Source organism: Aotus nancymaae, unplaced genomic scaffold, assembly GCF_030222135.1.
Source record: "Aotus nancymaae isolate 86718 unplaced genomic scaffold, 86718_ANA_hifiasm-v0.15.2.pri h1tg000099l, whole genome shotgun sequence".
NCBI lineage: Eukaryota > Metazoa > Chordata > Mammalia > Primates > Aotidae > Aotus > Aotus nancymaae.
Genome location: NW_026988514.1, coordinates 5,776,139 through 5,893,649, shown reverse-complemented (window position 1 = coordinate 5,893,649; position 117,511 = coordinate 5,776,139). Strand labels below are relative to the sequence as shown.

Here is a 117,511-nt window from a genome sequence, read left to right as displayed (position 1 = left end):
CCGGGACGCGCGTAGAAAGCAGCCCGACTCAGCCCCGAGGGGTTCGGAGTGCGGGTGGCGGCCAGGGACTTTGGGGATAACACGGACTCCTGGACTGCCAACAAAGGCCGCTGAGCAGGCGCTGCATTCACTGCCGTCGCTTGCAAGCATGCTTGGTGGGGCGTGTAGTCTGGGGAGGCTTATCGGTAAACCCGGAGCTTTTGTTATTTATTGCTTAAAGGGCACCTTTGTATAGTCTGGCTGTTTGCTTGGCATGGCCTTAGAACTCCTTGTCGTTTAAGAAATCCGATCTGGTGAACAAGAAGTTAGTCTTTCCCAGTCACTGCCTCTTGGACGAAGAATAGCCAGCAAGGAGGCAGAGAGGACAGAAAACCACAGGCCATCTGGGGAACTGAGTCCAGCTCAGGGTTTCTGGGGTGTGGAGGTGGCATGGCTGGGGCTGGGGTTGGTGGAAAACATTTGCGATTTCTGCTTTAACTCACCATTCCCAGCTCTGACCTCTGGACCTGTTCTCTGCTACCCCTAACATAAATCGTTTTAGTTTCATTCAATGTGCGTTTCCTATTATTTTTAGGGTCTCATGGCCATTTTGGAATCTGATATGGATCTTTTAGAAAATGCAGGTGGCCACATGCACCAAAATCAGCCTGGGATTTGAGTCTCATGGGTCCCTGAACCCCGACTTAGAGGGGCTGTGCCAGTGCTTGTATGGCTGCTGTATGACCTAAGTAGCAACCCCCACCTGCAAAAAGTGACAGAACTAAAGATGCCCAGTCCGGGGGCCCTTCCATTTCTGCCTTTGCTTGAATTTTTGGAGAATGGCCCATCCTTTGACAGCTCTGAGGGTCCCTGTGGTTGGTGACTTGTCATGACACATTTGCTCTTCCACAGCCCAGGCAGACCTCATCAAGTCTGAGACCAATAATTGGGTGCTTCCAAAGGGTTTTTAAAACAGTAGGTAAAATTCAATATAGCTGTCAACTTCTGAGCATGAGATCCTAAGAATTTAATCACTCCTAATAGGAGAAGTAAACGTAGCACCAGGGAGACATCCAGTTTCCCTGGGCTCTCTGGAGCTCTAGCGTGAATGACTCTCTCTGACCTAGTTAGTGCTATTCACAGGGCCATGACTGCTCTGAGTGAGGACTGGGTTTGGGACAGCAACCCCATGTGTCCTGTGCAGGCATTGTGGCTCAGACACTATGCTGGTGCCTTACACCCGGGATCCTATGCAGTTCCCTCAGCACTCCTGGGCAGTTGGTATTACTGTTTGCATTTTTTAAAAATTTCCATTTTGATTTTAGATTTAGGGGATACATGTGCAGGTTTGTTACAGTTGCACATTGTATGGTGCTGAGGTTTGCGCTTCTATTGATCCTGTCACCCAGGTAGTGAGCATAGTACCCAATAGGAAGTTTTTTACCCCTTGCCCTTCTCTCTCCCTCCTGCTTTTGGAGTCCCCAGTGTTTGTTGCTTTTATCCTTTTTTTTTTTTTTTTCGGAGACGGAGTTTCGCTCTTGTTACCCAGGCTGGAGTGCAATGGCGCGATCTCGGCTCACCGCAAACTCCACCTCCTGGGTTCAGGCAATTCTCCTGCCTCAGCCTCCTGAGTAGCTGGGATTACAGGCATGCGCCAACATGCCCAGCTAATTTTTTGTATTTTTAGTAGAGACGGGGTTTCACCATGTTGACCAGGATGGTCTCGATCTCTTGACCTCGTGATCCACTCGCCTCGACCTCCCAAAGTGCTGGGATTACAGGCATGAGCCACTGCACCCGACCCGCTTTTATCTTTATGTCTAGGTGAACCTGATATTTAGCTCTTGCTTATAAGTGAGAACATGTGGTGTTTGATTTTCTGTTTCTGCATTAGTTTGCTTAGGATAATGGCATCCAGTTGCATCATGCTGCTGCAGAGGACACAGTTTTATTCTCTTTTATGGCTGTGAGTGCTTGCATTTTACATCGGACACAGATGTCCATTGTCACCGTCCTCAGTTCCTTAGGAAGGAAGGGTCACCTTTTCTTTCAGTTTCAATAGAACTGGGTGTGGTCTCCAGCTCCCTTATGGTAGAGGCTGCGGTTACTGTCAGTTGCCAGCCAATGTCCATTCCCTTCTTTGGAAAAAAGAAAGCAAGAAAAAGAGATAGGAAAGAAGGAAAAGAACAAGAAGGAAGGAAGAAAGGGAGAGAGAGAAGGAAGGAGGGAGGAAGGAAGGAGGGAAGTATGGAGGGAAGGAAGGAAGGAGGAAAGAGGGAAGGAGAGAGAGAGGAAAGAGAGAAAGAGGGAGGGAGGGAGGGAAAGGAGAGAGAAAAAACAACTTGTCTGTAGCAGCAACAGGCCAGCCCTTAGTTATGGATCATGCCCCATAGTGGGTCATGAAATTAATTTAGGGATGATATGACTAGTACTTAAAAAATGGAAGAGAAAATATCAGTGTATAGAATGAATAGTAAATATAAGTTGTGTTTTATGGAACTTTTTGTTTGCATTATATTTCCGTTATCTGTGCTTCTCACTGTGGGTTACAGTTAAAATAAACAGCTGTCTAAGTCAGTCTTGACAATCCTTTTTGTAGCTTTTTTCAGCTTCCTTTGAAGCTAGAAGTGGCCATAAGACCTACTTCTAGGCATAGAGACAGGGGAAGGTGTGCTGCGGGAGGAGAGATTTGAGGGATAGTAGAGATAATTTTTGCTTTCCTGGTAGAAAGAACAGATGTCTCTCTTGCCTGCCTGTCTCAAATGGGGACATGATGTGTAATGTCTGGAGCATTGGCAGCCACATTGAGATCATAATGCAACATGTCCGCATGCCGAGGCTGGCAGGGCATAAAGATCAAAGGTGTCTGGATCCTTCTTAACATCATGGAGCTTCTGCACCATCCCTGCACTGCCTACTCCAGACTCCCTAACATGGAGAAAAATTAGCCTCTATTTCTTTAAGGCAGAGATGGTAAACCTTCTCTATACAGGGCTGGATAGTAAGTGTTTTAGGCTTTGTGGGCTAAATGGTTTGTGTCACAACTACTCACCACTACTATGGTAGTTTGAAAGTAGCCATAGACAATATGTAAACCAAAGGACATGGCTGTGGTTCTCAGAAAACTATTTTAAAAAATGGGTGGCAGGGCTGTAGTGTGCCAACCCGTTCCCTAGATGATCTTGTCCTCTAATTGTCTCTCTGAGCTCGTCTCCTCCTACTGCCTCTCCTTCTCCCTGCTCTGGTCACACTGTTTCTCCCACACACCCAGCCTGTTGCTGTCTCAGGGTCATTCCTTCCCTTGGAGGGCTCTTCCCCCTGAAGTCCGCAGCGTGCCCTCCTTCCCCTCCTTCAGGTCTTTAATCACAAGTCACCTCCTCCTTAAGGCCTTCCCTGGCCCCTCTGTGAATGCCCCTCCCTGACCCGCGCATACCACTATGGCATGCTGTGTATTCCACTTCTTTATCATGAGCTCCTAGAGGAAGGGACACTATGTTTCCTTAAAAACTGATTGTGTCTGGATTGTCACAGTGTTTAATTAATATTTGATGTATGATTGATTTTTTTTTCTTTTTGCCAAATTCAAGTAAGAAAACAGACTCAGGGAGGCCGAGTGCCCCCTCCAAATGACATGTGCAGATAGTGGTAGAGTCCAGGTTTGTGCCTGGTGTCTGTGCCACTGGGGAGTGAGGGAAAACAACATCTACCTCTAATGGAACACACTGGGTCTCAGGGGAGCCGAGGCCACACAGAAGTTCCTGTTAGGCTCCTTGCCCCAGTGCGTCACCCCAGTGAAGGAGGCCTTTGGGAGTCCATTAAGTGAGCAGGGCGTCCTGTTCATCTTGGGCAATTGCATTCTTTTTGGCCTTCTCAGAAAGACTTAGGAAATGCCATTATTCTGCAAGCAGTTCAGATTGACTTGTAAGATCCATAAAAAGACAAATGGAAACACTCATGAGCCAGTGTTTTTATGAAAGAGCCACAGAGGATAAATTCATGTTTGATTTGCAAGTAGGGAAGCTCATAAGAGCCTAAGAGCCTGATAAAGCCTACCGGACCTGTCTGTCAGGCAAGGCCGCCACCAGGCAGGCTGCTCTGTGGGGTTCTGGCTTGAGGCATCTTGGCACCAGGGCGCAGATTCCAAAAGACCGAAAAATTACCTTCTTTCCTTTGCTGCTTCCAGGGGGAAATGCCTGGGTACAATCACATGTTGTTGAGATGTAATTTAGATTTTTGAGTCTTCAAAAACAAGTTTATATATCTTGATGTAAATGATATTAATAATGAGAACCATCTTCAAGCTATTCCCCTAAAACAGAAAACGGGATTTTGAATTAATTACTGATTGATCTGATTGATTCCTTAAGGCCTTTTATGGATGGCTTTATATGATTTCCCCCCCTTCATTGTATCCAGCATTAAATTAAGAACAAATGACTTTTTCTTTTCCCTCCCTCCCTCTCTCTTTCTTTTCCTTCCTTTCCTTCTCTTTCTTTCTTTATCTTTTTCTCTCTTTCTTTCATTCTGCCTCTCTTTCTTTTTCATTCTCTTTCTTTCTTTCACCTTCCCTCCCTCCCTCCCTCCCTCCCTTCCTCTCTCTGTGTCTTTCTCCTCTCCTTTGGCAGGTCTTGCTCTGTCCAGGTTGGAGTGCAATGACAATCACAGCTCACTGCAACCTCGACCTCCTGTGCTCCAGTGATCCTCCTACCTCAGCCTCCTTCCTAGCTGGGACTATAGGCATGTGTCAGCACACTCAGCTAATTTTTAAATTTTTTGTAGAGACAGGGTCTCTCTATGTTGTCCAGCTTGTCTCGAACTCCTGGACTCAAATGATCCTCTTGTCTCAGCCTCCCAAAGTGCTGGGAATACAGCCATGAGCCACGATGCCCACCACAAATGACTTTTTCAAGCAATTTTTACAAAAGTCTGTGTGATTCCAAATGTGTATTCTTTAGAAAACAGTCGACGATTGTGTGTGCTTGGCAGGAAGAGACCACGTATAGAATGTTTCTTGCTCTTCTGTTTGCTTTGGTGAAATCCTTGACCAATGAGGTCATCCCATTGCATGATTTTTTTTTTTTTTTTGAGACGGAGTTTCGCTCTTGTTACCCAGGCTGGAGTGCAATGGCGCCATCTCGGCTCACCGAAACCTCCGCCTCCTGGGTTCAGGCAATTCTCCTGCCTCAGCCTCCTGAGTAGCTGGGATTACAGGCACGCGCCACCATGCCCAGCTAATTTTTTATATTTTTAGTAGAGACGGGGTTTCACGATGTTGACCAGGATGGTCTCGATCTCTTGACCTCGTGATCCACCCGCCTCGGCCTCCCGAAGTGCTGGGATTACAGGCGTGAGCCACCGCGCCCGGCCCATTGCATGATCTTAACATACAGATGACTTTTTGAGGATTTACCACCAATTTTCAGGTGAATTCTCAAAAAATCTGCATACCACATATCTTTCCTTTCTATGTGAAATGGTTTTCATTAACTCCATTTGTTAGCATATAAAGAATAACTTTAGGTTAATATATTTTACTCTTCAACCCATACCAGAGGCAGCCTAGAAATGATAATTTATTCCCCAAATGCACATAAAGTTTAATGATACATGCTGGGTAAGTGCCTTCTTGTTAAACACACACATACACACACACACATACAATTTTATGTATTATTTTTCCTTCATGATTATGCTTTAGAAAAGCCTTTGCATCCCACTCTGCAGAACTAATAAGTGCTTGAGCACAGGGTTTCCTAGGAGGGAGGGAGCTTGCTTCAAAAGATGATATAGTTAAAAATTGCTGCTGAAACTTCCTTTTGGGGAAAAAATAAGTGATTGGTTCAAGCCCTTTCTCTACTTGGTCTCTGAGGAAAGGGTGAGCTGCCTAACACAGGTCTAATGCAAATACATCTGTGAGGACAAGGATGGGCTTTCCACCCAACAGAACAAACTGCAAAGCTGGAAAGGGACATCTCTCCTCTTTCCTAGGCTGCCCCTGCCTCCCCAGGACTGTGTCACCTCCCCACCCATCCACACTTCACCACCCTTCTTCCTTTGCCTTGAGCTGTGCTCCTGGGGGGCATAGACAGTGTGGGGTTGCTGGTAAGCTGATTATTAATAATGGACATTGTAATTGCTGTGAGTTGATAACATCTTAAAAATAAGACGGCTGGTCGTGATGGCTCACGCCTGTAATCTCAGCACTTTGGGAGGCCGAGGCGGGTGGATCCTCTGAGGTCAGGAGTTCCAGAGCAGCCTGGCCAATATGGTGAAACCCCGTCTCTACTAGTAACACAAAAATTAGCTGGGTGTGGTAGTGCACAACTGTAATCCCAGCTACTTGCGAGGTTGAGGCAGGAGAATCGCTTGAACCTGGGAGGTGCAATGAGCCAAGATTGCACCATTGCACTCCAGCCTGGGCGACAGCGTGAGACTCCATCTCAAAAAAGAAAAAGACGAAAATAATTACTGTGATGCAAGACTCCTGAACAAACTGCATTTTCAATATAACTCTAATTTTAATAACATCAGAAAGCGGCTTTATGTTGTTCAATATTTTGATCGTTTAACAAACAGCAGAACTGTAAAAGGAATGTAGGCATGAAACAGTGCAGGGTATGAGGGTTTACAGAAGGACAGCGCTTCTCAAAAGATTATGTCTTTAAAACAGATTTTCCTTCACAAAGAGCCTGGTGTTGCAGCTTGGGCTCCAGAATTCCTATGAACAGTGAGACATGACTGAGATGACTGACATGCAAGGCTGTGAACTCGTATGTGATCGGGACCTTCCCTCAAGCCAGGAAGTGAAACAGCCGAAGGAAGTGGAGACCTCCCAGATGGAAAAGGAAAGGAACCTCGAGAGGGCACAGCACATTTGCACAAACAAGGGCTATCTGTCCAGCTCCTGGATTGCGCATTTTAAAACAGACCATCCTCAGGGCAGTCTGGGAAAACCCACCAGCCAGACAGTGTGGCTGCTCCCAAGTCCTGGAGGGAAGCTCTGTGCTCTCTTTTAAGTATGCAGCTTCCAAGGAATGTAAAACATTCCCCAAGGGTGAAGGGCCAAGCTGGCCCACAGCTAGCCAGACTTGACCTGTTAACCCTGTGTTTAAAGATGCTTCAGTTGAGTTGACCTCACCTCCCAGCCTGCCATCAAAGCCACCTCTGTTAAGCCTCCCGTTTGATGGGGGCTGCCTATGCCCAAGCTGCCTTCCCAATCTTCCTAACTATGAACTAAGGACTTGTGTTTAAGGAAGGATAGAGCCATGTAATTGCAAATCATCTTAAGTTTTGTCTCTGTTTGGGAATTATCTCTGGCTTTTCACCTTGAAAACATATGCTCTCAAAATAATGAATAACTTGTCGACCTTGTAGCTGGAACAGAATTAGAAGGATTAGTGTATTAATCAGGGTTTTCCAGAGAAACAGTATATATACTTATATATGTATTTCCTATTGAGGTCAAGAGAGAAAGATAGAGATGGGTATAGCCAGCTAGGTAGCTCACTATGTAGCTAGATAGATTCAAAGGAATATTTGGCTCATGTAATTGTGGGGTTGCCAAGTTCAAAATCTGCCGGGCTGGCCCCAGTGGACTGGGGATTCAGGTAAATTGATGTTGCAGTGTTGAGTCTGAAATCTGCAGGCCAGCAAGCTGGAAACTGAATCAGGGCAGTCTTGAGGCAGAATCACTTCTTTTTCAGGCCACTTCAGTCTTTGCTCTCAAAGTGTTTAGTTGATTGGATGAAGCCCACCCACATTATGAAGGGAAGTCTTCATTACTCAAAGTCTGCTGATTTATATGTATGTGTCATCTGAAAAAAAAATACCTTCACAGTGACATAGAGACTGATGTTTGATCAGACGCACCATGGGCTAAGCAAGTGGACACCTAGAATTAACCATCACAACGAGGAAGTGTAGAGAGTTTCACCCACAGCTCATACTCATATTCTTATCAGGACAGACTCTGTGGCAGAATGTGGCTTGATTCCAAGGTTCCTTAGCATGTACTTTTTTTCTGGGATTTCATGTACTTGTGCAACCTGTGGCAATTTCTGAGAAAGTTTTGTATCTCCATTGGTCTAATAAACCTTAGGGATTGGCAAATATTTTCTGCAAAGGACCAGGTAATGAATATTTTTCTATTTGCAGGCCACATTATCTCTTTTGCAACTGCACAAGCAAAAACAGCCATAGGCAATATGTAAGTGAATGAGTGTGGCTGTGTTCCAATAAAACTTTATTTACAAAAACAGGCAGAGGGCCTGATTTGGGCCACAAATAAAGAAGAGTTTGTGTGATATCTCTCTTTGGCAGGATCTTTTCTCCCTGCCAAACCTGGTGAAGGAGATGGATAAGTGACACTGTAGGTTGGGATGCTTTTAGTTGTGAGGAATAATAAACCCAAACAACGGAGATTTTATGACCTCACATAATAAAAATCTCCAGCAATGGGTAATTCCGGACTTGGTTAATTCAGTGTCTCGAAGTCATCTTGAAAGGCCCAAGTTCTTTCCATCGGTGCTCATTGCTATTTTTAGCATATATGTTTAGTTCTCCTTGACACTTGCAAATGATTTCCGTGCTTTCCCTCAGACACGCCCACATTCAGGGGAAGAAGAGGAAGGGTGTGTTACAGTGAGGCTCCTTTGATTGTTTTATTTTTTGAGACAGGGTCTTGCTGTATTGCCCAGGCTGGAGTAACACGATCACAACTCACTGCAGCCTTGACCTCTCAGGATCAGTTGATCCTCCCACCTCAGCCTCCTAAGTAACTGAGATTACAGGTGTATACCGCCACACCTGGCTAATTTTTTGTAGAAATGGTGTCTCACTTTGTTGTCCAGGCTGGTCTCAAACTCCTAGTTTCAAGCGATCCTCCCGTCTTGGCTTCCCAAAGGGCTGGGTGTACAGACATGTGCCATGGGTCCGCACCTGGGGATCCTTTTCATATTGATGGAAGGAAACCTTTCCCAGAAGCTTCCCAGTCACCTTCCATTTCTTTCACTGGCAGGACTAGGGTGCAGGCACCCTGGGGAGGGTGGACCACTGTGACTGACCCAGTGTAGGACATGGCTGGCCAAGGGAGAAAGGTCCATGAGCTGGGAAAATTCAAGCTCCATCAGAAAGCAGGGGGTCAACAGTGTCGCCTGGAGGAAGCCCTGAAAAGCCTGCCACAACTCCACAGAGTCCCAGCAGCTGAGCGGTGTCTATTCCAGGGGCAAGATCACTGCCTCCAATGTGTGAGTTAGGTCTCAAGAGGGAGGGAGGGAACAGGCTGGAGAGACGGAAGTCTGGGAGACAGCTCCTAGGAGTGAGGCTCTGGGCAGCTGGGAGAGGATCCAGAGAGGGGCAGAGAGAGAGGGAGTGTGGCCAGGAGCACAGGGGGCTGCTCAGGCCAGAGAAATGGGAACTGAAAATGCCCCTGGAGAAGGAGAGAGCCGTAGCTGGGCCTGAGGCCAGAAAAGCCTCCATGGGCTGCTGGGGGCTTGGGGAGGTGGCAGCGAGCTCTGCGCTCAGGGCACAAGTGGCCTTTGGAGGCTGGGTGCTGGCTACACTCTGTCTGCCAGCCTTCTCTGTAAGTCCCAGGCATTGGAGCACAGCAATCAGGAACAGCAGGAGACCTGGGCCCTTAGAAGGAAACTGAGGAGCAGCTTGGATGTCCATGCTGTGTTCCTGAGTATTACAGTGTATTTCCTCGCCACTTCTTACTTGCATGGTGAGACCCTGCATGAGGAGACCCTGCTGAGGTTAAGGTTCTTGTTCTGGGCTTGGAAGTAGCAGGGCTGGGGCCTGGTAGGAGAGCTTGGCACAGCTCCCAGGCTCTGCTGGGGCCCAGCTCTTCTCAGGAACTATCAACCACTCAGGGAAAACGCAAAGGGCACCAGGCTTCTAGCAGTGTGAGCAGCACAGTATGGGCCACGCCGAGGGCAGGCAGAGCCCACTCCCCCCGGCACTGTGTGTCTGGGTGTGGGTTGCTTAGTGCTCAGAATGGCAATGGCCTCTGAGTAAAGGCTGCACAAAGGCGAGAATGGAGTCAGCAGCAGTCACAACCAAAGTGGGGAGTGGCTCCGTTTGCCTTCTCTATCTAAGCCTTCTCTACCCCTTTCTCATGTTTCCTTTGTCCCCCGCATCAACCAGCCACCCGTTCCTCCTCTTCATCAGCACTGCCACACCCCACCCTGAACACTTAGCACCCCATGTGACTTAGCTGGAGGGAGCCTGCTGTGGACTGAATTGTGCTCCCCTAAATTCGTATGTTGTAGCACTAATCCACAGTGTGATGGCGTTGGGAAGTAGGGCCTTTGCCGGGTGACTGGATCGTTTGCATGGAGCCCTCCTGCATAGGATTAGTGCTTCTGTAAGCAGACACACAAGAGAGATAACTTCTTTTCCCCATGTGAGACTATAGCAAACAGGCAGCTGTCTGTGACCCAGGAAGCCAGCCCTCCCTAGAACCTGACCATGCTGGCACCCTGATCTTGGACTTCTAGCCTCCCCTCCAGAACTGTGAGGAAGAAACGTTTGCTGCTTGAGCCACCCAGCGTATGGTATTTGTTATGGCAGCCCAAACGGAGTGAAACAGAACCTTAGGGGTCACCTGGTCAAAACTCTCCTTCTTCAGATGATGAGAGGAGAGAGGCCCAGGCCATCGGGCAGGTGAGGTCTGTGTCTAGTCTCAGAATTTGGTTTCCTGATGGCATTAAGAATCTCTGCTCTGAGCCTGGAAAGAAGACAGGCTCTACATGTTTTTAGCTGTGTGTAAATTACCATGCAGTATGGTTTCCCATCTATAGAATGGGGCTGTAAGGGACCTGGCCTCACAGGCTCTGGGGATTGGAGGAGACGGAGCAAGCAAAGCACTGAAGCCACTGAGCTCTCAGCGCTCTCAGCGGTTAGTGTCATTGCTGTTGATGCGCCTGCTTGCCTTATTTTCTTTGTACTGCACAAACACCTTCTTTGTTATGTATGGAAAATAAATCCACCTGCTTCCGACCTGATGGACTGGGCCACGCTTCCTTTGTCTCAAGATAGACAATGATGTGTGTGATAAGATTCTAGCCCTGCTTCTGAAGCTCAACTGAAATCTGCCTTCCCAGACTTTCCTCTGCCTGACTTCTCCTCTCACAGCACACTGCTTGCGATTTTCCTGTAGCACCATGTCTGCCTCAAGTCAGTCACACATTTGGCCTGTGTAGGAAGCACACAGCATGCCAGACTCACCCCCTCAGCCCAGCACCTTGTGAGATGCCTGGTCCACACAGTAGGTGCTTAGTAAATGTTTGCTGAGTTAAACTGACTTTTGTCCTCAGCAACCTATTCTCTAAATTTATACTGATGCTGCTAGTTTAAAAGAAAGGAACATGTTTCAATGTGAAAAGAGGAACCCAAGACTCGGGGCCTGCAAATACCTCATCCAGTTTCCTAGAAGCTGGAAACCGAAGCTGTAGTGGGCTGGCGGCACCCTCACCCCTGCTGGAGCATGTGCAGCCTCAGACAGAAGCACCTATTTAGGGACAAATGAATAATCAAAGGCATGGCCCATTTGCTTTTACTCTTTATCTGCTCTTTGAAGAGAAAGGTGAGTTGAAACTCACAGAGGCTTCCATATCCATGAGGGAGCAAACATCACCTTGGATGGGCTCTTGCTCCTGCCCCAGTTACTTCCAGTACAACCTTCTCTGGTTCTGATACTCCCCACTTTCTCCAGATCCCTGTCTTGAGACTATGCAAAATTTCCAGAAGCTCATACTGTAAAAAGAATTGCACAGCATATGTCTAGACTCAGTGCTGGATTTTCCTTGGGCTTGCTCCAAATGCTTTCTGGTAATGTGTACAGTTGGGCATCCCTGAGGCTTGGAGCTGGCAGGACCTTTTGGGATGGCCTCATCCCTTGGGTTTCATGTGGGGAATGGCCCAAGGCTCCAAACCCCAGCAGAGTCAAGTGGGACCATACTCCTGAACTCCTGGCTTCCTGTATGCTGCTATTGTCTCTATGCAGCTGTTTCACCCTTGTCATAATGGGAAATTAAGGGCATAACATTCCACTTAGCAGCAACTTGGCTTCTTGAAATACTTCTTTCCTGTGCAAAGATCATGACATGACTCAGTTCTTCCTTCTTCTCTGGACAACGACAAGACATTCAGCCTGTTAAGCAAGTACCATGGGAAATCCCACTTCGGCCAATAGAGACAGTTCCTCTTTATCTAATGTGAACACTGCCCTTTTGCTCCCCTTTCCAGGTGGTCAACAGCTGACTGTCCACCAGCGGGCTAGCAGCTGAGCCCAGGGCTTTGAGGGACTGATGATAGCTGGAGGGCTGACCAGCTTGCAGAGAAAGCTTGAAATCTTGGGCACACAGGGAATGGAGCGAGAGATTTTCCCATTTGGACATATCAAGAGTATGTTCTCTTTGAGAGATTGGTGAGGAGTGAGATGGGGTAGCATTCCAGACAAAGAGGGTCAAGTTTGTTTCTCACGCAAACACGCCATTGGCAAGGTACAGGCGCTAGGCTGAGCTGACAGCAGCAGATAGGCCTTGATGAGCATGACTTCCAGCCTGCAGAGAGAGCTGCAGCCCAGCAAGAAGGGAGTAAATGGCCCCAGAGCAGCTGTAGGCACCCATGTCCCAGGAAAAGAGCATTTAGGGGCCAGGAGGATCCTGTCCATACTTCACTTATATCTTCATATTTAATTCTCAGACATTTTTGGAGGTCAGCACTATTATTATTGGTTCTTTATAAGTGGAGAAACAAAGGTTCAGAGGAGTTCCATAAGCTCTAGCCACACAGGTGGTGAAGGACAGATACAGGACTCAAGCCTAGGTCTCGTGCACCTGACGGTCAGAGTGCTCATCAGTGCACTCCATTTTCTCATGGTCGTGGCAAAAAAGTAAAAATTAGGAGCAGTACTTTAGGACTCAGTAGCTCAGATACTCCATTTTCTAGAAAAACAACTATTTTACTGGAGAAAATGATAAATAATAATTTAAATATCTGGAAATTGTCCTAAGGGCACACAACAAATGGAGAAACACTCATTTAAGAAATCTAATAAATTTTGGTAAAAACAGTGAGGGAAGGTCCATGGCGTTTGAACATGACCCACTTCCCTACAATCTCTCAGTTCTGCCTTATGGAAACTCTGCTCTAGGGGGTCTACTCTGGGCGGGTGTGGTCAAGAACACAGGGCTTCCTCTCTGAATAGCTCTCAGTCTAGGCTACGATTTCACTCTGGGAGGGGCAAGATGCTGTTTCTCATTCCCCTTGGCCCTGTGCTGCAGAAACTCTATTCTAGAGAGGCATGGCCAAGATGACGGAGGCTTACTTCCTCTTCTGAGCACCGAGTCATTTAGCAGAAGCTCTATTGCAGGAGCAACAGACTGAGAATACTGGAGCCTTGATTACTCCACCCCAACTCACTCCCAGGGCAGAGGTTCCACACTGAAAGGAGCAAGCTGAGAATAGCAGGGGCCATTCTCCTTAGTACCTACTTGTAGAGCAGAGGTGTCACTCCAGTGAAGCAGGTAGCTGTTCCCACTCCCAGCTCCTTTGCAGTGCTTCAGACGTTCTACCCAGGGAGAAAGCAGACAGTAAGAATGAAGAACATACAGCTCTGCCTGAGAGGAAGGATTTTGTTCAGAACAGGATGTGGATAATTCTGTGCATCAGACTCTCAGTGAAAACAATGAATATCTTGGTGGAGAGCAACTAAAAGGGTGCTCATAACTCTGTGACACTGGTAGCAATAAGCAAAAGGGCAGGGCAACCAGAAATTTAACAGATAACTGGGAAAAGAGACAGCCAAGATCCCAAGAGCCCTCTTGGCATCACAGTGAATTCTGGGAGTTAGGAAGGCTGAACGTGTACTAGGCCATACCCACTCAGGAGCAATCAGAGCAGAATGTGGGGCAACTTGAAAACACTCTCCAATTTACACACAAATCCATCAAAAAAAGGGGGGGAAGTGGTAGGTGCCTCACTGGCACAAGGGCTTAAACACACATTCTGACCAAACACTAGATTGGAGCAACTCCTAGAAAGCTAGGCCAAAAAATAAAAATAAAATAAAATCACATACATTTCTGGCAGTCTGGAACACAGTATTCTAGGCTCAAGATTGTGCCCTCTTAGAAATGATCAGAGAAGAGACATCCTAACTACCGGTCCCTGGGTGAATGTAGAAATAAATGTAAACTCCTTGAATTTTGGTAGAGGCCTCCAAACCCTATGCCCCTAGTTAGATACAGACTTAAGGGGGCGTAATCACAACTTTTGACCAGTAAATGGCTTATGCCGACCCAGGAGAAATCCTGAGATAATCAGTCTAAAAGATTAAAAACAAAGAAAAAATTCTGAGCAAGAACACTGGAAGCTGAACATTTGGGAAAAAGTGACTGACTTCATAGAATTAGTCCATACCAATCAATAAACAAACAAATGAATAAACAAACAATAACAAGAGACCAGGTAAAAAAGGAAGGAGAATCAGTATTCAGAATTGATACCAATTATGTTCTAAAATGTTTAAATAAGAGAGCGTGATAGCTAGGGAAAATAGCAAGCGGTAGAGACAACTTTTGAGGGATCCCAGGTATGGAACTTAGCTGATAAAGACATGAAAGTAGCTGTTATAAATATGTTCAGTGAACTAAAGAAAACCACATTTAAAGAATGAAAGAAAAGTATGATGATGTCTTACCAAATAAAGAATATCAGCAAAGAGATATAAATTATTTTTAAAACAGATCAAATGGAAATTCTAGATTTGAAAATTATAATAAATGAAATTAAAACTTCACTAAAGAGACTCAACAGTGGATTTGAGATAGTAGATGAAAGAATTAGCAAACTTGAAGATAAATTGACAGAGATTATGCGACCTGATTGATGGTAATAAGGATGGAGAAGAAGGAACACAGCATCAGAATAATGTGGGACACTATCAAGCACACCAACATATCCATAATGGAAGTATTAGAAAGAGAGGAGGAAAAAAAGGAGCACAATAAATATTCTAAGAAATAATGGTTGAAAAATTCCTAAGTTTGATAAAAAACATTAACATGAATATCAAAGAAACTCAATGAATTTCAAGAATAAATGCAGAGACCTACATTCAGACACATTATCATCAAAATGTTGAAGATAAACACAAAGAGAAAATCTTTAAATCAGTAAGAGAAAAATGACTTATCATATGTTAGGGAACCCCCATGAGAATAATAGCTGACTTTTCATCAAAAACAATGGAGACCAGAAGGCAGTGTGAGGACATTCAAAGTGCAGAAAGTAAAAATAAAAAACAAAAACAAAAACTGTTGACCAAGAATCGTATATCTAGCAAAACTCTTTCAGAAACAAAGGTGAACTAAAGATACTCCCAGGCAAACAAAAGCTGAAAGAGTTTGTTGCTAGTAGACATACCTACCTAATAGGAAATACTAAAGAAAGCCTGACAATGACAATAGCAGCACAGGAGGCAGGTGGAAACAAAGTTACATTGCAGAGATGAAATGAAACCAGATGGTAACTTGAAGTCAAAGAAGCAAATGAAGGGAACTAGATGGTTAATGAAAAGGTTAACATAAGAAGTGATAAATATGTACTCCTTTCTTCTTTCAGCTTCTTTATAAGACTTGATTGTAAAAAGTAATAGTTACAACAATGTGTTGCTGAGTTTGTAATACTTACAGATCTAATATATGCTAGTAATAGTATGGGAAGTGGGGGACAGAATAGAGCTATGCAGGAGCAAAGTTTTTATATCTCAATAGAATTAAGTTAGTATAAATCTAAAGTAGATTTTGATATGTTATGGTGTGTGTTGTAATCATTAGAGTAATCCCCAAGAAAATAATTCAAAAATATAATTTAAAAAATCATAAAAGGAACTCAATTTTGCACTAGAAAATTTTTATTTATACAAAAGAAGGCAGTAAAGGGGACACAGAAACAAAAAATACACAAGAAATATAGAAAAGTAGAAGCAAAGTGGCGGAGAGGATGAAGAGAAGCTGGTTACTAGGTACACATATATGGCTAGATAGAATATATATAAGCTCTAATGTCTGACAGCCGAGTAGGGTGACTGTAGTTAGCAGCAATGTATTGTATATTTCAACATTGCTAGCAGAGAGAAATCGAAATGCTCCCAACATATAGAAATGATAAATATCTAAGGTGATGGATAGCCCAAGTACCCTGACTTGATCATTACACATTCTATGCATGTAACGAATACTCTCATTTATCCCATAAATATGTAAAATATTATGTATCAATATAAAAAAGCAAAATGGGATATATAAATCCTATCACATAAATAACATAAAATGTAAATGAATTCAATGATCAGATTAAAAAATGGTAGTTACTGGATTGAATAACAAAACAAGATTTAACTATATGTTGTCTACAGGATACACATTTTAGTTTCAAAGACACAAACAGGTTGAAAGTGAACAATGAAAAATATTTACTGTGCAAATGGCAATCATAAGAGAACTGTAGTGGCTACAGTAATGCCAGAAAAAATTGACTTTAATAAAAAAAAAGTGACTAAAGATAAAGAGAGACATTCCATAATAATACAAAGTCAATGCATAAGAAGATATAAAATTACTAACTTACATGCATCTAACATTGGAGCCTTGAACACATTAAGCAAAACCTAACAGAACTGAAGGGAGAAATAGGCACATTAACATTAATAAAGACTTCAATACCCCACTTTGCATAATGAAGGGAATGAATCAGACGATCAAGGATACAGGACTTGAACAACACTACAAACCACTTAGACTTAACAGACCTCCACAGAGCACACCATCCAACAATAGGAGAACACACATTCTACTTAAGAGCATGTAGAACACCCTTCAAGGTAGACAGTATGGTAGGCCATAACACAAATCCAATATATTTAAAAGAATTGAAATCATACCAAGCGTGTTTGCCAACCACAATGAACTGAATTAGAATAGGTATAAATTAAGTAACACACTCCTAAATAGCCAACAGATAAAAAGAAGAAATCACAAGGTAAACTAGAAAATACTTTGAGATGAATGAAAACAAAAACACAATATATACCAAAACATATGAAATGCAGTTACAGCAGTGCCCAGAGAGAAATTTATAGCTGTACATGTCTATATGAACAAGTACATGGCCGGGTGTGGTGGGTCACACCTGTAATCTGAGCAGTTTGGCAGGGCAAGGCAGGTTGGATCACCTGAGGTCAGGAGTTCAAGACCAGCCTGGCCATCGTGGTGAAACCCTGTTTCTATTAATAATACAAAAATTAGCTCGGCGTGGTGGCCTGTAATCCCAGCTACTTGGGAGGTTGAGGCAGGAGAATCGCTTGAACCTGGGAGACAGAGGTTGCAATGAGCTGAGATCATGTCTTGCACTCCAGCCTGGGCGACAGGAGGGAAACTCTGTCTCAAAAAAAACCAAACCAAAACCAACACATGTCATACTAATAAGATTTCACCTTAAGAAACTTTTCACCTTAAGAAACTAGAAAAATAAGAGTAAACTAAGTGCAAAGTAAATAGAAGGAAGGAAAAAAATAAATATTAGAAAAGAAATAAATGAAACAGAGAATATAACAATAAAACAGAAAATCAATGAAAACAAGTTGTTTCTTTGAAAAGATTGACAACACGGACAAAACTTTAGCTAAATTGACCAAGAAAAAAAAGAGAAGCCTCAAATGATTAAAATGGGGTATAAAAAGAGGGGGCATCATTGATTTTATGGAAATAAAAGAGATTATAAGGGAATGCTATGCCAACGAATCAGATAACTTAGCTAAAATGGACAAAACCCTTGGAAGACACAAACTATAGAAACTGATTTAAAGGTGAAATTAAAACAAAATCTGAAGCTCTGTATTAAGTGAAGAGTTTGAATTAGGCCAAAGCCCAAATGCCCTCACTGGAGAATTCTACCAAAATATGACAAAAAATTGGTATCAGTCTCTCACAAACTCTCAAAAAATAGAAGAGAAGAGGACACTTCTTGATTCTATGAGAGCAGTATTGCTCTGATTCCAAAATAAGACAAAGACATCACAAGAGTAGAAAGTTACGGACCAGTATCCCTTATAGAGAAACACAAAAATCCTCAAGAAAGTACAACATAGAAAATTTAACCCAACAACATGTAAAAGGATTACATACTATGAGCAAGTGGGATGTATTACGTGAATACAAGGTTGATTAAATATCTGAAAGTGAATTAATATAATGAACCTTATCAATAAAGGACAAAAACCACCCAATCAATTTAATAGGTCCAGAAAGGGCATTTGACAGATCTAATACCATTTCATGATAAAAACTCTCAATAAACTGGAAGTAGAAGGAAATTTCCTCAAGCTGATACAGGGCATCTGAGAAAAATCTACCACTAACATGACACTCAGTGGTGAAAGATGAAATGCTTTCCCCAACCATCAAGAGCAAGACAAGGATTTTGGCTCTTGCTGCTTCTGTTCAATATTGTACTAGATATTCTAGCTAGAGAAATTAGGCAAGAAAAAGAAAGAAAAGGCTTCCAAATTGGAAGAAGTAAAACTCTATATTTGCAGATGACATGGTATTGTATGCAGATAATAATAATGTATCCATTAAAAAAAAGATTGTAGGCCGGGCGCAGTGGCTGATGCCTGTAATTCCAGCAATTTGGGAGGCCAAGGCGGGCGGATCATGAGGTCAAGAGATCGAGGCCATCTTGGCCAACATGGTGAAACCCCGTTTCTACTAAAAATATAAAAAAATTAGCTAGGCATGGTGGTGCACGCCTGTAGTCCCAGCTATTTGGGAGGCTGAGGCAGGAGAATTGTTTGAAATCGGAAAACTAAAGTTGCAGTGAGCCGGGATCCCGCCACTGCACTCCAGCCTGGCGATAGAGCAAGACTCTGTTTCACAAAAAAAAAAAAAAAAAAAAAAGATTGTGCAATCCCGCATGCTGGCTCACTTCTGTAATCCTGGCACTTTGGGAGGCTGAGGCAGGAGGATTGCTTGAGTCCAGGAGTTTGAGATCAGCCTGGGTAGCATAGTGAGACCCTGTCTCTATAAAAAGTAAAAAATTAGGCATGGTGGTGTGTGACTGTAGTTCCAGCTACTTTGAGGCTGAGGTAGGAGGATCGCTTGAGCCTGGGAGGTGAAGGCGACAGAGCAGGACCCTATCTCAAAAACAAAATACAAAACAAAAAGATTGTAACCAATAAATTTGTTCAACGAGTTTGCAAGATGCAAAATCCATACACAAACCAATCACATTTCTACATTCTAGCATCTGAAAATGAAATTAAGAAAACAATCCCATTTACAAAAGCATGGAAAAGAAGAAAACAGGAATAATTTTAAGAAAAGAGGTGTGAGACTTACACATTGGAAACTACAAAACATTGTTGAAAAAATTAAAGATCTAAATACATGGAAAGAAACCCTGTATTCCTGGATCAGAAGATTTAATATTGTTCAGAAGGAATGGAATACTCTCCAAATTTATCTACAGAGTCCAAGAAATCCCTATCAAAATTCCAGCTTAATTTTGGGGAAGTTGGCAAGCAACAAGCCAGGCTGAAGCGATCCTAAAATTCGTATAGAAGTTCAAGGGACCCTGAATAGCCAAAACTATTTTGAAAAATAAGAACAAATGTGGAGAGGGCTCAGACTTCTTGTTTTCAAAATGTACCACAAACCTACAGTAAGAAATGATGTGGCAATGGCATCAGGATTGACATACAGATCAACGGGCTAGAGCTGCAAGTTCAGAAATAAACGCTTACATTTACAGCCTATTAATGTTTAACACAGTGACCAAGGCAGTTCAAGTCAACAAATGATGCTGTAACAGTTGGGTATTCAGATATAAAAAAATTAAGTTAGGTCCTACCTCATACCATGCACAACAACTACCTCAAAATTGATCATAGATCTAAATGTAAAAACTAAAACTATAAAAGTCTCCGAAGAAAATACAGAAGTAAATCTTCATAACCTTTGGTTAGGCAATGGTTTCTCAGATTTGACCACAAAAGAATAAACAACAAAGAAAAAAAGATAAACTGAATTTCACTGAAATTAAATTGTTTCTTCCTCAAAAGACACCATCAAGAAAGTAAAAAGGGCTGGCATGGTGGCTCACGCCTGTAATCCCAGTACTTTGGGAAGCTGTGGTGGGTGGATCATTTGAGGTCAGGAGTTCAAGACCAGCCTGGCCAACATGGTGAAACCCCGTCTCCACTGAAAATACAAAAGTTATCCAGGCGGCAGTGGTGCATACCTGTAATCCCAGCTACTCGGGAGGCTGAGGCAGGAGAATTGCTTGAGTCTGGGAGATGGAGGTTGCAGTGAGCCGAGATGGCGCCACTGCTCTCCTGTCTGGGTGAGAGAGTGAGACCCAGTCTCAAAAAAAAAGAAAAGAAAAAGAAAGAAAGTAAAAAGACAACCTACAGAATGGGTGAAAATAATTGAAAATAATGGGTGAAAATATTTATCAATCATATATCTGTAAAGGGTACAGTATCCAGAGTATATTAAAAACTCTTATAACCAAAATAAAAAGACAAAAAACCCAATTGAAAAACAGGCAAAGCATTTGAATAGACACTGCTTAAAGAAGATATTCAGAGGCCAGTAACTACATGAAAGATGCTCAACACTATTGGTCATTAAGTGCATGCCTGACTACAATAAAAAAGACGGTGACACGTGTTGGCACGGAGTAATCAGGACCCTCATACACTGCAGACGGGAAAGTGAAATGGTACAGCCCCTCTGGAAAACAGTTTGGCATTTCCTCAAGAAGTTAGACACAGAGTTACCATAGGACCCAGCAATTCCACCCCTAGATTTATACCCAAGAGAAATTAAAGCAGATGTTCAAACAAAAATGTGTACACGAATGTTCACAGCAGTGTTATTCATTATAGATACAAAGTGGAAACAACCCCAGTGTCCATTAACAGATGAATGGATAAACTGAAGGTGGCATATCCATACAATGGAGCATTATTCAGCCGTGAAAAGAAATGAAGATTCATGCTATGACATGGATGAACCTCAGAAACATGCTAAGTAAACAAAGTCACAAAAAATCATTATTATACGCTTCAATTTATACGATAAAAAGTAGATTAACGGTTGCTTAAAGCAGGTGATGGGAGGTGGGGTGACTGCAAATGGGTGCTGGGTTGTGTTTCCTTTTGGGGATGATGGAAATGTTGTGAATTTACGTTTTGATGAACATAGTTTAAGAGTCTACTAGAAAGTGTTTAGCTGTACACTTTTTTTAATTTAACATTTTTTAAAAGATTGTTTTGAGACAGGGTCTCACTCAGTTGCCCAGGCTGGAGTGCAGTAGAACGATCTCAGCTCACTGCAGCCTTGACCTCCTGGGCTCAAGCCATTCTTCCATCTTTGCCTCCTGAGTAGCTGGAACTACAGGTGTGTGCCACCATGCCCGGCTAATGTTTTGTATTTTTGGTAGGAACGAGGTTTTGCTATGTTCCCCAGGCTGGTCTCACATTCCTGGACTCAAGTGATCCACCTGCCTTGGCCTCCCAAGGTGCTTGGATTACAGGCATGAGCCACTGCACCTAGCCTAGCTGTACACATTAAATTGGTGAATTTTATGTTATATGAATTATATCTCAATAAAGATATTTCAGGAAACTAAAACCAAAAAGACCACCTTAGGGCTGATGGGAGAGGGAGACAGAGGACCCACGGTGTGACTCCTAGGGTGCAGCTGCTCACAAATGTGGGGTCCACACTGCAGCTTTCCTCTGAGGTAGGGGTTGGTGGCTGTACCCTCCCCAGGCTCTAGCACTGGAAACTGGAGTGGAGACAGGTGCTGTTGGATCTGAACTGGCCTTGCCACAGACACAAGTCAGGGCGGTGCCTCCTCAGTGCCCCTCACGGCGAGGCCTCTGTAGGGTTAGGGATGTGGTGCAATCACAGTGACTTGTGGTTTGTAGTTCTCTGAAAAGCACTTGCTCCTGTCTTGTGGAGTTACTGCTGTGAATCCCACTTAATAAGGGAACCTGAGCCAGAGGTGGGAAGGGGCTTGAGCAAGGTAAGTTGTGTATTAGTGGAGGTCGAACGGTCCTCAGCCTGGTGCTCTTTCTTCTTCCTGTCACTCTGTTCTTCATCTACAAAATGCTCCCCTCTCTGCTGAGAAAGGGAGAGGGATCACAGCAGGGCCAGCCCTACTAGTCTTTGCTTCTTGGCAAGGGTGCAGATTATTACAACATCTGCTTTGCAGGGATCCTACTGGACAAGGATGTGGTCACAGAGTTCGCAGGCTGAGAATCAACGGAGGCACGTGGTGCTCCTCTGCTTATGAGGAAGCGAGGAAGATGCCACTTTCTTGCCTGGTCCACTGATTGGTGAGAGTTCTGGCCTACTTAATGATCTCCCTCCGGCTTTTTGGTTTTTGTTTTTTTTGGTAGCCATAAGAGTGTTTGAGAACTTTACTAACCTAGGTAAGATCATAACTGTCCTCTAACACTGCACACCAGCAGACTCTCCCTTCACTGATGACAATCTCCAGGAAGCCTAGGTACCTCAGAATCCCATCACATCATCGCTGGAACTCCCAGCGCACGCTCTAAGACACCTCCCAAACCGTGGTCCCAACACACATCCCACCTCTAACACACACCCAAAACAACACTCTGCACTTGGGTTTATAGAGGTGTTTATTAAACGGGATCTGACAGCTCTGACATCACACTTTCTGGTTTGCTTCTTGCAACCTGGTCATCCAGCTCTGCTGGCTGGGACTCTGAGGAGAGAGCTCCTTTGATGCACAGGAACGTCAGAGGCTGGCCATGCCTGTGCCGGGAGGGTGTCTGTGGCCATCGCATTCCCCTTCCACACATGACAGGGGGAAGACGCCTGGCTCCACTCCACTTAGACTCTTTCTGTGCACAGGGGCCTGCCTGGGACACCTGGCCCATTAGCCACGGGGCACCTCCTTGCCTCCAGCCTATGCATACCCATGTCCCATATTGTTCACTCTTCCCTGACTGTGGATGGTCAGGTCCTGAGGTCCTGCCCTGATGGCAGCTGTAGAAGCAGCTCTGCTGCTCTCGCCATTGAGGGCTTGCAGGAATGTCTTGAGTAGCCATTTGTCATCTGATTGGAGAGACCTGGGCTACCACAGGAAGTGCTCTGCTTATCTGCTTATCTGGAACACCTGCTGCATTTAGGCACCAAACTGATACTAGCTTCTGGTTGGCCATTATTTTCATACCTTTGTAAAATGACTTGTAGGGAACGTTGAAAAGTGTGCAAGCACAAACACAGGTTTCTCATTAGACTGTGGAGTGTGCACTCTAAGGCTTGTTTTATAGAGCCTGGCGTCAGCCCCCACGGGGACTGGGAAGCCACAGGACTCTTCCTCCTGACTGTTCCTTCACTGCAGTTGCCGTGAAGAATGGTGTGTCTTCTCTTCCTGGCAACAACCTCATGGACCCAACAGCAATTTTTAGAAGGAAAATTTATGCTGCAAATCCTTTACAGTTTACAAAGGAACACTTGATTCAAATGTCTTTGTTTCTTCTGGGTTAACTGTCACTTCCGTGGCTCCATGGCAGAGAACTTGCCTGCCTGCCCACCTTCCTCCTATCCTCCCGTTTTCCCTCCTCTTCCTCCCCACCTTCCTTCCATTTTGAAGAAGTTTATATTTATCACCTATTCTGCTAACAGGCACTTAAGGATGCCACTTCTCTGTGCTGTGTGACCTCTGGGCAGCCTCTGTGGTCCTGCACACAGCGGGCACTGCCTCCTGGGCCCTGGCATTCACTGCTGGAAACTGCTATAGGCTTTTAGTGGCTTTCGGTTTGCATCATCTACTTGGAATCTTGGAAAGGCCATGTTGGGGGGAGGCAGGGAGCCCCCAGCCATGCTTCTGGAATGAGCTTTGCTCATCTGGCCTGGCGTTCCCACAGTGAGCACGGAGTGGTATTGTTTCCCTGAGCGGCTCCGCCCCAGCCCTAGAGCATGCAGAGAATGCGGCCGTTGGCCGGCTGCTCCCACCAGAGGCCTGCAGCCTCTCTTCCTGGCCCTGAGCAGTCTTGAATAGTCAAGACCCATGGCCATCTTCTCCTGCCTTAGAGACGCTTAAGTTGCTGCTGCTTCCCTGGGCCTTCAGAGATGGGCGGACCGTAGATTCCTCACGGAGTGCTGGTCCCTGGGTCAGGAGTAAGGAAAGCCCAGAGGCGTTTCCTGGGCAGACATCCTCTGTCCGTTCTGGGCTGAGGCAGTAGCACCTGCAGCCTCATGTACAGTGGGAGTGATGGTCTCACTGGGGAAGCACAAGGGTTTCCCCACCTGTGGCCAGGAGGAAGGAGCTTCTGCTGGCTTGAGGTGGTGTGAGCCTTGTTCGTGCCTCCCTTGAGGCTTCTGCAGAAATGCTGGCCTGTCATACCTCCTGATGGCCGCAGGGGCTCAGCCAGCATGGGGGTGTCTGGTTACCCTTGAGAAGCTGACCTCAGAAGACCCTGAAACTCCAGAGGGGGCCATCGAGCTAGGTAGACCCCTCACTGAGCATCCTCCAGGCTGGAGCAAGCGCTCAGAACAGGCCGGTGGCTGTAAGAGATGACAGGAAGAGTGGGGCCTGGGGAGGGGGGATGATGGGTGTCGTGTCCGAGGTGGTCTCCTCTGGCTCGCTGTCCTCATCATCCAGACCTTCGGCGAGGGAGGGGACGATGCGGACTACGTTGTCTTCAAAGTGCACCTGCTTCTTCTTGGCCAGGGAGTCGGCTGGCTCCAGGCTCAGCTCCATCGGGGTGTTGGGAGGCTGGAGGGCACTGGACTTCTTGGTCCCCTTCAGGATGCTCTTCATGTGGACGAAGAGGGAGCTGGGCCCCTCTCTGAGGGCTCCATGGAAGGTATAGGTTTGCTCTGTGTCCCCAGAGCCGGTGGTGCTCACGGCGCTGCTGGAGGGGTCTGTGTACTGCTCTGGGGAGGTCAGCACCTCGGGGGCAGCTTTCCTCTTCTTCCTCTTGCTCAGAAGGAAGTAGGCCAGGCCGGTGATGATGAGCATGGAGCCTGGAAAAGAGCCGGAGGTCAGGACACTACATGAGTCACAGAGAAAATCCAGAGGCCTTGTAAGCAGGTCACACAGCAGGGCTCCTGTAGCCGTGTGCCGTGTGGCCATGCGCAGGCCCCTGTGGCTCTTGCCCTCTTGCCTGGCTTGTTTTCACACCCCACATCAGATTTGGGGGTCCACCTGGCGGCTGGGACTGGGATGCGAAGGATGGGGGCTCTGCTTTTCAACATGGTCTCCCTGGAGGGCTGGCTTCCCTGTATTGTAGACGGGTTCATGAGGAGGGGGCACGGTTTTCACAGATAGGGAGCAGAGAGGAGAAGGACATTAGCAGAAAAGGTCATGGATGGAACTGAAGAGGTGGGAGCAAGAAATCCCGGGTTCTGCCATCAGAAGCCAGGCTGGTCAGTGGTATGCACCCAGTGAAGTGGAAGTAGATGAGGCTGTGCAGGCTTTCTGGGGTCCCACGCTGAAGTGCCTTTCAACCCAGGCTGAGGAGTTTGGACCTGACAGGTAGACACTGAGGAGATACGGAAGGGTCTGGGCAGGGAAGTGGCCATGTCGCATTCTTGGGAAGCTCAGCGCACAAGGTCAGTGGGAGGAAAGGTGAGCTCCCCTTCGTAGTTCTGCTTCTGGATGGCTCTATGCAGGAAGGATGCACTTCTTGGGACATTCCTGCCATTTGGTCCCCATAGAGGATGTCTGGCATTCCCGTGATTCCTCATGCCCACCCTCTAGGTCAGAGAGGACAGTGGGGCAGGTATGGACCCTGGAGCTACCATTGGAGCTGGACTTTGAGGGGTAGCCCCTCCTGCTCAGAGCTCCCCTGTGCTGGGGCTGCATAATTCTATCCCGGTGCTCTTACCTGGGATGGTCACGTGCCAGACCAGGACCGGGTGCAGGAAGCAGGCCACCGACAGCAGCAGGTAGGCTAGGAACTTCTGGAAGCAGCCCAGCCAGTGGGCCTTCTCTCTTGCTCTGTCTGCTAGGGACCCTGGTTGACACCTAGGGGAAGGGAGCTCAGGTTAGGAGAATGTGCCCCAGGAAAACCCCAGCAAGACAGGAGGCCATGGTCTGAGCCCGCCCCTACTGTGGGCAGACTCTGCAGTGGGCCATGGCTGAACAGGAGGCCCCGTGGTCCTTGCTGTGGGTTCCACAAATGAGTGGGCTTACCTGAGTCCTTCTAGAGGGTCCATGATTTTTTGAAAGGCTGCCCAGCCCTATCTTTCTGGTCAAGGGGGAAGCACGTTAATGCTCTCAGGATGCTGCCTGGGTCAGTGAGGAAGAGAGTGGGAGGCTCAGGGCTCACAATGCAGAGAAAGTGTGCAGTTTGGGAACCCCCGGCTGGGGCAGCTGTGCTTGTAGTGTATTGCACAGGAGGCCTGGCCAGGTGGGTGAACAGGTTGGAATCCAGCTGTGCCCTGTTTGCCCAGTCTCGCCTAGGCACAGGACAGTGTTGGCCTGAAAGGGCTTCTTTCCTAACTGCACAGGCACCGCGCATGTCCCTGGCAGAAGCCTGATGCTGAGCAGCTTCCTTCAGGGGCGCTGCCTTTAGGTTTCACAGAGGGCAAGCGCCTACCTTTAGACCCAGCACCTTCATCCTCTGAATTGGCCTAGAGCTGGGGCTCTGCACAGCTGCATCCTGCCCCTGTAGCTTTGAAGGAGTGCACAGAGTACGTGGCCCAAAGCGCTGCTCTCTTAAGCGCAGCATGAGGGACTGCCATGGCTCACTGGTGCCCCCTGGTGTCCATTCCTGTATGTGTCTGGTGGCGGGGCGCGGTGGAGTCCCATTCAGGGCTAATTCCTCCCCAGCCTTCTCCCCAGCTGAAGTTTCAAGCACACCTTGGCAGTGGAATTCAGCAGAAAGGGGGAAAGCTTTCTGCCTTAGTGCTGGTGAGCCTGGGAGGCAGCCAGTGGCCTTGCAAGGTGCTGGGACAGCTGGATCTGAGGCCTAGCTCTCTCACTTACCACCCAGGGACCAGTGTTCAGGTTCTGAGAGCCGTGGCCCAGGGCCCCAGTCCTTGGTCCCACTGATGACAACTTCCACCTATTACTGAGTGTAGGTCTGGCAGCAGCAGGGGCCTCATGAGATCCTGCAGGGTCTGCCCTCTTGCCCTATGATGTACCACCCTTGACTTGGCTCCCAACCTTAGGAAGAGACAGAGCCAGTTCCCAAACCCAGCTCTGCTCACTCCCAGCTTGGGGCAGGGTCCTTATCCCATGGAGGATGGCTCGGACACCGGGGCCCAGTGACTGGCTGCTCCTGGTGAGGGGCAGCTGGACTTTTCTGGGGATTCCGGGCAGGGACAGGTCCTGAATGAATGTGTTGGTTGGTTCTCTTGGTTGGGGCCAGGACAAAGAAGGCAATGGAGCACATGGGCCTGTGCCCACCTCCAGGCCAGGCTGGCTGTACCTCAGGGGGTGGGGGCATCCTGTCCATGGTAGCTTCAGGATCAGGACATCCCTTGGATGTGAGCTCTTGGGTGGAAACATCTGGGATGTCTGGGGCTGGGGTGGGCAGTGAAGGGGTCTCTTTGGAGACTACTTACTGGAAGCAGATGGCCAGCAGCTGAGCCACAAAGTAGGCCCCTTCGCATACGGAGACAGCAGCTCCTGTAAACCTGCGGGTGGAGACAGGTGAGGGAGGCTGGCGCCTCTGTCCTCCTTCACTTCCTGAGGGCTGTCTTCTCACACGTGGCCTCCTGGACATCACATCTACAGCCAGCGGACTGACCTAGACTTGCCCAGACAACAGTCACCAGGGGCTGTCTCCAGGCCAGGGCCCGTCCGGGACTGGGCCACGTTGGGGAGGGGTGGGGCCGAGGGTCAGAGATGGGTGGGGAGGGCACACTGGCCAGCAGGTGAGATGGCCTTCAGCTGGCACCCTGTGTGACACTGGCAGGCATGCCCTTCTACCTGCTGGTCACCAGGACGGACACCCACTGCCTGTGTTCCAGCCTTAAAGCTGGACCTGTTCCTGACCCTTTCCTTCTTCCTTTTCCCACTGTCCAGTCACCAGGAGCTGTTGATTACATTCCTTCAACACCTTCCAAATGGCTCCTGTTCTCTGACCTCCTGGGCATTGCCTGGGTTCAAGTCCTGCCCCATGACCCCTTCCCTGGCTCCACTTCCTCACTTATCCCGGCCTGTCTCCTGTTCCTCCACTCTGTCACTCTGGGCTCCCTGAAACCCGAATCTCATCATGTTCCTGCTGAAACAGAATGCCTCAAAGGCTCCTCGTGCTCCCAGTGTGGTCCAGGGACCCTGCAATCAACCTCTGCTGAGGAATGTGTCGAATTCACGGCTCCCTGGACACCCCTAGAGTCACATTGGAATCCTTGGAAATGGAATGGGTACTTACGGAGGGTTTCACTGCCTACTCTCCATGTTCCCTTGACAACATAGAAAGCTATCAGGTGCCACAGAGCTTTTGCACAAGTGAGTCCTTCCTGGAAGGCCTTCCCCTTCCCTCTCCAGTCTGTCTGGTGACCTCCTCCTGCTTCTTCATGTGATACCATATGACCAGAGCCACCAGTCTGTGAACTGCTAGAGGGCGTTCTTGGGCTCCATTAATGGGCATTGCAATGAATGAATGAATGAATGAAAGTGGGCATGTTGTACAGAAGGCGGCTTGGGGCCAGGGTTTCCTCAGAGCCATGGGTGTTTCTCCCAATCAGCTGTGTGACCACAGATGAGAGGTGTGACTTTTCTGTGCCTCAGCATCCTCATCTGTAAACTGGGGGTTATTACAGTGCATCAACAATAAAATTGTTCTAAGAATTAAATGACATTTTTAAAGCACTTGGGGCCATGCTTGGCACACTGTGATTATACCAATTCTAGTTATCATTTCTCTCTCCCTGTGATTATTTAGATCATTTGGTGATCTCCACTCTTCTCACTCTCTATGCCGCCCAGTGTCAGCCTCACCCTTATTCCCTGGTTTTAAAATGATAATAACTAACATTTATGTAATGATTGCTGTGGGCCAAGCACAGTTCTAAAGACCTTGCAAATATCTTGCAATAATTTTACAATAAACACTATAATTACTGTCAGTTTACAGATGAGGAAACTAAGGCATAGAGAGGTTTGTCCCGTCAACAATGGGCACACAGCCCTCTATCACCTAAAGGTGGGGCAGATCCGGAGGAGGGAGGGAAGTGGAGGTCACAGCCTGGTGACCCTGCAGGCAGAACACGACATTTGTGGGGCAGCCTGGCAAACTGTTACCTATTGCTTCTCAGCTCAGTAAGCTCCTCAGGATTAGGGGGGCTAGAACACACAGGCTTCCTATATCATTAGGAAGAAACTGCTGGAAGCCCCTTAGGATGGGGCTGCAGAGATGCTGGGGCAGAGACCCAGGTTCTTTTCACCCCCTGGGCCACTGCACAGTGATCACCTTCCTGCCAGGGCATATTTGTAGAGGCAGCTGGTAGTGGAGAAGAAAGGACATCATCTGGGGAGCAAAAGGGTCTTGGGTGCGAATCTGAGTCCTGCTGTTCATGAGTTTGGTGATGTGGAATAACCTGCTTACTCCTGAATTTTCCCATCTGTAAAACTAGGCCAATATGCACTGCTCCTACAGTGCTGTGAAAGTTAAATAACATAATGCAAATAAGACATTTAACCGTGTTTAGCATGTAGAGAAGCTCAAATATGTATTCCTTTGACCTGATTCCTCTCTCTCTAAAACAAGAGCTCAGTTAACACTTGCTGAAAAAAGAAATGATTTATGAGATGCGTGGACGGGTTGGTGTATGGATGAGTAGATAGATGAATGGATGAATAGATGGGTAGGTGGGTGGATGGATGGATGGATAGATGGATGGATGGGTAAATGAATAGATAGATAGGTAGATGGATAGATTGGTGGGTACATGGATGGATGGGTGAGTGAATGGATGAATAGATGGGTGGGTGAATAAATGGATGGAGGGTGGATGGATGGATGGTTGGGTGGATGGGTAGTTGGATGGATGGATGGATGTGTAGGTGGATAGATGGATGAATAGGCAGGTGGATGGATAGATGAGTAGCTGGCTGGATAAACTGGATGATAGATGGATAAATGGGTGGGTGGATGGGTGAATGAGTGTGTATGTATGTGTATGCATATATGGGTAGATGGATGGATGGCTGGGTGGATGGATGAATAGATGAATAGGTGGGTGGATGGGTAGATGGATGGATAGATAGATGAGTGGATGGGTGAATGGGTGAATAGATTGGTGGGTGAGTGAATGTATGGGTTGGTTGATGAATGACTGGGCAGATAAATGGATAGATGGGTGGCTGGCTGGATGAACTGGTGGATGGATGGGTGGGTAGAAAGGATAATTCATTGATTTACGGGATGGTCTACACAAACCAGGAACTATTCTAAAGCCCCCCTTGACTCCCTTCACCCCTGAGATAAGGATGGAATTAGCATGGGAAGGGGACTGCTCTGAGTTATTCTGAGTAGACAGATGTAGGGTGAGTTGAGCAGAACTTGCAGGTCAAAAGTGGCATGTGCACAGATACTCACAGCAGATAGAAAGCCAGGCTTTTGAACTGCCCCCGGAGGAAGGTCTCAGTGCCCACGCCGATCAACACTAAGGGGCAAGAGAAGAAGGAAGAGTGGGCCTGGTGCTCTACACCACAGCACTGCCCTGTTGAGGGTTCCTTGGCTGTGGAGTGAGCCTTCTCCCTAGGGACTGAGAGCCAAGGTAGATTCTTCTCTTCATGGCACAGGCAGCTGTGACTGGCAAGGTGCAAGAGAGCAGGAAGCCTCTGGGATTGGTCCCTGGAACTCCAGGCAGAGCCCAGAAGTCTTCTGATTAAGCCTTCCCAGAGCAGCCACCCTTAGTGCCCCCAGCGACTGCCCACACTAACATGCCACCAGCCCCTCGGTTCACAGCTGATCTCAGCCACGTGCTGGGGCCCACACCAGTGTGTGCTGTGTGTCTGGCTTCAGGGCTTGGCCATGGATGGGCCGTGCCCCAGCCCTGTTCTCTTGCTCTGGTCACTGGTTGCTGTTGCATGGTCTTGGTCTTGCTTGCTGAGGAGTGGCTGCAGGTCACACTCATTGCTCATTGCTTTGGATCAGTGCTGATTAAACCCCTGGGCTTTAGCTCTGACAAGGAGATGTTGCTCAGCCTCAGCTCTCCTCCTGCCCTTTCTTGGCAGTTGGTGCTGACCTTCCATTTGTCCTGGGTGAATTTCATCTTGGACCCGCCTTTCTAGACTTGCTGTCTCTGGGTGCTCTCTTACAGGGATTTGCTGGCTCCCACGGCTTCCCACAACCAGCGCAGCACTGACCATTGCAGTCCCCAATAGAAACATTCCAGGGGCAGTGCGTCGGCCTGCTGAGCAGATGTCTTTCTGCCCCTAACTGATTACACTGCTGGGCACCCTGTTTCTCTCTGGGCTCTGATGACGCCCCTGCTATGTGCTGGAGTGTGGCTTCATCCTCTCTCCCTCCCAGTGTCGCTATCCCTGCTGCTCATGGGGCTGCTTCCTGGCTTCTGGTGCTTCCTCTCTTCCCTGGCAGCGACATTGTGTGGGTTTCCATCCTCTGGTGTCCCAAGCTGAAGGGAGCCCTTCGTCCAGTGCTGAAACTCCCCTCCTGGAGAGCAGGGAAGAGCCTTGCACTGAAGCCACCAGCACTCCACCCCTCGATTCCAGGGGGGAGGGGGGCGATCACAGAGATACTGGGGCTCGGAGTTAGGGGACAAAGCACTTGGAGCTAGGCAGGTGAGAAGAGGCGGTTCTGTTTTCTGAGTGATGGATGGAGGGCTCTGGGGCTCCACTGTGCTTCATGGGCGACTGCCCACACTAACATGCCACCAGCCCCTCGGTTCACAAAAGGGAGAAGCTAAGTCTCCCACGCTCTCCAGGTTCCAGCTGCCCTGCTGGCTCACCTGGGGCAAGCACTGGTGATGCTACCGGGCCACTGCAGTGTCAGCCTAACTGAAGGGTCCAAACTTACGGAGCACTTCAGAGCTTCCACACCATGGTGCACACATCCTGGCCCTTCCAGCAGGCCTGTGGCACAGGAGTGTCACTCTCCACATTTCCCAGTGGAGGACAAGGCTCAGTGGCCTGTGTAGGTCACTCAAGGACACATGCTGGAGAGCGAGGGCCCAGAGACTGGATGGAGGCCGCCAGCTCTAGGTGGTGTGTGTTTTCTGCTTCCCACTGCCTGCCAGCATGCATGTGTGCATGTGTGTACACGTGTGTGTATGAGTGTGGGTAGGCTTGTGAGTGCACGTATGTGTGACTGTATGTGTGAGTGTGTGGCACGTGTGAGCGTGTGAGTGTATGTGTATGTGAATGTGTATATATGAGTGCATGTGTGGGAATGTATATGTGTGAGTGTGAGTATATGTGAGTATATATGTGAGTGTGTGTGAGTGCATGTATGTGTGTATGGAGTGTATGTGTGTGAATGTGCATGTGTGAATGTGAGTGTATGTGAGTGTATATGTGAGTGCAAGTGTGAGTGTGAATGTGTGAGAGCGTGTGTACGTGTGTATGTGAGTGTATGCGTGAGTGTGCATGTGCAAATATGTGTGTCTATGTGTGTCTATGTGAGAGTGTGTGCGAGAGTGCATGTATGTATGGAGTGTATGTGTGTGAATGTGCATGTGTGAATGTGAGTGTATGTGAGTGTATATATGAGTGCAAGTGTGTGAGAGAGCGTGTGTACGTGTGTATGTGAGTGTATGCGCGAGTGTGCATGTGCAAATATGTGTGTCTATGTGTGTCTATGTGAGAGTGTGCGAGTGCACGTGTGTATGGAGTGTATGTGTGTGAATGCATGTGTGAATGTGAGTGTGAGTGTATATGTGAGTGCAAGCGTGTGAGAGAGCGTGTGTACGTGTGTATGTGAGTGTATGCGTGAGTGTGCATGTGCAAATATGTGTGTATGTCAGTGTATATGTGAATGTAAGTGTGTGTCTATGTGAGAGTGTGTGTGAGTGCACGTGTGTGTATGGAGTGTATGTGTGTGAATGTGCATGTGGGAATATGTGAGTGCATGTGAGTGTATATGTGAGTGTAAGTGTGTGTGTCTATGTGAGAGTGTGTGTGAGTGCATGTGTGTGTATGGAGTGTATGTGTGTGAATGTGCATGTGTGAATATGTGAGTGCATGTGAGTATGCGTGTGTTGTGCAGGCAAATGGCCATTTATTTGGTTTTCGCCATGTCCTGTTCTCAGCACTCAGAATTCATTCACTTATTTAATCATTGCAGCAGTCCTACGAGAAGGTACTCTTGTTATCCCCACTTTACAAAGAGGAAACTGAGGCACACAGAATGTAAGTTAAACCAACCACCCAACTATGGATGCATGCCCAGATCAGAGCCGGAGTTTCGGTCTCTCATTTTCCAGTTCATAGCACAGTCACCCAGTCTCTCTGAGTCTGTTTCCTCATGATACCTCCTGCACACAGTGGTCATGAGGACCGCAATGAGCTAACTGATGCCAAGCATGTCACGGGTGCTCAGTGAATCACTGGCTGGGGAAGGAGTGCTTCCTGCTCTGGGCCAGGGAAGGTGTTTGAGTCAGGGCTGATGCCTGCTTGAGCACTCCGTAGGGCAGGCGTGGGCTCCACCCACATGGCAGGTCACCTTGGCCGATTCGCAGGGGCTTGTGGCTGACGACCAGCAGATGGCAGGAGAGGGTCTTGGGAACGCAGCTTCCTCCCTGGACCTGTACCTGTTTGGCATGTGGAGAGCTATTTTGATGCCCTTTGTTTTGTATTCTTTAGACAAACAAAGGGTCAGCAGTCAAAGGGGCATTCAAGGAATACTGTAGAGATAGTGCTGGTTTGCATTAAAAAAAAATAAAAAAATGGCAACAGAGAAATGAGAGCTGGATGGACATCCCAGTTGTGTGTGTCATTACACACAAGTGGTAAGTACTGAATTCATCCAAGCTGTGTTTTCTCATCTGTGGAAGGGGCAGAATAAGTTATAACTCACAGAGTCATTGCTCGGATTGGAGAAAACAAGTCTGGAATGCACGGCTTAGTGCCTGATAGATGTCAGGTGAGCAATGCAAAGAGGCACTCCTTCCCCCAACTCGGCCCTGGCAGCTTTCCCAGTGTCCAGCCAGCCACTTTGCACTGAGGGGCATGGGGCCACTCTCCCACAAGCTCCCTCCCAACCATAGCCGGCTTGATTCTTTATGCCAAGACTGACGGTTTCCCTTTGGCGGGAGGAGGAGAGAGTGGGGAGCCAGGAGTACGGCTCCTCAATGCACACAAGGTGGAAGGGGATCAGTGGGGCACTCATGAGAGATGGTAAAGCCCTTTGACATCCAGGCCAAGGGGTCAGCGCTTCCTGCTTGATTCTCCCACTTTTGGGGTTTGTGTTCCTGGACGCAGAGCATGCCAGGTTGAGACAACACGAACCCACCCTGAGTCCCTCCTCTGTCCTCTGCTCTGTCTGCTTCTGGCCTCAGTGCTCAGGCAGCTCTGCTGGGAGTGGCAGGCCCACCCTCCTGGGGCAGGGAGGAGGTGGCTCCTGCCCACTTCTTCTAGGCCCACGTGGCCTTCGGTGGTTACTGGTTGGCCCAGGCGCCGGGCTCATTCCTGGGGTATACTTAGTCCAGCAGGAGAGATGTGATGTGGACTGAGAAAAGTGTATTCAGCGAGGGCAGTGACCCAGGCTGGATGAGGGACTCACCCAGGAGCTCTGAGGTCAGAGAGGAGGGGCCACTCCTGGGACTATGAGGAAAGATGAATAAAGAGGAAGCCAGATGGGACTAGGAAAGCAGCAGGGATGAACCTGTGCTGATGGGGGGGGGGGCAAGCACTGTGGGGGGTGGGGGCTCCTAACAGCAGGAGCAGGGAGACAGTGGGGGGAATGGGCAGTGCCTGTGGATCAAGGCGACTGTGGGGTCCTCAAATATTGGGTTCCACAGTGTGAGCAGAAGGGACTCGTGTTTAGATTGGATTGGTATTTCAGAAAGCTCCCTGATCCTGTGCAGATGGTGAGAGACTTTGGTGACATTTGGTGGTGGCTGGGGGACAGAGACCAGCTCCAGGTGCTCCTGGCCACCCCTTCTCCCAGCACAGGGTATCTGCCAGTTTCTTTGTTGACTTGGGCTTGAAGCACAGTTCTGGTTTGGCTCCTGATGGTGTGGCACAGGTGGCTTTGTTGTCCAGTGGTACAGCAGGGACAGGAGAGTGAAGGGTCTGTTCTATGTGGGGACTCAGCAAAGGAGGCTTCCCAGGAATAAAGCAGAAGCCATGCCCTGCCATTGTAGGTTGATATTTGGGCTTTATCTGAATAGTGGGAGGCAGAGATGTGGACTGGCCAGGAGGTGTCTGGGATTGGAAGCTTCCTGGGTGTGTCAGCCCTGTTGCCTGTCACCCAGGTGCCACCACATGCCATGCAGACAGTAGGCCCTCTCCATACATCTCATTTCATCTGCACACCACCCAAGTGGGAACTGCCAACCCTAAGGTCTCCCAGTTTTCTCAACGATGTGCTGGGTGCCATCTCTCAGGAAAGTTGGCTAAGAATGGCTTTGCTGTGAAGACACTCCTGCTAATCTCTGAGGAATGAGACTGACATATTGTGAGGAAGCCTAAGCCAGCCTTGTAGAGAGACTGATAAAAAGAGAGAGAGAGAAATGAGAGCAAGCGGGGGTGGGCACAACAGTCCCAGCTGGTTCAGCTTTGCACAGGACAAATGACAGAAGAAGTTATCTTTGACATTCCAGCTCCAGCAGATGTAACATAGACTGGAAGTGATGGACCCAACCAACAATCAGAACTAAAGCATCAGATGAGCCACCTCAGCCCTGTGAACCATGCCAGCCACCCTACCTGTGACCCCACCTGTGGCCCCAGTCATCCTGGAGCAAAAGTGAGCTGCTTCCACTGCTTTCTGCCAAAATTCCTGAACCACAGCATTTTGGGCATAATCACATGATTGTAGTCTTATGTCACTACGTTTTAGGGTGGACTGTTATGCAGCCACACACAGGTGACTGGAAAAGCAGCTTACTCTGTCATCTAGCCACCTGAGATTTTGGCATGGAAGTCCCTGTGTCTGGTCTGACTCCTTAGGAGTAAGCATTATATTCTGACTCCTTGGGAGTAAGCATTTCTGGGTCCTGTAGCATCTGCCCCATATCCTTGGAGATTCAGGCTCCTAGGAGTAGGGGTGGTGTCTGGGGACTCCCACTGGGTCATGGAATCCTATTGGTGGTTTTACATCTTAAAAGACTTCATCGAGGATCTGTGGAGGAGAACCCTGTATCATCCAAAGCAGGTCCCTCCCACAGCTGCATTTTGCAAACATACCCAGTAGAAAAAGTGAAGGAAGAAAAAAGTGAGATTCCCTGCTGCAGGAATTTTGTGAACCGCCTCGGACACTCACCCCACACAGCCACGTTGGGCTGGCTGTGGAAGACCCTAGCCTGGTGTGCTGATTGGACTGTGCTGAGAACAAAATCTCCCTGGAAGGCATCCCAGTTCCGCATGATATAGATACAGGACCCCAAAATGTTTTTACCCAGAGCCTGGGGTTTCCTAAATGTTTTCTTCCAGGGGATTAGTCTCCAGAATTGGCAGGAGGTGAACATGAAGTGCACCTGAAATTTAGCGGGGGGCTTGAATGAGGAATGGGATTGGCACAGGTTAAGAAGAAGCTCCTCTCCTGTCTTTTGAGCATCTGTTCCCGGAGACCGCACAGGTGGGCCCCCTGCCTCTCAGAGGCCTCACTTCAACCCATGGGTGAGGGTGGCCCACTCCTTGTTTTGTGGAATTGGACCTTAGGCTTCTGCCAGGTTTTCAGATATAGGCGGGGCTCTCTGTTAAACACAGAGAAGTTATGGCACCCAGAGAACCAGGACCAGGGTGGGCCCGGAAAGACACCAGGGCTCAAAATGAAGGAGGCACGCCTCCTAAGATCATGGAGGTGCTCGTTCATTAAGGAGGTGTTCTCCCTAAAACTAAGGAGATATTTGCCGTTAAATAAAAAAGTGTTCTAAAATGAAGGAGGTGCTCCTCTTAAAATCTAGGGATTGCTTATCGTAACATTTAGGGGGTCCTCATTGTAATGTAATGTGGCCCTCACTCTAAGCCTGAGGTGGCAATCCCTCCCTCAGGGGCAGTGTAGGCCCTTCCCTGGCCCTGAAAGTGGTAGCTCTGGCCCTGGCATCCAGAGATTTGGGTGGCCCAGGGTCTGAGGGCTCCTAGCTCCTTGTGGAATTTGGCCTGTGCTCTGGCCTTCCATCCTCCTCGCAGGACAGTGGGGCTCGCATCTTGGAAACTCTGCCTTCACAGGGTGCTAGTCCAGTGTGGAAGCGGTTGGCCTGAATCAGCAACTCACTGGCACAGATACCCCTGTGGCATTGCCCTGAGCTGGGACAAGGGACTGAAGAGCTGATCTTTGGATCAGCTGATCAATGATTAGGAGCTAATCAATGGAGACAAACAATGGGATGAAGGCCCTACTACCCCCAGAATCAGAGCCTCATGACACCCAATTCTCTACAAGAAAGAATCGCCCTGAGACTTGCCTCGATCTGGATGTCTGTCTTTCCTATCCAGGTGGAGGGGCAAGGGGCACTGGTCACTGCTGCTTGACAGGGCCATTAGTGGCCTTTGACTCCCTCCATCCCTCCCTATTACCCCACCTCAGGCCCCCTAGTTACTCTCACCCCAGCCTAACAGAGGCACATTATGCCCACCCCAGCACAGCTCACCCTACGCCTCTGTCTCACTCCCTGCACAATTCCAGGAGGCACCCTGGATCGCACCTCAGTGGAGCCATTCCTCGACAAGCCTGGCCTCTCATCTCGTTAGCTCCTTCCCTCCAGTCTCTGTCCTTCCTGTCTGGGCCGCGTCCAACCTCAGTACAAGAACGTTCTTCTTTCAGGGGCCAGGGCTTGCTTCTGTGTTGCTTTCTTGAGCTGTCTGTTGTAGTTCGGGCTTAGCAGAGATCAGAGATCCTGGGCCAAGACCTGTGGTGCAGGCCTGGGCCACGCAGTCACCGCGTGAGCATCCTTCTCATCCTGGAGCTCTGGTTTCAGCATGGGTGGATGAAAGCTAGGAGGGGGCTACCCTGGAGCAGAAAGAACACGGGGCTTGCATCAGAAAAGCCAAGTCCTGCGTCCTCACAAAGGTGATTAACTCTTTGGTCTGCATCTTCTTCTGGAAAATGGGGAAAGTAAAGCCATGCATAACCATGTCCACCAGTGCTGGGGCCAAGTAAATGAGAGTGCCGCACAAATGCAGACGATGGCTAGGACAGCTATTATAAGAGGCAGGCGGTTTCCATCAGTATTCTCCAGGGGAAGGAGAGGACTTATTCTCATCCTTTGCTTCCATTAACACACTTGTGGTTTTTTCTGTGGCCAAAAATCTCTTCCCTATGCACCAATGTTGTCTGTTGTTCACTGATTTACTTTGAAGTCCCTTCTCAAAGCCCAGTTGGGATATAAGTGACCCAAACTCCCATCTGTCTCCTCATCTCTTGAGTTAGCCCTCTATAACCCTGCTAGGGACCCCGCGGGGCTCAGGCCAGCATGTTCCTGGGACTGGGGACATCTGTGAGGTTGCCTGCTAAGGAGATACTCCCCTGGCCTCAGGCTGCTGTCACTTTTGCCATAGGCCTGACCCCATGGTCCACTGTTGCTTATCCATTCTGATTCCATGGGTTGAATTTTGACATCTGTCTTGCATTCGTTGTGATGCCCTTGGTGGCAACATGGGATGCTTCACAGTCACCAGAGGCCACACTAACTGGGTTTTTGTCAGGCAGTGACCTTGGTACTGGATGCTCGGGCATTGGAAGAGAATTCTGTACTCACCGTTGCTGAGGGCAGCCTCAGAACCCACCACATATATTTATTGCTTTCCTTCATTCTCATCTCCTGCTGGACTCAGGATCTCCAAGGACACCTCAGGGAAGGATACTCCAGGCTGATGACAATGGGCGTGGACGGTCCAGGAGAGATGGTCACCGCAAGGGTAGAGATGAAAAGCTAGATTTGCACCATTTCTAAGACTACGGAGATTCTGGAACCAGTTGCTGTGAATCATCTGGGACAGTAAGATAGTAGCTGCAGGATTCTTAGCTCAGAAGTTATGCAAACAGTAAGCATGGTGGGGAGGTTTACCTGCGTGTAGAGATCAGTTCCGCTGATGCGTGTGAGCCAGGGTTCAGAGACAGTGTGGGAAAAGGGAAGGATTTCATAGTAGACATTTATGGACATTCAGTTGGAAGAGACCAGATTGATCTTGTATTAAAACTGTACAGCAATTTGGGGGAGAGCTAATGTTGAGCCAGGCTTCTGGCCCATCAACAAGATATATCTCTATTCTTTTAGATTTTCTTTATTATCTCTCAGCAGTTTTCTAGTTTCTAGTGTAGTTTATGTTACATCTTTTGTCAGATTTATCCCTAAGCATTTCCGATTGTTGATGCTATTATCAATTGTATTTTTAAAGATTTCATTTTCTAATTGTTTGTTGCTAATGTATGGAAATACAGTTGATTATTATATATTGAGCTTGGCTTCTGCAATCTTGCTATTCCCTCCATGAGCTCGAGTAGCTTTAGGGGTAGATTCTATTAGATTTTCTATAGATGATAATGCCAACTGTGAATGAAGTTTTTACTTTTCCTTGACAATCTGTATGCATTTTGTTCTGTTTCTTGCACTGACTAGAACCTCCAGTATGGTGCTGACTGGAAGTGATAGAGGGGACACCCTTGCCTTGTTCCTAATTTAGGAGGAAGCACCTGATCTTTTACATTTAAGTAGATGTATGTTTTCTGTAATGACCTTTTAAGATTGAGGGAGTTTCCTTCTGTTACTAGTTTGCTGATGACAGTTTTATTTTCATCATAAAGAAATGTTGGATTTTACTTAAAACTTGGTGTCTGTTTAGATGATAATATGGCTTTTCTTTTTTAGTTTTTAAACATGATGTCTTAGTCCATTTCAGCTGCTATAACAAAATCCCATATACTGGGTGACTTATAGGCAACAGAAATTTATTTCCTACAGTTCTAGAGGCTGGGAAGTGCAAGATCAAGGTGCTGGCAGATTTGGTGTTTGAGGGACCCCTTTCCTTATAGAAAACTGTCTTCTCACTGTGACTGCACATGGTACGGTAAGAGGGCCCAGGGAGCTCTCTCAGGTCCTTTTATAAGGACACTAATGCCATTCAGAGAAGGCCCTACCTCCCAATAAAGTCATCGTGGGTGTTAGGATTTCCACATATGAATTTGGCTGAGGGGACATAAACATTTAGTCCATAACACATGGTCAGTTACGTTAACTGATTTTTTGAATATTAAAACAACCTTGCATTTCTGAGATGAACTCCACTTGGTTATGATATATTATCCTTTCAATATACTTTTATTTGTTAAAACTTTGCTTAGAATTTTTGCATCTATGTTGATGAAGGATATTAGTCTATAGTTTTCTTGTGATATCTTTGTCTAGTTTTGGAATCCACATATATACTGATTTTATAGAAGGAGTTGAGAAGTAGTCCCTCCTCTCAAATTTCTGGAAGAGTTTGTGTGGAGTAGATATTATTTCTTCCTTAAGTGTTGGTAGAATTCACCTGTGAGGCCATCCGGGCTGACACCCCTCTCTTTGGTGATTAGGAAGGACTCTGCAGACTCACATATTCACTGACACTTTTGAGCATAGTGTCTCCCGTGTAGAATAGCATCTTCCTTGTAAGGACCCTGATATGGTTTGGCTGTGTTCTCACCCAAATCTCATCTTGAATTCCCACCTGTTGTGGGAGGGACCTGGTGGGAGGTAATTGAATCATGGGGGCAAGTTTTTCCCTGTGTTTTTCTCGTGATAGTGAATAAGTCTCAGGAGATCTGATGGTTTTGAAAAGAGGCGTTTCCCTGCACAAGCTCTCTCTCATTGCCTGCTGCCATCCGTGTAAGACGTGACTTGCTCCACCTTGCTTTCCGCCATGATTGTGAGGCTTCCCCGGCCACATGAAATTCTAAGTCCAATTAAACATCTTTCTTTTGTAAATTTCCCAGTCTGGGGTATGTCTTTATCAGCAGCGTGAAAACAAACTTATACAGGCTCACAGGAGGCATTTCTTCTAGATCTCAATGTCAGGGAGACCCGAGGTATTCACTTCCTATTCTTTCTCAGTGTTCAAGGAGAATGCATCTGCTCACTCATCCACATGGCAGGTTTCCAGATAGCATTGTCCGTGCCCTCCTTGTTCTCCATCCATTCCACACATACCAGGCTTCTTCATCTGACCATTTCCTGGCCTCCTGGGGGGTTTCCTGAGCCCCTTCTCCACAGTGTTAGCCACTTATGTCGGACAACATTTATTTTTGTTCACAGCCGTCTTCAGAAGGCTGAACAGAACCCAGGACAATCTTGAAAGAGCTGTCATCCCATGACAAATAAAACAGGGCTGCCATCTTTCCTCTGGTTGGCTCACTCTATGTGGTGTAGCAATAGCCCAGTTCCTGTGGGCTGATCTTCACAACCCAAGCTCAGAATGTGATGGGAAATGTCTCCCAATATGAGGCCCTTTCCAGTGTAGCCCCTTCCTCCTTCCAGCCTTATGGGCCACATGCTGCTTTGCTCCTTTCCTTGGATCTTCCTTCTTCTTCGTCCTACAAAAGGAACTGATAACTCATGCTACGCAGCTCCATGCTCTGCACGTTCCTCTAACATTAGCCACGCTGAGAGAGAATCTGTGTGCCAGGCAGCTTGCTACTTTAGCCATTGTTTCATTGAGTCTTCACAACTCCAGAGGGTAGAAACAGTGGTTGTCCCCATTTCGTAGATGAGGAAACTGAAGTTTGTAGAGGTTAGGTGATGTGCCTAAGGTCGTGCACGTAGTAAGCGGTAGAGCAGGACACAGACGCAGGTGATTTCTCACCCAAGCGAGCCCACATTGTGTTTTCAGACCTTCTCCCAAACACTATGCTGCAGTGCTTGGTGCTTGGATGTGCGTTTACTAGTTTGCTTCTCTGTTCGGCCCATGCGCTCGCACCGGGCAAGGTCTGGCCATCCTAATCTGTGCGTCTACACTGCATGACTGGGAGCTCAGCAACAGTTTGCCGAGTATGAAACCTAACTGAAGTTCCAGATTTCTTGTTCTAAATCGAGAAACAAGGCACAGGCACAAAGCAGTGAAGAAAGAAATGCTTGAACCAAATCCTACTGTCTGCCTAGTGTAAAGCTTAGGCTACAGTATTTACTCAAAAATCATGTTCATTCTCAGCTACCCCTGCTCTGGGCAGAGGCTGGGAGAGCGAAATATAGCCCTGGAGTGGCGGCAGTGGGGCCTCAAGCTGGAGCCTCTTTGATCTGAGGAAAATTGGGAGGCCTTGCTCAAGTGCCCAGAGACATTTTCTGAGCAAGCCTCTTTTTGGGAAGCCCATGTGCATCTGTGTGTGAGGGCACAGCCTGGAGGGGAAGGCTTTCTCTACAGGGCGAGGCCCAGGGACATGTCTGCCCTTCCCTCCACACCCAGCCTGGAGTACCTGAGAGGTGCATCCTCTGCCTCACACAGGGGGCTCTTCCCGTTCTCTTCCCTGGCCACTGGCCACTGCAGCAGGTAGGGGGTGGTGGGGCGGGGGGAACAAAGGGATGCAGATTTCATTTCCTCGTGGAGCCGATTGTACCAGAAAAGGAAAACAATCAACATTCACTTGGAAGGTCTGAAACACAATGTGGGCTCGCTTGGGTGAGAAATCACCTGTGAGGCCTTGGAGTGCGTGATGCTTCCTGCTTTCTTTTTTTATTTTTTTATTTTCTTTTTTATTTTTTTTATTTTTTTTTAATTGCATTTTAGGTTTTGGGGTACATGTGAAAAACATGCGACTTTATGACCAAAACACCAAAAGCATTGGCAACAAAAGCCAAAATAGACAAATGGGACCTAATCAAACTCCACAGCTTCTGCACGGCAAAAGAAACAGTCAATAGACTGAATCGGCAACCAACAGAATGGGAAAAAATTTTTGCAGCCTACCCATCTGACAAAGGGCTGATATCCAGAATTTACAATGAGCTAAAAAAGATTTACAAGAAAAAAACAAACAAGCCCGTTCAAAAATGGGCTTCCTGCTTTCTTAAACAGCAGGAGGTGGTCACGCGGATATACATGTAAAAGGGGTGAAATTAGCATAGAGGGCCCAAGATGTCTGCTTCGGAAGCATTCGTTTTCCTGAAGGCTTTGAACGGGGCTAAGGTCAAACTATGCATTTGGTGTATCCTTTAAAATATAATGAGAACAGCTGGGTTTTAAATAATTCTTTTCTCCTAATCTATATTAATAAATCAAGGCTCTAGCTGCGTGGGAAGCACAGGAGTATTTGAAAATGTGGCCTTGTCCATTACATAGAGAAACAGGTTAATGGGTCAAAACCTGGAACAAAACAGAACCCCTCAGTGATCCCAGGTTGATTCCAAGCACTCTATTTGTGAGAAACAGCATGTCCGACTGACAGGCAGAGTTTGCTCAGAACGGCTCTGCCTCCAACCCCTTCATGTCCCTGCTGGCTCTTCTATGCCCTTTGCTTTGGAGCTGCCCCAGCACAGCCCTGTTTGGGCAGAGTGGAGTTCCAACACCAGACCTCTGTCTCGTGGCCATGTGACCTCTGCCGGGCTACCTCAACGTTCTGAGCTTCAGTTTCCTCATTTGTAAAATGGGACTGAACTCAGCATGGGGAGAACCTGCTTTGAGGGATGGACAGCCTCACAGGCATTTGTGGTGCTGGAATGAAACTATGAACATAAAGCGTGCAGTCAGCCCTGCACCTCTGGACCCGTCAAAGCAAGCCCTACCATGATAGTTCCCTCTGGAAATATGTGCGGATTTGACTGTTCCCAGATGGGGTCCAGAAGCAGGTTTGGCTGGAGAAGGTCATGGCGGTGCTGGTTAAAGCACATGTGGCAATCTTGAGACAGAGAATGGACAGCTGCATTGACTATCGGTCTCTTGAGATTTAGGAAGTGTTTGGTGATACTGGACTGTGTGCTCTAGTGTACCCGTGTCCTCACCATGACCCCACCTGCCTGATCAAAACTGACCAAGGGCAGGAGCATGAGGGTAGAGGATGGGGCAGTTCTGATCAAGCCTCTCCTGCTGTCCTCTGTGTGTTTTGCATCCTGCATCTTGGGTCATCAAAATATGAAGAGACATGCTTTTAAATCCTGACTGAGGTGGAGGAAACAGCGATTAGGAGTGGAGTCTCAGGACCAGACCATCATCAGGTGGAACTCTGCCTTCTTGCTTCCTGGTGTGTGACCTTGAGCAAGGTGCTTCACCCCACCAAGCCTTGGTTTCCCTTTCTGTACAGTGGGTATGAGGATGAACATGATGATGCTTCCAAGGACAGTTAGGAGGATGAAATGAGATACTGTAATGAAATGAGATACTTCCAAATGTCCTTGGAAGCATTTAAAATGCATAGTGCAAAGCTTGGGCCACGGTACTTACTCAAATAATCATGTTCATTCTCAGGTACCCCTGCTCTGGTCAGAGGCTGGGAGAGCGAAATACAGCCCTGTATTGGGGCAGTGGGGCCTCAAGCTGGAGCCTCTTTGATCTGAGGGAAATTGGGAGGCCTTGCTCAAGTGCCCAGAGACACTTTCTGAGCAAGCCTCTTTTTGGGAAGCCCATGTGCGTCTGTGTGTGAGGGCACAGCCTGGAGGGGAAGGCTTTCTCTACAGGGCGAGGCCCAGGGACATGTCTGCCCTTCCCTCCACGCCCAGCCTGGAGGACCTGAGAGGTGCATCCGCTGTCCACACAGGGGGCTCTTCCCGTTCTCTTCCCCAGCCACTTCAGCAGAGGCTGGGGAGTGGTGAGTGAGTTATTTGCGATTCCCCTGAGGTAAATGGGTAAGAGGACGGCTGAAGTTCTAAGGGAAGCCAGCCCTGGGACCAATGCTGTGGGACAGGCCCTTTCTTAGAAGAGGAGTGCCCTGGACTGCTGTGCTCCAGGCTCAGTTAAATGCATTTCCCAGGCCCCTTTTCCTGCCATTTGGTCTGTGCTGAGAACCTGTCACAGGGCTGAGCCTCCTCTGGGGCTTGAGTCTTGCACTCAGGACATATTTACCCTGTCTCCGGTGGACACGGGAAGAACCTGCTTTGAGGGATGGACAGGTAGGAGTCCTGGCATCGTCACAGGGGGAGGTGGGGTGCTCACAGCTTATGTGTGGTTTCCCAGCTGGGTCTGCTTCCGTGGGCAGTAATGGATGCCACGTCTCAGCTACTGAGGCACTTAGACATCACACAGGCGTATGCATGCACATGGACCCACATGCGCCCCCCGACCCCTGCATTCCAGGCCAGGCAGGTGATGCGAATGAGCCCAGTGTAAACAATGCAGGAGTGGTCTGTGATGGCCTGGAAACCACATGACTGCTGCAAAGGGAGGGAATTTTCTAATTTTAGAAACACTTCCACCCAGGTGCAGCTGCCGGTGGCCTGTTTACCCCCATGTGGTGGCGGCAATGATTTGTCTGTGCTTGCTCTGGAACCCCTTGTGATGTGGGGCTGGACATTGAGGGGGGGAAAGAATGGCCGGTGGGGGTGTGAGGAATCCTAAGGAGGCTTCATCGGAAGGCTGTGCCTTCACCCACAGTCATGGGGCCTTGACATGCTGGCAAAGGCACCTACCAGGTGCTCTCAGTGCTTTTGACAGCCCCAATCCTGTCTTCAGGGGTTCCAGGGAGGAGGCTGCTAATGAGAGGCTATAGCCTTTTAGCAGCTGCCTGGTCCCTGCAGGTGACACTCTGAGTGCCCTCGGGTCACATGTCTTTCTAGCTTTTAAGAAATCCACACTGCCTACCTGCAGGGGACAAGGAGCCACCTTAGGTCCCTCCCTAGGATTTCTGCAAAGTGAGGCCCTCTATTTCCAGTCTTATTTCCTCTCTAGCAGCAGTGCCCTTATAATTGAAGCCTGGACTTTTCAACAGGGGATTTCAACAAAAAAGAGGCTTAAGAGAATAAGGAATTTGCAAATCTTATGTACTGGAAACAGGCCAGGAGTTCAGTGATGCTGGAAGAAACTCGAGATTTGTCCAAGAACACCAAACCCCTCTCCCTAGCCTCCCACTCACTCCCAGCACTCTAGAAAGCCCAAGCAAGATCATCTGAAAGCCTGGCCATTAGCAGGCCACTCATGGGCTATTTTTAGTCTGAATCTCCTCTCAAAACCAAGAGGGAGGCCCATTCTCAGCATTAACAGCAGTCCCCTGTACGGAGATAAAGGCTGTGGTTAAGATGAGCACTGTGTGTGTATGTGTGTGTATGTGTTTGTGTGTGTGTGTGCGCGTGCACATGTGCATGTGCTGGGAGTGTGGCGGGCTGCAGACTCTTCCATTGACTGAGATAAATCAGAATGTTAAACTGTTTCTAGCGAATCCATTAGAAGGATAGGTACATACATCTTAGAATAGCCTCTCAACAGGAGGTGGGGCTCAGATCGGGGTGGAGTGTGCCTGGGGAAACTGGGATTCCTGGCATTGTACAAATTTGGAAACCAAATTCTAGAGGGAGCAGGGTGGACTCAGATCAACAGACATGGAAACCTATTTAGGGTGGACTTCCTCTCCCCAGGATGGTTTGTTGGCTTGTTGGGGACCTTGGGCATTATTCCCGTATGTGTGGATGGCATGGTTCTGAAAGGGGCTGGATCTGACTGCTTCATCAGTGCCTCCACTCACAGCCTCAGCAGAGAAATTGTAAACCACCTCTTGCTGTCTGCTGGGCAAGGCTTCCTACTCTGGAAGGCAGAGAAGGCTCTGGCCAGAGCCCTGGCCTTTGTGAAAGTTGAAGGACCAGGGCTCCGGGCTGGCTGTCCCTCTGACATGCAGCATGACCTTGGGCAAGGTCACTACCTGCATTTGAGCTCAGATGCTCCGTCTTGCAGCAGGAGGGGCGGGGTTAAACCATCCAGCAGCCCTTCATGGTCTAACTCACAGACTAGATACTGGAAGAGCCCACTGGTCAACTCACAGCTGAACCCAGCCCAGTGTTCTAAAAATGACCCAGCTTCCCACTGAGCTCTGGAGTGTGTCATGGGGGCTTCTGCTGAGAGGTTTTCATCCTCAGTTCCACTAGCCATGCTCAATTTCTGCATCCTTGATCTGTCCAAACACCTGGCCAGCATCTCCATCATACAGATTGGAAAGTGCAGTCCCAGTGGGGTCAGGGGCTCCTCAAGGTCATACATCAGGCAAGTGACTGGGCTGGGGCAGGAACCAGCACTACTTGAATTTGACCTGGGAGAAGTTTCCCATTTGGCAAGACCTGTGGGTAAGCTTTTGCCCAGTGGTGGGGAAGGGCTTTGTTAGGGGGTGTGTCTCTTCTTTGTCCCCAAGGGACAATGTGGCTCAGAGTTAAGGGCTCAGAATGCTGCCTCTTCACTTCCGTAATACAGATCCTGGCCCCTTAGGGGGCCTGAGGGTAAGAGTCAGGCCTGCCCTGGGGAAGTGAGCAGGCAGGGCTCAGGATGGTGGCTGTGGGCTCTGCCCTAACCGTCTGCCCTCCTGGCCAGTTGAGCAGCCCTGTGATCCTGCTGGGTGAGGGAGGGGAGCCCAGCACAGGGAAGCATCTCTGCTGCTAAGACCACAGTGCAGACCACAGATGAGGGTCTGGGTTCCTACAGAATGTTCTGTTAACAGGGTCCAGCATGGGACTGAAGGAAGCCTGTGATCTCCGTGTGCACCCTAGCTCAGCCTGTCCCCCCAGGGCAGAGCTGCTCATGACTGGGAATTCTCTTTCCATGAGGTAGGGCTGCAGTTTGAGTAAAGCAGGATGAGCTCAGGTGACCTTTTGTAGCCTCACAGCGAGGCCCAGACCTTTCTACCTTCACCTTCTGTCTCCACCTCCACCTCATGACAACTCTCTGAGGAGGTGGGGTGGACCCCTGGAATCATTTTGCAGATGAGGATCTTGAGGCTTCCCAAGGTCACAGGGAGGAAGAATTGCCAAGCAGAGATCCAGCACCCAGCCCTCTGGCCCCTGGCCTGAGGCTTGCCCCACTGCACCTGCTGCTGCTCTACAGAGCAGTGTTTCTGGGGGTCTAGGGAAAAATTGGAAGCACAGAAGTGGCCAGATGTGTCCGCAGTCTCCCAGCCGCCTCCCACCCCTCAGGCAGCCCTATCTGCCATGCCAGTGTGCAGGGAACAGCAGCTGGGAGGTGGGGTCTTACCTGCAGCAGTGGTGATGCCCAGGAGCCGGCAGGTGTATTCCAGCCCAGTCCAGAACACCTGGAGCTTCATGGTGCCGGGGGTGAGGACAAAGTCCTGGCAGGTCAGGCAGCAAAGGCCCCAACCCTGAGATGCTCCGGGCCGCCCTTGTGCAGGTAGGAGGCTGCGGCTGCTGGCTCAGGCCCCTGCACATTGGGGCCCTGCCTTCCCTAACCAGTCCTGGCCACCACAGCCTGGCCGAGGTGTGAATAGGGCTCACCTTCCCGGCTCTCAGCCCGTGCCCTTACCAGGCACTCAGCTTAATCATTACCTTGGAAGAATGCTCCCACTGCTCACACAACCCCAGCCTGGCCTGGCCAGCTCAGCCTTAGTGCAGCCCAGCCGCCGGAGATCCGCGATTAGGGCTGGGCTGGAGGCAGCCTGGAGCTGGAGGCAGCCTGGAGCTGGCAATTAACTGTTTCTGGCTGGGAGGAGGGAGCGGAGGAGTGAGCCAGGCCCTTCCTTACGAGGCCATGCCTGGAAAGTCACACCTGGATTTCACATGTGCTGGGGGCCTGGAGCGTCAGGTTCTGGAAGAGACAGTGCACGTGCAGGTCTGTGCTTGTGTGCATGTGGGAGAGAGGGGTGTGTCTTTAAATCACCAGTAGAAACAACTCTGAAATGAGTTCCAAGCTTCATTCTTCTGTGTATAGGTGGATTAGAAAGCTTTTCAAGTCTGTCCTGGATTTGGACTCTGGGTAGACGTACTTAGCTCAGGCCCCACTCTGCATCCCAACATGGGATGTAGGAGATTATTTTGATTCTTTGAGAGGGGAGTTGCTATGTCAATAATTAACTGGGTGACCTTGGTGAAACCCAAAGGCATCTGTGAGGCTTGGCAACTTTTGCAGAAAATGAATGGAAAGTTTTGGCTGGATTGGTGTTTTTCAAAGTACTTGGGGTGTCCCTGGAGCTGTTCCAAGGAGCCCAGCCTCTACACTTGGACAGTGGGGGCTTTCACTCATTCTAATTTACTAATGGATGTGCTGGATTGAATGGTAGTAAGATTTAGTTTTCCTCTCAGGTGTTTTCTGAATTTTTTTTTTTATCCCTTTGCTCATATAAGATAGAAAACAAAACAACCAAATAAGGAAAAAAAAAAAAACAACTCCAAGCAAACCCAATACACATGCTCCTCAACTTACGACGATTTACGTCCCGAAAGCCCCATCAAACACTGAAAATATTTTAAGTTAAAAATGCACTGAATCCACCCAACCCACTGAGTATCAGTGCTTAGCCTGGACTACTTAAATGTGCTGTTTATGGTTGGGCGAAATCATCTAACACAAGGTTTATGTCAGTAAAGTGTGGAACATCTTGTGTAAGAGTATCGTACTGCATATTGCTAGCACAGGAAAATACCAAAGTCCAAAATTTGAAGTACAATTTCTACTGAATGTTCGTCATTTTTATACCATCCTAAGTTGAACCATGAAAAGCTGGGATTTGCCAACAGTAGTAGAAAACTCAGGCATAGTCCATTTGGCTTTTTTCTTTTCTTTTCTTTTTCTCTTTTTTTTTTTTTTGGGAAAAGGTCTCGCTCTGTCACCCACGCTGGAGTACGGGGTGCAATTACGAATCACTGTGGCCTCAACCTCCCAGGCTCAGGCCATCCTCCCACCTCAGCCTCCCGAGTAGCTGGGACCACAGGTGTGTACCACACCTGGCTTGCATTTTGCTTTGTTGAGGATGATACACCCTCAACATAGGTAATGAACAGATTTTTTTTTGCTATTAAAATTATTTTAATTTGATTGACTAATTTGATCAAGAATCATGGCATTCCATAAAGATTACTTTTTTTTGTTTGATATTTTTCCCCCTTGAATGAGTTTAAGAACCTCTGTGCTCATGCGATCTTCAAGGTCAAGTCTATAAGCGTATGATTTACATATTTATTACCTCAGTTAGTTGTTGTCTATTAGCAGACTCAACCTCAGTCTTCTTAAACTTTGACCTATCTTGACACCCGTGCATACCCACTCCCCCACATGCAGGCGTTCCGGTCTCTGTGGCACACCCTGGATTGCACAGATGGAGCTGCGGGGGCTGGGCTTCAGCAGCGCTGGCAACTCCCTGTCCCTTAGGAACCCTTGATCTTCATGGGTCCGGAAGCCCTGGCTGCCTGCAGGGCCCACTTGCTTCTTGCTGGCCAATAGCCGCTGATTTTTGTTTTGTATCTGACACCTGCTTGCTCAGAAGATACGAATTCCTTCTGGGCCTGGCTTGGCAGGGTCTGTTCAGTCCACAGGTTAGTCCATAGTCTCCCCTTCCTAGAGACTGCTTCAGGAATGAGAGAGTGTGACCTAGGTCTGGTCAAATAGCCCAGACAGGGTGTGTGCTGAGGACTTCTGGGAAAGTGTCCCTCAATTTTAACAAGAGGGAGAGGACTCCTTCTCTTTGGATGCACCTGCTCAGGGTGGCCAGCTGTCTCCTGATGTGGATGGGGCTCAGCCAAGGCCATCAGCAGCTCGGGGCCTGGCCCATGAGACAGGAGTGGCACCAGGCACTGGAGGACGTTTTGGATCTGCTAAACTTACCTGTTCCTAACTGTCAAGTGGGTGATGTAGGTTTCCAGTTAGAGCTGAGGGCATTTTGCTGACAGTGGACATGTCTGAGCTGTGCAATCCCCACAGCCTTTTCCGTAGGAGGCCTTTTTCAGTGCACTGGGTTAGGAGAGCTGAGAACTAAGGAGGCTGAGGGTTATCCTGGGACTGTCCCCACAAGACGGAGGGAAGAGGGGGCTGTTGGGTGATGGTGAAAAGAAAGTAGGGCCTGTGGGAAAGAGCAAGATACGGAGGAACCCCAGAGAGGGCCCCTCTTGAAGAACCCGCAAAGAGGGCTCTGGCGGGGCTTCCGACTTCTCTACTACCATCTAAGCCGATCTGAGGAGCCCCGGGGGAGCGGGAGATCTGCCTGGGCCAGCATGTTCCTTAGACCTCTCTGGAGTTAGAGAAGAGGTTGCCAGGAACCAAAGACCACACCCTAAAATAGAACTTGGAAGAGAAGGTGGTGAACCCCCAGACATCCATGTCTGACCCAGCAGTCGCTAATGGATGCAGAGGAGAAAGAGAAGGGGCATTTCCTGCAGAAATCAGCACACACCGGGGAGCTCTGCTTCTAACAGACTTGTGAGAGGCAGAGGAGGGGGAAGGACAGAAAGCCCCAAGGCAGGGAGGGAGGCGGAAAAGTACTCTGAGAAGGGAGGCTCAAGTTACAGCATTCATGAGCAGAGTGGACAGGGGCCTGGCTCTGGGGAAGTGGTGCAATGTGGATATTACACAAAGAAAGCACAATTGCCATTGCATCCCAAGGAGTCCAAAGCTAGGCTAGTGAGGGGAAGCTGGGTGGGGGAGCTTTTAGCTCAAAGTAGGGAAGACACTCCAGTAACTGGCCGCCCAGTGTTAGGCTGAGCTGCTGCAGAAGGTAGTGACCCCTTAGAGCCCATTTGGGTTCGGGGTCGGGGAGGGTACTCCGAAAAACAGTTCTCACACACTGACTTGACCATTCCATCCCGAGAATCTGTGATTCTGGGCGTCTGAGACTCCGGAAAGAACCTGGACAAGAGCTCTGAGAAGTTGAGAAGGACTTCTGGAAGAGAATCTCTTCTGGACCCTGGCACACAGAGGAACAGAGCTGGGGCTTCCTCGCCTGCTGTTTCTTCTCTGTCCATGGTCCTTTCGGTGTCTGAGCAGGCAGAGCAGCCATGTATGAAGGAGAGGAGGCAGGAAGAGGCGGGAAGGGAGGAGAAGGGAAGGGAGCAAAGCCCAGCTCCGCACTCTGCAGTTAGCAGCTGTGTGGCCTGGGACATTCCTTACTCTCTCGGTCTTAATTTCCTCATCTGTAAAATGGGTCTAGTAGGTGTCTTACTGGGTCAGATGTACTGTGTCTAGAGAGGGTGCCAGGAAATGGGAGCTAATATCAAAAGGAACAAAGAAAACTGGCCACTTTGACCAATCCTGCACAGCTTTTGTTATAGGATTCCACCCACTGAACTAACACTCCAAACTGGGAGCACAGCCTGGCCCCCGACCATAGAAAATTGGGGTAAGGGGAGTAGCTTTTCTTTGGAATGACGGGCTCATCCAGAGCCCATATTCACCATATTGTTTCATGTCACTGTACACTAAGCAGAGTGTCTGTGTGCGGGGACAATAGGAAGACAGACTGACTCAATAAACCTATAATTGAGTCCTTTGGCAGTCAATGTCTGGCCTCCAGGGCTTGTGAAAAATAGCTAGTCTTTGCCTAACATTCAGTGCATTCCAGGTACTGTGCTAAATGATACATGAACAACCCTATTCTTCTTCCCATTTAACAGATGAGGGAGCAGGGTCACGTGAGGTTCAGTGGACTTGCGCAGGGATTGGCCCATCTGCTGCCACTCTGGTTTCATAGGGGCCCCAGACACAGAGCTGCCGAGTGAGCAGAGAATGTCTCCACAGCCACGGGGCGGATGATTTGGGAGGGCTAGAGGCAGAGGTGCTGATCTCATGGTTTCTGGATCTGCAGAGCTGATGGTGAATTTGAGGAAGGCTCTCACCATCTTCCTCCCAGGTGGTCCAGGAGAATGAGCACTCCCAGCAGTCAGGCCACAGCTCCCCCAGCCTCGTCTGGAGCTTCTGTTACTATAAATGGATGCTTTGTAGACATCCCCAGCCATAGGGGGTGGACATAAATTGTGCATCACTGATAGCAGCACACAAATTTCAGATGCCTGGGTGGCTCTGGGGAGCGTGAGAAGCCAGGGGAGGATGAAACACGTGTGTGTGCTACTCTTCAGCTGTGGGGTGAGGAAGTTTCCACAACACAGCAAGAAGATCGTGGGCATAACTCAATGTTAGTGTCTGTCCCTGGAGAAAAGTCCCCAGAGCTGATCTAAGCCTTTGATCTCTTCCAAGCCCCCGTCCACCACCTCACCCCTCCCCTCACTATCAGCAGAAGAAAATAGAGACCCTCAGATGAGCACCCTGCAGACCTCTCACATCCCTCACAACCATCCCTCACCTGTCCTTTCCTTCCACTAGAGGAGGGGGAGTTCATCCTCTCAGCTCATGCTTCCAGTCACTATCCTCATGTGTCCTCTGGGACTCTAGATCATCCATTACAGTCTCTGTCCCATGCTTCCAATTTTCCCCTCCATCTCTTCCCACCAGCCAAAGCATTTGTTTACAGAAACAGAACAGCTTCCCTCTGCAAACCACTCTCAGCCTCTTTTCCAGTCACCACCAAGACTCTGGAAAGTGGTCTACATTTACCACCACCTGCCATTATGTCTTTGTTTTCCACCCACTTCTCCATCTGCTAAGAGGTGGCTTCTACCTGCTTCCATAGCATTGTTCCATACTTATTCAGTTCACACTGCCTGGACTTTTTAGCATTTGAAACCAACCCGTCCTTCTGGACCATCTCCCTTATATATTATCCTCTGGTAATCATCCTACACTCACTGGGGCTTGCATTCTTTCCTTTTTCCGTGCATCCTTTACAGAGTCCTCTTTCTTTGCTGTTTCCTGGGTTGGTGATCTGTGGTTGGCAGCCTCCAACAAACCCTGCTCCTGCTATTCATGTCCTGATCTGGTCCCCTCCCACATTATACCTGGGTTTGCCTATAGGACTCAGCACAGCAGACGTGGTAGCAATAGTCCCAATATTGAGTTATAAAAGGTGTGACTTTAGTCACTCTCTCACTCATGGGTTTCTCTTATAGGACTCAGCACAGCAGACGTGGTAGCAATAGTCCCAATATTGAGTTATAAAAGGTGTGACTTTAGTCACTCTCTCACTCATGGGTTTCTCTCTCAGGAGGAAGTCAGTTGCCTCCATGGGGAGCCCTGCAGAGAGGCCCATGCAATGAGCCACTGAGGGCTCTTGCCAGCAGCTGCCACGTTAGGGAGCTTAAAGGCTGATGCCCAGCCCCACTTGAGCCTTCAGATGATGGCAGCCCTGGCTGACAGCGTGGCTACAACCTCGTGAGAGGTCTTGAGCCAAAGCCACCTGGCTAAGCTGCTCCCAGGTACCCTCAGAAACTGTGAGATAATGGATGTTTGTGATTTCAAGTTGCCAGATGTCAGGGTAATCTGTTACTCAGCAATAGACCAAGGCATCATTTGCAACCCTCTCTCTCCCATCCACTCTCTGCTCTTTTCTTGGTTATTGTCTGACTCTGTGGCCTGAGTGCCATCAGCACAAGGACTATTCCTAGCAAGGATTGACACCAGCATTTCTCCTCAGCCGTGAGCTCCACGTCCACCTGCCTATTGGTCACCTCTGTGTTACACTCAACGTATTCCATCAAACTGTCTTTCCACCTCAATTCCTTTACACTTCCTGGACTTTACATCTTGGCTACTGGTTTCATTATTACCCTTGTCACCAAATCTGGAAACAAAGTAGGTTTTGACAATACCTTGTCCTCTTTCGTTCTGCCAGTCCTCATCCTCATTGCTCCACATCTGCCATCTCTCATCTGCCGCTCCCATCCCTCTCATTTCTTGTACAGATGCTTCCCCAGTCCCTTAATGAGCCTCCCAGCCTCCAGCATCATCCCTCTCCAATCTGTCCTCCAATTGCGGGAATTCGCTTTGGAAACAGCAGATCTTTACACGTCACATCCCTGCTTAAGACTCCTAGAGATTTGCCATTGCCTAAAGTCTGAGTTCCTTCGTCCAGATCCCTGGTTTTCTGCTAACTTCCCCTGTGCTGCCTCTCTATTTCCATCTTCCATCTGCTTCTTTCTCTTTCTCCTCCAGATTCTCTGACTCCCAGGCCACGCAGACAAATGCTTTCCTATTACCTTTGGTCACAGGAATGCATTTATCGACGTGGCCTGGGAGTCAGAATATTCCATATTCTTTTGTTTCCTCCTTCTTCCTTTTTTTCCTCAACATTCTCTTCTTCTCATCATTATACACGTTATTCAAAGCCCAGATAAGTCACCGCCTGACAGTTGTTGGTCCCCACAATCAGAGTGAGTTACCTGTCCTCCGGCCCCCAGCACTCATCCCTTCGTATTTTTTTAAGATGGAGTCTCCTGCTGCCCAGGCTGAAGTGCAGTGGTGTGATTTTAGCTTACTGCAGCCCCTTCCTCCTGGGTTCAAGAGATTCTCCCACCTCAGCTTCCTAAGTAGTTGGGACTACAGGTATGTTTCCACACCTGGCTAATATTTTCTGTATTTTTAGTAGAGATGGGATTTTGCCATGTTGCCCAGACTGGTCTTGAACTCCCTTAAACGATACTCCTGCCTCAACCTCCCAAAGTGCTGGGATTACAGGCATGAGCCACTGCGCCCAGCCCCTTTGTATTTGAATTACTTAAATTAATGCTGGCATCTCCCACCAGTTGAGAAGAGTTGTAAACTCAGAAGTGGTAGATCCTTGAATGAATGAGGGAGGCTTGTCCAAGCGGGACCTTTTATTTAGATTTATTTCCATAGGATCAATTTGGCCAACATTCAGGAAATAGGTAAAGCCACACACCCAACTGTGGAACAGGGTGCAGTGGATACATTTTCAGGCTGACTCACCTTTGTCCCTCACCTCTTCCTCCTTCTCTGAGTTAGATGCAGTCCCATTTCCTGACTCACACTGTGGGCAGTATCTAGAGTAAGTGCACGGCTTGTGTTCCCAGCAAAGCAGAAAGGCCCTGCTCTTGTGCATGATTATCCTGACCATCGCCTGGCAAGTCAGTCTTTAGCTTCCAGGGCGTTAGAACTGCAGGGTCCACTGGGCATTGCTCTGTGTGGGGTGGGGTGAGATACCTGCTCCACAATGTGGCTGCGGAACAGCTGGCTCTGCTCCCCCTGCGGCTCTTATGGGGGCCCTAGCAGCTGTCATTTGCTACCCTGCTTCTGGTAGAGGAGATGGTGCAGTGGTTTTTCCAGCCAGATTATCTCGGGGTGGATTCTGATTGGCGCAAAAGGTCAGTGTGAGCTTGTGCAGATACACTTTTCGAGCACTGGTTTTTCTGTTCCCAAAGAGGTAGTTGAACCCTTCAGATCCTCATGAGTCACTGATGCTGAGGTCTTTATCACTATGAACTCCATTTCAACTAAGCCTCCTTGAAAGAGGGCACTGACAGAGTGAGGGATTGCTGTGCCAGCCGGGGTCAGGCCAGGGATTGCCTCTTTGCTGAGCAAGCTCACTGGATATCCATCAGACGGCCCTGCTGGGGAGCTCTGTCTCCTGGGATGAGCTGTCACGAGGCAGATTTACAGTGTCCGGCCACGGGAGTGTCTGAACCTTCCCTGGGCCTTCTAGATGAAGGCAGATTTCTGTAAATTGGTGTCTGATGTCAATCCTCCCCAGAGACCCAGGAGACTAAGTACCCAGCATTAAAGAGGTTAGGTCTCCAGTGCCTCCAGGAATGGATTCCAACATGCAGAGGAAGTGATATTTCAGGCAAAGGCACTGAGCGGCTGTGGACAGGGTCCCCCTCCACTGTTGCTGTGAGGAAGGGGTTTCCTCATTAGTCAGAGCCTTCAGGGGCAAGGGCCTGGCCCAGGAGAAAGCACAGAGGATCCTCCATGAGGGCGGGGCTGTGCTCTTCAAGGGGAGCCTGGCCGCCCAGGGATGTTGGGCTGGAGTAGACTTTGGAGTGGGGAAGCTACAATCTCCCATCTGTGTCAGTGCCTTTTATGATAATGTCTCTGAATGTTTGATTTTTTCAGTTTAAATCAATTCTCGAAAGCTGGCTAAGGTTCTATCAGGAAAAATGAGAATTTAGTCTGTAAAATTTGTGATGTCAGCCAAAGTCATTTGTAACCTCCCTAAATGTTAAAATTGTGTTTTATTCATTTTGCTTTGTTCATTCACCAGCCATCAAACAATTGCCAATCCACATTGCAAAAATACATACTTTCTGGCATAACTGAAACACAAAACAAAAAACAGGCTTATTTTTGAAAACATAGGGACTTCCAGATACATATGGCTGCTTAGTGATCGGCATTTGGCTCTTCCCCACCAAAAAAGAACATGAGAATTTAAAAAGCGTTCATTCTGAGGACACAGATAAAAGCAGACAGGAATTCTGGTGAAGGGTGGAGGGTAACAGATCTTGTGGAACACAAGAGAGTTCTGCCTGCAGTAGGCTGTTCCTGTGAGCAGTAAATGTTTCACCTGAGCCCACCTGAAGGGCTTTGCACCCAGAGACTCCAGGAATCAAGGAGCAGAGATTGGGCTTGGGACTGAAAATGAGGGAATAGCTGAAAGTCTACCTCTAGAGCAGTTGGACCCCAATCTCCTTCTCCCACCCCACGCAATCTGGAGACCCCCCATCCCTCCTCTCCTCCCTGCCCTTCTCCTGCTTTCCCATCCAGTGCAGACCAGAGGTTTATTCTCCAGATGAACTGAGTGGTGACGGGCCAGGCCTCGGCAGGCTGGGTGACACAGAGGATGGAGACGGGGATTGAAGCCAGACTTGTGTCAACCAGTGGCTCCTTAGTCCCTGTCCCTATAACAGCTCAGGTCACCTCTATCCCAGGCAGCTAGAGGACTCTTTCTGAAGAGTGTCAGTAACCCCAGAAAAGACAGGGATTGATATGGTTTGGCTGTGTCCCCACCCAAATCTCATCTTGAATTGTAACTCCCACAGTTCCCGCGTGTCATGGGAGAAACCTGGTGGGAGGTAATTGAATCATAGGGGCAAGTATTTTCTGCGCTGTTCTCATGATAGTGAATGAGTCTCATGAGATCTGATGGTTTTAAAAAGGGGAATCTCCCTGCACAAGCTCTCTCTCATTGCCTGCTGCCATCCACATGATGTGACTTGCCCCTCCTTGCCTTCTGCCATGATTCTGAGGCCTCCTCAGCCATGTGGAACCGTTAAGTCCAGTAAACCTCTTTGTTTTGTAACTTGCCCAGTCTTGGGTATGTCTTTATTAGCAGTGTAAAAATGGACTAATACAGGGATACCAACATTTGGGGGACCAAAAAGTCTGATGACCCCCTGGTGAAGCCAGCAAGTCTTTGAAATCTTCAACACTCACATGTAATACTTTCAATCAGTTTTTCAGGGCCTTGTCCTATGTATGAGGACAGCCCAAAGTCAGCTGGTATTTGAGGAAAGAATCCAACATGAAGCACAGAAACCAGGACAAACAGAAAAAGGGGAGCCAGAGAGGGAGTGCAGCCAATGTAGGACACATACAGAAAACTTTAAAAAATAATATTCCCAACAGTTACTATACTGAGTGATATGAGAAGATGTTACATCTGTAAAACAAGGACAGAATACCATGAAAGTAACCAGACCACAGGAATCTCCAAATGAAAGACAGGCAAAAAATAAAAAAATCCCAAATAAAATAAAACAAGAAAACAACAGAATGGTTAGAAGCTAAAATCAGGTAGAACAAAAAGACAAAGGGAAATAGAAGAGAAAGCATAAAACAAATGATATGATTTAGTCTCAAGGCCAGTCTGCTGACCTACAAGAGTTCCAGAAGCAGAACAGAGGGAGGAAAACTTCAAAGACGTAATGCAAGAAAATTTCCCAAAACTGAAGAAAAGGAGTCTTCAATGTGATTATGTGTTAGGAAGATGGGAAGAGGTGTATTGATAGGGAATTCAGGTTAAGACCTACAGCTAATTGATTAAAAATTGCAATATGAATATAGTACCAAAAATATGAAATTGAAGATGAGAATAATTTCCTGGAAGTATTAATGACAATGTTTGTCTTTGGGGACAACTGGGGTGGAATGGGTGAAATAGGACTGCTTTGGGTTACTTTTGTTTTTCTTTGTCTCTTTAAGACTTACTATTTCTTGACTTCTTAAACTCAGTGCATACAATACTTTGAAAAAATAAAAAAGCATTTAAAAATAAACAGTTACAAACACTAAGAAAATACTACCTCCCCATCCAGATTTTAATATACTAAAATACATCCTTCTAGATACATTTCTATGCATATACAGCAAAACATTTTCTTACCATAAAAAATTAACATGCATTTTGCTAAATAATGATTTATTTAACCTAAAAATATACTGGAATCATCTATGTGCCAACAGACATATTCAGAGTGATTGTACATGGATGTCTCATTACAGGTAGTGTAGAAGAGAATGAGGCCCTGTACAGTTCACAGCAATAAAGGCTGCATGAATTGAATGCCACAAGGGAGAAATATGCAGGCTGAACTGACCCAGGGAGGTTTCTTAGAGGAAGTGTTTTTGGGAAGCACACCAACTCACAAATGGGAGGCCTCAGTACCCAAGAAGATGAATTGGGGTCGGGCGCAGTTGTTCACGCCTATAATCCCAGCACTTTGGGAGGCTGAGGCGGGTGGATCACGAGGTCAAGAGATCGAGACCATCCTGGTCAACATGGTGAAACCCTGTCTCTACTAAAAATACAAAAATTAGCTGGGCATGGTGGTGCACGCCTGTAGTCCCAGCTACTCAGGAGGCTGAGGCAGGAGAATTACTTTAACCCAGGAGGAGGAGGTTGCTGTGAGCTGAGATTGCGCCATTGCACTCCAGCCTGGGTAACAAGAGTGAAACTCCATCTCAAAAAAAAAAAAAAAAAAAAAAGAAGATGAATTGGCCCAGGACCATGCCAGCCTGTGCCACCCACAGCCACTGAAGCACTTGTCTGAGTCTTGCTGGAAACATGGGCCCATGTTAGTGATTATGTGCCTTGTAGCAGCAGACACAAAGCTTCCTCTGCTGAGAAGTTTTCAGCAGTTCCATCAGTGTGAGCAAGGAACTTATGAACTGAATGACCTGGAGCATGGTGAGGTCCCTGCTGCTGGAAATTTTGGGGGAGGCTAGGCTACTTTTCTGAGCTGCTAGTGAGTAATTCTGATTTTGGGGTGGGGGGCATGCACCCATGACCTTCCATGTGGGCTGATGCTCCCAGCTCTGACTCTATTGAGTCAGCTCTTGTCTGTATGTTCCCAACTTTAAAATCCAGGCTCTCATTTTTCCTTTGCCTTTTTTCTTTTCCTGTTTCCTTGCTGATTCAGGCTGCGGGTAGAGTCAGTTCCTTGTGGTTGTAGAACTGAAGTCCCTGTCTTCTTGCTAGCTGTCAGGGTAGGGCTGTTTCCAGCTTCTAGAGGGACCCGCATTCCTTCATGTGCAGCCTCCTTTCTCTGTCTTCAAAGCCAGCAAATGTGGTCCTGTACATCTTACCTGTGAGTCTCTACTTCTTTGCTCATCTCTTTCTTTCAGCTGGGAAGGGAGTGCCATTGTAATTACAATGGGCCCACCTGGATGACCCAGGCTAGTCAGTTGCCCCATCTTCAGGTCAGCTGGTTAGCAGCCTTAATTCTGTCTGCAGCCCAAATTCCCTTTCTCCAGCAACACAGCACTCACAGGTGCCAGGGATTAGGACCTGGACACTATTCTGCCCTACCCACTCTCCGTCCTTCCTCTACACACTCTGCCTCTGCTGAAGATTGGGGTGGGGAACTTTAGCACAAGAAGTCAGAGTGCTTTAGTTAGCCTTGCAGAGAATGCTTATGTCAGAGAAAAGCTGCACTCTGGGAAAGTAGAAAGCAGAAACCCAGACCTGCGGTTCTCCAAGGAGGCTCCCAGGACCAGTGGCATCAGCCCAACCAGGAACCTGTTAGACAGACAAATTATGGCCCCACCCAGACCCACAGAATCACAAACTCTGGGGTGGGCCAGCCACCTGGGTTTCACAAGCCCTCTCGGCGACTCTGATGAGACCCTTTGCTACAGAACAGCCATCCCTGCTTCTCTTGCTTTGGTCCTGATGGGCCCATCATGGAAAGTGCAGATGGGAGCCTCTGCATTGTGCTTGGCCTAAGGAGTTCCTTTTAGACCGCCGGTGCCTCCCAGCCACTCTGTGCCACCCCTGGAGGACTGGGAGCTCAATTTCCTCAGAAACCAGGCTGCTAATGCCCTGAAAAGGTAACATGACCCAGAAAATCGACCAGGAGGAACTAAAAAGCCTTTGGCAGGGTCTCCAGGGAAGCCTGCCTGGCTCCTAGCTCAGACAGGGATCCAGGAAGGCAGGACTGCAGGGGAGGAGCCTACAGCTTCATGCAGGACCAGGGTGGCCTGAGTTCTGTGGTGCCAGCTGCAGGGTTTCTCTGCATGTGGGGCTGTCTCCATGGCTAGAGATCTTGACCTTGGAGGATGAGGTGTACGGAACTCCTTAGGGTTAGCAAGCACCCAGGTGGTGAGGCCTTTCAACTTGCGTGATGGCTCACACCTGTAATCCCAATACTTTGTGAGGCCAAGGCGGGTGGATCTCTTGAGGTCAGGAGTTCAAGACCAGCCTTGCCAACATGGTGAAACCCCATCTCTACTAAAAATACAAAAATTTGACTGATGTGGTGATGTATGCCTGTAGTCCCAGCTACCTGGTAGGCTGAGGCAGGAGAATTGATTGAACCCAGGAGGCAGAGGTTGTAGTGAGCTGACATTGCACCATTGCACTCTAGCCTGGGTGACAGAGGGAGACTCTGTTTCAAAGAAACCAAAACAAAACAAAAAAAAACCAAAACAACAACAACAAAAAAACTTTTCTGAGAATCTTAGATTTATTCTTGACCTAAGTGTCACCTAAGACATTGGGCCTCACACTTGACTGCCCATAGGAATCACCTGGGAGCTTTTGAAAGTCCTGATGCTCAGGTCACACCTCAGACCAATTTCATCAGAATGAGTGGGGTGAGACCCAGGCTTAGTACCTTTTCTAAGGCTCCCCAGGTAATTTCAATGTGTACACAATGTGCAGGCAATGTTGAGTTGAAAACTGCTTGTCTAAAAGTGACTCTTAATCCTGGCTACAAATCGAAATCAACTGAGAAACATTAACAAAATAATGATGAAGCAGGCTGCCCCCGTGCCATAAGCCAGAGTCTCTGGGGAGGGGCCTGAGCGTTGCAGGTGGTAAAAGTCCCCAGGTGATTGTACTGAAGCACAGCAGTGTTAAACCCTGGACCTTGGACTGTGGTGCTTTCTCTTGCTGGCCTGGTGCGGTCCCTGGGCTCGGCCCCACCATCTCTAGGGTGGGATTGTCATTTTTAAACTCCAAGGCATGACAGTGCTCAGTGAGTGTTCCTTTGCATCCTTCGTCGTTCGCAAGCTGACTCTTACTTGTATGCTGCAAGGAAACCTGTGGCAGAAGGAAGACTTGAGCCCCACAAATGAGACCCGAGAGTCTGGGTTGGCTTTAGAGACTACTTTTTAAAAATAAAGATCTAGGACACATATTTTGATGGCTTACACAATGATTTTTCCTACTTTATCTCTTTGGTCTTGCAGTTCTGTATAACCCACAGAGAAAAACTGGACAGAGAAATCAAGAAGAGACCACTCCTCAGGCAGGTGTTCCAAGATAAACTGAGGAACTTATTAAAATATTAAAGAGTTTTTTTGAGGAACTCATGAATTGGGCAGTGACAGATAGAAAGCAGTTAGGGACCCCAAGGGAGGCATGAGAGGAAGGCTTTTACAAGGTGAAGGTGAGAGCAAGGCAAAGAAAATACATGATTGGTTACAGCGAAGCAGTAATTTCATTCAGATCATTCCAGGGGAAAGTCCCTAGTTAGAGAGTAGTTGGTGGTTTCTGATTGGTTAAGCTTAACTAGTAAAAAGTCGCTAGTTAGGGATTAGTCAGCAGTTTCTGATAGGCCTAGAATATGATTCTTTATGCTGAGTCAGCTTGTGGATTGACAACGTAGGAGTCAAGGGCACTGGAGCTGCCTCAGCCTGATGGCCTCCTGATTAATTTTTGTTTTTAACACAGGTATGACAACACAGTGGCCACATGTGCCTTCCAGGTCCCTGGCTGGGAAGGAAGGTGAGGCAGCAGCAGCAGCTTCACAGTGCAGAAGCCGAAGGCCCTGCTCCTGGGTGCCGCTCTTCTAGATGGGCAGCCAGGACTTCTCACAGGCTACCTGCGCTGCAGCTCTCAGCCCCTGAGGTTCACTTTGTGGCTCCCAATGTCAGTGGGCCATTCTTCCTGAGCGATAGGCACTCATAGTATCATGTCATGTGGTTGTTAAAAGCAGGGTGGGTGGGCTGGTCAGGTTCAGCTATTTACCACCTGCATGACCTTGGTCAAGTCATTCAGCTTCTCTTAGCCAAGGCAGGTCATTTGTTTTTAGTAGGTATGGATTTTAGTTTATAAACACTTGAGTATAAAAGTTGTCACATTCTCCAAATTAGATAACTGCTCTAGTTTCCAATCACTGAGCTGGTAGAAGATATGCACTGTGTCCAGCTGAGCAAGAGTCTCAAGAGTTTTAAATGGTTCAAGCATGACTGGGTGCAGTGGCTCACACCTGTATAATCCCAGCGCTTTGGGAGGCTGAGGAAGGAGGATCACTTGAGTTCAGGAGTTCAAGACCAGCCTGGGCAACATAGTGAGACCCCATCTCTACAAAAAATTTTAAAAAATTAGCTGGGCACGGTGACATGAGCCTGTGGTCCCAGCTACTTGGGAGGCTGAGCAGGAGGATCACTTGAGCACGGGAGCTTGAGACTGCAGAAAGCTGTAATCCCACCACTGCACTCGAGCCTGGGCAATAGAGCAAGACATTGTCTCAAAAAAAAAAAAAAAAAAAAAAAGGAAGAAGAAAAGGTCCAAGAATTCAGAAGAGGTTCTTTGGCATTCATTCCACACTGAAATTCTGAAATTCTCTTTGGAAATCCAGAGGTTTCTTGAAGGCAGGTGACTGGGTCACCTCATAGGCCTATGGTAGCAGAGTGCCCGAGTGGCCATGGTCCTCCTCTCCTTCCTGTGTCCATATCATTTATAACGTGGCTTTGCAGCAGCTTCTTTCCCCTCTGAATCTGGGCTGGACTGTGTCTGGCTCTGGCTATAGCATGCGGTGGGAGTGGCGAGGGGCCGCCTGTGGACTTGTGCCTGGCCGCAAGGCCTCCGTGCCCCGCATTCTCTCTCCCTGAACCCCACCTGGTTGCCTCTGGAGCAAGTCTGGGCTGCCAACTGGAGGAGTGAGGAGACTGTGGGAGCTGGCCCAACTGCAAGGCACCCTCCAGACCAGTCAGCCCCTGCCCACCCAGCAGTAGAGGCACAAAAAGAACCATGTAGCTGAGCTGCCTCAAACTGCCAACCTGCAGCATTGGGAGATAATAAGTAGCTGTATTTTTTGTTTTTTTGAGATGGAGTTTCGCTCTTGTTGCCCACGCTGGAGTGCAATGGCATGCATGAGCTCTCTGCTCACCGCAACCTCTGCATCCTGGGTTCAAGCAATTCTCCTGCCTCAGCCTCCTGAGTAGCTGGCCTTACAGGCATGTGCCACCATGTGTGGCTAATTTTGTGTTTTTAGTAGAGACAGAGTTTCTCTATGTTGGCCAGGCTGGTCACACACTCTTGACCTCAGGTGATCCACCGGCCTCAGTCTCCCAAAGTGCTGGGATTACAGGCGTGAGCCATCACACCCAGCTAGTAGCTGTATTTTAAGTTATTAGCTTTAGAAGCTTTATTACTCTGACAGAGCAGTTTTTATCCTCTCTAGGTTCTCTGCAAGGAGCAGACTGAGCTGCTGCTACTTATAGAAAGGAACCTCAACCATCCCCAGCCTCTCTCCTTCCTAGTGTTGCTAACTCCCTCTCAGCCTTGGCTGCTTTCAGCAAACTGAAGCCTATGCGGCAGTTGTATCCTTCCTCTGGGCACCGCGTGACTTGAGGTGTTCCTGAAACACGAACTCCAGCCACTGCTCCCTTGGGAGGGGACTCCTAGGTCAGAACACACAGTGGCTCCCCTCTCTGGATGAGACAGCATCATACCATTCTTGCTGTCTCTGTAGCCCCTAGAGCCCGAAAAGCAAAGGAACATCTCTGCAGGCAGAGCAGGAGCGGGACCTGCCAGTATCTGCTAAATGAAGTCGGAATGTGCGGGTGCTGGGCACAGTGCTGGGCCCACAGTCACTGCTAAATAAAGATGGAATATGCAGGTGCTGGGCATGGCACTGGGCCCACAGTCACTATTAAATGAAGATAGAATATGCAGGCGCTAGGCACAGTGCTGGGCCTGTGGTCACTATTAAATGAAGATGGAATGTGAGTGCTGGGCACAGTGCTGGGCCCGTGGTCACTATTAAATGAAGATGGAATGTGTGGGTGCTGGGCACAGTGCTGGGCCCGTGGTCACTATTAAATGAAGATGGAATATATGGGTGCTGGGCACAGTGCTGGGCCCGTGGTCACTATTAAATGAAGATGGAGTGTGGGTGCTGGGCACAGTGCTGGGCCCATGGTCCCTATTAAATGAAGATAGAATGTGTGGGTACTGGGCACAGTGCTGGGACTGTGGTCGCTATTAAATGAGGATGCAGTGTGGGTGCTGGACACAGCACTGGGCCCATGCTCACTATTAAATGAAGATGGAATGTGGGTGCTGGGCACAGTGCTGGGCCCGTGGTCACTATTAAATGAAGATGGAATATATGGGTGCTGGGCACAGTGCTGGGCTCGTGGTCACTATTAAATGAAGATGGAATGTGTGGGTGCTGGACACAGCACTGGGCCTGTGGTCACTATTAAATGAGGATGCAGTGTGGGTGCTGGACACAGCAGTGGGCCCATGATCACTATTTAATGAAGATGGAATGTGGGTGCTGGGCACAGTGCTGGGCCCGTGGTCACTATTAAATGAAGATGGAATATATGGGTGCTGGGCACAGTGCTGGGCTTGTGGTCACTATTAAATGAAGATGGAGTGTGGGTGCTAGGCACAGTGCTGGGCCCGTGGTCACTATTAAATGAAGATGGAGTGTGGGTGCTGGGCACAGTGCTGGGCCCATGGTCACTATTAAATGAAGATGGAATATATGGGTGCTGGGCACAGTGCTGGGCCCGTGGTCACTATTAAATGAAGATGGAATGTGGATGCTGGGCACAGTGCTGGGCCCGTGGTCACTATTAAATGAAGATGGAATGTGGGTGCTGGGCACAGTGCTGGGCCCATGGTCACTATTAAATGAAGATGGAATGTGGGTGCTGGGCACAGTGCTGGGCCTGTGGTCGCTATTAAATGAGGATGCAGTGTGGGTGCTGGACACAGCAGTGGGCCCATGATCACTATTTAATGAAGATGGAATGTGGGTGCTGGGCACAGTGCTGGGCCCGTGGTCACTATTAAATGAAGATGGAATGTTTGGTTGCTGGGCACAGTGCTGGGCCCGTGGTCACTATTAAATGAAGATGGAATGTTTGGTTGCTGGGCACAGTGCTGGGCCCGTGGTCACTATTAAATGAGGATGCAGTGTGGGTGCTGGGCACAGTGCTGGGCCCGTGGTCACTATTAAATGAAGATGGAATGTTTGGTTGCTGGGCATGCTCTGAGCCTGCGGTCACTGTGAAGCGGTAGGGAGGAGCTGTTTCTACTTCACTGCTGCCCTATCCACACTAGGCTTGCTCTGGCCTTCCTGTTGCCTGGGGCCTGTCCTTTCTTGCAGCTTTGGAACAGGCAGGATAATCTCTCTCCAGAGCGGGGAATGCACTTGGGCCAGGGACTCCTCACTACCAGTTTGAGGGCTGTGCCCAACCCCATGTCCTTCAGGAGGGTGTCCCAAGTTCTGTCCTTGCCTAATCAGCTGGCACCTGTGCTCAAAATATTTATTTCCTCCGTGCCAGCTGCTCTTCCATTTGTCCTGTCAAAGGGAGCGTGGGGGTCTAGAGGGTCTTCCTGCATCCCAGCCTAAGCCCATCGGATATGGGGGACTTTTGCCCCTCTGGCCCTGCTCCTCATGAGGCACAACCTGCATGAAGTGACAGCCCCGGTGCTACCTGAGCCCATGGGACTCAGCACTTCATCCTCCCAGGGTATCTTTTGGTCTAAGTGCCCTGGGCACTGGAAGGGACCTGGAGTGACAGGAACACATGGCTCATGGAGCAGAGGTGGAGCAGCCGCCCAGGGTGGCTGTCTGCCTTCCCCGGGGGTCATTCCCTCTCTCTTGTCCTAGGAGCCTGAGGTGCCTGAGCTTAAGGTGGGAGGCTGTGTGCTCTGGGAGCTGGCAGTGGTGTCATCTTCCAGGGACATCTGTCATGCCAGCCAGGGGAGGCTCATTTTCCAGTCCTGCCTGACTCCCCTCCTTCTGGGTCCTCCACGGCACAATGATATATTTCATATTTCTACGGAAGAGGTGTCATGTCTCAGCTCTCACACTGGCACATTTTTTTTTATGCCAAGCAAGTCAGCTCGGACTCAAATGTCAGTTTCTTTGAACAGATTTGTCAATTACCTCAAAATAAACTCTCCCATTTGAGGAATGGCAGGTGCTGCCCTTAATACATCTTGCAGACCCAGGAGTGACAGGTGTGGGGCCTGCTCACCTCGGATCAAGCCTCTGGGCCTTGGTGATCACATCTGTACAGTGAGAATCACAAACATCCTTCCAGCTTGGACACCCTGAGATTGTAAAATGAGGTGAAAACTTGCTGAACAAGGGAAATGTTCATCACCATACAAGGACATGGGCATCTTCTCCCAAGCTCTTAGCTCTTGCTGAGGTTCCCAAGAATGCACCTCTATAAAAGTTCTAGATTTGAAGGTGTGAAACTTGTTAGCCAGGAAAAGCACCTTCTTGTTCACTTTCTGTTAGACTTTAGAATGTCAACATATGAACAAGCTGGAATTTATATCTGTAGTGTTGCCTCCTATTTGACACTTGCTTGAATTTTGAGGTATGAATTACACTTGTGAGTGTGTCCTGCTCTGGGGCTTGGGTTATTTATTATTTGATGTTAATATATGTGGAGGATTGGATGTGGACAAGGCGAGTCTGGCCAGGCACAGCTTACAGGGCCCTGTGTTATTTTCTCTTGTTCTTTATCCATTCATGTTGGTGCCAATTATTTTGAAAATGAACCGTGGTCCACAAATAGGAGAGCAAAGCCTGGGTGCATTGCCCTGGGCCTTGCTGTCCTCCCTGGCACTGCTTTGTGCCTCCTCTTCTGGGGTGCACAGGAGAGGCAGATTGGGACAGGAGAGATTGGCAGTAGGATAGTTCTGGGACTGACCCTTAGAATCCCTAGTTTGAGAGTGACATACTATCAAGCTTTCTAGACAGGCTGGTAGCTCCCGTCACCTCTATTTCTAAGGAAAGAAACATAGAGACAGTTACAAATTTGTTGAGATTGCATTTGGCAATGCCTTGCATTGTCCTTAAAGTATAGGATACACAGGCTGGTGTACAGTACAGAAACAGTGCCTAGTGCAGAAACAGCGCACCATAAATGAACACTATAGAGCAACGTAGGTGGGAGATGGACGCGTGTGGGATGCAATCTGATAATATGCAGAGAAAAGAGCAAAGGCCAGTCCACGTGCATTAGGATGGCTGCTACCAGAAGAATGGGAAAAGCAAGAGTGAGTGAGGTCGTGGAGAAACTGGAGCCCTGGTGCATTGCTGGTGGGAATGGAAAATGGCACAGCCATTGCGGAAAATAGCATGGCAGTTATTCAAAAGGCAAACACGTAAGCAAAATAAGCCAGCCACAGAAAGACAAATATTACACGTTCTCGCTCATATGCGGGAACTAAAAACATTGATCTCGTGGAGGTAAAGAGTAGAATGACAGACACCAGAGACCATGGAAAGTAGCAGGGAGGAGAGATGAAGAGGGATCGGTCAAAGGTTAAAAAAGTACAGGGAGGTGGAAGGAATACGTTCTAGTGTTTCATAGCACAGTAGGGTGACTTTAGTGGACCATAATTTATTATATATTTCAAAATGGCTAGTAGAGAAGATTTGTAACATTCCCAATGCAAAGGTTTGGGGTGATGGATAGCCCAGTTACCCAGATTTGGTCATTACACGTTGTATGCATGTATCAAAGTAGTACATGTACCACATAAATATGTACAGCCCTGATGTATCCATAAAAATTAAAAATAAAAGAAGTTAAACACTAAACAGAATCGCCATGGGATCCAGCAATCCCCTTCTAGGTGAAGCTAACTGAAATAAGTCATACACAAAAGGACAAATGCAGTATGATGTGTTCACACTGATAAGAAGCTACCTAGAATAGGCAGATTCTTAGGGACAGAAAGTCAAATAGAGGCTGCCGGGACCTGCGGCAGGGAGGATGGGGAGTTGTTGTTCAATGGGGACAGTTTCTGCTGGGGATGCTAAGACAGTTCCGGAGGTGGACAATGGTGTGATTGCACAACATTGTAGATGTCCCTAATGTCACTTAAAAATTGTTAGAATTGTAAATTTTATGTTATATGCATTTTATTATAAGAGAAAAGAAAGAGCAAAGTCAGCTGTGGGTGAGTTCATGGCATTTCCCTTGAGTTCCAGCAGGTCCCATCTGCGATGTCCCATGGTCCTGTTGTGTAGGTCTGGTGGTGTCACGGGTCCCATTTTATAGATGACTAAACAAGTCACAGGGACATCCCTGTGTGTTCTCACTCGCATCCCTGTTCATTCTCTGTCTCACTACACTGGGGTGTGCATTCTCTCAGGGTAGGGACCTTATGGGGCCACTCACCCCAGGGTTCTCAGAGCCTGGCACACAGAAGATATTTGCACTGAATGAAGAAGTGAATGGCACACTTTGAGGCTGGCCCTCGAGCTGGTAAGGAGCAGGTCCAGAACACCACTCGGTCCTCCCGCTCTGGCCCTGTGTTCTCCAATGCCTCAGACTGCCTGGGGGGCACGTGGGAACTCCATACACATGAAGGCCCTTCCTGCTCCAAACCAGGGCAAATGGCCTCTGAGCAGCTGCAACTGGACAACAGGTCTCTGCCTTGGGGTCACCCATTTTCTTGGTTGGAACTCCCCCCAGGCTCCCACACTACCCTACTTAGACCCTGTCCCAGTGCTGGCAGGTGTGCCCACACACGTGTGGTCTCTTCTGCGGTCTCCCTGCCTCTGGACCCAGGCATATTCTGCTTCCCCAGTCCCGGGCCAGAGTCGGAAGCTGACCTCATCTCTCTCAGGGTGGCCAAGAGCCAGTGGCTGGCCGGGCACACTTCGTGGGGAGGTGGAGCCTGACCCCAGGCTGAGTCCTCACCTGGCCAGCCTTCTCCTCCCACATCCTCCTCCCAGGGGGGCCTGTGCCTGGGGTTCCCACTGCATCTCCATTTCTCCCCACCCTGCCACAGTATACTTGTCTGGTCCATGCTGGTCACAGATCCAGAGGCTCCTTGCTGAGCCTGCAAGTGCTGCCCCGGTGGACCCAGTTGCCCCCTGCCTTCTGGGTGTGGCACGGCTAGCCTGGGAGTGACAGGCTTGTAAAACTATGAAAACTACTGGCCACAGAAATGACTCACTAGCTAAGCATGTGAACCTCTGTCCTCCAATCTCAGCCTGTTTCCCGTGTTCAAGGTCATGGGCACCACCAGTTTCTTCTGCTTCAAAACAGCCCAAAGCAGCTCATCCTTGTTTCAGTCCTGGCCCTTGCTTTAAGCCTTCTGAGGCTTCTAACTTGGCTGATAACATTGGCATCCGCCCATCTCTCAGGCTTAAAACCTCAGGGCCAGCGTTTGCTTCTCGTTTTCCTTTAGAGCTTCCCAGTTCAACAGAAACCCTGTCCTTTCCACCTCTCTGGCTACCAACCCTAGTGGCTTCCGGGGTCCCAGGGTCTGCCTGTTTATCCTCTGATGCGGTGCCATTGACTGCTGGCTGATTCTGCCACACTACAGCCAGGGTGCGGCTCAAAAACACAGAATAACCATGTCACTTCCCAGTGTAAGATTTCCACATCTTTCTAGTTCCTGCAGGTCATGTACAAAGCCCTCACCAGGGTCTGGGGCAACAGTGTGCTGGCCAGTAAATATGTAACAAAAACTGTCCAGGAGCCGGGCGAGGTGGCTCAAGCCTGTAATCCTAGCACTTTGGGAGGCCGAGGTGGGTGGATCACCTGAGGTCAGGAGTTCAAGACCAGCCTGGCCATCATGGTGAAACCCCATCTTTAAAAAAAAAAAAAAAAGAAAAAAGAAAAAAATAAAAAACTGTCCAGAAAAAAAGCCCTTACCTGTAGCATTTGCCAATTACTGTGGTATAAATACTCCCACTGTGGCTGATTTCAAGCCACCCACATGATGTCATTGGGTGCAGGGCTGGGAAGAGATGCCTAGAATCACAACGTCAGACAGCATCTCCCCTGTGCAGTATGATGGACACTACATGACCAAGAGCAGAAATAAGAGGAAAATGTAGTCAAATAACTATGATGTAATGAGTTTGGGGTATTTATTATACTTTATCTAATTTATTTAACATCCAGCTCTAAAAATAGCTGAAAATCTAACCAACAGCTCTCACAAGTCAGCACAAGTCAACAGCAGGGCATAACTGCCTGTGACCAAGCTCGTCTCCCTCTTGACTAGGGGTATAGCGAAAGCCATGGGCTTGGGAGTCCAACCGAGTCAGCTTACATGTGGACTCCTCACTGGTTTCCAATAACCAAGTCCAGCATGGTAGGTCTGGTACTACTCTAGTTTCTTGAGCAGAATACTCAGGTCCTCCATGAAGTGGTCCTGTCTTGCAGTTCTGTCTCTTTCAAATTAAGGACTCTGTCTACTCCCATATGTATTTGTGATATAGCTGCAGCAGCTGGAGCCAGGCCCTGCGGTGGCCTCTGCGGGGTGCACAGGGCATGCCCTCCATGTGGCTCTGCTTGCCTGGCCACCCATCTCCTTGGCACCATCATTCTCACAGAGCTGGAAGGCAGAAGCTCTGTCTCGTAATCAGTGCGGTGGGGCAGGCTGGATAGCCTGTGGCCTGGGCTCTGTGTCTGCAGCCCTCTTGCTGTGCTAAATGCACATTGATGGACATCACTTGACTGCTCCCTAGAAGAAATTGGTGGAGTTAGACTTTTTCCTGCAGAGGAAAGTGTATTAGAAACAAAACCAGAGCCCAATCAAACAAAAGAAGCTCTGAGCCTGCATATCAGGTGTATTGTCTTCAGGGAATATAGGAAGTTGGAAAAAGCCAGGAAGATTAATGAGTGGAAGAGAAGGAAGAGGGAAGGAGAGGCCTGCCTCCTGTCACACCTGTCCTTTTACGAGGTCAGGCTCTTGGAGGACAGCTGCTCTTGCTTATGGAGTCAGAACGGGCCCCAGTGACCTTCACACATGCCTAAGGAGCTCAAGCAGAATCCACCTGCTGAATCGAGATCACGTATTTTTCTCCCAAGAAGGGGCTTGTGCACACTTGGGAAAGCCAGCCTCAGATTTGGAGCCACACTAACGTGAGCACTAGAGGCACACCCCACAGCCTGAGAACCTGGGGCACAGGCCATCCTGAATGCCAGCCTGGCGTCAGGCATCCGTGGAACTGAAATACTAACCATCACACACCCAACACTTCATCTCTAATTTGTGTTCCCTTTTCTTTTATGGAACCAGAGTGCAGATGGATTTGGAAAGACCCTGGACTCTGGTAAAATGCCATTTAAAATTGTTCTATGGTTTTCCATCAGGAGAAGTCCAAGGAATTGGTAAGACTTATGGTGGACATTGTTACCGATCATTGCATAAGAATTTTCTTTGCAGTCAATTAATGTTCATCTCTGATATTCACTTCGAATATGTGATGTTAAAATGGGAAGGGACCCTTGCTTGGGCAAAAACAACAAGGTAGCTTTTTTTGAAGACTGCTCATAGCAGTGGTGCCAGTGTGCACTTTAATGTGAGCTGGGCTGGTCCTTGGGCCAGGATTCTGGGTCGTTGGTGTATTCCTCAGTCCTCCAGAAGGGCCTCTGACTCCCCAGAGAACTGGTAGGCCCTTTGCAATCTGCCCAGACATTCTCCTGGCCCTCTGTATCTTGTCTCTTTGCCCACCAGCATGAGGATCCCAGCACCCATGAGCCCTTCCCTGACCACCCCAATAGATGTGGTCATTTATTTTCTATGCTGCCAGAAAATCTCATCCATTTGTCTGGTTGCCCTTATCTCATTGTAGTCATCATCACTATCTCATTGTAGCCACTAGTATTTCTGAATACTCACAAGATGCTAAGCACAGGGCTGAGCAGTTTCAGCTGTTTATGGGCCTGACTTCCTCCGTCCCTGCTTCTGTGGGTTCCTGGGAGGCAGGAACCATGTTTTTAATACAACTCAGTCCCCTTTATCTAGTGGCTACCACAATGCTTGATTTATAGTGGGTGCCCTTGTTAAATAGGTTCCTTGTTAAAGGAACTTGTATCAATTGATTTGTAACTATGTCTTATAAAATCAATCTCATTTCTGTTTACTATTTGAAAAATGGCTTTGGTCCTTTGTCTTTTGCAAGAAGGCCCTCTCAAGGGCCGTGTTCTTGTAACAAAACAAATGTAGTGCATTCACAGAACGCTTACTTAGGCCCGCAAGCTCCGTGCAGCTTCTCTTCCCTTCCCTATGGCCTGAGACTGGAAGACTCCGTGGCTGGGGCCAGAAGCTGTTTCCTGTGGAGTGGATCTCGCTCCTGCTGCCACGGGGTGTGCCACGCGGTGTGGGTGCTTCTGCTGCTCAGCTGTGGTCTTGCTCACATGGCTAGGGTGGTATACCTGGATAACTTGGATAAAGTTCAATGCAGGTACCTCACGATAGGGAGATATCTTTGTTCCTGCTGTTATAACAAAATACCTCGGACTGCATAATTTACAAAGAGCAGAAACTTATTTCTCACAGCTCTTCAAGGCTGGGAAGGCCAAGCTCAAGGCACTGGTAGGTGAGAGCCCAGTCTCTTTGCTTCCAAGATGACAACTTGAATGCTTCATCCTCACATGGCAGAAGAGCAGGGCAGAGAACTGACTCCTGCAAGCCTTTTATAGCGGTGCAGTGCTCATGATCTAAACATTTCCTAAAAGGTCCCACCTTCCCAACACTGCTGCACTGGGGATTAAGTTTCCAACACATGAATTTTGGAGGGGACATACTCAAAAAATAGCAAGACGTTTCCATGGTGATGCTGGAAATTGTACAGAGACCCTCAGCTCTGACCTACCTAAGGGACTTGTCAGGGCCAGTTGAATGCAGGTCTATCTTGAGGCCAACAGGTCTGAAGCAGGAGTTGTAAACCCTTGTCTCTCTGTACTTCATTGCAAAAGAAAGTTGGAGAAAGCAGAAGTTAGTGGATGAGAGAGGACTTCATGTGGCTTTTTTTTTCTCCCCAATCAATTGCTTCATAAAATGCATACATGATTGGGATTCCCTGCAGGAGAAAAGGGGGAGGAACATCACCTGTAGTCCGTGTCCCATTTCTCTGCTGCCCTCACTCCTGAGTGAGTGGCCTGCATTTGCAGTCTCTCTGTTGTGTGGTGTAGGAAATCATTCCCTCCCCACCACCGCTGGGGTGTAGAAATGGTATAATTATGTGGCTAATATAGTCAATGTGTGTTGACTACCTGACACTTTGGTGTGTAAGATTGGGTTTTCTGAGTCACCTGTAGCTGACGTTGGAATTCAGCCATTTAGAACAATTCTGCATTCACAGAGCGCCTTTGGTCAGCCTACCCTTGCTGGGCTTGGGGGACGCAGAGGTGAGATGAGTGACTTGACTCCATGTATCCGAGGATTCTCTGATTTAGGAGCTCAGGACTAGAGGCAAGCAGGCACTGCATAGTGATCTGAGAACGCACCGCATAGACACTGCTTCGGAGGCTTCAGGGAGAGGCGAGGATAGAGCAGTTCCGTGTAGGGGTTGAAACCTTTCCTCAGCAAGTCATCAAATCTGACTCAGTTCTGGATTTCAAGGCCTGTGGGATTGGAAACATGGACCCCCTTCAGTCTTCACAGGCCAGGGCCACCGCTTCCCACTGAGACACAGACTTCCATATGGTTTCTAGATTCGTGATCCTCAGTGAGAGGGCTTCTAAAAAACTGAGGTACATACAGCACGCAATTGTTAAACAAAAATTATAGGAGGCCATTGTTTTGGACCGAACTGCATTAGGCCCCAACAGGCCCAGACTCAAAATCAAAATGGAGTCAGCCATGCTCAGAAAACCAAAACTGAGTCGTTATCTGGGCTGAGAAATCAGATGAGATAACAGCCACACTTCCCACATGGGTCGCTTTTAGTGTTCATTTGGCATGATGATGAAGTTCATGCCTTCAATCCTTATAAAACAGAGTAACATGAAGCAACCTGGTGTAAATTTTTCTGTTATTCTGCTTCCAGGTCCCACCTTATAAGAAAAGTAACGTTGAACTGAGCAATGCGCTCTTTGTTCTTTCTTTCTGCTTTCTTCAGCCCTTTCTCTGTCTATAGAATCAATCTTCTCTGCTCAGCTCATGGGAGCACTTATTCTATAAGTGCTTTATAGAATGAAGTGTTGCCCAATTCTAGAGTCATCATTAAAGTCAGTTGAGGTCTTTATATTTGTTGTAATTTTGTCTTTTGACACAGCAACATGCATGATTTAAGCCTTGAGTTTTCAGAATTGTGATAATCGCTTATACCTGTTTACACTCAAAACAAAATATGAAGCACTGTCAGCCTCCATGAAGCTCCTTTCTACCCCTTTCCAATCAGCCACCAACAACCATGTTTTATTTCTGTCTCTGTGGATTAGTTTTGATGATTCTAGATTTAGTATAAATGGAACCATAAAATATGTACCCTTTTGTGTCTGGCTTCTTAAATTTTTTTTAATCTTCAAATATTTATTGAGTTCTTTTTAAAATTTTATTTTTCCATAAGTTACTGAGGTACAGGTGGTATTTGGTTATATGAGTAAGCTGTTTAGTGGAGATTCGTGAGAACCCAGTGCACCCATCACCTGAGCAGTATACACTGCACCGTATCTGCTGTCTGTTATCCCTCACCGCCCTCCCACTCTTCCCCCAAGTCCCCAAAGTCCATTGTATCATTCTTTGCCTTTGTGTCCTCATAGCTTAGCTCCCGCATATCAGTGAGAACATGCGATGTTTAGTTTTCCATTCCTGAGTTACTTCACTTAGGATAATAACCTCTAATCTCATCCAGGTCATGCACATGCACTAATTCATTCCTTTTCATGGATGAGTAGTATTCCATCATGTATATATACCAGAGTTTCTTTATCCGCTTGTTGATTGATGGGCATTTGGGTTGATTTCATGATTTTACTATTGTGAATTGTGCTGCTATAAACATCCATGTGCAAGTATCTTTTTCAAATATTGACTTCTTTTCCTCTGGGTAGATCCCAGGAGTGGGGTTGCTGGATCAGATCCACACATTCAGGTTTTCATATCAGTAGTCCATTCCCTTTTATTAGACCACAATCCATTCACCGATTGTTTCTAGGATGATTTTGACTGTTTTGAAGAAAATTGTTACGAACATTCAGGTACAATTCTCTTTTGTAGACACAGGCTTATATTTCTTCAGGGGTAAATATGCACAAGTGGGATTGCAGAGTCACAGGGCCAGTGGATGTTTAGCTTGACAGAAACTAGGAGCTGTGCTCTGATGCGGGTGTGCCATCCTGTACTCCCATGGGCAGAGCAGCGGACCCCTCGGGCTCTGATCCCAGCAGCGCTGGTGGGCAGGAGCGGGTGTCTCATCCTGGACAGCGGGCTGTCTGACCACCCATTTGGGTGCACACTTATTTGGCATCCTGTGGCCTTTTACACTATCCTGTGTGTGCACAGCCTTCCTGTTGGGTGCATTTGGGATGTCTCAGACGTTAATTTTTTAGACCAGGACCCTGATGCTCACTGAGAACCAACACCTTGAGAGTCAGCCAGGTGAACCCAGCTCTGCCTGTGTGGCAAAATGAAAAATAATTATTTGATCTTTGTCCCTAATTCTGGGAGAGAGCTCCTAAAACGATTAGAATTGCCTGACTCACAAGAGGGTTTTTTTGTTTTTCATAATGAGCCCTTTGGCTATACCCAAGTTTATTCCAGTGAGGCGACACCTGGCAGGCCCCGAGACAGCCTCAGGATGCAGCTGATGGCCAGAGGGACCGGCCACAGGATTGGAGGGTGGGAACTTGCAGCCTGTCTGCTGACCTTCCAGGAAGAAGGAGGATCTGGAATAAAGTGCAGTCACCGACGGCTGATGATTTAATCATTATGCCTACATAATAACACTTCAGTAAAGTCTCAGAAACAGGAGGCTAACAGAGCTTCAGACTGAGGGACACATAGGTGCACCCAGAGAGGGCATGGGAGCTCCGTGCAATGACTCTTCCTCCAGTCCACCCTGTGCTCCTCTTCCATTCATTTATGTCTTTAGAATTCAACTGTAATTATGAGGAGTGTCCTGCTGAGTTCTGTGAGTCATTCTAGGGCATTGTTAAATCTAAGGGGGAGTTGTGGGCATCCCTAAATTTGTAATCAGCCAGGCAGAAGTGCAGGTGTCCTGGAATTGCATTTGTGGTTGGATCTGAATGGGGCACTCTTGTGGGATGGAGCCTCACCCTGTGGGGGCTGAGTAACTCTAGGGATTTAGTGTCAGAATGGAATTGAATCATTGGGCACCCAGTTGGTGTCAGAGAACTGGTGTTGGAAAGATGTAATGGTGTCAGGAAATCCACATGGGCTCACTCTTAGCACCCCTCACACTGCCCGTTGTTTTCTGTGGGCACACAATCCTGAGCTGCCCTTTGAATGACGGGACCTGCCGGCCTTGGGACAGAAGAGTAGTGAGAAGGGCCTCCTCTGAGGCCTGGGGCATGTGCCATGCTCCTGTGAAAACAGCAGAATTAGGGTATGAGCAGGCGACTCCACGGATTTGCCAGATGCAACTTACCAATCTTCTGAGCACAGACTTTTACAAAGACTGCATTCCTGACTACGTCACAGAGCCCAGGAAGGCAGGCATAAACCATCCGTGTGAGCAGAGGAAGGTGGAGTGGAGAAGTCGGTAAGAACCCTTTAATGGACATGTAAATGACATCAGCGAGAGACTAAATGGCAGTGGAGTGTTGCTTAGAGGCATTTTATGCGTTTTACGATGTATTGTGCATTTGAAAATATTGATAATAGGAAGAGAGGGACCCTATCACAATTCTGGTCTCTCATTATTTGTACATAATAAGCATATCCATTATCGTTATTTAGACCATTTGCTAGTCTGAATTTTTCCAGAAATGATGTTTTCCCAGAATGTCTAGGACTTCCTCTCTCATACTGAGTTGTTGAGGCTAGAGTCTGCTGCAGGCTAGAGTCTGAAGCCAACTTTGTCACGAGGTGTCTTGGCTAGGACACTGAGCTGCCCAGGGTCACCTGCCCAGGAAAGCAGCTGGGGAATTCCTGGGTATTGAGACCGCACTGGAATGGGAGCATCTATTGCTAGAGAATGATGCAGTGTAGGACAGTCAGTCAAAATATTTTTGAAAGAAGCAGCTGCACGCATTGTCTGTTTCAACATTCGTTGGCGGGTGGAAAGCTGAGCCTGGATAGGTAAAGTCATTGCCTATGTCCGCTGGCCACAGGCAGGGGAGGAGAGAACCCACTCCCTCGGGCCCTTGTTGCTGTGTTGGGTCAAGGTGGTAGAGAAGCCTTGCCTCTAGAAAGAGAGGAAAGGAAGAGAGCAGCAATGCCTTAGGAAAAGAAAAAAACCCTGCAAGTTACTGAGCACTGACCACAGGCCAGCACCTGTCAGTGCTTGACGGCAGCCACAGCCCTGAGGGACAAGGGCATAGAGCCTGGGTCAGTGAAGTGAGCTCTCTAAGGTCAGAGGTGAAGCGAGGGGGATGTGCAGTGTGAGCCGGGGGCTCTGACTGCAAGTGCTGTCCACCATGGGATCCAGGTGGCTGGGTGTACTCTCACCGTCCAGACGACAACTGGATTCGGGGGTCTTTTCCAGTGCCAGTGTTCCAGTGTTTGTCGGCAGCTCTGGTTTATGCCGGTCCCTGATCACCAAAGGCTACTTCCCCTTTGTCCTTGTGGGGAATGAGAAGGGTGGCCCTGAATCACACACTTCCACTTCCTCTGGTCTGCACTGGAGCTCTGAAAAGAGGTGAACCTCAAACACTACTATTCTGGGCTGACAGCGTTCAATCTGGCCTCTGTGTACCTGGAGTGTGGGTAGCTCGTCTTGGTCTTGCTGGTGGCGCTGTTTTCTATTGGCTGAAGAAGCAGGGGACGCTCTGTTTTGTTGCATGTTCTGTGTCTTCTGCAGACTTCCCCGGCCACACTTGCGCCTGGGAGCTGCGTGGTCACCCAGATAGGGGGTGTCTCAGCCCTCCAGCCTTAGAAGGAAACATCCCCAGCCCATCCGTGAGCCTTTGCCGCGTCCTGTGACCTTCTGGGTCCCAGGGCCCAGAGCACACTTGCCTCTCACAAGACTTTCCTCAGCTGGGATTTAAGTCTGAATTTCTGAAGCGGAAAGGAGTAGGTCCACAAGGCCTCAGAAGCCACAGTAAGTGTCCAGTGAAGCTGTCATATGTGATTAAGAAGAGAAAGAAGCCTGTCCCAGGTTTGGGAATGGATTGGTCTGTCTGCTCAAGGCAGCTATGCTGAGTAAAATGATATGACAATGCCCCATGTCTTGAACCCTGGGCTTCCTCCTCTTTATCCTGGAGACCCCACCTTGGTCTGAAACTGCCCCTTCTATCCCAAGGCCTGCCTTGCCTTCAGAACCCGTGGTCTGTCCGGACTCCCGGTTCCTTGTTCCCCCAGATGGAGGTGTGAGGGAGGGGCTCTCCCCCTTCTGCAGACAGACAGGCTGATGCTCAAGCGTCCGTGGCTTGGCTTTGAGGACACAGGGGAAGTGGGGATCCCGGCTAAAGCCAGGTCTTTAGATCCCAGCTCCAGGCTTTCTGCCCGCCTCACCCTGACTCTTGGTCTACTTTTGTCCCTGTTTTCCCCATTAGACACTTAGCATTTTGGGAAGTCTTCCATTTTTGGGGTACAGTGGGGTGATATCCAGACGACACCCTCCCCTGCCTCCTGATGTTCTCACCCAGGTGTCCCACAGGCATATCTGTCCTTCCCTGCCTGAAAAGGACCTCGCCATCTCCCCCATCAACAGCTCTTCCCTTTGCTAGACCCCTACCACTAACCCAACACTCCGACTAGGGTCTGTTGCTGAGCTGATCCACACACCTGCCTTTCAGTGGCCTCGCCTTCCTCCCAGCTCTCACCTCTCCCTTCTTTTCACTCTTGCCACTCCTCAGGCACTGATCATCTTACTGTGACCACTGAAACAATCTGGGATGGGTCCCCCACTGTGGCGTTCCCACTCCATGTGGCCCTGGGTGCCTTGCGCTTTCTCACTCACAGTCTTAGGAACCTATTCTGGTAATGTGAGGTAACGGAAGTGCACTAGAGTATGTATGTTTGCCGGTGGATTTGCAGAGGGCTGGCGAATCAGGCCTGGAGCTGGCAGGCAGTGAGGGTCTCCCTGGAAAAGATGAACCCATCTCTCCCACTTCGCTGTGTCACACCAGGTGTCCACTAGAGTTGCCAACTGCACAACAGGGTACAGAGATAAGGAGGTGGAGCCTGCCCCAGGGCACGACCTTCCAGGATCCAGGGCAAAGGATTTGAGAGGAGAACCAGGCAATGGGCAGGTTCTTTGGGAGTAAGATGCAATCAGAGCTAGGAAGGTCGTGCTCATGAGTGAGTGGTAGATTGGGAGAGGGAAGGCTGGGGGGCGGGAAGGTAAGATAAAAAAGGAAGGAAAGAAAAGAGAGAGGGAGGGAGGAAAGAAAGAAGGGAGTAGAGTGGAGAAAAGGGGAGACTTTAGATTTGAGGTCGTGGAAACCCAGGAAACCCAGCAGGCATGAGAAGGTCTGAAGTGGAGGGTCGGAGGTGGTCCTGGGAGGGAGGTGGTCCTGGGAGGGAGGTGGTTCTGAGTGAGAGGTGGTTCTGAGTGAGAGGTGGTCCTGGGTGGGTGGTGGTTCTGGGGAAGTCCCTTGAGCCTGGCAGAGCAGTCCTGGAAGCTTTGCATGGGGAATTTGGAATTTGAGGGTTTGGAATGTGTGGGAAAAAATTCTCTAAGGACGACCCCCTGGAGCCACCCTTGGCATGAAGAGTGGGAGGAATGAGGCTGAAGCGTCCCAGGTGCCCACAGGGCGGCAGCACCCCAAGACAGCCTCAGAGGTGAGGGAGCTACAGGGAGAGGATGCAAACAGCTGAGCCTGTGGAGAGCCGGCTTGTTCCAGGCGGTGTGGCTGCCTTCGCCTTGCTGATGAGGACAGTCGGATACAGGGAGAAAGAGGCTCCACCAACAGCACCCAGCCAGCCCCCAGCACGCCTGGGATTCGAGCACAGGTCTGTCTGCTTCTCTAGGGAGAAGAAAATCTTTTTCCTTTACCCCTCTAGGTTCTCTGGCTGGGGCTCTGAAAGCGACTGACAGAGGCAGATTAACAAGAGAAAACCAGACACGAGTTGATTACCACGTGCATCACGCACACTCGTGGGAACGTGCGCAGTGAGTAACTCCAAGGGGCGGACAGAGCTCGAGCGTTCATAGCACCTCAAAAGAGAATGCGTGTTTAGAGAAGTGACAAGACAGAGGAGAAGGGCCTGAGTTTCTGGGGAGGCGCAGGGCGGGAAGGCCACCCTACCCTATGGGGAGCTGCGGGAAGGGAAGCGCTGTTTCAGCAGGACCAGGACGTGCTGTGCAGGTTCCTCTGGTGCCCTCTGCAGGCTGAGGAGGGGCTCGGGTTGTGTCTGGTGATTAACCCCATCCTTCCCTAGAGAGCGGCGGGGGGACACCTTGACAAATTCTGTCCTGCTTTTCGGCAAATAGGGGAGGGCGGAGAGCTTCTCTTGCGTCTGCTGCTTCTCCATTGCCGACAGCGCCACTTAATCCTTATGCCAAAGTGGCAGATTTTGGGGTGGCACGTTCCGCTCCCCTTCACTTGCAAAGCACTTCGCTTTCTTCCAAGCTGCGTATCTGTCTGAATGCCGATCTTCCTGAGGCTCAGCGAGGCGGAGGGAGGCAGATCCAACCCCAGCGCGGGGCTTCACGGACATGTGCGCATGCGCACTGGCAGAGCGCGACTGCGTCTCTCTCGGGGACTTTCCCTCTCCTGCTCATCAACTTGGCCTTATCTCTGCCTTTGGGTGGGCAGAGCGGCGGCCTCCGCTCCACCTCCAAGGGGCCTTTCCCCCTCCCCAGGCTGCCGTCCCAGGTTCCGCGCCTTCCCAGGCGTTGACTGGAGGAATGGGTCCCTGACCTGGATGAGAGGCATGGCCACAAGGCGGGGGGGGGGGGGGGGGGTTCTGTTTTCCAGCACTGCCCTTAACTCGAACCTTGCTGTGCAGTATCTAATTTTGGCTTTCTAGCACCTTTCTTAAAAAAATTATTTAGAATTAACAAAATTGATACATATTTGTACATATTTATGAGGTACACGTGAAATTTTGTTACATGCATGGAACATGTAACGTTCAGGTCAGGGTATTGGGGTGTCCATCACCTGGAGCATTTATCATTTCTCTGTGTTAGGAACATTTCAAGTCCTCTCTTCTAGCTATTTTGAAATATACAGAACGGGCGCGGTTGTTCATGCCTGTAATCCTAGCACTTTGGGAGGCCAAGGTGGGCGGATTGCCTGAAGTCAGGAGTTTGAGACCAGCCTGGCTAACATGCTGAAACCCCATCTCTACTAAAAAAAATTACAAAAATTAGCCAGGCATGGTGTAGCGAGCACCTGTGTTGCTATCTACTTGGGAGACTGAGGCAGGAGAATCACTTCAGCCCAGGAGGCTGAGGTTGCAGTGAGCTGAGATCGCACCACTGCACTCCAGCCTGGAAGAAAGAGTGACACTCTGTCTCATGACAGAAAGAAAGGAATAAAGGAAGAAAGAAAGAAAGGATACATTGTTGTTAACTATAGTCACTCTACCCACTGTCTTTCATCTCCTTTCCAGGTCACTTTCCAATATTCCACCTGGATAGCCCATAACCATCTAGGAAGGCACTTGGATCACAAACCACAGGACCAGGAATTGTCTGCTTGTCTCCTAATTGGAAGCCATTGAAGAGTCAGTGGACTGACTCTTCAGTCCACGGAACGAATGAGCCATTAGATCAACTGAAAATGTCAAGTTCAGATGAATCTGAATTCTCATTTAGGTGTTTTCTGGCTGTTGGCCCAGCCCCACAAATAAATACACATTTGAAAGTTATCCTGTTACTTTGATAAAATAATTTGGTCTCTTACAAATGATAATTCAGCTGTCAGTGTGGCTTAGGTGAATATAGTTTTGGATTTCTGCAAGTAAGATATATGAGCACAGTGTGCATTATTTGTACAACAGATATCCATAATAATTACAGTAACAAAACCACCTTCCTATATTTCTTTAAAGTTTGTTTTTTCCATTTAAGCTCCTTCCCAGGAATTTGGGCTATAATTCAGGGACTTGCAGAACCTCACAGCGAGAGAGGAGTGAAGTTCTGTCTGCTCGGATTTACTGTTGCTTTGATGAATGAGAATTGCCAGCTTTTCTTTCCTTTTGGAAGGAGCCTGGGGAATGCAAACTTCCCACCTGCCCTTGAAGGAGAAAGGAATCTGAACTGGATACATGGAAGCTCATGAGGAGCATTTCTCCTGCAGTTCTCACTCAGTGCAGGGTGCTGGAGCCCTGGAGACTAGAGCCAGCCCTGCTGGAGGGGGCGATGAGAGCAGAAGTCTTTCCATTGAGAAGGGGACCACGGATTGAACGGATAGATGCCGAGCTTTTGGACACTGTGCTGCTGGAGCAGGCTGGGGGATGCAGGAGGTGTGAAAGGAACCAGCCCCCTCAGCAGACCTGGAAAGCTGAGGGGGCCCCAGACCCGGTAGGTTGTTGCTTTACTGGTCCGTGCTGCAGCAGTGACTTGGCTTGTAGACCTGGGAGGCCACTGTGTTTTTATTCATCACATTTCAAGCATGGTCTGCTCGGTGTGTGGGTGAGGTTAGTTCTGCCTGTTGATTCTCTTACTCTTGTTTCATTGTGCCCTTACTGTAAGGGGGGTGAGCAGAGCTGGCCACATAATGGGCATCTTCTAGGTATTGTCCTGGCCAGAAGGACAGGCTGCTGTTTACACTGGTTCCCCTGTCAGGTCAGGCTTTGGCCCACCACCTCTGGCTTCTGTGTCCTCCTTCCTGGGTCCTCATGCACCCCTCCTGTGGTAACCACGTTGCCTTTACAGCCATGAGTGCTGTTGTGGTGCCCTTGCCAGGCACAGTGAGAAACACAAGGGTGACCTGTAGACGAACTGGGCTGCCATGGGTGGATCGAGGCCCAGAGCTTGTGTGTAGACGTGTCAGAAGAGCATGCTTATGAGAAGGGAGAGTAGCGCCTTCAGGTAATGAGAAGAACCTCATTCACCAGGGAGTGGGGAGGGAGGTGCTGGCAAGAGCGTGGTATGGATAGAGGCGGACTAGGCCTTGTCTTTAGAGCTGTGATGAACGCTCAAAACTGCCCCACACCCCAACTCATTCACTCAGTCACAAAGATGGGTGACCCATCTTACGATGGCTTCTGTTTCCCACTAACAGTCTAGGAACACAGATGGGCCCATTCTCCTTAGTGCTGCCAGTCTCTCCACTACCAACACTTACTGGTCACCCCAGGACACTGAAAGAGCTGAACTCGTAAGACAGGACCACTCTCTGCCCTCAAGAGGAGGCTGTGTCTAGCTAAGTGAGATATATGATATGTATGTGTGTGTGTGTATACACATATGTGTATAAAGACAACCATATTTATTTGTCTATATGGGACTATGTCACTGCATAAAGACCGCCATAGTGTAGGCTCTGAGGTCAAAGTTCATCCTTACTTCAGGTAGGCAGGAGGAACCAGCATTTTCTAATTAATGAAACATCTCACAGCTTTCCTTATCCTGCTCTAATTGGACATGGAATTTTTTTTTTTTTTTTTTTTTTTTTTTTTTGAGACAGAGACTTGCACTGTCACCCAGGCTGCAGTGCAGTGGCGCCATCTCTGCTCACTGAGATCTCCGCCTCCTGGGTTCAAGCAATTCTCTTGCCTCAGCCTCCCAAGTAGCTGGGACTACAGGTGTCTGCCACCATGCCCAGCTAATTTTTTTTTTTTTTTTGTATTTTTAGTAGAGACAGGGTTTCACCATGTTGGCCAGGATGGTCTTGATCTCCTGACCTCATGATTCATCCACCTTGGCCTCCCAACGTGCTGGGATTACAGGCATGAGCCACTGCGCCCGGCCAGGTCATGGAATTCTTTTGGTTACTCTGCTTAGGAAAAGTGGCCTCTGCATTCAATGTCCAGTTCTGCAGGGGAGCAAAGTCTATGCTTTGCTTAACACATAGAATAGACTTGCATTAACATGAGAAAACATTTCAAAAATGATGGAGTCTGTAGAGATGCTGGGAATTGTTTCAAGATCATTACCGTGCATGTATGTATGCCTTAAGCTTCATCCTAAAATGTGCTGACTCTTAATTTAAGCATATGCAACCCAAAGCTATCTAGGCCTGTCAGCCTCAGCCTTACACTCTAGTGTTAGCACTGTGATGCATCAAGAGAAATATAATTTCTACTCCAAAACCTTTTTAAGATAACATAAGACTTTAATTAAGTCTTTGACCGGCTGGCATTTTGGGGATGTGACACACAGCAAAAGATTTCCAAAAATCCTTACGCATGTGCATCGCTGTGCTAGTCAGCACTGCCTTCTCCTCACCCTTTCGTGGACTACAGTCCCTCTTCTGGCCTCCCCTAAAAGCTCTGGCAGGCCCTCTTTCACGACCACTTCCCCCCTACTTCCTTTTGTAGATCTCCACCTGGACCCCTGAAGTAACACCTTAGCTCAGGGTGAGTCTCCTTAGCGTCTTTGAACACCACAAACAATTCAGGACCAGGCTTCCACTGACGGCGAGGCGGGGAAGGGTGCTGAGTACTTTATGCCATATTGTACTTTATGCTTTTGTGACATACTCTATAAAACCCAAAGTTGGGTCTAAGTCTTCTCTGATCTGCATGACCTGTAAGTATTAACGATGGGGGGAATTGCACCTTAATAACTCTTGGTGAAGGGTCCCCTGTGGGGTACACAAGGATGAGAATCTAGCCTCACTTACTGATGATGAACTGAAGAGTCAGAGGGGCGATTTGATCTGCTCAAATCACAGAGCTCTCAAAGGGGGCAGAGCCTGGTCTTAAACTCAGTTCTTCTGGCTTCAAATTGAAGGTCATGTCCACTAACTCCAAGAACAGGGACTGAGTCTCAGCTCTGACCTTTGGGTTGTGTTAGGAATCACAGCTTCACAGGGAATACATGTAGATTTATTTTGTTGCACAAACTTTTGGCATTTCTAGCAGTCACAGTGACTGAGAGATGAGCGGGGCTTTTAGAACTCCAGGCAGGTGACCCTCATCTCCCTTGTGCCACCGGAGCCTACCCAGGGGAACACTCCCATTCAGCTACCCCCGTCAGGGCTGCATTGAAACCACTGGTTCCTCCAGGACCCAAAGCTGCTTTTCTGGATGGAATGTAAACCATTCCTGCCTGGGGCCCTGCCGAGCGTTGGCAGGATTCAATGTGACATTCAGTTCCAGATTAATCCAAGTTGGAACAGTTTTGCCGAAGATGGAGAGACCTTTGATTTATTTATCTTCTGAAACCCTGAAATAGCTTTGAAAACATAGCTTTGGATTTCTGCAAGTAAGATGTATGGGCTCCGTGAGTATTGTTTTTGCAACAGATATCCATAATCATTATAGTAACAAAGATACCTTCCTATATTTCTTTAAAGTTTGTTTCTTTCTTTTAGGCTTTGTTCCAGGAATGTGGTCTGTAATTCAGGGCCTTGTAGAAGTTCACAGTGTGCGAGGAGTGACGTGTCCAGTCTGCAATATGAATCTTCCCTATGAAATTTCCACCCAGTGCCCTCCAGGGCCGACTCCCTCACCCACACTCCTGCCTTACAGGGCAGACCATTTACAGCACTACCTGTCTCAATGTTCTGCATCGAATTGAGTCCAGATATGTAAACCCTGAGTAGAAGAATTCTCAGGTCTGGAGGGAGCACAAATGAACTCTCCCATTTTATGGAGGTGAATACTGAGGCTTGAGGGAGAGATGTACTAGGAATCAGGAGATCTGGCTCTGATCAGCTGTACAAACTGAGAATTGTGACCTTGTCCAACGCAGGTGGCCCAACTCCTAATTCCGTGAGTGAAGTGTCTCTGTTACTTTGGAATACTGATTGAAGGTATGTGATTACAACTTTTTGTCATAGTCTTCTGAGACAACATTTTATTATCATCTTATGAGAAGCTTAGGGCTGGGTAGACATTTTCCTGGGTTAAAAATAAAGTTCTTGTTGAAAATGTAGGTGTTCAGAAAATTTTCAAATTGTCTTTATTATAGAGAAACATAATTGTGTGATGATGGTTTATGATGCTTCAGTGTAATCACTTATAGCAATGTAGCGATGATGTCATTCAGGGGGTTTTCAAAGTGTGACCCTGGCCCAGCACCATCGGCATCTCAGGAAACTCTCACGGGGACAGCCCTGCTTTCCCGGATCAGAAGCTCTGGGGCTGGGGCCTAGCAACTCCTGCTTTAACAAGCCCACCAGGGTCTTCCTATTCATGCTAAACTCTGAGACCCATTGTTACAGAATATTGTCTTCCTGGTCTTGATAGCATGATGATCAGCAACCTAGTGCATTGCTCAAATAATAATGTTGCTATATTGATTACAATTAAACATGTTATCTCTACTGTGTTATAGCAAATCACAGATTTGACAGAGAAAACAGTTACCTAGGACTCCCAGTTAACAGTAATATCTTTCTGGCATCCTCCAGTTTGGGGAGTGACAAGCTGAAACTTATTAACTATTATTCACTGACCCCCTACAATAAGTCTGACGGAAATTGGCACCTGAAATGTGCTACCTAGAAGCTTTATTAAAGCCACACAAGCAAAGCCTTAGTAACTTTGGTTCATTTTTTTTCTTTTAGAGACAGGGTCTCACTCTGTTGCCTAGGCTAGCATGCAGTGGTGTAATCATAGCACCTTGCAGCCTGAACCTACTGGGCTCAAGCAATCCTCCACCTTCAGCCTCCTGAGTAGTTGAGACCACAGGTATGTGCCACCATGCCCAGTGAATTTTTTGAATTTTTTTTGAATTTTTTGTTGAGTTGGGGTTTCACCATCTTGCCCAGGCTGGTCTTGAACTTTTGGCCTGATCCATGAATGCAATGTGTCTTCCATTTTTTGAGTTCTTTAAAATTTTTTCTGACCAATGTTTTATGGTTATTAGTGTGCAGTCCATTCAAATAATTTGTTAAATGTATCCCTAAGTATTTCATATTTTTGATGCCATTTTAAATGATACTGGATTTAAATTTTAACTTCTGATTGTCATTGTTAGTGAAAATATAAAAAATTGGTTTTTGTATGTTGATCCTCTTTCCTGCAACCTTGTTAAACTCACTTATTAATTCTAGTATCTTTTTGTGCAGGCTACACTGAATTTTCAACATAGAAAATCATGTTGTCTATGAATAAAGACAACTTTACTTCTCCTAATCTCAGTGCTTTTTATTTCTTTCTCTTACTGTATTGCATTTTCTAGACAATGTTGAAAAATATTGAAAAGAACTTGTAAGAGTACGTACTTTGTCTTGTTCTTGAGTTTAGGGGAGAAGCATTCAGTCTTTCAGTATTAATTATAATGTAACAGAAGGTTTTGTAGAGGCCATGTATCAGGTTGAGGAAGTTCCCTCTAATCCTAGTTTGTTGAGAAAGTTTATATCCAGAATGGATGTTAGATTTTCTAAAATGCTTTTACTGTGTCTATGGTGATACTTACGTGGTTTTTCTTTTTTTGCTGAATCACATTAATTGCTTTTGAAATTATAAATCAACCTTGCATTTCTGGCATGTAACCCATTTGGTCATGATATTTCATACTGTTGGATTTGATTTTATTTGCTGAAATTTTGTTTAAAGTGTATTTTGTTATAAAGTGTATATATAGATGCCGGGTGCAGTGGCTCACATCTGTAATCCTAGCACTTTGGGAGGCCGAGGTAGGCGGATCACTTGAGGTTAGGAGTTTGAGACCAGCCTGGTCAACATGGTGAAACCTCATCTCTACTAAAAATACAAAAATTAGCTGGGCGAGGTGGTACACCTGTAATCCCAGCTACTCAGGAGGCTGAGGCAAGTGAATTGCTTGAACCTGGGAGGCAGAGGTTGCAGTGAGCTGCGATCATGACATTGCACTCCAGCCTGGGGCACAAGAGCAAAACTCCATCTCAAAACAAAAATAAATAAAAGTTAAGTGTATATATGTGTGTGTGTATACATATATATATATGTATACACACACACGTATACAAAATTTGCATTAATGTTCATAGAGATATTAGTCTACAGTTTTCTTTTTTTGTAGTATCTTTGGTTATGGTACCAGGGTAAAACAATTTGAGAAGTATTCTTTTACAATTTTTTGGGAATGTGTATGAAATTGGTCTTAATTCTTCCTAAATTAGGTAATAAATTCACCTGGGTGTGGAGGTTTCTGTGTGGGAAGATTTTAAAGTACAAATTTAATGTAAAAAATAGACATAAAGCTAATTCAGATTATCCATTTACTTTTAAGTGCTGATAGTGTCTTTCAAGGAATTGGTCTGTTATATTTAATTTGTCATATATATTGACCTTAAGTTTATCATAGTACCCTCTTAATTTTCTTTTTAACTTATGTAGAATATCGCGATAGATATCACAATTCCCATTCCTGATGTTAGTAATTTGAGTCTTTTCTCTCTTTTTGCCTTTCCTTCCTCCCTTCGTCTCCTACCGTCACCCTGGCTGGCATGCAGTGGTGTGATCTCGGCTCACTGTAGCCTCTAACTCCAGGGTTCAAGTGATTCTCCTGCCTCAGCCTGCTGAGTAGCTGGGATTATAGGTGCTCACCACCACACCCAGCTATAATTTGTATTTTAGTAGAGACCGGGTTTCAATACGTTGGCCAGGATGGTCTCAAACTTCTGACCTCAAGTAGTTTGCCGGTCTCAGACTCCCAAAGTGCTGCGATTACAGGCGTGAGCCACTGAGCCCGGCCTATGAGCTGATTTTTCTCGTTTCCTTTCTTCTTACTTTGGGTTTAATTTGCTCTTAAGGTGGAAGCTGAGATTTGAGATCCCTCTTCCTTTCTAGCCTAGTGTAGTGCTATCACTTTCCCTCTAAGTATTGCTTTAGCCAAATTCCCCCAGTTTTGACACGTTGTGTCCTGGCACTCCATCCATCGATTGCATTTTCTCTTCATTTTGGGTCATTTGTTTCTGTCTCCGTTCATGCATGGTCATTTTTTACTGGTTGGTAGACACTGTCACATTTTTCTTGTTGTGTGCTGGATATCTTTGTTTTCCTGTATGTATTTTTGGGCTTTGTTCCGGGATACGGTTACTTTGTAACAGTCTGATCCTTTCCGGCCTTGCCTTTGGCGTTTCTCAGGTGGGGTTAGAGCTGCGTTTTGTAATAACTACTCCCATCGCTGAAGCAGGGCTGCGGGTGCCTCCTGAGAGCTGAGCCTGCAGTCCGGCTGATGGAGGGGGCGCCTTCCTGCCCCGTGTGAACACGGGCTGGTCTTCCCTCTGTAGCCCCACTGGGGTCTCCCTGGGCCTCTGGCGGCTTCCTCGCCAGCCCGTGCCGAGCAGCCTCGCTGCACCCTGGCCGCAGCCTTTGCGGATCGCTGGAGCTGTGTCTGTGCAGCCCCCTCTTCCTCCAGGGACGCCGTGCCTGCCCTGCGGACTCGGCTTTGTCCCTCAACGTGGGGTTGAGCCCGTGGGGTCCAGCCCCGCTCGTGTCCTCACGCGCCCTGTGCTGTGGCCGAAGCTCGCTCTGCAGTAGCTCTGCATCTGGTGTGCTGGGTTTTGGAAACGGTTGTCGCCAGAGTTTTGCGGGTTATCCCCCACTTCTTTCAGGCGGGAGGGTAGTTCTGGCCCGGGTTATCCATTTCGGCCCTTTCAACCTCAAGGCAACGTAGCAGGTAGGGACCGCTCCTCCCCCCACGTGACACAGGAGAACTCTTCCGCTGGCGGTTTTCAGTGACTTCCCGGGGCCGCACTCTGGCTTCGCGCAGCGCGCTCGGGTCCGGGCTCCCGCGCGGCGTCCGCCAGGGGGCAGCAGAGGCCCGGGATGGTTTGCACAACGCCCGGCTTTGCGATGGGGCCTTGTTCTCGGATCCGCGTTTTCTCTCCCATCCCGTCACTGCCTTTGTCTCCACTGCTGGTGACTGCTTAGCTCTAGGCTTGGTTGCCGCACAGTTTTGCGTCTTGGACGCAGGGCCGAGACGCATCTGGATGCTTTGTCCCGAGTCAGCTCCTGGGATCCGGCGTGTTTGCTCGGGCCTCGGGCCTCCCCTCCTCTGCCTGCCCCCCTGGTTTGACTTTGTTCTCAAGCTGGTGTCCCTCGTGGTTCCAGCCTCACGCATCACACTCTCCGGAATGAGACAGAGACTCTTTCCAAATTCATCAAGGAGGAATCCTGGCTTCGCTGGGTGGACCCACCTTGGGATACATGCTGTATCTTCCCCTCAAACCCAAGAGCCGTGGATTGCTGCAGCAAGGCTTGGCGTGGGCTGGGATCCCTGATCATTGCTAACTCTACGTCGTTTGCGCTCAGGGGGTGAGATTCTACTGCCCAAACTAGCAGCATTTACCCCTGGAGCTGGGGTGGGGGCCAAATCCCTCAAATCACACCCACTGCACATTAGGGAAGGAGCGGAGCGCTAGGGAGCCTTCCCACAGTGTTTAGGAAGTTGTCAAAGACAGAAGCGCCCAGACCCTGTGAGCGTCAGGGCAGAACGCTCAGGCCATGTGCTGATGGGCACTCGGTGTGGAGCCAGGTGGCCAGACGCTCACTGCACAGGCTCTGCCCTTTCAAGCAGAGGCAGTCTGTGGGTGCACAGGCTTGACCAGCTCTGCTTTGCCAAGCAAGGATGGCGGGAGCTGGATCTGACACATTTGTAGACAGCCTAATTCATCTGCTGTCTCGAAATGAATTACTTATCCACTAGGCATTGTGTGAGGACTGAATACGTGCCAGCAGGACTTCCAAGAATGTCCTGTTTACTAGAGAGAGAAACAAGAAAACCAATAAATGCAGTATAGCATCAGACATTCTGTGTGAGAAAGAAATGTATATGGAACTGAGGAAGCTTGAAGGGAGACCGCCTTCCCCAGCCCAGGGAGGCTAAGACATGCAGTCAAGAGGAGGATGCCCTCAGAACGTGAGGCACATGGAGGAGAATGAAGTGGGTGTGGGAAAAGGACTCTCCTGTGTCTGGGGAAATAGGTGCAAAAACACAGGCAAGTCAGCCTGCCACTTTGGGGGCAGCCTTTCTTTTTTTTAAGCAACTCAGGATTTTTACATTGGTTGAAGTTACTTGATTTTAAATCAGTGCTGACGTTATGCTTAAGAGAAACAAAAGGTCAAAGAAACAGTATGGCAGGAGTAATTCAGGTGGTTACTTTGAACAGTTTCTACAGACAAGAACTGCGTGGCCACTTCCACGAACACCATAAGCCCCAGTAACGCTCAGATGCAGGTGCAGCAGGGTCCTCTGCAAGGGGCGCCGCGTGGTGGGGCCAACTCCAGACCATCCTGGTGTGGAAAAGCTCCAATTCCTTTGCTCTCCAGCCTAACTCACACTCATTGGCTAGGGCATAAAAAGGTCTGTAAAAGACCTTCACAAGCTAAAACCTGGTTATAGCTGAAATCTGGCTTGGCAGTTTGTGGATTTCCGGCTCCCCCTCCCTCCGCACTCACAATGACTGCAGAGTGGAGGGATTAATAAATGCAGTTTCTCTGCAGTTTGAAAAAGGAAATCTGTTTTCCTAGATCTTGATAGAATATACAAAAATGGTTTCATACCGTAAGCCACTTCTTTAAGCGGGCAGCTCAGGGAGCTGATGCCAATTGGCTACTCTTGTAGAAACTTCGTGAACTACGGTGAACCATTCTCTAAGCCTTTTTGACAACTAGAGCAGCCTCCTTCCTGCCACTGCCTTTTCGCTTGGCAGGAGCACAGATCCTAGAGGGACAAAGGGTGGCAGAAGTCACCAGAAGCTGTAACGGAGTGCAGCTGCACAGAGACATGTGCTTATTCACACTCCTCAGCTCTGGGCTCCTGGCGGGCTTGGCATTGTACTCGAGGAGCCTACCCAGCTTTGAGCCAGTGCCAATATACTTTTTAAATCAAACTTTAATGGATTTAGGCTGCATATATTCTGTTCTGTATACTCGTGGCATCAGGATCTCAAAGACTTTTCAATATTTTTTCATTTACTCATTCATTTATGCAATAAGTATTTTTAGACCCCGTGCTGGGTACAATAGTATACAAAGCCAGATGGAACTGCTGTGTTCATAGGGCTTGGCATCAAGCAGGAAGGTCAAAACACAGGGTGCAGGGGGCATGAAGCCGGCTCACAAACGCTCAGCCTGAAGGCAGGAAAGTGGGGCCCTGGCTGGAGGCAAGGGGAGCCTGGAGCGAGCAGAGCTCTGCAGGGGTTGTATGTGGAGGAGCCAGGCCTGCCTCAAGAGCCTGTGGTGCTCGGGAGCCTCTGAGATATAGCTGGGACTGGGGAGCTTTGGTCAGTGTTCGTGGGAAAGCAGGGCCATTCCAGCTATTTCAAGTAGAGAGAGATTTAATATGGGGAGCTGGGGCCTTCTCTACCATGGGAGGGAGTTGGGGAGTGGAGATCAGGAAGACTGCCTCACGACATCGAGAACAGAAATCGAAGGGAAACGGTCACCAGCAACCCCCGCAGCCTGCAGTGCCCAAGCAGGTTGCTCTCAGGGGAACATCTGGAGCTCCGAGAGCTGTGTGTTCCTGGAGGCCAGCCACCTGCAGTGACCACGGAGGCTTCTCAGAGGAAGCCTTGGGAGGCCAGAGAGAGAGCGCCGCTGATGGCTGTGGCTGCAGGAAGGAGAAAGACACTCCATCTGATGCCCTAGAGTGTGGGCTACTCATAGGCTGAATCTAACCTGGCCTCTGGTGGGAGAGTGATTCTGTGGCCTCAGACATGTCCCTGAGAAGTAGAGGATGGTGTAGCAGGCACCAGGAAATGCTGCTGCTGCTGCTGATCCAGCAAAATAGTTGGTGGAGAAGGAGCTGGGCCCCTGTCCTGCCTCTGCCACTTACTGGCTGCGTGCCTGTTTCCAGGCCTCAGTTTCCTCATCTGTAAAGTGGGGATGACAGTATTACCTGCTTCATGCATCTTATAAAACGTTAGACAAGATAACGAGTAAAGTTTTTAGCATATTACTTTGCATGTGGGTTTTGATGGTTTCTGCTTATTCATAGTGATTTTTTGGTTATTATATATTGAAAAGAAAGCTGAAAATCATTTAAGAATTTAAAAAACACAATCGAAATATGCTTATCTTTAAAAAAAAGTTGCAGTAGCTTTGGGACGTCACTGGGAATGGCAGCCACATGGCTCCAAACTGACTGACTGCTCTGTGGCCGGGACCGCCAGGGTGGGGCTGGGTCCAGCTCAGAGTCATCCTGTGGGGCGTTCAGCCCCTATATCCTTATCAGGTCATTGTGAATCTCAGCACATTCCAGTGGGCTACGTGCACGATCCCTGTGGAGGGGTGGGATGGTTCCCTCCACTTTGGCCTGAGGATAGTTTGCCTTTCCCAGGATTCTGGCCAGTAGAATTCAAGTGGTGTAATTTTCTTCATCTCTGAAGTGTTTCCAGGGGTTTGCAGGGCCTCCTCCTTCCTGGCTTCCTTCTCTGCCTCGGGGGTGCCTGTGGCCACTGGAGCCCTGAGCAGGGTTTGCACTCCCAGTCTGGGGATAGTAGCCATGAACTTCCAGGAGGACCTGTCTGATGGGAGCAGCCGCCAAGCAAGGGTGGGAACGGCAGAGGTAACCCCGAATCCAGCAGGTGTGACGTCCGGGTGGGCCAGATGAGCAGGGGTCCAAGGTCAGGGTTCACAGGCCCAATGAGAAACTTTCACTTGGAAACCTAAAAAAGGAATCGGCACCGAGGGACCTAACCACACAGACACCAAAGGCCCAGACAGCAGGCTCAGGCTGGCGCGCGGCTGCTGGAGGTCATGAAGCTCTGAATGCTGCTTGAGCCTCCAGGCCCCGGGGCCTGAGCCTTCGGGACCAAGGTCTGGAGCTCCTGCCCTACTATACCAAAGGTGCTGCTGTAAACACTGTTCCTGTTTTAACTGTTTAATCCCACAGCAACTCTAGGAGGCAGGTGCTATTTAATATCCTCTCCAGTTACCAAGAGGAAACTGAGGTTCAGAAAGGGAAAGGCTCCTGCCCAAGGTCACACAGCCTGTGAGCTACTGGACCAGGACCCGGGCAGCTGGCTCTGGAGGATGCGTCGGGCGCCAAAGTCCCGGCCTCTGTGCACGTTCTCATTCCCGTGGCCCGAAGCTCATCCCGAGGTCAGCTGGGAGACTGTGCAGCCCTCTTCGAAGGCCCATCTGCAGAATTTGTGAGGCTTTGAACCATTTATCGACTGTAGAAGACAATCAGCCCAGAGAGAAGGGAGATGGTTCTGTAGGAAAGACTGTGATAGGAGAGTCAGCAGGAGCCTAGTCCAGTGTGTGTGTGTGTGTGTGTATGTGTGTGTGTGTACACTCAGAAAAAGGCAAGTTTCTACTGTGGAAAAGAATAGAGGATAGAAATGCAAACGTGTTGAGTACCCTTTGACAAAATAAGTTCTTTCCATTATTCATTTTTTCTTTACCATTTTATTTAATGGATGCAACATTGCCCCGAGGGAATACATGGAAATTAAATCTGTGTTTTGGAGATTTTTTGGCATTTTTTTTTTTGAGACTAAGTCTCACTCTTGTTGCCCATGCTGGAGTGCAATGGCATGATCTCGGCTAACCATAACCTCTGCCTCCCAGGTTCAAGCGAGTCTCCTGCCTCAGTCTCCTGAGTAGCTGGGATTTCAGGCATGCACCACCATGCCTGGCTAATTTTTTGTATTTTTAGTAGAGGTGGGGTTTCTCCATGTTGGTCAGGCTGGTCTCAAACTCCTGACCTCAGGTGATCCACCCAACTCGGCCTCCCAAAGTGCTGGGATTACAGGTGTGAGCCACCATGCCCGGCCTTTTGGCACTTTTTAATCAGGAAAGTACTAGTTACAGCTACATGCTCAGACACACATGCACACCCTCTGTGCGTGCATGTGCGTGTGTGCGCGCACACACACACACACACACACAGACGGGGAGGGTCGGAGACAGCAGACAATGGCACCTAGCCCAGCAGGGCCCCCTGGATGGGAAGGCAAGTACAGTGTGTCAATCACTTAGAGGGTCGGAGGTGGGATAGAGGGAAAGCCCCCAGCCCCTGAACATGGTGGGACTGATCAGGAGTAACCCTCATCCCTGTCACTTTCCTATAAGCTCCATACCGAGTGAAAGTCAGGAAGGTTAGGGTCCTGCTGCTCATCTATAAAACGAAGTACAATGATGACAGTGATGGGATTAAATCACATCAGGTTGAGTTGTCCAGTACCTGCAACACAGACACTCCAAGGAGAACAGTCCCTCTAGGTGTTAGGGACAGCAGCCTCTGTCCTAGGGCACCTGTGAGAGTTGGAAGCGGTGCCTGGTGGATCGCACTGGTGGGAACCACTTCTGTGGCTGGTCCGTGTGCAGCACAGAGAAGGATGGCTGCGTGGACCTCACTTGATGGCTGTGACAGCCACAGCGTGCTTGGTTTCCCTCACAGGAGACCTGCAAGGCCATTCACACAGGGCGATCGATTTAGTGGCTCAGGGTGCCGGGATGGAAGGGCCTTGGGAGTCTGTCAGTGATGACCCTTTTCTCTGCGTGGCTCCAGGCCCCAGCCTCTCTCCTCCTACCAGTCCTAGTGACTGACACCCATCTTTTCTCCCCAACCCTCTTCTCTTTCTAATCTGTGAAAGAAAAAGTAGTCCCCACTTCCCTGGGGCCTTGCCTTTAGAATTCCAAATTGTTTTACCGCAACTCAGCTCTGGTAAATTCCAAGTTTTGACTTTTCTCACTATTGTTTAATATGTGAATTTCAAGACCCAGTCTGGAGAACTGAATATTGAGGATTTTATTCCTTTGTGTTCCTGCTACTTTCCTCCTAATTCTCCTTCCTGCAGAACAGGCTAGAGGGCGAGTCATTGTCTTAGTCAGCTTGAGTTTCTGTAACAAACATGCCTCGAGCTGGGAGGCTTAAACAGCAGACATTTATTTCTCAGCGTTCTGGAGCTGGGAAGTCCAGGATCAAGGCACCGGCAGATGTAGTGTCTCGTGGGAGCCCTTTTCCTGGTTTGGGATGGCACCTTGCTGTGTTCTCACATGGGGGAGAGCAGAGAGGTAGGGAGAAAGCTCTCTCAGGTCTCTTCTCATAGGAGCACTAATCCCATCATGAGAGCTCCACGCACACAACCTCATCACCTCCTGAAGTCCTCACCTCCAAATACCATTACACTGGGGTCATGCTTCAACATATCAACTCCAGGAGGACACAAACATACAGCCCATAGCAGTCACGTACCAGAAGTTGTGTTAAATAAATACACAAAATAACATTTCTGTCTATCACCATCCTCCTCCTTTTTGACTGTTAGCTGGGCTGTCCAGCACCTCGAGGATGGTGGGTTTGCTGTCATTTCCCGGCAGACAGTGGGAGGCTTGATGATGGGCTCAGAGGCACATCGGCCCTGACTCTGTCTTTTAAGCCCTTGACCCTCTGGCCTTTAGTGCCAGGCTCAGTGCAGTTATCAGGACCCCACGACTAGTCAATGCCCCCAATTCTTCCCAAGGATGTTTACAAACCAACTTACACCAGCGATAGCTTTTTGAAACTCTTATGAAGAATTCCCACAGTCTACCCATAATTTCTGCTTGCTACAGAGTTCATAATGGCCCAGACCCCCATCCCCAGCCATGCAATCACTAGCTTCTTTATATGCAAAGAGAAGATAGTAAAACCTTGCCCTGCTGAATTCATGGGATTCTTTTAAGAGCCCAGCCGCGGTAGATGGGAAGTTCTTTGTAAACAGAACCGCGCTGGGACCACCTGCCTTTTTATTCAGGGTCCTGACTTTCCCTTCCCGGCCCTGCTGTCACCATGCAGTGCGCTCTCCTGACCTTAGGTGGCAGCAGCTCCTCAGGTCCCAGCGAGGGAGGCTTGCTCCGGATGGAGGCTGAGGTCACGGTGCAGCCTAATTAGCTGAACAGTTTGCAGCCCTGCTCAGCAAAGAAACCCTTGGGGGTGCGGGAAGAGTGTGACTCACATTCCTGTTTCCTGATAAAGGAGAATGTTTTGAGAGTCATTCTAGCGCTGCAGCCTGGGGTCACACCATCCAGACACTTGGCTTCTCTTCCTTCCCCGTCATCCCTCAAGACCTTTTTTTTTTTTTTTAATCCTCACTCCACCCAGCCCCCCTCAAATGTACCAGTAGTCTCAGTCAGAAAGAGGGCTCAAGAGTCTGCCTGAATAAAGAATCTTCTGTGTCCACCAGCTCAGTGTGAGTCTCCCTGTCCACACCCGGGCCTGGCCAGACCCAGGGGCTTTCTTAACAGACGTGTGAAACGTCAGCATCGAAAGGGCAGGGCAGAGCATCTACTCTAATGGGCATTTGACAGGGGTAAACTGTGCCTGAGAAGCCAAGAGAGGCAGAGTGGGAGTGAGCGTTTTCTGATCACCTGCAGCGTGCAAGCCCTGCGTGAGATGTTGGTACACCTGCTCACTCTTCCAGAACAGCTGTAGGGTGGGGCATGAACAGGTGAGGGAGGTGGGTTTCAAATAAAAAAAATGGCTGCACAAGAGAATGCAGGTAGCTTCAAGATGAGAGTAGCTCAGCTCGTTCATGGATTTCCTTTTCCCACAAATGTTCACCCTGGTCTGTGTCAGTGCCCAGGCCTGGGGGCCTCTCAGTTGACCCCTGTAAGGCTGGGGACTCTAGCTCAGGCCCCCTGTCATGCCTCTGGTGGCTCAAGGGTGCACCTGGTCCCATAATACCTCCCGGGGGCATCTGCCATGCTTTTCAGACGATACCATTCCTCACCTCCCTCGTGTGCTGGTTCCTCTCCTGACCTCGGTTCTTCAGCCTCAGCTCATCTCTTCCCGCCCAGAGTTGGTGCTGACTGAGTCCCCATGGCCTTGCCTTGGAAAATATGACAATGGCTGTAAACCTTTGACCACAGAACTGTTCTTTCATGGGGCCCCAAAAGAACGTGTGGCCTTCTGATAATGCCATGGATGGTGCAGGCTTGGGGAAGGAGGCCTCTTGCAGGACCAACCCTGCAGATGCTGTAGCACCACTGACCCCTTGAGCATATGTATGCTGCCGACTACATCTTGGCCTGAGAAACTTCACTCACTGACATCTTTCTCAGGGCACCGATGTCCCCTTGGAATCTGGTTTATCTCCAGACAGAAAAACATATGGTTCCCGTTTTCCTCAGGCAGCTCCTGGTTCCATGCTGGTCATTGCATGGAAGCTTGCTAGGGGCCTAATTCTGCACATCTGAACGAGAGCATAGGACCGTCAGGAGATCTGCCCCAAATGCAAAGTGCTTGTCACATTACAGGCAATCGATGAAAGGAAGCTGTCTCATGGTGTCAGCATGGGTTTACAATGTATCTTGTAAACATACATTGGATCTCCTGAAACAAAGGCTCTGTAGAGTTTGAGACCTGGGAGGGATCTAGTTTGGCTTCTGATGGTGGAACATCAGGCATCAATCTGACAAGGCGCTTTGGGCAAGGGGGCTTGTTCTCCTCACCTTTAAGAGAGATGATGGCCATCTTTGATGTTCATCATTCATTTGCCCACTTCATTCTGTTGACTGGGCCTGGAATGACACCACGCACTGGAGATAGTTTAATGAACAGAACCAGATGTTGCTCCTGACCTGGCACTTTGTTGTCTAATGGAAAGCAGGGAAGTAAAGAAGAGAATAGGAGGCTGAGAGGTGAGGCTGGACAATGCAAGGCTTTCCGGGCCACATGAGGGATTTACATCTTTACCTCAAAAGCAATGTGAAGTGTTTGAAGGGATTTTAGGAGGTGAGTGATACAGTCAGGTTTACATTTCACTATTGAGTGGATGAATTGGAGGAGGTCTCCAGGCCTCCAGGCAAGGATGGTGGCACACAGGATTAAGGCAGTGAGGTAGAGATGGAAAGAGTGAATAGATTTGAGAGATGTTTAAGGGGATGTAGGCGCAACCTGCTCCCATCAGAGTATCTGTGCAACCAATGGCAAAGTCAGCTCAACAGATTGCATACTGGTTCTGGGATCCCACTCCCTAACCTCTTTATTGTATAAGAGATAGGCTTGCAGGTCTGGGGGCAAAGGAACTTCCGGGGGCCCACAGCAAGTGAGATGCAGAGCCAGGGCCAAGACTGGTGTGACTGTGTGGGAACCACACTGGGCACTCACTACAAAGCCAGCTCTGGACTAGGCCCTCTCTAGGCCTCTCTATAGAGAGACTCGGGTTCTCTCCTTGCCTCTCCCTGGAGTAAGCCCCATCACCCCATCAGGGAGAGGAAAGGAGAAGACTCAGGTCTCCAGCCTCCAGAGGCATCTGCTTACAAGGGGACCTGGGGAGCGAGGAAGAGCACAGGCGCAAGCATGGAGTGGGGGCCTCCGCTCAGGCCCTGCCCCTTCTTTCACGGCGTCTACAGCACATCTTTCAGCAAAGGATGTGACAGGCAGCAGGGTGGGGACTGTGAGAACAACCAGGCATTTGATGATTCTGGGGGCAGGGCAGATAATGAGATGCAGGCATGAGCCCAGGGGGCTGTTGGCAGTCCGGTCTGCCCTTCTTGGCACTGAGGCCAGATTTAAAGGTCAGGAGAACGTCAGACCCTCTCATGTGGGGCTCTCCTGGCGACCCCTCCCCTTCATGCTCTTCTTCTAGTCCCTGAATGCTTCTGCCGCACCAGCTTCAATGCCTCTATTGTGGTGGCAGCTGCAGTGCTGGGGGCTCTGGCCCTCTCTCCCTCTTCTGCCCTCCTGCAGGCCCCCATGGGTGGGGAGGTGAGCAGCTTCATCCTGTTTTCTGTACCCCCAGGCCCAGAATGCCTGGTTTCTGGTCCCAAGGAACCCCCCCAGCTCCTTCCCTCTTTACACTCATTCCAGGCAGGTGGCTGCTGGTGACCTGGCTCCAACTCCCTCTCCTGCCTTTTCTGAGAGGATGCCCTGAGTGACACAGAAAAGTATCCCCCACCAAGTGGACTCTTGGGGCTGCTGAGACCTGCTCTCTCCCTCCACAGGAGATTCCTGTTTACAGATCGTGGCTTTCCTGCAGGATCCACACTGGAGAGAGGGAAGGGGTAGACCCTGGGGGACGAGTTCTGTGCTTTCTGCTATAGCATTTAGATTCAAGGAGAGAAATGGGGGGAGAGAGAGAGAGAGAGAGAGAGAGAGAGATTGCACAAAAGCATTTTTTTTGCATTTTAATATATATATATTTTTATTGTATTTTAGGTTTTGGGGTACATGTGAAGAACATGCAAGATTGTTGCATAGGTACACACGTGGCAGTGTGATTTGCTGCCTTCCTCCCCTTCACCTATATCTGGCATTTCTCCCCATGCTATCCCTCCCCAACTCCCCACCCCACTGCTGTCCCTCGCCTATTTCCCCCCAACAGACCCCAGGGTGTAGTGCTCCTCTCCCTGTGTCCATGTGTTCTCATTGTTCAACACCCACCTATGAGTGAGAACATGCAGTGTTTGATTTTCTGTTCTTGTGTCAGTAGCATAAAAGCATTTTTAAAGAAACCACCTTTATTCTGTTATTCTCCAGGTGGGTACACCAACCCTGACAAAATCCAACTTTGGAGTCATACGATTTGAATGGAGAAGCTTTCACTTTGGTATGAGACTTAAACAAGTGGCCTCTCTTTTCCGACTCGGACTTCCTTATCCGTTAGCAGGGTCTCATGCCTCTCCCAGCTCTGTGGGTTGCTGTGGGTCCCAGGAGACCTAGGAGCAAACTCAAGAATGAATGACTCAGGCCATGTCAGTGCTTTTTCCAGGCTGTTCCTCCCCGCCCTGCCTGCCATGACAGCACCATTAAGTTTAAATGGACAAAGCAAGGATTTAAATTAAGCAGGCAAAAATTTCTTGAGGAGTTGGGCATTTGAGCTGGGAGAGAGCTTGCCTGAAGTGCTGGCAGCCCTGGAAGTGCAGCCAGCTGGCTCCCTAGACATGCTGAGCCAGTCCAAAGCTTGACACACTGGAAAGACGGTTGCGCTCTCTCCCATGGTCTGAGCTGACAGCAAACTCCAGAGAGGCAGTGGGCATGCAGAGGGGGTGGGAACACTTATGTTAGGGCCCTGAGCAGCAGGCAGCAGTCACACTGGAGCAGAACCAGGTCTCCACAGGGCTTCCCCTGGCCCCGGGGATGAGCTCTTCCAAAGACCCAGAGTGGGCAGCGAGCCTGCACTGGCAGAGTCCAGCCCCGGGATACCCTGCCCCACCACCCCCATGAGGCCACCCCTCAACGCTTGGCGACTGTGGACTTTCTTGGGGTGTCCTGGGAAGCCACCACCTTAACCTGATGCCAGCTCCTGGGGAGAGCCAGGCAGTGCCCTCACTGCCTGTGGAGGGGAGAGTCTAGTGCTTAGGGGCACACTGATGCCAGGGGCCCTTCTGGAGCAAGGAGGAGTCAGAGAGCAGGTCCAATGCTGTGAATCAGAAACCCCAGCTGAGGAAGGGGCTGGGGATGGTGTTAGACAGCCTCTTACCAGCCCATCCTGTCCTCCAGCTGGAGTCTTCAGAAACCCTTTGTGCTGCCAGAGGAAGCATCTCCAGGGACCTCCCAGCTCCTCTTCACTCTTGACAAGCTGCTGTGAAAAGATCAGGTGGCAGAGGCCATGCATGGACGGTGGGAATGGCTGGGGCGGGCTGTCCAGCTCACTGCACTCTGGTCCCCACTTAACTCCACCTCCTGGCATTGGGTGAGGTGCTGACATGGGGTACAGAGCTGTGGTAATGGGGTTGGACGTGTACTTGATACACTGTGTGTGGACACTAGAGGCAGGGTGGGCCGCGCTGTGAGCTGATGCGTGAGGCTTCGGCAACGGCTGTGCAGGAGAGGGCACTGTGTGCACAGGGAGGGGAGGCGGGGGCAGAGAAGCTCTGTGAGCCTATGCTGAATGAGCCTGGCAGGGAAGCAGAGACCGCCAAGGAAATGCATGGTGCTATTTCAGGATCACTAGGAAGGCCTGGAGACCACAAGCAGTTCCCCTCCAGGCCCACAGATGTTGAGAATTTCAGCATAGCTGTTGCTTTTCTTTGGCTTAAAGTACTACCTCTGTGGTAGATCCCACCCAAGGCCACTCCCTCCCCTATCCTGTTAGCTGAGCTACATATATATTCAGGCATAAGGTACTCAGGCTGCAATATGCGTGGGGGATGCTGGGCCCCTCCAGGGCTGAAGGCTCAAGGGCTAACTCCAGCCTCATAATCGTGGTCATTCAGTTTTTGTGGCTAGTGACTGCTTTACTAAGGGGCAGGGATATAACCTTGGTTACTGAGGTTTGAAGGGACGTTTACCTGGAATGTTCTCAAAAGGGTGTTGTCGAGAACTCCTATTTCTGCTTTGGCTGAATCTCTTCATGTCTGCGTGCGATGTCTGGGACTGTGGCAGCTGTTTCGTAAGCATGAAGCAACAAGTGTAAGGACTAAGTCAGTAGGCCGGGAGGAGTAATGTGAAAAGGTGGACAGAGCTTGAATTGTTCAAGACATCTCCCAGCCAACCTCATAGCCACCATAGCTCAGATTTCGAGTGGGAGGGCAGCTTTGGCATCAGGGCCTGGGCTGGTCCCTGTAGGATTCCTGGGTTATAGGAGCAGAAGTGCCTGGGGGATTTTGCACCCCCTTCCCTGTCTGTACCTGTGGGAGGCAGGACCCTCGGTCCAAGGCCACACTCCAGCTATCTTCCTCCTCTCCTCACCCAGTGCCCCACCTGTCTCTGGGAGGCACATCTTTAGTGATTCGGTTGTGTGTGGATCCTCACCTCAGTGTCTGCTTCTGGGGAACCCAACTAGAGACAAGGTGCATCTCTTCCCGGTGGGGTTGGCCTCCCCAACACTGGCAGGAGTGGGACTCAGGGCTGGGCCCAGGATATGCTCTCCAGCTCTTCCCTGCACTCCAGCCCTGCTGGTGTGCCTGGGGCTCAGGGCTGCTCAGAGGCACTGGCTTACCCTTCTGTGCCTGCTTTCTATGTGTGCCAGCCAGGGCCGAGCTGCCTTCTCCCTGCCCTGGGTGGCCCCTTCTCCAGGCCCCTACCATCCACCTTGGCCCACTGTGTTGGGGCATCACGACAGCATTGGTATGGGTTGAATTTTGTGCTCCCTAAATTCCTATGCTGATGCCTTAATCCCTAACACCTCAGAATGTGGCTGTATTTAGAAATGAGAACTTTAAGAGGTTAATTAAGTTAAAATGAGGCCATAAGGTGGGCCCTAATTCAACAGGACTCAGGATCTTATAAGAAGAGGAGATTAGGACACACGTGCACACAGGAAGACCATTGAAGACACAGGGAGAAGATGGCATATGCAGGCCTCGGGAGAAGCCAACCCCGCTAACACCCTGGTCTCTGCCTTCCAGGCTCCAGACTGGGAGCAGATGCAATTCTGTTGTTTAGGCCACCCGGTCCGTGGTACTTTCTTATGACAGCCCGAGCCCACTGCTGCAGACATGATCCTCCCTTCCCACCTGGGGGCAGTGCGCTCTTCCCTGATTCAATTATGTCATTCAGTCTCTTACTACCTTGTCTTGCTTAGAACTGATTTGCCTGGATCAGCAACCTCCTCTCCTCTCCCCTTCTGGTTTATCAACCCTTCCAGTCTTGTAGATTCTGCAGGGAATGTGTCCTGTGCCCCTGCCTCCAGGAAGTCTTCCTGAAGCCCGCTAAGAAGCATTCTCACCCTCTGTTGGGCTCAACAGCATTTGTGTGTGGCCTTCACTTACAGCCTAATTATGTTGATTGAGCCTTGCATTGAAAGGGACTGTGGGTCTGTCTTACTTTATCAAATGGGAGCTTCCTGTGGGTCTCTGAGCCCTCCAGGCACCCAGGAATTTTGAAGAACTTATTCTGTACTGGACCTGAACACACACTGCATCTGCCAAGAGGAAGGGCATGAAATCCCAGCACAGAGTGGGAGACAGATTCAGGAGTTTCATGAAGTAAGGGTGATGGGAGATACACTTAGGGTGAGAAGGAGCTGGGGTGGGTGGGGGGTGCTCAGAGGAGTGTCCAGAAGAGGGTGCCAGCACCTGGCTCTAAGTTGTTCTGACCTGGCAGTGCATGGATGGTGCAGCAGGGCAGAGAGGGTGGGTGCTGGAAAGGTGGTGGGATCAGATCTGGGGGGTCTTTTCAGGGGAAGAGCATCGGGCCTGTGGGAGAACAGTGGGTCCAGACCAAGGCTAACTGAGGATGCTCAACAACTTCTCACTGAGCTCCTGAGGCTCCACCTTCGGGCCTGTCCCTCCTCCACCCTCTGTGCCTACCTGTCAGTTTCCTGCTCCACCTGGGCAGCATCCCCTCAGCTCCCGTTGCACAATGTGTTCACTATTTGTTTTCCTTTGGTGGGTGCTGTAGGGGAAGGATCTCAGCTCCTCAGGGACAGGATCCCCCATCCCCTCTAGGCATTCCAGAGTCACTTTGGCTCCCCATAACTGCTGAGCATGTTTTTACTGACTGATTGGATCTTGTTGGATGCCAGGACTGCCATCCAGGATGCACACTGAAGCACAAGCGTTAAAGAGTGGGAGTCATCACGGGGCCTGGGGCCTTTCTCCTGGCTCTTAGTGACCCTGCCTCTGGGCTCTGTGAGGTTGCCGCTGGCAGACTCCACTCTGTCCATTCCAGCAGTGAGCTCCCCAGAGCCCAACAAGGAGCACGGCACTTTTTTCTTCTGGTGACAAGTTCTCTGTAAGATGGCCTGTGCTTTCTTTGTGGGGAACTGGATGCCACCTTTCTGCCTGGACGAGAGCCTGTGAAAGAGGCTGCTTCGATATTTCTCCTGTTAATTCCAGGATCTGGGCTCCCCCAACTTCAGACAAGGCCCTTGGTGTGTTCAGGCAGCTTCGCCCTCCCCACCTCTGTGTGGGGCTGCAGCCCCAGTGTGTAGAGCCCTGCAAAAGGCACTGTAGTTGTCCCCCTAGACCCTGCCAGGTGTCCAGACTCTTTCATACAAACAGGAACAAGTGACATGTAAGAAGTCCCATTCCCAGGAGCCTGAGCGGTGGGGAGCAGCCCAGCCCAAGGACTGACATCTGCATGAGAAGGTAAAGATTATCTGTGGGGTCACCCAGTGGGATGGGGCTGCTTCCTCTTCCCCTGTCTGCTGGGAGTGCGCAGGTGGCAAACACAGTCCATGTGTCCACCTGTGGGGCAGAGGGAGAGGCATAGGCTGGTGTTTTATTCAGGGTTCTTCAGAGATAGAACTGATATATATATATAGTGTGTGTGTGTATATATAAAATCTATATGTAATAGAGAGAGAAAGAGAGAGAGATATGAAGAGTTCATTAGGGGAATTGGCTCACATTATTATGGGGGCTAAATCCCGTGGCAGGATGTCTGCAAGCTAGAGGCCCGGGGAAGCTGGCAGCATGGCTCAAACCAAGTCTCAAAGCCTCAGAACCTGAGGAGTTGATGGCTCAGCTTGAGGCCTGAGGCCTGAGAACACAGAGTGGGGTTGTAGGAGCAGTTGGGGTGAGTCCTGGAGCCTAAAGACTGGAGAGCCTGGAGTTATGATGTCCAAGAGCAGGAGAAGAAGGGTGTCCCCGCTTCAACAGAGAGCGAACAAGCAAGGAATTCCCCTTCCTCCCCCTTTTGTTCCATCTGGGACCTCAGCTGATTTGAGGGTGCCCACCCACATTGAGGGTGGCTCTTTCCTATTCAGTCCACTGACTCACACACCAATCTCTTCTAGAAATGTCCCACAGACACATCTGGGGCAACCCAATTACTCTCATCACATGTCAAACTGCCTACTGAAGCATTGAGAATAATTAAAACAGCAACTGAAAATAAATAATGCTTTACCAGCTATCTGGGCATCCCTTAATCCAGTCCAGTTGACACTCTGAATCGACCACTATTCCTGGGGAGGCCAAAAGCTGGAGTCTGAGCAGCAGCTCGACCTCATCTCAGAGCAGCCTTGACCCTGTGTTGTTCTCCCTGAGCTCTGAGGTCTCAGTTTCCAAATACCAAGAAAAAGCTTGAGCAAGAAGTTTTCTAGTATGGTTCTTGACCAATATGTAATAAAACACGCCCCCTAAAATATGGTAGCTGAAGTCAATAACAACATTTAATTTGCTTGTGAATCTGCAATGAAGGCAGCGGCAGCTCATCTCCATCCCATTTGGAACCATCTGGGGCAGTTCCCGGTCAGGGCCTGGGCTGCAGTCATCTGAAGTCTCCCTCATGTCTGTGTGTGGCTGTGTGGCTTTTTCAAGGGGCGATCTGGCTTCCTCACAAGATGGTGCCTGGGTGCCCAGTGCCAGCATCTGATGGAGAGGGAGAGATCCTCATGGAGAGAGGGAGAGGGAGAACCTCAGATGGAAAGTGCGTCATCTATCGCTTTTTATAATCTAGTCTTGCAAATGACTTGTGGTGCATTCTATTAGTTAGGAGCAAGTCACTAAGACTGGCCCATAGCTGAGGGGGGAGTAGACTCCACCTTGGACTGAAGAAGTGTCAAATAATCCTTGTGTACATGCTTCGATACTACCACCCTGCTAGCCCCTTCCACCTCTAAGGAGGCCACAGGCCTGGGCCACGGTATGTGGCGGCACCGTGAGGCCAGGCTTCCCTGGAGCCCTGCTCTGCCAGTCCTGCTCCCAAAAGTTGACTCACCTCCCAATCGAACCTGCACACTAGGTTAGAACAGGAAATTGTAACCATCTAAGAAGGGCAGGATAATCTAGCTTCTCACTCTCTCTTTTTTTTTTTTTTTTTTTGAGTAACTTTAGCATGGAGCTAGTTCAGTATATAAAAATCTGAATTGGGGAATATCTGAAAGTCCCATTTCCAGAAACCTCCTTCAAAGAAACTTTTCTTTGAAGACTCCTCTGAGTGGCTCTAGCCCAAACACAAGCCAGTTGTCACAGAATTCCCTTCTCCAGCCAGTTGGGAGTCGCCCTTAGCTAGAAACTCTTGCCTGCCTGGGCTCTGGGCCTGGCCCCCTCCACGCTGTCCATGGGTCTCTTCTTTTTATTAGCTTCTCCATCAATAAGGTTTTCATTACTTTCCAGTGCTCTGAGCTTCTCAAGTTCCCTCTTCCTAGGAAAAGTGGATTTTTAAAGACAGTTCTTCAGCCCATCACTGTACCCTTAGGATGCATGCCACCTGGGGCTGGAGGCTGCTGTCCAGGGTGCGGGCAGTTAAAGGACCTCACTTGGCCTTTGCTGCTCCACTGACAAGAGCACATTTTCTGCCTTCCACTTATGTCCTGGGAAATCTTCAAATGCTTGTCTTTTGGCCTCTTGATGGCAGTAGCAGAGAATTAGAGGTGGGAGAATTTGGGAGGTGGTTAAACAAGAAGGGAAACAGAGTCATCTCTGATTCCTCTCCCTGCCGAACTCATTTCTGTGGCTGAAGAAGGCACTATGCTCTTCTCTGACACTGGGCCCTTTCTTGCCTGAAGGTGGGAATGCCTGATACAACTTTCTGCCGTTTCTCCACACCATTGTTAACTCCTAATGTGTCGGGCATGGACACTGGAGAGAAGCTGATGCCCAGGTGGCTGGTGAAGCTGTGAGCCTCTGGCCAGTGTCTGCTGCCCTTTGCTGGGGGCAGTGCAGCATGCCCTCAGGGCTCCACATCACACAACTCTGAGGGGCACCTGGGGAGTCAACCTCATAGAATACAAGCGGAATATGGCCCCAGATACAAGCTGAATATGGCCCCTTGCAGTTCTGCAAAGCAGCTGCTGACCCCCAGCACAGGATTAGCCATCAGGAGACCTGGATACAGATTCCAGCTCCTCCCCTTTCTGGATGCATGATAAGTGATTTCCCATTTCTGGTCGTAAGTTTCTCCATCTGCAAAAGAACAATTTTGAACAAAGTTGTTATTAAACCTTCAGTTTAAATGTTCTATCATCCTAGTGTTGACGGAAGATTATGAACCCTAAATTAACAGCAAAGTAAATGAGACACTCTTCTGGTTGTGGTTCTAGGGTATTTCCTGAATAAGAGACAGAGGGTCAGAGTGGGCCATGCAAACATGTTGCCAGGTGTCACGGGCTGCTTGCAAATAGAAGGTAGGGAGCAGCAGTGTGCCAAAGCTAAGGGCATCTGTGGAGGATCCTCTGTGGAGTTTTCCTTCAGTCTCCCCGACCCCCACACACGTCATCTCACTTGGATCCCCCGCTATGCCCCTTCCTTACTGTATTCTCTCTAACTCATGCTTTAAGACCCAGTCTTCCCATCAGCTTTTCCATGCAGGTTTCGCAGGACTCCACATCTGGGTCTAGTGTCCTCCACTGTATTTCTTGTGTATCCCATGCTATCACTATAGAGTGGTTTTAAATCTACACACACACACACACACACACACACACACACAGACACACACGTGCATGCACAATGCACAACAATCATAGAGCTTTATTTTTATACAGTCAATTATAATCAGTTGTCTGCCCCACTTCTTCCAAGGCTGGCAGAAATCTCCCTCATCTCTACAACTGGGGTTTGTTCCACTCATCCCAAAAATCTATGCAGGGGGACTTGGCTGGAGGAGGGCATCTGGGAGGATTCTACTCACGGCCGAGCTGACCACCTTCGGTTCACTGCTTGTCCAGTGCTCCACTCCTTGGTTCGCCCCTTGTCCGGCCTAGCTCTGGGTCAGCAGACAGTGCCGAGGATCCCATCCCAGGCTTGTGTGTGTGGCTCTTTGCTGAGACCTGGGGGCAGTCTCCTTGTGGCCACCCCCCCCCACCAGGGAGCTCCCTCAGAGGTCCTGGCACCCCCTGGGCAGTGCAGGTGCCTGCTGCTCACACAATGCCACCTGATGTGTCCTTTTAGTGTTGGGGACTCTCTTTCTCCCTCTTTTGACTCTTGCCCAGTCCCTTCTCCCCTGTGTTGCCTTTGTGCTCCTCTGTGGGACCTACACACTACTCCTGATGAAACACAAATTCATATCTTATGAAACCCTCCAGCCACATTATGTACTATATTAAATTAATGAGCTATGTTTATATGTATGTTTTCCCAATTAGCAACACACTTGGGGCAGGCAGGAACTGTGTCGTATTAATCACTCCTATTCCAAAAGCTGAAAAAATGCCAGACACACATGAAACTTGAGACATTTTTGTTGAGTTGAATTGAATGGAATATTCCAGGGTTATCCAAGATGAATCTAATTCAAGATTCTTTCTCTTTCTGCCTTTTTCTTGTGGGTCTGGTTGTTTGGGTGAAGAAAAATCACAAGAATTTCTGTCTTATTGTCTCTTTGAATCCTTGAGAATTGGCAAAAGTCAGGTGAGTGATAACATCTTGAGTTGTCAGTAGCTGAGAGGAAAAAGAATTAGGTTTTAGCCCTTGGAGAAAGGGAGGTGGGGGCAGGTCAGAAGAATAGGGTTACAGCCTATTCTATTTCTATTCTAGATGACTAGAATAGAAAATTAGAGCAGAAACCCAGTCTTAGCAACTGGACCTATTCGGTGGTGACCGGGAGGAAGGCGCTGGCTGGGTGGGGCACTGGGGTGTGGGGGCCTAATGTTAGTGCCACAGGGCAGCACCCTTCCATCTGGAAGGAGCGTGCTAACACCTGCCATGCCTAGTTCTCAGTGACTTCGGACACAGCGGGGCAGCCTACCCGTTAAGGCCTTCATCATCATGGTCTAATTTCCTGTTATGGAAATTACAAAGGTCGATGGAGTCGTCTCCAAATGGAGAGCTGTCCTACTCTGCATGGAAGCAGGTCTCCAGGCAGATCGATGGCTCCTGAGAACGAGCACTAACGTTAACTACAGTGGCTACTCAAGTCCTAGAGTGGGGATCAAGGCTTTAGAACCACAGAATATAGAAGCTCTGACATCAGACTGGAGTTTGAAGCTTTGGCTGCGTCTGCTGGCTAGCTGAGTAGAATTTTGGATTTTTGTCTCTGGCTGGGACTGACAGGCTATGTGGACTGGAAATGTTCCCTGAGCGATGTCATGGAGTCCATGGATTCACGGAATAGAATGTCGTGGAAAGTTTGACTAGAGCAGCAGTGCACAGCAGCCAAATTAGTGTTCACTCTTCTTTCTGAGCACGGTGAGCCCACAGGGCTCTACTAAACATCAGCAGTAACCGACAGTGGGGCGGGGCTCCTCTTCCTGCGTGGTGTGGCACGTGGGCGCACACATACAGTTTGTCTAGAACCTGGATCGGATATTTAGATGTAATGAAAGAGAAGGGGCTATTACTGAGTTCAGGTTTGGAAACTGAGTTGTTTAGAGACTGTTTCTTCCCACTTCCCTCTGGGTAATACTGTGATAGAGGTTTTCAATAAACACTGTCAAACTATGTCTTGTTTCCAATTATGTTTTCATGGAATTTAATTAGATTATTTTAGTGATCAATGATGATATCATAGGACAGGCTGCTTCAGACCGTAAGCTGATGTAGACTTTTGGAGATTACACACTGATTGATCCTTGGTGTAGGCAGAAGTGAAATGTGCAGTTTATTGGGATAGTGTTAACTACTTTGATTCCACATTCAGGATAAGTCATAGATCATTTGTTTAGAATTAGAATTCTCCATTCAGAAAAACTCTGAAGAGTTTATGGAAGACCGTTTGTAGTGAAAAGAATTAACAGAGTATTTTTTTATGTTGTTTCCATATGCCTTTAGGATTAAAAACATTTTGATTAAAAATGTTTTTTTTTTTGAAAATCAAACTTTATTTTGAGATAATTGTAGATTCTCATGCAGTTGCTAGAAATATTACACAGAGATCCCATGTGCTGTTTACCCAGTTGCTCTGGGTTAAACAAATCCTGGTACAACATAGAACCATGAATTACAGTCAATATCTGCACCAGGATATTGGCATCAGCACAGCCAAGACACAGGATGTTCCACCACCACAAAGATTCCTCGTGTGCCCATTGATAGTCATGCCCACTTTCCCTTCTGTCTCCACCCCTCCTTAGCCCCTGGATGCCACTACTCTGTGCTCCACATCTACAATTTTGCTATTTTTGAGAATATTATGTAAATTGAATCAGATAGTGTATAATCTTCTGGGATTGGCTTTTTCTCACTAGCATCATTCTTTGGAGATTCATCTATTTGATGCATTTATCTACAGTTTGTTACTTTTTACTGCTGAGTAGTATTGCATAGTATGGATGTATATTAATAATAATTGTTTAACCATCTACCTGCTGAAGGATACCTAATTGTTTCCAGTTTTTAACTGTTATAAATAAATTGCTATGAATATATGTGAACAAGTTTTTGTGTGAATGTAAGCCTTCATTGCTCTAGGATAGATCTCCAAGAGTAGAATCACTGGGTCATGTGTTATTTGCATGTTTAGTTTTTTAAAAAATTGCCAAAACAAAAATTTTCCAAAGTGGCTGAAGGATTCTACATTCCTACCTGCAGTGTATGAGTGATCCAGTCTCTCCGCATCCATGCACTGGGTGTTGTTACTATTTTTTATTTTAGTTATTTATCCAGGTATATCGGCAGTATCTCATTGTTTTTTAAATTTGCAAATGAAGTTAAATGTTTTTTGAGACGGAGTTTCGCTCTTGTTACCCAGGCTGGAGTGCAATGGCACGATCTCGGCTCACCGCAACCTCCGCCTCCTGGGTTCAGGCAATTCTCCTGCCTCGGCCTCCTGAGTAGCTGGGATTACAGGCACGCGCCACCACGCCCAGCTAATTTTTTGTATTAGTAGAGACGGGGTTTCACCATGTTGACCGGGATGGTTTCGATCTCTTGACCTCGTAATCCACCCGCCTTGGCCTCCCAAAGTGCTGGGATTACAGGCGTGAGCCACTGCGCCCGGCTGTCTTTGTGTTCTTTGTGCATTTTCTAATTTGATTTTTTTGATTGTTAGTTTTGAGACTTTTTAAAAAATATATTCTGGATATCAGGCTTTTGTTGGATATATGATTTGCAAATATTTTCTCACACTCTGTAACTTGTCTTATCATTCTTTTAAGAAAAGTTTTTAGACGTGGCACAGTGGCTTATACCTGTAATCCTAGCACTTCGGGAGGCTGAGGTGAGTGGGTTGCTTGAGCTCAGGAGTTTGAGAACAGCCTGGGCAACACAGTGAGACCCTGTATCTTAAAAATAATAACACAAAAGTTTTAAACTTTGGTAAAGCATTCCCTCCTCTTCTGTTTTCTGGAAAAGATGTACAGAATTGGTGTTAATTCTTCTTTACATTTGGTAGGATTCTCCAGCGGAATCCTGGAGATAAATATTTCCATCTGGTCATAAATATTTCTTTTAGGGGGTTTTAAAATTAAAAATTAAATTTCTCTAGTAGTTATGGTCTATTCAAACTTTATTTTTATTGGATGAGCTGTGGTAATTTGTTCTTTTCAAGGACTTGGTCCATTAAATCTAAGTTTTTGTGGTTATGTGTTCTGAGTTGTTTATGGCATTCCCTCATCATCCTTTTGCTGTCTAAAGGGTCTGTGCTGGTTTTCTTGTTTCATTTCTGATATTACTAATTTATGTCTTCTCTCTCTTTGTTTTGTCCATCTTTTCAGAGGTTTGGCAGTTTCATTCATAACCTGTTGCTTTTCTGTTTTGAATTTTACTGATTTATACTCTTATCTTTATTATTTCTGGAAGCTTGCTTTGGATTTATTTTTTTCTTCTCTTTCTAGGTTCCTGATAGAGGTGCATAAATAAATGATTTGAAACTTTTGTTTCCTAATGTGTATATTCGGTGCTATAAAATTTTCCTCTTAGTACTGCTTTTAACTGTGTCCTACAAATTTAATGTTATGTTTTCGTTTTTATTTAGCTTGATGCATTTAAAAATTTTTCTTGAGATGTCCTCTTTGACTCATAGAATATTTAGAAATGTGCTTGTGAGTTTACAGGTGCTTGGAAATTTTCCTGTTATCTTTCTCTTGTTGATTTCTAGTTTATTGCGATTAGAGAACATACTCTCTCTGATTTCAATTCTTTTACATTTGCTGAGGCTAGATTTATTGCCTGAGATAGTGTCTGTCTTAGTCTATTCTCTGTTGCGTATAACAGAATACCTAAAACTGGACAATTCGTAAAGAAAAGGAATTTATATTTTATGGCTATAGAGGCTGGGAAGCCCAAGGTTGAGGGGGGCATCTTGTAAGGACCTTCTTGCTGGGGCGGACTCTGCAGAGTCCTGAGATGGTGCAGGGCATCACATAGAAAGGGGGTTTGACATGCTCATGTCCTAGTTTAGGACTCTTTTCCTTTTCTTGTAAGCCACCAGTCCCACCTCTATGATAACCTATTAAGCAATTAATCCATGAATGAACTAGTCCATTCATGATGACAGAGCCTTTATGACCCAATCACCTCTTAAAGGCCCCATCTCTCAATACTGCCACATTGGAGATTAAATTTCAATGTGAGTTTCCAAGGGGACAAACACTGAAACCATAGCATGTCTATCTTGGCATAGGTTTGGTGAACACTTGAAAAGAATGGTCATTCTGCTGCTGAGTGGAGTGTTCTAAAAATGTCAATGAGCTCTTGTTGTTTGGTGGTATCCTTGATGATTTTTTTCATTTAGTTGTTTTACCAATTGTTAAGAAAGGGATGTTAAAGTTTCCAGTGATAACTGTTGGCTTGTCTATTTCTCCTTTCAGTTCTATCTGTTTTCACAGATAGAAAAGTATTGCATATTTTGTAGCTCTGTCATTTGGTGCACACATGTTTAACATTACTATACCTTCTAAATGGATTGACTCTTTTATCATTAAATAATGTCTCTGGTAATTGTTTTTGCTCTGAAGTCTACTTTATTTGACATGAACGTAGTTACTCATTTTTTTTCTTTGATTAGTGTTTGCATAATGTACATATATTTTCTATCCATTTACTTTCTACTTGCCTATATTGTTATACTTGAAGTGAGTTTCTTATAAACAACATATATTTGGGCCATTAAAAACTGTTCTCTGACAATCTCTGCCTTTTAATTGGCCTCTTTAGTGCATTTATGGACTACTTAATTCTATTACAAATTAAAGTTTTGTGAATGTTATCTTATAGAAACTAAATCATCTAGTATCCTATGTGCAAGAGAGGTTAAGAAAATTCATTTCATGTAATTTCAGCACTTTGGGAGGCCCAGGCGGGCAGATCATGAGGTCAGGAGTTCGAGACCAGCCCGGCAAACACAGTGAAACCCTGTCTCTACTAAAAATACAAAAATTAGCTGGGCATAGTGGTGGGTGCCTATAATCTCAGCTACTCAGGAAGCTGAGGCAGGAGAATCACTTGAACCTGGGAGGCAGAGGTTGCAGTGAACTGAGATTGCGCCCCTGGACTCCAGCCTGGGCAACAGAGCTAGACTCTATCTCAAAAAACAAAAAAAAAAGAAAGCTCATTTCAGGCCAGGCATGGTGGCTCACGCCTGTAATCCCAGCACTTTGGGAGGCTGAGATGGGTGGATCTCCGGAGCTCAATAGTTCAAAACCACCCTGGGCAACATGGTGAAACTTGTCTCTACTAAAATACAAAAAACTAGCTGGGTGTGGTGCATGCCTGTGGTACCAGCTACTCAGGAGGCTGAGGCATGAGTATCGCTTAAGCCCTGGGGGCAGAGGTTGCAGTGAGCCCAGATCGCACTATTGCACTCCAGCTTGGGCTACAGAGTGAGACTCTGTCTCAAAAAAAGAAAGAAAGCTCATTTTAACTTTCCAAACTGCTTTTCAGTCAAGCACAAAAGAATTTAAAACAGCAGCTGCATGAGGTGTTTGGAAATGATCTGCTTCCTGCTGAGGGACTCCTGGCTCACCTCAGTTCCTGGCACTGTTGTTCTCATTGTTATGTACTAGTCACAACTTCCTCCTCCTGGGAGTTTGGGGGTGTGGTGAATCCAGGATGAGCTTCCTTATTTTAAGGTGGCTTTCACTGCAGTGATCTCTTTATTTTGACTTGCTATTGGTTAAACCATTGGAGCTATTCTGGTAAGCGTCCATAGACATGGGTTGGAGGGGACCAATATTTTAGCTGCCTTTAAATTCTCACATGGTTAAGGGAAGCTTATTTTTCCGAGGCAAAGGAAAAGAAACATAGGAAAAATCTATCAGGTCATATTTAATGCTGAAAAGTTCTGACGCAGTTTGACTTCATGGTGCTAAATGATAGATTTAAATGGCACTGATGCACATGGGTCTGAAACTCAAATTGTCTCTATTCCTGGAAAATTAACATGCGTCTTTAGAGGCATCATTTGTCCTCACACCCGGGAAGACAAGAATGACCTATCTAAAGTGGCACTCAGTGGGATAACCATGAAAGCCGCAGGAGGGCCAGAGTATCAGCTGGTGGAGTGAAAGCCACATCAAGTGGTTAGAACTTAGTTACCAGAGTATAATCTCTTGGATGAGAGATGTCTAAGTTCAGAAGAGCAAATGCCAGAGGAGAAGCCCATCCATCCACCCACCCATCCAGGTAAACCTGGTGGGAGCTACAGACAAACAAGAGGCAGCAGCATGTTTTCCCGCACAGAGAAGCTGTGGTCAAGACTTAAGCCAGTCAAGCAGCCTGAAGGTCTGAAGTGTCAGCCTGGGGGAAGAAGGAAAGTGTGGCAAAGACAGGGGAAAAACTCGAGGGCCCTCGGCCTATGGTGGAAGGAAATGAAAAGGGCAGAGGGAGTGGGTGCTGAAAACCTTCTTAGCCCTGGCCATCCTGGCATGTCCCCTCATCTGGGGTGAGGACAGCTCCTTCCTCTGAATCAGATCCAGGCGTCTTCTGCACTAGGACACCAGCCTGTCTGGGCTCACACCAACAGCCATCATCTCTTTTGTTTCCCATCTCCACATTTTCTTATATGCCATATGTTCTTTAAACAACTCTTTCTAAAGATTTTCTGTCTTCAGAGAATGCTGCTTGAGTGTTGCTAGAGTTTTTATTCATTTCTTGTTTAATGTGATATATTAACAGAATGTCTTATAGGAGGGCAATGAAGGACTACGGAACAAGGGAGCGACACAGAAATGAGAAACACTTGAAAGAGAATTAGAAAAACTCCCAAATTCAACTAAAGATCTATGTGTTTATGAATGCAGCATTGACACTAAGGGAAGGATACAAGATCTGAATAAATGAAGAGAACAACCATGTTCCTGAATGCGAAGACTCAATAGTGAAGACACCAGTTTCCCCCAAATCAGTGGATGTTATTTTGTATCATTGCTAATCCAGAGCTGCTTCTCC

General features: G+C 48.3%; 1 protein-coding gene and 1 long non-coding RNA gene across 4 annotated transcripts; one reads left to right on the top strand and one right to left on the bottom strand.

Annotated features, from left to right (window-relative positions):
* Nucleotides 1-22,696: 22,696 nt before the first annotated feature.
* On the bottom strand, nucleotides 22,697-48,537 carry TMEM72 (transmembrane protein 72). 2 transcript variants are annotated; one of them, XM_012475569.2, is made up of 5 exons: nucleotides 48,241-48,537; nucleotides 30,587-30,653; nucleotides 27,606-27,677; nucleotides 25,922-26,061; nucleotides 22,697-25,058 (listed from the first exon to the last, which is right to left on the bottom strand). In XM_012475569.2, the coding sequence occupies exons 1-5, from the start codon at nucleotides 48,308-48,310 to the stop codon at nucleotides 24,580-24,582; spliced, it is 828 nt and encodes a 275-aa protein (XP_012330992.1). In that variant the 5' UTR covers nucleotides 48,311-48,537; the 3' UTR covers nucleotides 22,697-24,579. The 2 variants fall into 2 exon arrangements, with proteins under 2 accessions (XP_012330992.1, XP_012330991.2); XM_012475568.2 differs by lacking the exon at nucleotides 30,587-30,653 and having other exon boundaries at nucleotides 48,241-48,257.
* A 190-nt stretch (nucleotides 48,538-48,727) lies between these two features.
* Nucleotides 48,728-88,643, top strand: LOC105733254 (uncharacterized). Of its 2 annotated transcripts, XR_001111220.2 has the most exons (4): nucleotides 48,728-48,831; nucleotides 81,431-81,539; nucleotides 82,988-83,900; nucleotides 86,860-88,643. It is a non-coding gene; the product is annotated as an uncharacterized LOC105733254 (long non-coding RNA). The 2 variants fall into 2 exon arrangements; XR_001111221.2 differs by lacking the exons at nucleotides 48,728-48,831; nucleotides 81,431-81,539 and adding an exon at nucleotides 81,219-81,379.
* The last annotated feature ends 28,868 nt before the right edge of the window (nucleotides 88,644-117,511 follow it).

Excerpts from the sequence above, each read along its gene's own strand:
- TMEM72 (XM_012475569.2), bottom strand. The coding sequence starts at position 48,310 with ATGAAGCTCCAGGTGTTCTGGACTGGGCTGGAATACACCTGCCGGCTC. Across the intron at positions 27,678-30,586 it reads AGCCTGGCTTTCTATCTGCT|GTTTACAGGAGCTGCTGTCT; the intron begins GTGAGTATCTGT and ends CTCCACCCGCAG. Across the intron at positions 26,062-27,605 it reads CTGCTGGCCATCTGCTTCCA|GTGTCAACCAGGGTCCCTAG; the intron begins GTAAGTAGTCTC and ends CCCTTCCCCTAG.